The sequence below is a fragment of the Dermochelys coriacea genome, chromosome 3 (genome assembly GCF_009764565.3).
Source record: "Dermochelys coriacea isolate rDerCor1 chromosome 3, rDerCor1.pri.v4, whole genome shotgun sequence".
NCBI lineage: Eukaryota > Metazoa > Chordata > Testudines > Dermochelyidae > Dermochelys > Dermochelys coriacea.
In genome coordinates, this window is record NC_050070.1 from 103,960,097 (window position 1) to 104,102,804 (window position 142,708).

The 142,708-nt window shown below is 41.8% G+C and overlaps 3 long non-coding RNA genes across 4 annotated transcripts in view; 1 reads left to right on the plus strand and 2 right to left on the minus strand.

The window, feature by feature from the left end:
* The first annotated feature begins 4,204 nt into the window (after positions 1–4,204).
* LOC119852535 lies at positions 4,205–16,191 on the plus strand. Its single transcript, XR_005291712.1, has 3 exons — positions 4,205–4,309; positions 12,163–12,253; positions 15,995–16,191. It is a non-coding gene; the product is annotated as an uncharacterized LOC119852535 (long non-coding RNA).
* A 29,540-nt stretch (positions 16,192–45,731) lies between these two features.
* Positions 45,732–121,570, minus strand: LOC122459358. Of its 2 annotated transcripts, none has more exons than XR_006279985.1 (3): positions 121,437–121,570; positions 56,560–56,721; positions 45,732–46,734 (listed from the first exon to the last, which is right to left on the minus strand). It is a non-coding gene; the product is annotated as an uncharacterized LOC122459358 (long non-coding RNA). The 2 variants fall into 2 exon arrangements; XR_006279986.1 differs by having other exon boundaries at positions 56,560–56,718; positions 121,437–121,532.
* A 16,287-nt stretch (positions 121,571–137,857) lies between these two features.
* Positions 137,858–142,708, minus strand: part of LOC122459097 — a 6,139-nt gene continuing 1,288 nt past the window's right edge. The window contains exons 2-3 of the long non-coding RNA XR_006279561.1: positions 139,727–140,032; positions 137,858–138,819 (exon numbers count right to left, since the gene is read on the minus strand). This is a non-coding gene — a long non-coding RNA (uncharacterized LOC122459097). The remainder of the gene's footprint in view (positions 138,820–139,726; positions 140,033–142,708) is intronic.

The window sequence follows — 142,708 nt, forward strand, 5'->3', positions numbered from 1 at the left end:
GGAGGGGAAATAGGGAAGGGACCTGAAAAGGCACTTGTCCCTCTTCACGAACGTTCCAACCCCTAACAGGCAATTGGCCAGAAAAGCACATTTCTTCCTAGGAGAGTCTATGGAAACTTTATTTACTATTAATGCAATTCAGTAGCTTATAAGGTATTCAGAATTCCCTCAGACAAATGATCTGTGTACTCCTATTGCAGCTATGTGGGATTCATTAGGTAAAGTAATAGATTCAGTAACAATGCCTATGTAACACAAGAGTAAAGCTGTCTGCTGAACAAGCCTGAGACAAACTTTAGGGCAAGACAGAAAGTTATTTCTAGTTGCATATGGTGTGTTGTAACACCTTGGCACTAACCAAGAGATTCTAATGCACTGTATATTTGGGACAAATTCATCTCTAGTGTAGCTCTAATGAAGTCAGTGGCGTTACACCAGGGATGATTTTGGACCAGTGTTTCTATTCTTTAAATCTTCCTAGTTCATGCTATCTCTGAGAGAGTGACTTTTACTATGCACAGTTGTTCACAATAATAGACTCAGGACAGTGCCAAGACAGCTGCATTTGCAGTAAGTGTTGTAAGCAGAATTCCTCAGACATGCCCATGTAGCTCTAATATTAGGCACGCTTTGACATGCTACTTAATAATTACTTTTAATGAATTAGCAGTGTATTCAACAAAGGGAACAATTTACCACCTGACAGGCAGCAGCAAACTGATGACACCATGAGAACACTTACAAAATTAAATTAGACTCAGCATTAGTAAAGAACCATAACATGGACAAGTGCGTAATAGTATGAACAACATTCAGATGGGAGAAGTTTCTCCCAAGTTTTCTCAAGCAGATAAACATGTAGCAATATGTCCCTTTGAGGGAAATTATCCCAGTTCTCTAGGCAAAATTAAATACGTCAAGATAAAACATTTAGACATGACTTTCTTGAAGCGATTAAGCAGCATTCTGGTATTTGTATAGCACACCCATACATTGTTAGATTATCCAATCAGGAAGGCTCAGTGGCTCAAGGAAATGGTAATGGAATACAGAACCATTAATCTCTAGGTCACTGATTCAAATATGGTAGCAACTAGAGCCATAAGAACAACTGACTTTTCAGTTCACTGGTAATTTTTTTTTAAAGAAATTTAAAAAAATATTCAGGTTGACCAGAAAACAACTTTGGAAAAAAAATGGCAAATCAAAAAGTTGAAATAGTTCATCTGTGGTTAAACAAAATATTTTGTCCTATTTTGAGCATATCTACTGTGGGGGGGGTTAAAATAAAGTTGAAGGAAATTTCTCAATGAAAAATTATTTTGAATTGAAAAATCAAGACATTTCATTTTGAAAATGTTCAAAAAGTTTCAATTTTTTTGGAGTTTTTCGGAGGTTTTTTACATGAATAATTCAACAGAACTGACACAAATTCAGGAAAGGTTTAAGTCTCGCCAAATCTGCCTTTTTCTCTGAAAAACCTTTCAGCCAAAATATTTCATACCGCTTTAGTAGTGACAGAGTTATCATCGGGTGAATGTTCCATGGCCTATATGAAATTAAAGCTGGACGCAGTCCAATCCCAACTAAAAAAGCATCCATGTTATAAAACTACCATCGCAATACACACACCAGAAAGGAAACCAGGTGGGATGGAAGTTCTGAAACCTCAGCTGGAATCTCGGAGGGAAGGAGCCACCAAAAAAAGGGAACAGGAGGGAGATCTGGAATAGAGTGAAATGGGGATCCAACAATGAGAAGGGACAAGAGGGATGCATTGAAGGGATGGGGTAAGGAGGGAGAGATCTAGCAGTGAAAAGGAACAAGGATCATTCTGGAGCTGGGAAGGCCAGTGGATGTGAGTAATGGTAGAGGGGTCTTCTGCTACGGGATGGGGAGCAGAGAAGGTGGGATCCAATAACCCCTGTCCTGGATCCCACTGCAGCTGCATTCAAACGCTGAGGCAACCCCATGGTGCACCACACTTGTGGAAATGGAGGTTCAGAAAAAACTTTGCATATTGGGCTACAAGTACCAAGGAAGTCCCAGAATCTGGCATAAATGCAGCAGACATATGGTAGTAGCTACAAATATTCAGTATCCATTTTAATACTTGCTGGGTAGAAATAACTGCAAATGGCAGGCGTGCATGTAAAAGTCAAGTAAGGAACAAATATTTGTCATCCCTAGGATAGGGGAGGACCTGCTTCCAGGGCTTTCCAGCCAATACCTTTCTTGAGAATTAAAAAAAAAAAAAATGTAAAACAGAAAAAATATTCCAGCAGCATACCACACATTGTGAAGTACTTGCCATTCTCTGTGTTATAAGAGATGTTTCCCATTCGGGAAACCTACAGCTCATGTCAGCCACTTTTCTGAGTGCTGACACTTTCATATTCCGTGGAAAAATAAATTTGTAGCTACTCAACCACCCAGCCTTTTCCTTGCTAGGAGGATCAGAAGTAATACAAGCAACCCCAGTGAGTCAGAGGGATTTGTTTGGTAACTGTTAGAACTTGCCTCTCACATGAAGGAGATAATCGCCCATGGATTTACTTTTACTCTGGGATAGTCCATTCATTCCATGGATTTCAGGATTAGTCACATTTGGGATTTGAATTTTTAAAATTATTTTGAAATGTCATGAGCAATAACTCTCATAATTAACAGCTTGCTCATCTGGCTCAAAAGCAGGATTTGAAATTGTTAAATAACCTCTTTTGTTGTAACACAAGTAAAAGCAATTACATTGCCTGCTTTATATACCAGTCTGGGTTAGTTGTTGGAAGGTGAAGTCAGTCTATTCTTGGCATACCTTGTGGGTCCTGATTCAAAGCCCACTGAAGTCAATGGGAGTCTTGGTGCATATATGGATTCAAATCTCAGTATTTGTATCTCACTGAAAACCAGCTGTTCAGTGGATTGACCACTCTGCACTGATATTAGCACAGCATTCTTATACAAGAAGACAAGAAACAGCTGGACATGTCTTTGTGATTAGGCAGATTTTGGCACCACAAGACTGAATAGTGTGGTACTGTTCTGAAAAGCAGCCTCTCAAATTGGCATTATGGCATTACATGTTTATTGCCTCTCAGTGATTCCTAGATCAGACATATCAGTTTGCAGGTAAAATGATGGCTTTTCTAATTGCCAAGTCTTGCAAAGTCAACCTGGGACCTGAAAGGGAAACTTCAGCTCGTGTATCACCACCAATAATTAAGCTTAAAAGGCAAAATCCTGCCCTCGGTAACCTTCTATAGGCAACCCTGTTGTTTTCATATTATGCCCTCAGCTATCTTCAGTGATAGCAGTTACCAAGGTGGGGCTGAGGGCAAATCTAGTCCTGTAGCTAGAACTTTGTTAATCATTCTGTTGATGAATCATGAGCCAGAATGGAATAGATTCCAGCTCACGTTCTCATTGATATGCTAATTGTTATTAAAAATAAAACAAAACTTATTTGCATTACTAGAGGAAGTAGATTAATCTCAGAGTACTAAGAAAGCAGAGCTGCTGCATAAGAAGGTAAAATTTTTACAAAGTCACTTTTCTCACCATAACCTCACTTTAAGGATAAAAGTTTCCAATATACACAGGCAAAAGTGAGCGCCCACTTTTCCAAATGCTTGTGTTGAGAGTGTGCATTTCACCCTTAAATGTATAACTTGCCTTCAGCATAAAGTCCCCTTTTGTATGAGTCTGCTGTTTACTCTGGTTTCCTTTCAGTTCAACGAGCTTTCTTTTCATGTCCAGGGCTTTGTGTGATCAGATCTTGGACACGATCTTAAGTAAAAATGAGGCTGTAGCTCATTTGAATGAATGAATTTCTGTTCACATAGAATTTCTGTTCTTCAGTGAGTGAGCTGAAAAAAAATCCCATGTGACTGAGTTGACCAATCACACTTCGTTATTAAGCAATAAGGAATAGTGAAGAGACTAAATGAACCATCTCTGAATTTGATTGAAATTGGTCACAGCTGCTCACTGAAAAACAATTCAGTGTCAGGTGTAAAACTGAAAGGGCTCAATTCTGCTTTCACACCTTTTTAATATCAGAATAATTCTACTGACTTCAAATCCAACCTGCAGTCTGTTCCTAGCTAATCTGAAAACAGGGCAGTGAGCTAAATTCATCAGATAAACTATTAACATCAGCTCTATAAAAAAATTCTGACCCCTGAGCCTGCATGGAAGGGGTTAACTAATCATCATGAAGCAAAGAATCCACAGCTGAGCAGGACCGATTGAAAAAAAGGGCTGCCTACCAGTCCCTGCACCTCATATAATTGTACAACATACTGGCTCAGTGAGTGAACCTATGCATTTTAGATTTTACTAGAATGAATCACAATTTTATATTGCTCTGTTCTCTTTGGATGTTTGATCTTCATACTGATGTAATCCTCATTGTTTTGTAGAGTTTCTTTTCTTTTTTCCACCTGGCTGCTTTGGGAGCAGTCATGAGACAAAGAGAACATTCTGCAAAATTAGTACTTCAAGTCCTCATAAAACTATACCTTCATTGTCTGTGCACATCCAAGGCCCAGCCCTGTTATATAATAACCCAGTGAATAACATCAGTGCCAAATGTGGTTTATTAGGGAAACCAAAAGCATTTAAAAACATGTGCTTGGGTGATGCATGTGCACCAAACATGAAGGGCAGAAGAGATGGGGACATTCACAGCTTTCAGAAAGTGACACTAACAAAGAGCTGCAAAGGGCTGAGTGGTTTACCAGATTCTGAAGATGTTTAAATGTGAGTGTTTTGCTGAAATAAGAACTAAATAAGGGCTCCTGGATGTGGCCCACAGCATGTGTAAGGGAATCATGGGAATTTGAAGCCCAAAGTCAGGTAAGAGTCCTGTGTCATCTGATATCCAGTGGGGGTTGTCATGGTTTTACTAACATTCCAGACTGTTTGATCCCCTCAAATGCAGCAGAAACTGAAGCATTTCAGAGGTTGGGGTCAGTTTGGTTCACGTACACAGCTATGAGGCTGGATGCTCATCTGAAGTTTATCCAACCTGCACTGCTCTGCTAGAAACGTCACTAAAACTGGCTCTCTTTTTATCTCTCTGGAACTACCTGAAAATATGGCCCTGGTGCAAGAATAGGGCCCCTTTCCCAATTCCAAAACGCACTTCCCTCCAGTTCCCACACAGCCCCAATCCATCTACCCTCCCGACCTTCAGCTTCTGCCTAACTCCCCCATAGCCTGTGCTATACAGGAGGTCAGACTAGAAGGTGTTCCCTTTTGACATTGAAATCTATGAATCAGTTCAGCCTGCCTCACCTCCAGTTCCCTCATGGCCCCCTACAGTGTAGACATACCCAGTGAGCGTCTTGTAGTATAACTTGACTTGTAGGTATTTTTATGATGACATCTGGGACATTAGAGAGACGAGGTGGGTGAGGTAATATCTTTTATCGAACCAACTTATTTTGGCGAGAGAGACAAGATTTTGAGCTACACTGCACTCCTCTTCTGGGACATTGTGATTTTCTTTGTCAGTCTCCTCTCTGTGGATTCTGATTCACTACTGGGGAAAATGTCTCTTGTTTCCTTACAGTGAAACATGAAAGATTACATAAAGGGATATTTTCTAAAATCTTTTGTGAAAAAGGCACATTTTACCACCTCATGTCAGGTTCCTAGCTTTTCACTCCACTGCCACTTTCTAAGCTAGTGGAGCCGAGTTGGATTGCAGTGGGGACACAGTCAGACCCTGAAAAGACACAAGAACTGTACCACTCAGCTAGCTCTTTTCTCCATGCAGCCTGATATTGGGAATATAATAATAACTACCAGAGTCACTAACTACTCTCATGGGGAGAAGGTGGATCTTTAGATGCAACAATGAATGTCATAGGATTGTAATTAATAAGATGGACTGTGCTAGAAGGATACATTTGTAGCCCCAGAGTAAAGATCATCTTCTTTGTCTGGCATTCCTCACTTTGAATCATAGAATCATAGAATATCAGGGTTGGAAGGGACCTCACAAGGTCATCTAGTCCAACCCCCTGCTCAAAGCAGGACCAATCCCCAACTAAATCATCCCAGCCAGGGCTTTGTCAAACCTGACCTTAAAAACTTCTAAGGAAGGAGATTCCACCACCTCCCTCGGTAACACATTCCAGTGTTTCACCACCCTCCTAGTGAAAAAGTATTTCCTAATATCCAACCTAAACCTCCCCCACTGCAACTTGACACCATTACTCTTCGTTCTGTCATCTGCTACCACTGAGAATAGTCTAGATCCATCCTCTTTGGAACCCCCTTTCAGGTAGTTGAAAACAGCTATCAAATCCCCCCTCATTCTTCTCTTCCGCAGACTAAACAATCCCAGTTCCCTCAGCCTCTCCTCATAAGTCATGTGTTCCAGTCCCCTAATCATTTTTGTTGCCCTCTGCTGGATGTTTTCCAATTTTTTCACATCCTTCTTGTAGTGTGGGGCCCAAAACTGGACACAGTACTCCAGATGAGGCCTCACCAATGTCAAATAGAGGGGAACAATCACGTCTCTCGATCTGCTGGCAATGCCCCTACTTATACATCCCAAAATGCCATTGGCCTTCATGGCAACAACGGCACACTGTTGACTCATATCCAGCTTCTTGTCCACTGTAACCCCTAGGTCCTTTTCTGCAGAACTGCTGCCTAACCATTCGGTGCCTAGTCTGTAGCGGTGCATGGGATTCTTCCGTCCTAAGTGCAGGACTCTGCGCTTGTCCTTGTTGAACCTCATCAGATTTCTTTTGGCCCAATCCTCTAATTTGTCTAGGGCCCTCTGTATCCTATCCCTACCCTCCAGCATATCTACCTCTCCTCCTAGTTTAGTGTCATCTGCAAACTTGCTGAGGGTGCAATCCACACCATCCTCCAGATCAGTAATGAAGATATTGAACAAAACCGGCCCGAGGACTGACCCTTGAGGCACTCCACTTGATACCGGCTGCCAACTAGACATGGAGCCATTGATCACTACCCGTTGAGCCCGACAATCTAGCCAGCTTTCTATCCACTTTATCGTCCATTCATCCAGCCCATACTTCTTTAACTTGCTGGCAAGAATACTGTGGGAGACCGTGTCAAAAGCTTTGCTAAAGTCAAGGAACAACATGTCCACTGCTTTCCCCTCATCCACAGAGCCAGTTATCTCATCATAGAAGGCAATTAGATTAGTCAGACATGACTTGCCCTTGGTGAATCCATGCTGACTGTTCCTGATCACTTTCCTCTCCTCTAAGTGCTTCAGAATTGATTCCTTGAGGACCTGCTCCATGATTTTTCCAGGGACTGAGGTGAGGCTGACTGGCCTGTAGTTCCCAGGATCCTCCTTCTTCCCTTTTTTAAAGATGGGCACTACATTAGCCTTTTTCCAGTCGTCCGGGACCTCCCCTGATCGCCATGAGTTTTCAAAGATAATGGTCAATGGCTCTGCAATCACATTTGCCAACTCCTTTAGCACTCTCGGATGCAGCACATCTGGCCCCATGGACTTGTGCTTGTCCAGCTTTTCTAAATAGTCCCAAACCACTTCTTTCTTCACAGAGGGCTGGTCACTTCCTCCCCATGCTGTGCTGCCCAGTGCAGCAGTCTGGGAGCTGACCGTGTTCGTGAAGACAGAGGCAAAAAAAGCATTGAGTACTTTAGCTTTTTCCACATCCTCTGTCACTAGGTTGCCTCCCTCACTCAGTAAGGGGCCCACACTTTCCTTGACTTTCTTCTTGTTGCTAACATGCCTGAAGAAACCCTTCTTGTTACTCTTAACATCTCTTGCTAGCTGCACCTCCAAGTGTGATTTGGCCTTCCTGATTTCACTCCTGCATGCCCAAGCAATATTTTTATACTCTTCCCTGGTCATTTGTCCAATCTTCCACTTCTTGTAAGCTTCTTTTTTGTGTTTAAGATAAGCAAGGATTTCACTGTTAAGCCAAGTTGGTTGTCTGCCATATTTACTATCTTTTCTTCACATTGGGATGGTTTGTCCCTGTAACCTCAATAAGGATTGTTTAAAATACAGCCAGCTCTCCTGGACTCCTTTCCTCCTCATGTTATTCTCCCAGGGGATCCTGCCCATCATTTCCCTGAGGTTGTCAAAGTCTACTTTTCTGAAGTCCAGGGTCCATATTCTGCTGCTCTCCTTTCTTCCTTGTGTCAGGATCCTGACCTTGACCCTGTCATGGTCACTGCCTCCCAGGTTCCCATCCACTTTTGCTTCCCCTACTAATTCTTTCCGGTTTGTGAGCAGCAGACAAGAAGAGCTCTGCCCCAGTTGGTTCCTCCAGCACTTGCACCAGGAAATTGTCCCCTACACTTTCCAAAAACTTCCTGGATTGTCTGTGCACCGCTGTATTGCTCTCCCAGCAGATATCAGAGTGATTGAAGTCTCCCATAAGAACCAGAGCCTGCGATCTAGTAACTTCCGTTAGTTGTCGGAAGAAAGCTTTGTCCACCTCATCCCCCTGATCCAGTGGTCTACACCAGACTCCTACCACGACATCACCCTTGTTGCTCATGCTTCTAAACTTAATCCAGAGACACTCAGATTTTTCTGCAGTTTCATACCGGAGCTCTGAGCAGTCATACTGCTCCCTTACATATAATGCAACTCCCCCACCTTTTCTGCCCTGCCTGTCCTTCCTGAACAGTTTATATCCATCCATGACAGTACTCTAGTCATGTGAGTTATCCCACCAAGTCTCTATTATTCCAATACATCATAATTCCTTGATTGTGCCAGGACTTCCAGTTCTCCCTGCTTGTTTCCCAGGCTTCTTGCATTTGTGTATAGGCACTTGAGATAACTTGCTGTTTGTCCAGCTTTCTTAGTATGAGGCAGGAGCCCTCCCCTTTCGCGTTCTCCTGCTCATGCTTCCTCCCGGTACTCCACGTCCCCACTTACCTCAGGGCTTTGGTCTCCTTCCCCTGGTGAACTTAGTTTAAAATCCTCCTCACTAGGTTAGCCAGCCTGCTTCTGAAGATGCTCTTCCCTCTCTTCGTTAGGTGGAGCCTATCTCTGCCTAGCACTCCTTCCTCTTGGAACACCATCCCATGGTCAAAGAATCCAAAGCCTTCTCTCTGACACCACCTGCGTAGCCATTCGTTGACTTCCCCTTCTTGTTTCGCCACATCAAGTTCAATCCTCGTGCTCAGATCTTCAAGACCCTTCACAATTGTACCTTTCCCTTCTGCTCTGTTCTTGCCTCTGATGGTGTCACTCTCTCAGCTCTGATGCCAATGATGCCACCTTGTCTGCCCTTTTGTCAGCTTCCCACAGACATAACTGGGCGTTGTCCCATGCTGCTGGATTTTACATGTGTAATATCTTTCCTAAGCTTCTCCGTCAAATCTGAACTCACATGTCATCTCTATCGCAGGGTCTATAAGAAAAGAGATGAGGAGTGGTGGCCAGTTGAGAGGCATTTACTCAAAAATATTCTTTTCAAACTTTGGGTGTATCTATGTATTTAAAGAATGTATGTATTTGACCTTACTCCTGTCTGGATACTCTAGGTATGTCCCTTTTCTTATATTGCAAGCTTCTTGGGAAAGGGACTTTTTATTTTATATGGAGGGCTTCTGCTTTTCAGGGCTTATTATTTTCAAGTTTTGAGGTTTATTTTTAGCTATTTTTGAGTTCTATGTAGATATCAAAAAATTGTGAGGAGGGTTTTTGGGACTCTCTACACATTACAGTGTATACAAAGGTTTCAGAGTAGCAGCCGTGTTAGTCTGTATTCGCAAAAAGAAAAGGAGTACTTGTGGCACCTTAGAGACTAACAAATTTATTAGATCACATCCGATGTGATTTATTAGATGCATCCGATGAAGTGAGCTGTAGCTCACGAAAGCTTATGCTCTAATAAATTTGTTAGTCTCTAAGGTGCCACAAGTACTCCTTTTCTTTTTAGTGTATACAAAGAATCTTTTTGTAGTGTTCCCTAGTGTGCTTTAACACAGTATTGTTTCAAACAGCACTACTGTTGGAGGTTGGATCACAGAAACCCCCTGGGAGCTGCCACCTGATGTGCCAAGACTACTTCTGCCCCTGCTTTCCTGTCCAATCAGCTTAGGACTTCAGTGCCCTGCCTGGTTTGAGCCAGACCCGCTAGCCTGCTGCAAACCCAGACCCAAGTCTGAACCACGTCCCCTAACAGCTGCAGGCTTAACTGAAAGCAGCTTACAGAAGTGTTCCTGTCCTTGACACTCAGATGCCCAACTCCCAATGGCATCACTGTAATATAAATGTTAGACAATAATTTAATAAAGGAAAACCCAAGAGCTCAGCTTTTGGGTCAGACCGAGCATTTTGCGATAAGCTCATCCATCCTCAAATACGTAGAGGTCACCTTCAGGCTTCAGCTTGCGGGCACTATGTTAACCATATTTGGGATCAAACTTACTCTCTGTCATTAACTTGGACACTTTCATTTCCATTGCTTCTGAAGCATACAGAAGATCAGTGTCAGTGTAACTGAGTTTTAGGGGTAATACAACAATTGCCTTGTATGGATGATGCACTAGTTTCTTAAGATACCCTCCCACACCTGCACTTCCCCCACTGCTCTCAGCACTTCCATCTTCCTTAAAATAAGACGACGTTCTTAATGCTGATGCACCTAGCCCTAGCATTTTGGGGTCCCAAGGGTAAGGGAAACAATGTTCAAAATATAAGAATGGCCATACTGGGTCAGACCAAAGGTCCATCTAGCCCAGTATCCTGTCTTCTGCCAGATGCCTCAGAGAGAATGAACAGAACAGGTAAGCATCAAGTTATCCATCCAATGTTGCCCATTCCCAGCTTCCAGCAAACAGAGGCTAGGGACACCATCCCTGCCCATCCTGGCTGATTGCCATTGATGGATCTCTCCTCCATGAATTCATCTATCATAGAATCATAGAAGATTAGGGTTGGAAAAGACCTCAGGAGGTCATCTAATTCAACCCCCTGCTCAAAGCAGGATCAACTCCTAGTTCTTTTCTGAACCCAACTATAGTCTTGGTCTTTACAACATCTTCTGGCAAGGAGTTCCACAGGTTGACTGTGCGTTGTGTGAAAAAATACTTCCTTTTGTTTGTTTTAAACCTGCTGCCTATTAATTTCATTTGGTGGCCCCTAGTTCTTCTGTTATGAGAAAGAGTAAACAACACTTCCCTGTTTACTTTCTCCAAACCAGTCATGATTTTATAGACCTCTATCCTCTCCCCCCTTAGTCGTCTCTTTTCCAAGCTGAGATGTCCCAGTCTTATTAATCTCTCCTCATGTGGAGGCTGTTCCATCCTCCTAATCGTTTTTGTTGCCCTTTTCTGAACCTTTTCCAATTCCAATATATATATATTTTTAGATGAAATGATCAGATCCGCATGCAGTATTCAAGATGTGGGTGCACTTGATTTCATAACCCCATGACTGGTTCTGCAGAAGAGCATAAAAACAAAGCAACCGAAATTGTTGCCTGATATATTATTTTCACATCATGCCTAGTTTTCTGCTACATTAGCTTTTGCTAATTGTGCGTGCCTCCTTTCCAAATATATCATGTTTCCTGCATTGAAAAGTTAGAGTACTGTGTTTGGTACAGCAAAAGGTACATGTGCATTGTGTTCGTGTACTGTTCATTTAACAATGAGTCTATTCAAAGGAAATATTGGATACAGTCATTACCCTCCCCAGACTTTGCACATCAAAGTGTCAAGCTCACCAAAGAGTACACTCAGCCTTTATGCTATTGAATAAAAGCACCCTACTCCTGGCTTATGCCACACAAAAGTGCCCCAAACTAAGGCAAGTAACTCAGAAATAAGATCTATGCTTATGTAGCTTACTCCGATACATCCAATGTAACCACCCATGTATCTCTTTTAAAAATGGCTAGATTATAAAAATACCACATATAACACATAGACAGGATTTAGGAGTCTGTGTGGGGGACAGTTATGGGCAGCAACCAGTGAAGTCTGCTGTGACATGAAATATAATTTTCCAGATCAGCAGGCAAACCATCATGAGAGTGTTTCACTACTATTAAAGCATGAACTATGACTGTGCTGTGTTGTCCCTGCGGACGAGGCCAGCTTATGAACACCACCTTCTGGGCTTTACTGTACACCTCACAGCCTTTACTTTCTGTGCTTTCTTGTTCCTCCCAGGCTGCCCTGGTTCTCCGTGCCACCTAAAAGAAATCCATAAAGAAAAAAACACTTTCACAGGCAAAGCAATTTCTTTCTAAATCAGCCAGATGTGAGTAGAACTTACATTAATTAGGGTTGGTTATATTTTACTCTCCTCTCAGAACTGGTGTCTAATTTTCCATTAGCATTCTTGTGAGTAATATGCATGCAGTAACAAGAAAAATATACAAACATATATGCATGGCATGATGCCCCCAACAGCATGCAGTGAGAACAATTCTAATTGTAGTAGGTAATATATTGCAAATATTAATATAGTAAATGCTCTTTTATCAGGACTCACCTCTTTATCAAACCATTCCTCAAAGAACCAGAGCAGAAGAAAAGCTGGCAGCACATTGAAAGAGAGAAGCCAACAGTTCAACCAAAGAGTAGGGTGGAGAACAGAAGGCTCTTTCCAGCTAGATCCCATTAGTTTCTATGACCCTATACAGCACATAGGTATCATGGTAACAGGTGTTTCACAAATGCTGGTGATTAGAGAGAGAGAGAGTTTGAAATATAATATATTCTTTCCTATATGGACACACTTAATATTCTTAACTCAACGCCCCGCCCCCATCACCACCACCACCACCACCACTACCACTTCTGAACTCCAGATCTTACTAACCTTTAAAAAGAGAAAGGTGATACAGCCTGACAAGAATTTTCTTCCTATAAATGGAGCAGCTTCCCTCCTCCAATGCACCTGTTGATAAGGCTGTATGAAAGTCATGATTTTTTGGCTCAGAGATTGAGGCCCCAGTTTGTTAAAGCAGTGGTTATGGTGTGGGGCCAGGTTGCATCACCACTCACTCAAATTCGGCAGGGTGGCCTGGCCAAATCTGAGTGAGTGGCATTGCTAGCTGGCACATGGGGACACAATGCCATGCAAATATGCAGCAACTATAAAAAGTTGTGGGGTATATTAAAAGTTGTGGTTTCCAAAACAAAATTGTAGCCCACAATTTCCCCAAAGTTTTAGCTATTGACTCATTGTTCAAATCCTTCCTCAAAACACACTTCTTTCAGCTAGCCTTCTACCACTAATCGTCCATCAGGAGCTGTCTATCCAAAGTCCAGGTGCTCACTTAATAGGATGAAAAGAAAGAAAGATATACATTATAATGGAGATGAGTACAGCCCATTGGCATACTTGTAGTACAGGAGTGAGGATGGTCTTGTGGTTAATGCACTGAGCTGGGACTCAGGGGATCTGAGGTCCATTCCCTAGTCAGACGGCTGTTTGACTTTGAGCAAATAATTTAACCTACCCTGTGCCTCCATTTCCCATCTTCAAAATGGAGATTGTGACAATAATACTGCCTTTGCTGGCAGAAGTATTGGGAGGATAAAATCCTTTAGTGGTTGTGATGTGCTCAGAAACTCTGACAATGAGGATCACATAAGACCTAGATAATGGAAACAATAACACTTAGTACTTAGATAACATTTTTCATCTCTAGATCTCAAAGCAATTGACACAGCTGTGCAAACTTTATGACAGATGAGGTAAAAGAGGCACAGAGATTAAACAACTTGTCAAAAGTGGCACAGTGAGTCTGTTGCACATATCTCAGGGACACAGGACCATCCACATAGAAGGCATGTGCCCCTAAACAGGCTCTGCAACTCTCTCATGGCTCTTCCCCTGCTCATGCCCTGAAGCACTCCAGCAGGTGCCTGCTCTTCCTACCAAATGCAGATGGAGATGCTTAGGAAAGTGAATACAGCCCCTATCTCTGACCCCCTTACCCCTCCTCCAAAGTGCCCCTGACCGCAGCCTGTCCACTGACTGATCTCTAGTATGCAGTGGGGCAATGTATGATCTGGAATCATTGACAAATGGATAAACAAAATGCTTCCAAGAGCCTTTGTACTTGCATGTCATGTCACTAGCCCCACTCACCGTGAGTTCATGATATGACTGTCACATCTGTATGCAGCCAATTGCAAGCCCCTAGGTGCAGTGTCCTTATTATGCATGCCTATGGCACCATATAAATCACAATAATTATTACTAGTTAATAATGTGAATCATCTTCTCCCATCACCCATGTGAACGGATAAAATAGTGAAAGTATAAGGCCACACATTAAGATACTTCTGAGGTAATTGTTATGAAATTACATTATCATATGACTCACTCCTGTAAATCCATGATTCAGGGGGAGTAATTAATATATGTCACTATCTCTTTATAACACTGATTCATACGCATAATGCCCATAGCACATTGCATTAAAATCAGATAGGAATCCTTTTTAGTGAGGCAGCAGCCTATAATAGCACTAAGTAGAGGTTTGCTAGTCTTCATTTCTTGTAGCAAGCAGGTTCAGTTCTAGCAATCTCCAGCCGGGAAACTAAATCAACTATGTATTAGCCAGTTTGCCTTACTGATGCTTTTTCCTGGGGGAAAGGAGAGGTGTTTAAGTGTTTTACATGCATCACACACGCTATATTGCTTGTAGAGAACAAGGACATGGAAAGGATGGAGCAGATGACCTAACAGGTCTTCCATTTCTCTGATTTGTATAGTAATAGTCCAATCAAAATATACTAATACAGTAGACTCTTTTTAATAAGGGAGATATAAGGGTCACATTTCCCATCCCTGAAATATAGCTGCCTTAAGGTAAACCAGAGCAGCTGATTCACAGAGTGGTAGTGAAGAATACCATATGAAACTGATATCTCAGCAGGAATTTTGAAGAGAGAGACTGTATTTATCTGTGCACCTATGCATAACTGGGCATTATCTGACCAGGAAACCAGAGTTAATTTTACTCAAACATTCTAAAAATATTTCCTCTCCTGGCTGAGAGAGCAAGAGAACTTTCCATATTACAGGAATTTGTTTGCCAAAAAGAAGTCACTGAAAAGGGGGGATTACAATGGAAGTCAGAATTCAGCCTTAACAATTGTGGATACAACAGCACTCACTATAGTGGATATATGTTTGTTTATAATATTTCTGCTTTCCGTGTTTTACAGCATGTATTATATGGGTTATATCATTTTCTACTTTGCAATATGTTCTTAGTGTTTAATTATACATATTCCTTTCATTGCCTTTTCAATGTTTTTGATGTGGTGGAAACCAGACATCAAATACTTTCCTGATTGATATTTGTATCAGTGTTTCAGATAATAAGATTGCTGTCGGCATGACAGGAATTAACTTAGGGAAAAAAACACACTTTCCATGTATAAATTAATTTAAAATCTGCCAGGAAACGCATTTCTTGGGAATACAAGATGAAGCCGATAGCACATTAAAAGAATTGTTGTCATTATAAATCCCTTTGCAGTAACATTGATCATGATGGTAGAAGCCCACTCTAGTTCAGTAGTAATTAACTGGATCCTTTTCATAAAATCTTAGCAGGGAGTTATTCAAAAAGTTGTGAAACATGCAATAATGGAGCACATGCAGAGTTAAAACCATTTTACAGGTGTCAGCCAGCCCAATTTGTTAATGATGTTGTCACAAAATTAGGCATACCGTACAGAATCAGATGCAGATTTCATCAGGTCTATATCAGGATTAAGGTAAGGTGTGACCGGACACCGCTGCTTTCCCTTTCATGCTTCCCAGGGAGTTTCTAAGAATTACCTGGTTGCTTCCTTAATTGTCTCTGTACCAAGTGGGACATTAACATATTGTCTTGGCACCCTACTTTGCTGTAGGAAAACTGTAGGAAACCAGGCTAGAAATTGGCCGCATGGTTTAAAATAAAGGGTGGGATTTATTTGCAAACTTAGTTTACAAATGTTTAACTATTGGCTTATTTATTTACCTCCTCAGGAGCTGAGGTCTTAACTGATGGAAGCTTTCTTCATTGGAATTTGTACCAAGGGTAGATTTGTATGGTACATTGTCACTTATAAAACTATCTGCATGAAACAAGTCAAAACTTTTCTTTGCTCTCACGGAACTCACCCTTTTCCCTGTGGTGCAACAAAATCAAGCTTTCTCCTCCCAGGTGAGAAGACCTGGCAGCTCTTTCACAACTGATTATTACATCTGCTATTTATGCCTCAGTAGTACATGGTTCTTCTTTACTTACAGACTTTGTGGACCAGAGCCTCATCTGGTGTAAATTGGTATATATGCAATGGAGTGACACTGATTTACCCCAGATGAAGATCTGACCCAGTGTCTTTGTGCCACAACCACTTTGCATTTGATTGCCAGATCTGAAATGAATTGGTGGTCTCAGAACACATGATACTTGACATACATTAACATACAAAAACCCATCATCCCTATGAATTGGTTCCAGAAGGCAAACTTTGTTGGCAGTTTCTGCAGGGATGCCATGGACTGAAGGGTTATAGAGACTGAACCGTCCTCTTTGTTCTCCATTTAAATCAGGGTTAGGCACATTACTGGAGAAGAGTGAAGATGCTTATTCAAATGTTGCCTATTCTGTACCTTCTCTGCTTATGCACTGGCCAGTTCCACCACTGTGCACCTGCACTAAATTAACATCATTATTTTTTAAAAAAGGCAAGTATCTATTAAACATCCCAATTGCTTTACAAATAGGATGCTATTTTAAAACATGCTCTGGATTTCTTAAAGAAAAATGTAAATCCTAAATCCCAGGTCCACCTAAAACCGGTTTTATTATTACTCATAATACCGGGGGCGGGGGGAGACACCACCAAATGTAATGGAACTGTGAGGAGGTGTGTATGCCTGTGATGGGGAGATGCCTCCCTAGACCTAGCCATAGCATCTAGTGGCTCAAGCTCAGGGATTGGTGATAGGGGAACCCAGCCCCACCCACTCCACCAGGTTTCAAGCAAGGGCCCTGGGGTGGGCAGTTCAGGTGTGCAATCTGGGTAAGGATACCAATTAGCCTATTCTCTGGGTTACCTCATACTGTGTCCCTGCCTCTCCAGAGGCATGGCAAAGACCTGGCTATTGGCCCACCACACATCCGACCAGAAAAGGGTCAGGACGTTCCCTTCCCCACTCACAAGCAGATGCTCTACTGTCCCGTATGCGGTGGCCTACAGCTCTGAGCTGAGGTCCAGTTTGAGCAGTGTGGGGCTCCTACTGTATTCTGGCAGAAGCTACTAGTGCAGGTTTGCCCCCTCCGGCACCCTTTTAAGCTCCACCATCATTGAGAAAACGCTCTTCAGGCATGGCTGGGTGGAGCCTGACAAGAGCTGCTTCCTAGCCCCCCTATTGCCCAGTGAGGGGTTTGTACACCCCATCTTAATGCCATACTGAGTAACTGTGTGATCTTATTATAACCCTCGTTCTCTCTTTCCCTTTCTACCACTCTTGTTTACGGCTCGTTTGTCGTGTCATGGTTGAACAGAGATTATAAACTCTTCAGGACAGAGATTGTCTTTGTTTCTCTGAGATACCTGAAACATACAAACAGCGGAGCAACATATTGTCATAAATGTTAATGCCTTATTGTTCCCAGTTATAATACTTAAGCCAAAAACCTGGCCAGAAATTATGGCTTATTCCTAATAGGTACAAACCTAGTTGTGATGCATGCCCTTAAATCATAGCTGTCCTTTACTATATTATATCAGCCCAGCCTTGTGATCCTACATTCAAGAATGTACTGGTATCTGAATTGTGTGCAATCGTTTAATTCAGTGTTGTTCCTCATGTTAATCAGTATATACTCAGGCAAAATTTTCAGTGTGCATGCTGTCTAAAATACAGTTTTCTGCTTCCAGCAGCAAATGAAGACTGGGCTAGATTCTTCCCTGACTGACCTCCATGTAATAGTTGCTAAGGGAAGAATATGGCCCTTGAACTGCACATATTGCCTTGTCGTCACCTATATCATATTTCAAAAGAAACTGAAGGTTAAGGTTGCTTATGACTAAAAGCATAAGATGAGGGAAGGGAAGAGATCAGATGGTTCTAATATACATTCCTAATCCTGTCAGATATGTCAGTTTCAATTAGGGGAGTCAAGATTTCATCTGTAGAACATTAACTATGACCACATGAAACACCAGTGTTTTAATTCCTGTTGTTATGAGATGCTATTATTGGCTCGCACCGATCAAATATAACATGCCCCTATTTATTTATAATGTCACTAAACAAGAAAACATCAAAGGTATTGACGTTTCCATAAGCGCAAATATTCACAGTAGATTAACATTACAGTGCCACTGATCAGGCCAACAGACTCTCCCTATATCAAAGAAAGCACAAGTTTTGATGTCCATAGCTGTGCATAAGCTATTGCTGAGTGTGTAATGATCACTGTGACTGCCTCCATCCAACCCAGCACTTTGATTTTAAAAGTACTTTGGAATGTATTTTGACTATGAAGAGAGCTCTTTAAAACCAATTTTATGCTCCCTGGTGCTCAGGGGCAAATGTAATAGCTTTATGCAATGTTGCATCACATTGCATGGGATAATGTTATGTTACATACCATCCATCATGTACTGAAAGAAACAACCATTTTTTAAATATGCACAAGAAGTCACAAACCCAGGAGTTCTTTTTACAATACATAAGTGCAACAACATGGACTATATAAGCAACCAAGACAGCTCCTTCTCATCTTACCCTTTAGCTGAGCGGGAATCACAGAGACAGTTGGTGGCGTTGAGCTATTTTTTCCTCAAATATAGACACTAAAGCATCCTGCTAATATTCATTTCAAAGTGCCTCTGGATTTTGCACTCTATAAGAATCCCCTTCTTCAAATCTAAAAATTATAATTTTGGTCACCATCCCTCCCTCCCCTTATGTCTTCAGATTTTAACTGAACAGCCACCACCATTCCACTGACGTGCAAACAGAAGTTGACATTTCAGATGTGATCCCCAAGGCTATGGCTACACTCCAGAGCTTATAGCGGCATGGCTGCACCGCTGCAGCTGCACCTCTGTAGTGCTGCTAGTGCAAATGCTCTAAGCCAACAGGAGAGAGTTCTCCTGTCAACTTAATTACTCCAGTCCCCATGAGCGGCAGTAGCTATGTCGCCAGGAGAAACTCTCCCACTGAAATAGCGCTGTCAACACCAGTGCTTAGGTCAGTGCAACTTATGTCACTCCTGGGGGTGACTTATTCACACCCGAGTGACATAAGTTATACCAACATAAGTAGTAGTGTATACATAAAAAGAAGAAGGATTTCTTCTGGCTAGGCCTCTTCAGTGTTGAGCAAGGGCACTAAGCAGCTGTGCACCATTCTTTGTGTGTGGTGGCTCCCTGTCAATGATACAAAGAAAGCCAAGTGTAAGAGAAACCAATGAGACCTGTATGACCATTTTTAAACAAGGTTTGACGGGTGTCCTGACTGTTTTAAACACATTTAGAAAAGACTGTGCTTTTGTTCCCCAGGGGAAACTTTTTCAGAGTGCAATAAAATATATTTTTCAAATTAAATAAAACAATTTACAGCTTGTACCATCAAAAATATGGCTGCCTTTATTATCCCATATGCTATGATGGCAGAGGAATGTTCTGCTGCTATCACAGTAGTCTATGCATGCCCAGAGCGCTACCTGTGAGTATAGCAGTGAGAGAGTAGTGTCTATCTGAGCAAAGATAGGCATGGTAGCAGAAAGGACATGACTTAGAAAAAGATTGACCCTCTGAAAGCTGTGAGAAAGGATCATGGAAACAGTCCAGAGCAGAGGTTCTCAACCTGTGGCCCAATCAGCACACAGTTGTGGGTCATCTGATATCCTCAGGGCTGTACAGATAGCATAAATATTGTGTGGATGCAGCCCACATAACACATAGAGAGCTGCATATGCAGCCCACAATGGTAAACAAGTTGAGAACCGGTCCAGAGAGTGTGTGTGAGAGAGAGGTGACCTCGGAGGGAAAAAAGTTTAGGTCAAAGTTAAGACTGAATTGCCAGGCATCCAATGCTGAGAATTTGTTTTAACCTTTTTAAATGTGAGAATCATTGCAAACATAACTAGGGTAGCAGAATTGACTGTTGCTTTCATTTAAGTTCACGTGTGCTCAAGCTAGCTCCCTGTAAGGTTGCTTATCTGCTTAATTACTAATAAAACAAGTCTTTGCTGCATTAGGCACTGCAGAGCTAATACACCTCTGAATTGGTGATTCTGCTTCATGAATGCACAACAAATCTCTTAGCTAAATTCTGATTACTGAATCTTTCTTAATGGTGACGATAAATACAAGAGGCAGCAAGAATTCAGGTTGATTTTCAGACCAGAGATTGCAATACCAAGTTAGAAAAATCCTCTTTAGATTTGTAATTGGGGAAGATCTGATATAGAAATAATTGAGGACAATTAAATGTGGAACCTCTATGATGTCATTGTCAGTTACTTTTCTCTAATTTAAACCAGTCTTCAAATTCCTTTCATTTGGAAAACCTATACACCAAACTATGAGACTTTATATATTTCTAGAGCCCTGATCTCAGGTTTCATTCATCATTTCTAAATCAATCATTACTTATATTACTCATACATCATTTTCTGGGTGAGCAATCATATTCAGAAAGTTAAAGCAACATACAATTGTCAATAGAAGCTGTTGATGGGTGATTTACAAAATGTGAAAATGTGCAGGCAGGCTATTATTTTCTATAACCCTCCTTTCCTTCTTGCACTTTGAGAAAATGGAGCAAACAAAGTCACTGAGCAGTAATCAGTACTTATGAGGAAAGTTGAGAAAGCCATATGATCTGATTAGCATGTCCCATGAAAATTCCCAGGTTCATGTTCTTTTCTGATGTCTTGAGAAAGTTTTTCTTTTTAAACTTCCAAGGGTAATATTTAGTTGCAGAAATGATGAATAAACATTACCCAATCACAGTGAAGCACTGAATATTACAGGGTATGTGATGACTAAAGGTAAAGGATTCATATAGACAAATCTAAAAAGCTGAGTATTCTTCCTTGGAGATAGTTCCTCCCATGAGTCAGTTATTCTTTGTGATGCAAAATGTTGCTGGTGCATTGCAGATGTCAAAATATTTGTCTTTTCTCACAGCAATGGAAAGATGCTCAGATTCTGACAGCTGGGTGAGCTCCTGATGGTGCAATGACAGGTTTTCAGAAACTACTTTTGGAAAACATTTCTATCTGCTATGTTAATGTCATGTATTAATGCACAAACATCCACAAAATCCAGGCAATTTTTGATTTCATTTTTAATCAAATGGAATAGTCTATTATTTAAAAAGAAAAATCTTAATAAGACTTCTCCAAATGAAGCCTGAGACATACTAAAGCTTGAAAACATGACAAGAGTCTCTGTTAATAATCCTGTGACATCCACTGGAGTAGGTTCTCTTCTTAGTTAGCAAAAAATCATGCAAAATTTTCATAAACAAGTCTGGAACTGGTTTGGGATTCTGTAAGCAACAAACATGCTTAGATACTACAGTGTTCAGGGCCATTTAAGTGGGTGAGTCAATGGATAGATAAAAAACTCAGATCACTTTTGCCAAAGTTTTAAACTTTTTGTTGAGTCTGGGTGATAGTTTCCAGTTACTTCAGCAAATCTTGGCCCTGTTAATGTAAACCATTTAAAAAAATTTTTGTGGTTTCACGTTGTTTCAATCTGAAACTATGCCAAAACTGGTGGTATCATGTCATAAAGTTCTCCTTGGGGTGAAACAGAGGAGGTGGATTCAATTTGATGGGCTCCCCATACCAACCAAAATATGAAGCCAAAGATTGCTTTGCCAGAAATTAAGCTGGCAAACAGGCAAATTTTGACATGACAGTAGTATTTGGTATGTTTCTATATCTGTTCCTAGTTTGAATTTTTGGGATTCATTTGAATTCCAGCTCTCAAAGCAAAACTCTGGATTAAGGTGTGTGTAGAACCAAATGAAGTAAAATAAAGGATTGAATAAACCCGCCCTGAGATTGCCATGAGTTTCATACAGCTTCACTCCCAGTGCATGTGCATAACTCACACTAACATTATCAATGTATAATCTACTACCTCTGTCCTTTCATACAGAAAACCTAATGCCTGAGTTGTTTTACTGAGTAGAAGCAAAAATTCTTTCTCCAGCCAGTTCTACAGAACTCTTAATTGTATAACATGGACATCCATTGCAAATTTGGATCATAAAACTGTTGTCAGTAGAAGATCTACACCTCAGATGTGTGCTAGAGATTCACTTTGCAGATAGAAGAGCAGAATTTTACTCTACATCTTTCTACTGTTCCATCACCCACTAATGAAATGCAGTCATATCTGCAGTGGAAAACTGCACCACTTTGTGCTTGCCATGTTAAAATATCAGTCTGAAGAAAGGAAGATGAACTTGGCATGGAGTGGGGTCATGTTACAGAGAGCCAAGAGCCCCATATTGCCTTAATCTAGTCCTGAATAGAAATAATGCCTATGCATGAAGAGGAGAATCTGCCCCAGTTTAATCCTTTTTAGGGAACAGTTGTTAGAGACTGCTGGAAATAGCCTACCTTGCTTGACACCATGAAAGGTTTCCCCCCCCCCCGCCCCCCGCTGCTGGTGATGGCTCATCTTAAGTGATCACTCTCCTTACAGTGTGTATGATAAAACCCATTGTTTCATGTTCTCTGTGTGTGTATATAAATCTCCCCACTGTATTTTCCACCAAATGCATCCGATGAAGTGAGCTGTAGCTCACAAAAGCTTATGCTCAAATAAATTTGTTAGTCTCTAAGGTGCCACAAGTACTCCTTTTCTTATTCCTTCACTCTCCCACTTCCCCGGTCCTTCTTGCATGAACAGAGAGCAACAATACCCAAAGTCCGAAGGTACAAACAATTCGATGTTTATTGGGGTGCACTTCCAGCAAGCTTAAATCCAAGTTCCTTTTTCCTTATTTTCGAATCCCAACTTATTTCCTGTTTGCCCCTAATTTATATAATAATATTCTTAGCTATACCTTAACCAATCATTCTACTAAAATTTAACTAACCAATCCTAACATATTGTAACATGATTAGCTAACCAATTATATCCCATCACCTTAATTAGTTTACACCCAGCAAAATTAATTATACAGCAGACAGAAATAAATCACAGAACCAGACAGAGACCATGCCAATAAACAATAGCAAAGTGGGAACTATAATGACAAAACAATACAGAAGTGAGGATTTCACAACTACATCTATAAAGACATAAGGGTTTCCCAGCTGTGTCTATTGATAAGTGAGTTCTTACCAGACAGAAAACTATCAACCTAAGTTTCCTTTTACATCTTCTAGGCTCTTCCCTTTCTCTGGAGGTGATAGATCGGATCACCTTCCTAACAGCCCCAGATTGACTAGTTTGGAATGTGAGGAGGTGACCGGTCGCTTCCCAGCTTATGGCTGCCTCTGCTGCTTAACCAAAGGTATTGGCCTAAGAACAGGGCCTCAGACTGTCACAGTGAGAGAAGGTCCTTGCACAGATTCTTTCTTGTATACCTCTATTGCTAGCTAAATGATAAACGGTTTCAGAGTAGCAGTCGTGTTAGTCTCTATTCGCAAAAAAGAAAAGGAGTACTTGTGGCACCTTAGAGACTAAATAAATCTGTTAGTCTCTAAGGTACCACAAGTACTCCTTTTCTTTTTTTAAATGATAAACATATAATTACGTTCTTAGAGTATATATGTTCTTTACAGACAGGCCTGAATATCTATATCCTAACAAGGGTTAAGTAAGTTAAGGGTGGTTCTGTGTTAACACAGAGATATATTTGCAAAATCTGATTCTGGCAGCACAAGCAGATGTTTCATCATCTCTCCTATGTGTGAGAGTGGGAGTGAGACCAACCACATGAGCACTAAGGCCCAGATTCACAAAGGCATTTAGGCTCCTAACCTCCATTAACAGAAATTAGGGGCTTAAATGCCTTTGAGGATTTGGCCTAAGCGTCAAACCCAATCACTCACACATGTGGAAGACCCAAAATACAGTGAAACCAGTACGATGCCTCTGAAGAGGGAGAGAAGTAGGAGGGCAGGCATCTGTGCAAAGGGTTCAGGATCTCTGCCTGCCAGCAGGAAGCAGAATTTTGAAGGTAGGTGGAGCTGAGAATAGGGCCAGTGGCTCTGTGACTATGTGGATCTACTAACCCAATCATTCTGGGGAGAGCAGGTTGGTATACATTTTCAAGGATATTATAGAATCATAGAAACATAAGAGTGGAAGGGACCTTGAGAGGTCATCTAGTCCAGCCCCAGCTCTGAGGAAGCACCAAGTAACAATAGACCATCTCTGACAGGCATTTGTCTAACTTTTTTTAAAAACCTCCAATGACAGGATGCCACAACCTCCCTTGGAAGCCTGTTCCAGAGCTTAACTAACTTAGGTTAGATATTAGGAAAAACTTTCTAATTATAAATCTCCTTGGCTGTTCTTGTCCCACCTTCAGTGGACAGGGAGAACAATTGATCACCATCCTCTTAGCAGCCCTTAACATATTTGAAGACTTATCAGATCTCCACTCAGACTTCTTTTCTTAAGACTAAACATACCCATTTTGTTAACCTTTCCTCATAAGTCATTAATAATTTTTCTAAACCATTTATAATTTTTGTGGGTCTCTACTGGACTTTCTCCAATTTGTCCACCTCTTTCATAAACAGTGGGATCAAGAACTGGAAATAATACTTCAGCTGAGAGCTCACTAGTGCTGAGTAGAATGGGACAATTAGTTCCCGTGTCTTACCTATGCAATTCCTGTTAATACACCCCAGAATTATATTAGCCTTTTTCACATCTGTACAACATTGTTGACTTATATTCAATGTGTGGTCCACTATAACCCAGACAGTTATACCCGATTTTGTAGCTGTGTATTTGATTTTTCCTTGCTAACTGTATTACTTTGCACTTGTCTTTATTACATTTCATCTTGATTTCAGACCAGTTCTCCAATTTGTTAACGTGGTTTTAAATTCTAATCCTGTCTTCCAAAGTGCTTGCAATCCCTCCCAGCTTGGAGTCATCTGCAATCTTTCTAAACATGCTCTTCACCCCATTATCCAAGTCATTAATTAAAACATTGACTAGTACTGGACCCAGGAGAGATTCCTGTGGTACTCCATTAGATATGCCCCCCCAATTTGACAGCCAACCACTTATTACTACTCTCTGAGTAGGGTCTTTACACCAGTTTTGCACCGACCTTGTAGTTTCCCTAGTTTGCTTATGGGAATGGCATGTGGGACTGTGTCCAAAACCTTACTAAAAAATCAAGATACAGCATATCACAAGGAGGAGGGAGAAAATTTGTTCTTCTTAACCTCTGAGCATAGGACAAGAAGCAATGGGCTTAAATTGCAGCAAGGGAGGTTTAGGTTGGACTTTAGGAAAAACTTCCTAACTGTCAGGGTGGTTAAGCACTGGAATAAATTGCCTAGGGAGATTGTGGAATCTCCATCACTGGAGATTTTTAAGAGCAGGTTAGACAAACTCCTGTCAGGGGTGGTCTAGATAATACTTAGTCCTGCCATGAGCGCAGGGGACTGGACTAGATGACCTCTCAAGGTCCTTTCCAGTCCTATGATTCTATGCTCTCTACTGTTCCCCCCTCTTCCCCCAACTAGGCCAATAATCCTGACAAAGAAGGAAATTAGGTTGATTTGGCATGATGTGGTCTTGAAAAATCCATGTCACCTATTACTTATTACTCCATTGTCCTCTAGGTGCTTACAAATTGATTGATTAATTATTTTTCCAGTATCAGTATTTTTCCAGGTATCAAAGTTAGGCTGACTTGTCTATAATTCCCTGCATCCTTACAGACTTAACTCTATAATTCCCCTTTACAATGAATGACAAACATAGGGCAAAAAGCCAGCTGTGGGTAGGAGCATCTTCTTCCTCCTCAGTCTCCTCCAACCTTTGCTTCAGCCCCTAGAAAGGGACAGAGGGTTCCCCTCTTTGCATCTCCCTAAGGAAAAGACTAAGAGAGGGAAGGGTTTGGTCTTATTCTTTTCCACCTCCCCTCAGTGTGGGGAGTAATTGAGTTTAGGGGCTGAACAGCTGCATGCAGAGCCTGAGAGAACTTTGATCTGAACTCTACTCCTACTGCTGATTGATCAAAGCTCTGTGCTAGGAACAGAATAGAGAGCTACCAGCAGATCAAAGCACCCTTTCTAAAGTGGATGTGGGAGCAGCACCAGCTTTCTACATTAAAGGGATCACCCCATCAGGGTAACTGCCCAATCAACACCTAGCTGTAACAATGGGCTTTGAGGGCTTGGGGAGAAAGGCATGGAAAGCTGGCAATAACTGAAGGGTTCTTTGGTGACTTGGGAAAAAATTATCTCCTGATTTAGGGGTCCCCCATGCAAATAGCTGATTTAATATGTTACAAGATACTGGAAGCGAAAGGGGAAAATGTCAAAGTGATTATTCTTAACTAGGTGCTCAGATCTTACACAGATGGTATAAACACCTAGCTGAACAGAATAAGTGTCATAGTAAAGACAAAACAGTAACAAAGGGCTTGCTGTCTTTTTTCACTTGCTATTTCTAATTACTCCTCATTTGCTATGGCAGGTGAAGTGACCCCTGTTTTATGAATTAAACAGGATTGCACATGCCTTAATACTCAGGTATTCTGGCCCTGATTCAGCAAGGCACTTTAAGCACATGCCAAATTCTAGGCACATGCATAGTGCCATTGCAGTCAGTGAGGATTCTAACTTGTATAAAGTTAGACACATGCTTAAGCCAGTTTGAATTGAGGCATTCATGGGGTATGAGGTGTGTTTGAAATTCCTGGAAGACAAGCAACTCTTACATAGTACAAGCTGTCTAAAAGCTGTATTATTATAATTCAGAACAGATAGCTTCATCACACTCAGCACATGCACTTAATGTAGTGTGTATGTTGGTATAAACGTCAAACATACATTTAAGCTTCACACTAGATAGATGCATTACATTTCAAATGTAGGCCTACCTCCTGAAGTGATTAATAGCTTTCACTCAAGTTACTTCTCATTTCTTTTGCATACAGTTCACAAGTATTGTCACCACTTGGAATGGTAAAGGGATTGGCGACGTATCTCAGCAATGAAAGATTTACAATAGCTTAAATAATTAACATCCCCCGCAGGTGAACATAATAGTCATCCCCCAATGAATATAGCTGCAGCAGATACCTCACTCCTTCCACTTGAAACAAACTTTATCTGTGCAATGCACCTGGGGAGCCTTACACACTTTATTGAAAGAAGAGCATATTCTGATGGGTGTTTGATGTAAAATGTTATTATATTTCGCTCTTTTCAGAAGAACAAGGATGCTTATGTAAGGGGACTGTTGCCCCCTTACTAACATTCAGTGGGTGTGTTTTGGTTGGCTAGCTCCCAGTACTAAAAGGGGGAAGGGTCGATGGGGAATCAGGACCCTGACACTGACAGCCACCAGGTACAATGGGGAGAGGCCAACGCTCCAGGTCAGCCTGAATGACAGGGCGGGCAGGCTAATCAGGGAGTCAGGAGGCCAGGGAGGTCCCATCTTCCATGTGAGCTGGATTTGCCTGGGTCGGACAGAGTGGGGCCTAGCTAAAGAGAAAGCAGGGGCCCAAGCTAAGCTGGGGAGCAGAGCTGTGCCAAATCCAGAGGGACCAGAAAAGGAGCCCAGAGAGAGCAGCCCCTGTCCTGGGAGCAGAGCTGCAGCCCCAAGCCAGAGGCACAGCCCAGAGAGAGCAGACTTGCCCTGGGAGCAGAGCTGCAGCAACCAGAGCCAGAGGGGTGAGAGAAGCAGCCCAGGGAGCTGGAGTCAGAGCAGCAGCAGCAGGAGTGCAGAGACCGAGTGGAAGGTTTTTTTAAATGATCATTTTGTATGTAAAAGTCAGCAACAGGAAACCTGTTCAGGATTGCTAAATATCCAGCATAACAAGCTCACAGGTAGTATTGTACACGAGCTCATGTGTGCTACTGGGAAGTGCTATATACCACATCCAGGCCACGCATGCTAAATGCCAACATGGCAACTGTATCCTAGCCTACTTTTCTCCCTCTTTCCCCTTCTAGACTCAACTGGAGAAATTCAATCTACTGGAAAATAGTTTCCACTACAAATCTCAACTCTCTTTATATATGTGACACACACACAAACACAAAACTATATTGAAAGAACATTTTTAAAATTACAAAGTCAGTCACTCAAAAATTAGAAAATGCGACCTTAACTCAGCCCACTTGTGTGTATGCATTATGGTATCAACCTTAATAATATTCTTTGAACATAGTTTGTGGTGTATAATTTCCAGGCAGCCATTAGGAATCTGATGATAGGAAAGAAAATTTTGCATTGTGGTATTAAAAATGTAGGTATGCTTCATTAAACATTTAAAATCTTAGCAGATGCCAACTGTGCATGCCCAGAAATTGTTTTGTTTCAAAGAGCTTGTTTCTCAATGTGGTCTACTAATGTACAACTTGCAGGAGTTTAGTGTCAAGTTATTTTTGAGTTAGTGGTGAGAAAAAAAATTAAAACACACACAAAAAAGTATTTTTCTATCATTTTCCAATAATGCAGTAACAGCTGAAGAGGTTTTCCTCAAACTTTCAAATAACTTCAGGTGTAACTTCTGGTCTAGAAAATTATTCATAAAGTTACATGCATGTGAAAACAATAGTAATTAAATTTTGGCATAACCATAACTGTAGCAGTCAGTATTAGGAAACTGCAATAATAATCACTTCATCTCAAAGGGCCAAATTATGCCCTTTGATACATGGGACTCCTGTGGAAATCACTGTGAGCCAACTACAAGTATCTGAGGGAAGAATTAGGCCCCAAGTCAGACATATTAAGGAACAATTTACTGTGAATATACAATGAAATGATCTACAACTAATTCATTCAGCCTTTCCCTATAACCCCTTTCCATTACTTGCACACTTTTTAATGATTGAAAAACATTTTTGAGAGTGCACATTTGTAATTTTCCATTCTTTTTTGCAAGTCATGAGACCTGACCTTTTGTCCCAGGTAGTCGAATGTCCAGCACTGCACAATGGTGTGTGACGTACAGCAAAGAGGCTCAAAGTATATGGGATACAAAACTTCATTTACCCTTTGCTTGAGAATGTCTTAAAGACATTAGGTTCCTGTGACATAAAACTAGTTACTAAATAACAGAGATTTAAAGATTAGCCCTGGTTAGGCATCCATATCTCATCAGGATGCAGATGGGTAGTGAGCGGAGTGAGGAAGGTGATAATGTATCCAGTTCAGGACTAGAGTGGTGTGAATACATGATTTTTCAGTTCACTGTCTGTACTGAGAAAAAAATATTAAATGTTTAGTTTTAGGTTTTTAAAACATTTTTTAAAAGTAAAATTGAAGTACATTTTGAAAAATTCAAACAAATTTGTTTCAAAAATGTCAAAATGTTTGCTTTTCTCGAAGATATATTGTCATTTTTTATTAAATCAGCACAATCTGGTGAATTCAACACAAATTTGTGACATGTTTTAATGTACCTGATTCTGTATATTTTGTCAAAAAAAAAATTGGTGGAAAAATTTCTCCCAGTTCTATTGAGGACATTGAAGATGCAAGTTGCATATTACAAGGCATACTATTTGTCATTCTGTCATTGTGAGAAAATAAAGTAAACTCAGTAGTTTGGCCAATATAGAATCTCTCTGTTGTACCACTTGTGACCAAATTAGGTCTGATACCTGTCTTTCCACTACAAACCATGCCCCTTTTAATCAATATCTGGCCAGTTGCTGCTGAAAATGGACCATACATTGCTCCACCAAGAGCTGATCCTGCACCATGGAAATTAACGGTAGTTTTGCCAATGTCTTGCCCTAGGAGCAGGATCAGACCCTAAATGAACATTTAGGAGAGATAATTTCTTCTCTAAATGTGTGTGTCTTTGGGCACAACTGTGTGTGTGTGTAACTACAGTTACTGGAATTTGAGGGAGCTTTGCATTCTGAGAGAAGGGGGAATAGACACCTTAAATCACAACTGACAGTGTGGATTATCTCTGTTGTTTAACTGATGCTGATTTTCCCCGCTGAGCTTATCCTATCTGATAACTGGTGGTATGCTGTAACTCTCAAAGTGTTCATTCACCAGTGTGGGGATCTTAGGCCTGGAATACATGGACCAAGGGATGATCAGGTGGAACAATGAGGCATGGTTTATAAACTTAAATCAAAACATGAGAGAACTGGGTGCAAGTGAACCTGTCAGGATAAAATTAAAATTAACTTGAATCTTTGCTCAAAACTCAAATCAAACCTTTTTGAGCATGTGTTAGATAAGACAGCAAGAGTTCTATGGAAAAATTCCATACGCCAAGAACTGTAAAAATGTTGATTTTTTTAAAAATAATCCAAGTCTATCCAATTACACTGGAAAATTGCTTTCACTGAAAGTAGTCTTAGTCCTTTTAATTAAATCACATTTATATCACAAATGAAAGTAACAGAAATAAGCAATAACATTTCAAATGTATCTGTATATTGAATCTCAAACTGTGATAAACCTACCACAATGTGATATTTCAGAGTAACTATACAATTGATACTGACAAAATAACTTGCAGAATATAAACCTACCAAATCCCCTGTGCAGAGATAGGTGAAAACTAGAACCTGGCATCTCAAGCTCTTTTAATTTCTGGAGAGGAAATTCAGACTCAAATACTTGTCCCCAAACCTGCCATTACAAGGTTTGGTTCTGTATCAAATCCAGAAGTAGAAGGGATTACTTTCCAGTTTGAGAAGTAGAAGGGGTTACTTTCCAAATTCTCACCCAAGATGGTAGAAATCCCATGAAACAGATGAGCTGACAACACTTTTGCTATTCAAAATATGACATTTGGTGCTGAAATCTCACAGAAGTGGCTTTGGGTGTTTTCAGTGTCATTGAACCTGAAATATGGCCCTGATTCAGACTTACATGCAGACCACCAGCCCATGTTTGAATTAATAAATTATGATTTTTTTAAATGGAAAAAATAAAAATTTTCTAGCCAACTTTTGACCATCTATAAAGTTGTTTGAAATTTTTCTAGATTCAAATTTTTAAAAAAACAAGATTTTTTAAAATTAGGAATCCCCACCCCACTTCCCGACACTGCTCACCAAACCTCAGGAACTCTGTGAATTCTTTAAACTCTGTGTGGCTGTAAGAAGCCATTCAACAATGGCATGATCTCAAAAAGTCTTGAAATCTTTAAACCATGATTTGAGGACTTCAATAGCTCAGATATAGGTTAAGGGTTTGTTACAGGAGTTGGTGGGTGAGATTCTGTGGCCTGCGTTGTGCAGGAGGTCAGACTAGATGATCATAATGGTCCCTTCTGACCTTAAAGTCTATGAGTCTATCCTAGTACAGCACTAGAACATGCTTATATATTCCTATTATGCTACAAAAATACCTATATGCACATTTTAGCACTTTGTAATGGAATTAAAGGCCTTTTAAGTGAACATTTTTCATAAAAAGAAAAGGAGTACTTGTGGCACCTTAGAGACTAACAAATTTATTATGCAAGGCACAAAATTTTTCATAAAGTCACTGTCTTTTTAGCATAGCAGGAGATTATTTGATGGCTTCTTTAAAGCATAGCAAGCTTTATGAATCAATAGTTTCAATTGAAGGATTTTTCCAATATCACAGAAGGAACTTAAGATGCTTTCAGACATTAACGGGTTTGTTACGTAAAGCCTCTGCTCAAATGTGATTGTAAGATCTGTAACCTGTATCATTAAGTTCCGCAACCTTGTTGCAGACTTTGTAACTTTAGTTACTGTTAGCATAGCCTTTTAAAAAGAAAAGGAGTACTTGTGGCACCTTAGAGACTAACAAATTTATTAGAGCATAAGCTTTCGTGAGCTACAGCTCACTTCATCGGAGCTGTAGCTCACGAAAGCTTATGCTCTAATAAATTTGTTAGTCTCTAAGGTGCCACAAGTACTCCTTTTCTTTTTGCGAATACAGACTAACACGGCTGCTACTCTGATAGCCTTTTAAGTTTTGTAACCTTTGCAAACTCTGTAACCTTTTCAAGTTGCCACTTGTATGAACTGCCAAGCTTTGTAATATCCCATCACGCAATCAGAGAGAGTGTGAACAAGGGAGTGTGGGTGTGTGGAAGATAAGGGGGTGCGAACGAGGGAGTGTATGGGGGACTGGGCGGAGAGGAACTGCAAGGAGAAAAGAGCCCGGAGACAGGTGTGTCTGATGTAATCTGCCCTGAGACGGCAATCACGGAGTGCTGTAAAGAAAAGATGCATGAAAGGAACAGGGACTAGGAATGCTTCTCGGTGACGGACACAGAAGAAAAACTCAGTGTATGTGACAGGAGCGCCCAGTTCCAAAATAAAAGGAAGCAGCCACACACGCAAGCTTCTGCTCTTTGACCTGCTCACCAGCCCAGATCTGTGACTGCAGGCGGACACACCGGATCTACCATGCTTTGGTTTCTTGGCTTCCCATGTTGTCTCTGGTAACTCTCCACCTGTGTAAGTGTGTGGGTACATGGGGGTATGAATGTGGTGTATAAATAAGCTCCTTCACTTTTCTGTCTGACCTAACAGCAGCATTGTAATAAAAGGTTTCAGAGAAGCAGCCGTGTTAGTCTGTATTCGCAAAAAGAAAAGGAGGACTTGTGGCACCTTAGAGACTTACAAATTTATTTGAGCATAAGCTTTCATGAGCTACAGCTCACTTCATCGGATGCATTCAGTGGAATGTAATAAAACTAATACAAGTGTGACCCTGGATTGGTTTTTTTAGGGGAACAGAGGGAACAGGGTTGGGGATTGGTTCTGCACAGTTAAGGTGCTGAGTGGTACCTTTAAACACAAGCTAAAAAGTGCTGAGCAAGACAGGGAATGCAGGGGTACCCAATCCTGGAGGAGGGACTATTCCAAAATCCACAAAACCCAACCAATGGGAGTCTTTCCACCAACTTCAGTTGACTTTGGATCAGTTCCTTTATGAGCATTGCCACTACTCTGCCTACTTGGAGAAGTAAGGCCAAAGAAGGCCTTTATGTAGCTAAATGCCTTGTTTGCCTGCTCACTTAAGCCTCCTCAGAGACTCAGTCTCCATCTATACCCTGTCCTCTTTTTATCCTATGATCGAGACAGTAAAAGAGAAGGCTTGAAAGAATTTCTGGTCATCATGGAGGATTTATGCCTAATGCTTAAATCTTTCATGTATAAATGCTTAACTTCAAACACCTTGTGCTCACTACTATGCAAAGTGCAAAATTTTGCAAAATTAAGGCTTCAGACACTGCTGTGAAATGCTTTACTGATTTGTTTAGTACATACTTGAAGGAGCAATGAAGCCAACACATCTTACGGACATTTTAATAAAGTAATATGTTGAAAATAAAATAAAAAGAACCTTTTATAGCATTCAAAATGTTCAATTTTTTTTCCAGACTGATCATAACTAGGGAGAATCAGAAATGTCATGAGAAAGCTTCTTGTCATGATTTGCAGCCTAATTTTACACATTCGGGAGCAGTGCGTAGTTTGAATAAGCTCAGGATAAGATTCCAAACTTTTGGGTGCTTGTATGAATTCAACCCAAACTCTAAATGTACTGAGTTTCACTTATCACTGGCAATAATATCTTCAGGAAAAGTCCAATGCAATTTCAAATAAATTTGTAAAAAAAATATATACTGTTCTATAAAAATATCTCAATTTCTCTTTCTATCCCAGGTGGAACAATTGCATATTGAAGGTTAAATTTTGGAGAGCCAGACAAAGTGCAAGAGATAGAGTCGCTTGAATGAAACTGTAGCAGCCTGAACATTTTGTTTATTGCTTGTTGCTACTCTCAGTAGCAAAAATTCTCAGAGGAACCATCAGAACTAATGTTGAGGACCAAAGAAATTTTACTGATTGGAGTAAATTTTAAATTGTCACCCAAGCATTGTTAAAGTTCCCATCACATGAGTGGTTTTTTTTTCTGGATCAATGATCAGGAAAAAACAGAACAAACTAGCCCTTCCACTAGTGAACTATTTGGATTTTATTCACTGTGCACTAATAAATCTAGCTTCCTTTAACAGCATTGAAACAGTATAGGTACCTATAGAAGACCTTTGCTCAGACAGAGCTTTTCCACTTCTCTTACGTTATTTAACTTTTATCTCCCCATCATCAATTGTACTTCATAGCCATTTGGAGTGAAAGAAATGAGAGAAGTTGTTTACAAAGAGGCTACTACAAACATCTACATGGCCGACACCTACATGTCATGTGTTAGTCAGTTGGTTCTATTGCTTGGCAATATGCTGATTTTGTAATCTCATCTCCATTGGTTCTGGATAAAGGGCATTCAACGGGTATTGTTTTTCTTGCAAAATGTTAAGGGAACAAGCCTGGAGTCAGTTCTGGAAAATTTAACCCCTTTTGAAACCAGGAGGGTGTTTAATGTCACTGAGCTGGGTTCTGCTTAACTGAGACAAAAGATGTCATTTCAAGGAGGTAAGATAGCAAAAGATACATCTAGTAGAAGACAGGTTTCAGAGTAGCAGCCGTGTTAGTCTATATTCGCAAAAAGAAAAGGAGTACTTGTGGCACCTTAGAGACTAACACATTTATTTGAGCATAAGCTTTTGTGAGCTACAACTCACTTCATCGGATGCAGTAGTATAATCTAGTAGAAGAGATTGCCTCCTTTTGACCCTGTCTTATGCCCCAACTGCTTAGGCCAGGTCTACACTACAAAGTTTGGTTGTAATAGCTATGTCAACTAGGAGTGTGGAAAAAAAATCATCCCCCAATCAATATAGTTATGCCAGTAAAATACCCAGTGTAGACAAAATTAACCAACAGAAGAGTATTTCAATCAGTGTAGCTCACGAAAGCTTATGCTCTAATAAATTTGTTAGTCTCTAACTGTTTTTTCCACCAAATGCATCTGATGAAGTGAGCTGTAGCTCACGAAAGCTTATGCTCTAATAAATTTGTTAGTCTCTAAGGTGCCACAAGTACTCCTTTTCTTTTAGTGTAGCTAACGTTATTGTGGAGGTGATATAGCTATGCTAGCAGAAGAACTTATATCCCTTGTTTAGATGGAGTGTGTCTACACTGCATCTGGGAGTGAGTCTCCCAGCCCAGTTCTACACACTTATGCTAGTGGGGCTCATGCTAAAGATAGTTGTGTAGATGTTACAGTACAGGGTAGAGCTCTGGCTCTCAAGCCCACCTCCAGGCTTGAGAGCCCAAGCTGCAATGTCAAAGTAATGTCCACACAGCTATTTTCATCATGCTAGTGCAAGCCCTCAATTCTTCTTCCTTTAAAGTACAAGGGAGTGGCATAAGCTAGCTATGTAAATCATCAAAAACATTTAAAAGTCCAACCATAACCTCTATTCATCCACATTATAGAAATTATCATACAAAGGATAGTAATGTTTTTTCTTGCCCATGAAAAAATAATCACTCACCCAAGTGAGTATGTGAGTAGCATTTTACAAGGCTGGCTTGAGGAGAGCACTGCTTATCCTGGGCCCTTTAAGTATACAATTCTACCAGTTAAAGAAGAATGGGCTTATTAAAAGGTGTCTGTTTTTAAACTATCCATCCACCAACAGCCTTGAAGTTTTACTGGTTTGAACCCCCCTTATTCAGTAACTATGACAATCAGGGTCCAGACACCCCAGGAGGAGAACAGGAGGTCTGAACCCCAAAGAATAAGCAATTGAATCAACTGATTGTATACAATACTATTGTACTATAAAAGTAAGGTATCATCTGAAGAAGTGGGTTTTTTACCAACAAAAGCTTATGCCCTAATAAATCTGTTAGTCTTTAAGGTGCCACCGGACTCCTCACTGTTTTTATGAAAAATTGTGACACTCTGGTCATTAATATTCTTGTGTGATGTAAGTACAGTTAGCACGTAAAGAGTTACATAGTTCTGCTGGAAATACATTGCAAAAATATTTAGACCAAGCAGTCCAAGTAGAGCTGATAAACAGGTTTGTCCTGTATAAAGGAACATATAGTGGCCAGTCTTTTGAGGTCAAGCTTTGTAAGCCAGAGGCAATAGTTAATACATCTGCAGATGTGGCAAACAGAATGATCAAGCTAACAAGCAAAGGAGGAAACAGCACGGCTTGATTACAAATAAAAGACAACAAATGTACATTTGCATCTAAGGAAAACAGAGTGATCAAATCAGCACAAAGGTGGCCCCAGCTTGTTGAAAAACAAACAGTGTGACTAGAGTCTGAACCCCAGGGGGGTCATTCTGATTCTGAGGACAAAACAATGAGTTTTGGGAACTATAAAGAGAAGCAAAAAGCCATTTTGGCATCCATCACTTAAGAGACATAAGGGGCCAGCACTCTTGGCATCTGTGACAAGTGGGCCCCCAACCATGTGTGTTGAAGATGCCGAGAGCTGATGGTAGGTGAGAAATTGCCTGAGACCGGTACTGAAATCTGTTACATTTTAGATACTAGAAAATGTTTTTTTGTTTTCTTATTTGTAACCATTTTTAGTTTCTTTTCTCTCTGCTTAGTATCACTTAAATCATTGTTCTTGTTTTATTATAAATCCAGACCAGTGCTGTTATACTAAAGGAAGGTGTGGATCCATAGCTGAGCCAGCAGGCTGGTGTGTATTCTGTCTCTTTGGAGACAGCAGACTTGGGAATTTCTGTGGGCATGCTGAATACTGCAGAAGAATGCTCTTCTAGGGGTTCACTGAATGCTACCTGCAAAGCAAAGTGAAGACAAGCAGAGTCTCAAGAGTTTGCTGGTGGGTCGGACAGATTGGTATACAGTATTGCCAATCCCAAATGTTCAAAAATCATGAGTCAGCCTTACCAAAAATCATGAGATTTAAAATATATATATTTGGTGTTCTTTTTATTTGTCTTCTGCTTTTTGAGCCTTTAGGGTACACTGGGGTCACATTTTGACGCTTTCTCCACATCCCTGAGGGCTAGAAACTTATTTTTTCTTTAAGAATGATGGCTGAAATCATCACCCATCCACTTGATTCCAGGAGCTGGGGCTTTAAAGAAACCAATCGTTATCATGAGACTCATGACAAAATCATGAGAGATGATAAGATTGGGTATGGCAGGGTGCTGACACACAGTTTAAGTTCCAGCAAAGCTCTCTCTTGCTGAGGGTGAAGGGTAACCATGGTGTACCATTCTGGGAGCCCCAAGAAAGTATCACAGCAACACCTTGCTTTCATTTTCAATAGGCATACAGCAAAGCTCAAACGAAGCTCCACTCCTTTTGGATGCAGCAAGGATTATTCATCCTGACTATGGTGTTGTGATGAGGCCAAAACAGAGATTTGCCACACTTCAAATGCAGCAATGAGGCTTTTATGTTCAACCCGCTGCTGTTGATACTTGAAGCTGTGCCAGATGCCCCACTTTTAATTTTGGGAATAGCAAGCATAGGGTATTACTTTATTACTTGAACATCACTGCAGCGTTACATCTTTCCCTGCCTCCCCCCAAATCCTATCAGGTAGGCAAAACAAAGAGCTTGCAATGTCAATGGACAGCATATTTCTATTATGTGAAATGTAAACTGCTCCTTGGATTTGATGCAAGCAGGAATTAGGTCATCTGATAACCTGGCAAGCTACAGAAAGGACACAGAAGCATTTGTATGAGCAAACATTTATGTAATCATTTCAATTCAATCCTGAGTACCCATGGTTAGTCCTTTAATGTGCACTTTGCATAACCATCAGATAATGCCCAGCCTCTGCTCCGGTTTTTTTCCCTTGTTTCTGGCTATTGTCCTCCCTTGAACATTTCTGCATTTTCATGCAACACTTATGTTGTGTAACCACTAAACAGATTGTCCTATTTTGCAAAGTGGGCTTCTCCGTAAGCTAGCAGACATCTGCTAAACTGAGCCTTTAATAAAGTCCTGTGCATCCTAGATAACCTTGGCTTTTAACTATTGATGAACAGAAAACCACTGAGCAGGTGTATGATTCCTCCCCCCGCCCCCTGCACCAACATTCAATATAGCAGAGATCACATCATAACTGTATTTTAGCTTGGGGACTTTTACTCAGGGCCAGCCCGCAACATTTTGGCACTTGAGGCAGGAAGCTCAAATGACGCCCCCATTCCTCCTTGCTTGGGCCAAAACTTTGAAACTCTGGTACCTAGTGGCACCTCCCCCCGAGTCTGGCTCCTGAGGTGGCCCCTCAGTTCGCCTCATGGTAAGGCCAGCCCTGCTTTTACTCTCTCTTTTACCATTTGAATAATTTTTATATTATGATTTCTTTTCTCTATTTCACTCCTTGTAATTCAGGCCTCCTGTGATGAGAAGTCAAACTAAATGAAAATGGGCCCCACTGGTTCTGGCAGCTGAATTCAAACAATACTCTGCAGCTTTATTGCAGCAAAGCTTTCTGTGCTACTATGCTAAGTAAGGTGATGTCAGTAGAATCCTTGTTCCAAGTGGTTTATTATATTTCAGCCATAAAAATGTGCTTTAGGCTGAAATTGGATTTACAACATTTCTGCCCAGGAGCATATGTTTTATAAAATTTAATTTAAATCAGATTAGCTGGGTGGTTGGTTGTTTTACAACAACAGAAGAAAAATAAAGATGGCATGTTGACCTTTTTCTGACTTGTTTTTCAGGTCTTCCAACTGCACCATTGACTCCAGTGGGGTTGTGTGGGCATCAGTGAAGGCAGAGTTTAGCATTCTGTTCTGTGTTTTAAATGAAGTCTTGAGAGATAACTCATAACTTGGATTAAGGGCTTCTAGTATGTAAAACAAAAAATGAAAACAGATGATTGAGCTATTCATGTTAGAAAAGTGGTTTAGATATATGTAAATGACTTTTCATAGAGGTTTTACAGAAGAAACATCCATTATGTTAACATGTAAAGTCTCATTCAATTCAGTAGACTGCACTAGCTCAAGTAGTACCAACCATTCTAAGAGCATACCATAGTCTTCATTAACCCATTATGTAATAATTTCTAATTTGTTTGGCATTATATACCATAATTTCTATGGAATATATACACAACCTGAATAAAGCCATACATTATGGAGTAACATGGTTTGTAGACACAGAAAAAACAAACAGTAGCTGATCAACAATTTTTGTCAGAGTATTATTTTTAAACAGAAATTGATTCTAGAATTTTAAAAAATTGTTCAAAAGTCTCCTTTTTTAATTACAATTTTATTCTGAGTCAACTGAAAATGACATTTTTCATTTCAGTTTGAATCAAAATCAAGTTTTCATTTTGAATGGTTGTAATTAGAGTGTTTTCATTCCATTTGAAATTTTTGTGGGGAAAATAATTCCCATTTTTCAACCAGCCCTAAAAAACAAGAATAATGGTTGAAGAATAACACCCCAGACTCCAACTCTAAAACTTAGCGGTTTCTTTGTATTACGTGGAGTGGTGTCAGATGGCACAGGTGACAGGGATGGTACAAGGAAAAGGATAGCATTTGTAAGGATTACTGTGGCCCTCAGTCTATTTAGTAGTCAAACTTTGCCCAACTGAAAGCCACATTAATAACTTGCCACATGTCTCAGGGACACTAAACAGAGCAGGATGAATGGCATATCAGCCAGAGCCGGCCTGTTTGAATAGGGCAGTCTGAGCGGGCAGATAGATTGTTAGAGCAGGTGTCTTAAGGTTCCTTCATTCCTATACCCAGAAGTGTATCAGCTGCAGACATTACATGGACCAAGCATTTTGCGCACCTGGAAATATTAAAACTTGACACCTGCTCTAACTACAATGTTCTGCCTCACATACCAGTGTTTGCTACGCAAGACCGAACAATACATGAGGCTCACAAGCTGGAAATAGCTAGTCAATGTGTCTTTCTGGACTTATGACAATGGTCAGTGACTAGGATTTAATGAAAAAAAGAAAAGGAGTACTTGTGGCACCTTAGAGACTAACAAATTTATTTGAGCATAAGCTTTCGTGAGCTACAGCTCAGTTCATCGGATGCATTCGGTGGAAAATGCTGGATGTTAGCAGCTCTGCTGGTGGAGACCTGGCAGCTGCTCAAATTTCTACCTTCTATTGATATTTGTATGGTGGTATGATGGCACTAGAACATGGCAAGTTCATTCATAAAGATATATGCTTTAATTGCTGATAATAGCACATCTTAAATAATTTCTGTATCTGCCTTTCCCCACTGACTATAGTGTGATGTGGGATTTTGACATAGAGGAATGGTCACTATGATCACAATGTAGTGCTGACTGGGCTGTAGGCAGTCAGGCCAAGTGGCGAAGGTGAAAGTTCAGTCTATCGATTAGAGTTGGGTCCAGAGTTGGCAGGAAACAAACCAAGTCATTACCACAGGGGTAGAAGCCAAACGCCAGAGCCAGATGTTAGTAAACCAGAGTTGTAAGCCAGAGGCAGAGCCAGGAGTCAAAGCCAAAGCCAGAAGGGAGCAGGGAAAGAAAGAGGTCTGGAACAACCAGGAGCAAGAGCAAGCACAGCTGCCGGTGAGGAACTCATTGAGCAGCCCCTGATCTGGTGTGGGGGTCAAGGTTATAAGCAGGGCTGCTAAACCAGCAGACAATCAGGGGGTGGGGCACTCAGAGTTCTAAGGCAGTGCAGCTGGGTGCATTGGCCCCCTAAAAGTGCAGTTAGTCAGGGATCAGGCCAGCAGCTGGTCTGGTCCCAGACACAAAGTCATACTGTGAGTTGGCACACAGAGGGGCCAATTCAGCGTTGAAGTGACTGCAACTCCACTGGTTTCCATGGAACCACGCTTCCCACAAGCTGCTGCCTTCATGTTGAAGTTGAGGGCATCTGCAGGCTACATTTTAGAACTTCTCCTCAAGCTGCACTTGTCTCATGTGCTGTATTTTGTGTACCCTCTTCTATTCCCAAAGATATTCTGTCCATTATTTTGTATGGGTTTTTGGTTTTTAACACTATTAAAAAAAAGTTCAATTTTCTGAGTAATTGAATATGAATATATTGATGAAAACAAAGAAATGCCACCTAGAGTCATTCTGAAACCTTAACACTCTCCAGGGCACCTAGCTGTTGGATGGCAGCTCAATGCTCAGAAACATCCAAAAAAAATCAACCAAGATGAATCACAATGAATAAAAGATGGATAACAGGATAAATAAAGGAATGATGTCAAAAGAATCTAATGAGTTTGACGGCTGCCAAGATAAGAATATCTGAAAAGTTATTTTTATTTGCTGTGGGGTTTTAGTGTCATTAGCACATATCCACACACATGTATAACCCCGATTCTATTTTAATCTTTTAAACTGAGCTCAAGTTTTAATATTTCCAGGTGCACAAAATGCTTAGTCTATGTAATGTCTGCAGCTGATACACTTCCGGGTATAGGAAGGAAAGATCCTTAAGACACCTGCTCTAACTACAATGTCCTGCCTCAGTGTTTGCTACGCAAGGCCGGACAATACATGAGGCTCACAAGCTGGAAATAGCTAGTCAAGGTGTCTTTCTGGACTTATGACAATGGTCAGTGACTAGGATTTAATGCTGGATGTTAGCAGATCTGCTGGTGGAGACCTGGCAGCTGCTCAAATTTCTACCTTCTATTGATATTTGTACGGTGGTATGATGGCGCTAGAATATGGCAAGTTCATTCATAAAGATATGTGCTTTAATTGCTGATAATAGTGCATCTTAAATAATTAGCCTCTTATTCCACCTTTTCATGTTCTCTCTGTGTGTGTGTATCTTCTTACTGTATGTTCCATTCTATGCATCCAATGAAGTGGGCTGTAGCCCACAAAAGCTTATGCTCAAATAAATGTGTTAGTCTCTAAAGTGCCACAAATACTCCTGTTCTTTTTGAAGATACAGACTAACACAACTACTACTCTGAAACATGTTATCCAGTGCTGTTAAAGGATAACACATGCCACAACAGTATTATGCTTTGCAGTCTAGTAGTCTCTCTAAGATACGACTTTTCCTATCCATCCACAGAGCTAAAACTCTCATTCAGGCTCTCATAATCTCACATCTTGATTACTGCAATATCCTTCTCTCTGGCCATGACAAATGCAATCTTGCCCTGCTTGTATCCATTCAGAATGCTGTTGAAAAGATCATTTTCCTAGCCCATTGCTTTAGCCATGTCACCCCTCTTATTGTATCCCTCCAGCGGCTCTCTCTCTATCACATCAAACATAAGCTACTTGTCTTCACTTTCATGGTCTATCCACACCCTACATATCATCTCTTATTCACTATTGAAAGTCAACTGCCATCTCCAATCAGTCAGTGATGCCAGCCTCCATCACACATTTGTTACATTTTCAAACAAGCACCTTCATGCCTTCTCCCATGCTGCCTCTAACTTTTCGCAAAAAGAAAAGGAGTACTTGTGGCACCTTAGAGACTAACAAATTTATTAGAGCATAAGCTTTTGTGAGCTACAGCTCACTTCATTGGATGCATTTGGTGGAAAATACAGTGGGGAGATTTATATACACACACAGAGAACATGAAACAATGGGTTTTATCATACACACTGTAAAGAGAGTGATCACTTAAGATAAGCCATCACCAGCAGCGGGGGGGGGGGGGGGGAAGGAGGAAAACCTTTCATGGTGACAAGCAAGGTAGGCTATTTCCAGCAGTTAACAAGAATATCTGAGGAACGGTGGGGTGGGGGGGAGAAATAACATGGGGAAATAGTTTTACTTTGTGTAATGACTCATCCATTCCCAGTCTCTATTCAAGCCTAAGTTAATTGTATCCAGTTTGCAAATTAATTCCAATTCAGCAGTCTCTCGTTGGAGTCTGTTTTTTTGTTGAAGGATAGCCACTCTCAGGTCTTTAATCGAGTGACCAGAGAGATTGAAGTGTTCTCCAACTGGTTTCTGAATGTTATAATTCTTGACGTCTGATTTGTGTCCATTCATTCTTTTACGTAGAGACTGTCCAGTTTGGCCAATGTACATGGCAGAGGGGCATTGCTGGCACATGATGGCATATATCACATTGGTAGATGCGCAGGTAAACGAGCCTCTGATAGTGTGGCTGATGTGATTAGGCCCTATGATGGTGTCCCCCGAATAGATATGTGGACAGAGTTGCCAACGGGCTTTGTTGCAAGGATAGGTTCCTGGGTTAGTGGTTCTGTTGTGTGGTGTGTGGTTGCTGGTGAGTATTTGCTTCAGGTTGGGGGGCTGTCTGTAAGCAAGGACTGGTCTGATTCCCAAGTTCTGTGAGAGTGATGGGTCGTCCTTCAGGATAGGTTGTAGATCCTTGATGATGCGTTGGAGAGGTTTTAGTTGGGGGCTGAAGGTGATGGCTAGTGGCGTTCTGTTATTTTCTTTGTTGGGCCTATCCTGTAGTAGGTGACTTCTGAGTACTCTTCTGGCTCTGTCAATCTGTTTCTTCACTTCAGCAGTTGGGTATTGTAGTTATAGGAATGCATGATAGAGATCTTGTAGGTGTTTGTCTCTGTCTGAGGGGTTGGAGCAAATGCGGTTATATCGTAGCGCTATGCTCTAATAAATTTGTTAGTCTCTAAGGTGCCACAAAGACGAAACAGTAAGGGACTGCAAACACACAAGTTATACAGAAAATAAATATAAAAACACATCCTCAGGCTTTACACTTTCATAGTAGATAAAATCCCGTTTCTAATAAGTGTTACCCATTGCCTTAAAACAGTTCACCAGGTGTACTCCTTGGCTATAGGAGGGATCCAGTGTTCACAGACAGCCTTCCGCCTCTGTCCCCCAAGATCTGGATGGTCTTCAGTTTAAGATCCTTCCATTTTAAATAGATTTGCATTTTTTTTTCAGTCTCCATTGACATTCAAAGTGGGAAAAACTCTCTTCTTTCTCAGTTTCTGAAGACTAGAGCTTTTCTTTTCACTTTCAAGCTGTACCCATTTGCTTTGATGATTCCTCATTTTTTTTCCTGGACAATGGCTAGGTGCTTGAAGTCAGACTCCTCTGATTGGAGAGGTAGCCCCTTTCCTACCTTATTGATTCACCGCTGCCCTATTGTGACATGATGCTGAAGTCACACCACAGTTACAATTTTCTGCATATACACATATATATCTTCATAACAATAACCAGTATACATATCTCTTAAAGACTATTAAGTGCATTAGCAGCTTTGATATATTCTTGCAGTCAAATAACATAGTATGCAATCAGTTGGGTTAATTGCTTATTTTGGGAGGTTTGAACCTTCTGTTCCCCCCTTGGAGTGTCTGGATCCTGAATGTCACAAATTCCCTCTATTTATACATACTTATTATTTATTTATTATTATTCAGTGATTCTCCAATCAAGATCTGGACCCCATTGTGCAAGGTGCTAGGATATGCATTTTATGTGACAAATTAAAGAAAGCCATTACAGAAAAGTAATAGTTATGGCTTCTAATTCAATGGGTCACATTGTTACTTTCTGTGTTCACTTTGGGTCAAGTAGTGGTCTCAGTTACACCAGTAGCAACAATATGGAAAAACATCAATTTATTTATGCTGGCATAAGTAAGAACAGAATTTGGCCTGTGTACAAATACTATAATTTAAAGAAATTATTCCTAGTTCCTACCTCCAGGGAAAAAAACACAACCCTATGTTGTTTTGTGGGAGAGGATGAAAGGGAGGATACTAGTGAATCCAGTAACAATACTGTGCACTCTGATTTTTAAAAGAATTCAACCATCTTTTAGTATTAGACTAAAGGGACATTGCTTAGCTTGGCCTCAAATGTCCTCCTGTCCTTTTTATTATATTGGTTTCTAAGCTCCATGTAATTTTTACAGGGACTGAGGGAAAGGGAGAAGAGAGGGACTGTTTAAAATTTCCTCCTTGATTAAAAACATATCAGTGCCAGCCAGGAGTGCCACCATAATACGCAACTCTACAACTAAAAAGAAATATCAGGTGAGAAAAATCCATCACTGAAGAAAGATATTTTCAGACTTTCCCTATAGAAAAAAAAAGTTAGAAAACTATAGCTTTTTTGTCTTGTTTTTTTAATTCTAACTGCAATTATTATTATTTATATTACAGCAGAGCTGAGAAATCTCTATTAGCACTCATAACATTTTCTCAGCATCGCTGATTCTCGTGTATGCTGACTGCAGATGTCAAAGGATTTCCCCCTTTATGTACAACACTGGACATTACTAAGGTGTCCTCCTTCCTCTGAAGCATATGCTGTCCCATCTAGTGGCACCGAGACCACTTAGAGAGAAGTAAAATGAGTCTGCTCTACAGCCTTAGCTAACAGCCTGTTGTTGCACATGCACTAAGCTCCAGAGGTCCCCACTTTGATCCTTTCCCACGAGGAAAAATTGGTGGGTGCTCTGCACCTACTGGCACCAGGAGAAGTTGGGGTCTATGTTACACATTCATGGATTCCAAGGCCAGAAGGGACCACTGTGATCATCTAGTCTGGCCTCCTGTATAACACAGGCCATGGAACTTTCCCATAATAATTCCTAGCGCAGATATAAGGTGCTTAGCCCTGCTGGCTGTGCTAGAGTATCCCAGACCTTGTATACAAGGACTGAGATTTGTATCTGACCACTGCAGAAAAAAAAATGGTGAATGGAAAAGCTTTTTTTTCCTCTCTCCCTGCTGTGAGTACAAACACAAGGACTGGAATAAGTTGGTGCACGGTGTATTACATTGTGTAACATTTCAGACACCTTTGAAGTCATCAGATAAGGCTACATATTAACACTTGGCTGATTTACGTTAGCATTTGGCTATGGCGACATGTACTCTTTGCCCCACTGTATTTGTCTACTTGCTTACAAAGTATTAATTCCAAGATTGGTGACGCTAATATGGAAGGATAGGAGAGTGGATGGAAGCCAAGCCTGAGATACTGGCAGGTATCAGACAAGCAAACAAAAGGTAGCAAACAGAAAATATTGATTGGCATTTAAAACAGGACAGTAATTCCAAGGTACAGTACTCAGCTAACTCAATTTTTTCCCACACAAATTCACTAAATCATTGTTACAGAGCTAGGCTTTTTCATAGAAAAAATGTTATTCTTCGCCCACATCAGCATCTTGGTTTTGTTTTAAAGCCTGTTTTCCCCCATGTTTTGAACCAATACATTAGTTAGGAAATCCAAGCACAAGAAATTCTGTTAATTACAAAGAGGTTCAAAATTTAAATATTATGGTTATGAAGGCCATATAAAGAAAAAGACAAACAGACATTTTTAAGTGGCGAGAGACATGTTTGCATTATTGTTCTTAAAAGTCAATGAAAACATTGCAAAAACAAACAGCTGTTTTGTTATAATTAAAACATTTCTCTCCAGTCTTCTATATCCAAGAAACAACAATACAGGAGAAACAGAGGGAGAAACATACTTGAAACAAACATGAAACTGAACAGTCTAGTTTTATTGTCCAAACTGAGAGAAAGGATAAAAGTTAAACAAACAGTATGATTGGTGACATAGATTTGAAGAGACCGTCTTCTCATGGGTCACTTAGTTCACCTATCCATTTTCTTGAACCACAGTGGAATTGATTTCGTTCTTCCGAAACTATCCATGATCAATGGGTTTTTCAAGTCTCGCCTTGAATATCTCCAGCAACCTTTCTTGCAGCTTATTCAAAGATCCTGGCAATGACGATCATAAAAGTTTACGTAAGATTTAACCTTAACATCCTTGCAGCAATTTAAGCTCATTAGTTCTTTCCACTTTGACTAATGAGAACAATTCCCCTTTTTATTGTATTCCCTTAAATATTCATACAGACAGTAATGCCTATTCAGCCTTCTTTTGTCCATATATATTCTTCTAATCTTTTCTCAGGCTGCAGGTATTATTTACCCAAGTTTTCAGCATATTTGTTGTTCTCCTCTGAACACTCTTCAGTTTCTCTGCGTTAAAAGACGATGCCCAAAATTGAACACAGTGCTGTCAGTTGAGGCCTAGACAATGCAGAGTAGAGTGGAATAATGACCTGAACTATTACATGTCATGCTCCTATTTCTACAACACCTACAACATTTGTCTTTTTTTTTCCCCCCTGTAACAGCATCACATTGTTAACTCACTCAGATAATCATCCACTATAAACCCCATGTCTGTCTTTGGGGCGCTTACAGACTAGCCAGGATTTCCCAGTTCCATGGGCCAAATTGTCCCCTCTTACTTTCTTGGGTGAAAGAGACAAAAATCGTCGTGGATTCTGGCCAGGGGACACAAAATGTGGGTCAGCTGCCAAGGCAGCATCACTGCATCTGTCCCCAGACACTGGGGATGGTCCTCTATGGGAAAGGAATCTATGCATGGGAAAGGCAGAATGAGAGCCTGCGCACAAGTGCAGTAAGCACATTGTTACCCCAAGAAACTACCAAGGAGGCCACTGACAAAACAATATAGCACAAGTCCTCCGCAAGACCACTTTTTGCACCAGGGATCTTGCCTTTAGGGAAGGTTTTAGGAGTAACTCAGCAACAGAAGCCCTGCCTGAGCTGTGCTGACAGGGAGATGGAAGAGAGTTGCAGGGGGCTGGAAGCCAAGGCACAAGGAAGCAGAGTCTCTGTGTGGTTCCTTTTCTAAGGGTATGTCTACACTGGCAAGTTTCTGTGCCACAAGTTATACCACTTTTATTCAAGAGCTGGAATTAAACCACTGTTGCATGTCCACACTGTGCTCCTTGAGACACTGGAGCGCATCTACATTAGCAACTCTTGCAATGGCAAAGAGAGCAGTGCATTGTGGTAGCTATCCACAGTGCAACAGGCCACAGGATGCTTTGAGAAGGGTTTGCAATGCCTCATGGGGAAGGCAAAGCATCACATGATGCAGGTTTCCCAATACCATTGTTCCATGGGCATCCTACTATTGGCTAACTGCTTTTCAACTGAAGTGGAAGGTCGGGGGGAGGGGGAGAGAGAGTGTGACAGGGTGTGTGTGCGCGCGAATGGGTCGGGAGACAGTGTGTTTTGGGGGACAGAGAGTGTGTCAGCATGCTGTCTTGTAAGTTCAGACAGCAGCACGAAGCAACCAGTCCTGAGGCAGGGGGAGGGGGAAACCCCAACATCAGCCCCCACCTCCCTCCCTGGGCTCTCTGCCCAGCAATCTCTCTCTCTCTCTCTCTCTCACACATACACACACACACACACACCTGCCTCTGTGTTCAACAGCACGAGCATTCCACATTAATGGTTTGCTTTGTGTCCCGGAGCAGATCAGCACAGCACGCAAAGGCTGTCAGAAACGGTGCTTTGAACAGGGAGGGGCTCATGTCACCAGGGCAGCTGAGTTCAAAACAACAAGCAGAGCAGTCACTTGAGGCATGATGGGACAGCTTCAGAGGCCAATTACAGCACAGAAAGCAATCAAGTGTCTACACTGGCAGTAGAGCACTGTAGCCTCTGAGCACATAGCCTTATGGCTCTCGTCGAGGTGGTTTTTTTACAGCCGAGGAATTTCTGCACACAAAGTGGCTTGGCAGTGTGTACACGTCTGCAGTTTGAGCGCAAAAAGCTGCTTTACTCCGTAGAAACTTACCAGTGGAGACAAGCCCTATGATTGGCACAAACCTCTGGAGATCTCCATATTATGGAAATTCTCCCTCTTCTCCCCAATGGAAACACAATGATGAGAATGGCAAGATGTTTCATTTGTTCTGTGTGGATTTTCCACATAAGAGACCAATCTAAGATCAAATCTGGTAATTCCTATGTATCCAATATGGTCATTATGATATGAAGCTTGGAGGAGCCTTTCTGAAGTAAGAAAGACAGGAACAATGTGCCTAAGGGCTAGTCTACACTGGCAACGCTTTAATGTGGTTTGTGTGGTCACGGTGCAGTGCTGGGAGAGAGCTCTCCCAATGCTCAAAAAACCCACCTCCATGAGAGGCCTGGCTCCCAGCGCTGGTGCACTATCTACACTGGTGCTTTACAGCGCTGAAACGGGCTGCGCTCAGGGGGGTGTTTTTTCACCCCCCCCCCCCCGAGTGAGAAAGTTGCAGCGCTGTAAATGGCCAGTGTAGACGAGCCCTAAATAGGCTTCAATTAATATTGTTGTCTCTTTGCTGAGAAGTAGCAGAATTCAGGCTCTTGCAGGTTGGTTTTCTGTGATGAAGAGCAGTGTATCTTTTTAGTGTAGTCTAAACAAACAAGTCCTTTTCCCTTGAACAGGGCGGTAACAAATGGCAGCAGAGGCAAATTCCTCTTGCAACAAGCTCAGGTCAGGCACCACTGCAGCATCTAGCCTCAGACTCTCTCCAGGGTGTCTCACAAATATCTTCTGCTTAACAAACTGTGTCTTTTTTCCCCTCCCTCAGCCCTACACCTTATACCTGGGAAACCACTACTCCCAGCTTGCTGACTGAGACCACATATTTTGAACTTTCTGAGCTCACTTTGTGTTCCAGATGTCCCTATTCTATTCCATCGGTTCTTATGGCATGCTCATCACCATAACTTACACAATACCCTTAATGACTGTTTGAGAGTGGCTAGTACACAGAGTATTAGCTCTTTTTATGAGCTTGAGGCTTATCCATCAAAGGTTCTTAATGTACAAGTCATTCGTACCTTTCACCACAACATTGTCATAAAAAAAATTACTAACTCTGATGGCAGATTTTCAGAATCTGTTGTGCTGGAATGGTTGCAAATAGGGCAGTAGAAACACAACCTTATCCCTTCCTGATAAAAGGTGTGTTATAGAATCAAAGGAACGTATGCTCTGTTACATTTTGAATAATAGCATGGTTGTGATCCATGCTGATAAATCAAAGTGAAGGTTAACACTTATCAAGAGCTCACACAGCCATACTATCTTTCCACAACTGCATGAGTTTGGAACTGTGTCATGTTAACTTGGAATTTCCTGGCCTGCTTTTTGTTTCCAGAGGCTTTTTGTTATTTAAACAGGGGAGAGGGGTGTTGCATTTAATTTCCTCATTTTGTTTTGTTAAGAAAAATAAAAGAATCTTTCCTATAAAATTTACCCAGGAGACCACAGGAGAAGATTTATATTTACAGCTGTCTGAGGTGGGAAGGGAAAAGAGATGCTGAATGGGAAAGAGAAGAAAAGGAAGAAAAAAAGTGTGAAATATGTTAGGAATGGTAAATAAGAGGATGATGGGGAAGAAGAAAAGAAGTCAAGAACACAAAAAGCAGGAGGTGGTCAGGAAAAAGAAGTGACATAAAGAAACAGGTCATTTTTGTTATAAATCCACGAAAATTTGAATTCCAGTATCAGTCAAGTTAGCATGTATCTCCTACTCCCAAAACCTTGAAGTAATGAGATAAGAGGTCAGGAGATAGATGGGGATTGGTCAATTGCTTTATGGAAGGCAGAATAGAGTATGCAGCCCCCAATGAGGGGATCTGGTATTGAAGCAGCGTAAAAATAGGAAGCCCATTCTCCTGAAGTGACTCCTGTCTTGAAAACCTTGCCTTTGGGAAGTTGTTGGTCCCCATTATATGGTCATTTGTAGCAAAGGTGAGACTATGCTCAGGTGTGTGGGAATCCTCACTAGCAGCAGCGGAAAAGAGAGAAGGAGGAAGAAAAAGAGATTAGACAAGATTAATACACCAGTCTTTCAGCACTGGTTTTGATCACAAGTGAAGATGAATTTGGAGTGCTCTCATCCTAGTCCCTACAGTGAGTATTTGCCCACATCACCTAACCAGTACACGCCTACAGTTTATATATTACCATTGTTGTTTGTACAATAGAGGCCCCAACCAGCCCATTGTGCTGGCACTGAACAGACATATAGTAAGAGACCGTCCCTGCCCTGAAGAGTTTAAAATTTAAACAGACAAGACAAAGGGAGGAAGAAAAGAATCCCCACTTATTAGAAGCTGGAGAACAGGGACATCGAGTCAGTGGTAACCATGGCTTCTCAGCAGCACTGAAAATCAGCTTCAGTGGCTGCTAGGAAATTTTAAGTTGGCAACCAAACTTAGAAGATACTTGAAAATGTAACCTACAGGTGACAATATCTGGTCACAAAACAAACAGGAAAAATAAAGTCTCTCAAAGTACATGAATAAATCTCAGATGTACATCTGAATACTTACTTTAAGCATCAATTATTTCAATTTAGCTGTGGCCCTTTTTAGATTTCTCAAAAGGAATCAGATGTTCTATTGTGGTTCTATTGTGATTTGGCCTCGCTTCCCACAAATCAATATCAAATGCAGAGAAGAAACCTGTTACATAACCCTTTGCAGACTAAAATAGTGGCAGACTCTAATCAGGAGTCTCATTGCAGGAAACAGGCCTTCCTACAACAGGAAGCGTAGGAGAAACTACTGGAGACAGCCGTCCAAACCAGCCAATTTGCCAAAAAAAAAAAAAAAAAAAAGACAAAATGGCTGTATACTGGCAACTCCTGTAGCAGGAAACTTTGAATTAAGCTCTCAATCTGCACAGCAATTTAACATGTCATCTGCTTCCTGGCAACTGATATTTGGAATCATTTGTATATTGCTTTTCAACTCTGTCTCATAATCAGTGGCGAGTGCTGTCCTCTGCAAAAGCAAGAAAGCCAATGCATCCGATGAAGTGAGCTGTAGCTCACGAAAGCTTATGCTCTAATAAATTTGTTAGTCTCTAAGATGCCACAAGTACTCCTTTTCTTTTTGCGAATACAGACTAACACGGCTGCTACTCTGAAAAAAGGTCTTTTCTGAATTCTACCCAGAACAAATATTTCTAACCCCCTTTTTTCTCTGTTTTCATGAGTTTATCATTTCTAATTTTGGGGTCTGACACTCTTATTTCTCCTCTGATTTGGGTCCAGGGAGATTAAGTCAAAGCATGGTGCCTGCCAAGGCAAACTGTGATATCCATGAGATAATATAAAAGAACTTGATGGAAGCTAAAAATCACATTCTGCAATGAAGGAGAATAGGAGACTAATGGATTCCCTCTGTGATTTCTGCTTAATGAGAACATGACAGAAGACTAGGATACTTTGATTTGAAAAAAAGGTCCTTTTCATTTTTCAAGGGCATGAGTTTCCAAAAGGACTAGTAATTTGGGGTGCTTCATTTGAAATACCTTAAGGGGACCTGATTTTCAAGGAGTGTCAAGTTGGTCAATCAAAAACTGAGGCACCCAAAACCATTAGTTATGCCTGAAATCTTGGCCCGGAGCAATAAACACCACAGGCTGAGACTTGCACTATTTGGCCAAAGAGGACAGCTTTTCCTGGTCAACTGCAATAGTGAGAAATACACTGACCCCGTGCTCTGCTACCTCTAGCTGAACTGAGGCAGAGGGTCCAAATCACCAGTCCCAGGTAACACTCTCTTATCAACCAAGCGTAGCAAGGATAGATGAGAAACCAGTCCCAGAGGTTTGGGAGCCTCCAGCCAGCTCCACATACAAAGGAGAGAAAGGAATCCATTAATCCTATGCCACAAAAGAGAAAGAGCTGAGATACTCAGTCCCACCCACTGGAAGCCCCCGAAGCAAAGGAAGAAAAGAGGAGCTACTAGATGATAGAGAGGCTTGACAGAAGTGGTTACAAAGTAAGGTCACCAATTACGAGGTGTTATACGGCCACCTTGGGTACATCTACACTATGATAAAAAACCTCCAGCACCAATCTCAGAGCCCAGGTCAGCTGAAAATTTGGGCTTGAACTGCAGCCTGGGCTCTGAGACCCTCCCCCCTCATGTGATCTCAAAGCCCAGAGTCCAGCCCGAGCCGCAAAAGTATACACTGCAATTTCATAGCCCTGCAGTCCATGAACCTGAGTCAGCTGATCCCGAGCCAGTTGTAGCCATGCAGCTGGTCTTTTATTGCAGTGTAAACATCGAGTTTGCAACAGCCCCCTGAGTGGGGGGGACATTTAGAGTGCAAGATGCCTCCTCCCGCTCCTGGATAGCCAGCCAGTGCCTTAAAGCAACAATCGAGTCCAGGAGAATGCATTCCTTTCTTATGGTTTCTACAATATTTTTCACTGTGACTAATTGTTCAGATTGTTTGCAAACTGGTGGCCGTGCGAGTTTGCCACTTGCATTCACCCTATGCAATTGCTTGCTCACCCAAGTCCCATGATTTTGTTTCTGTTCATTCCCTAAGCTTTATAAAAGAAAATAATACATTTGTGGCTCTGAAGGGGGGCTGGTGGTAGAGCATATTGCCAGAGGAAGAAGGAGAGAGAACAGCAGATAAGCATTCCAAGAGAAAATTTTAGGCCATTTAAAATCTGTTCCCTGTCTTTCTCTGCAAAAGAAAAAGCAGCTTATTTGGCTAGATCCATGGAGCCCAGATTTAAAAAAAACTTGGCTCCTTCCTGACTGAAAGAGGGAGAAAGGTGTAACTGACTTTATAGTTTCTTCTCATATTCATACAGAGCAATTGAGTTTGTATGCAGAGTTTTGCATCAGCCAGGCATGCTCCAAAACTGACTTGGGTCAAAGATGCCATTGTCTCCACTGTGACTCAAGGAAATCCCTGGGATTCAAGAGATTTGGAGGCTAGATCCTACCTTCCAGAGATTGCCAGACCTCCTCAGACATGGCAAATGATCTGTTGGAGATGACTGAGAAGACAAGGTATTTATACAAACATTATTTTAATCCTCCAAAGATTTGGGTTTGTTTCAATGTTTTGGTCAGAGAGCCAGTCCATTTCTTATTTTATCCAATCCACCCTTCTCTATAGGGGACACTACTGATATGATAAAAGGGACACGCCAGCCACATTAAATGAATGTCAAGCAAGACAGAAGAGACTTCTGCAGAAAGCCTGCTTTCTTACAAAATGAGTTTTGCCAAGTTTACAAGAATCATGAGTGGAATTATCCAATTTGATCATGAATGTTGCACATTTTGGTTCAAAGAAATGGTGAACAAAGTTTGCAATATGCCTTAGACTATGTAAACAAGTGGCACAGAGGTTGCTCTAAGTCAGGGGTGGCCAATCTGTGGCTCCAGAACCACATGCAGCTCTTCCTAAGTTAATATACAGCTCCTTGTATAGGCACCGACTCCAGGGCTGGAGGTACAGGCGCCAACTTTCCAGTGTTCCAGAGGGTGCTCACTGCTCAACCCCTGGCTCTGCCACAGGCCCTGCCCCCACTCAACCCCTTCCCCTGAGCCTGCCGTGCCCTCGCTCCTCCCTCCCTCCCCCCTGCCTACAGCCTCCCGTATACCATGAAACAGCTGATCGGGAGGTGCAGAGAGAGAGGGGGAGGCGCTGATTGACGGGACTGCCAGTGGGTGGGAGGCACTGGGAGCGGGGTCGGGGAGTTGATGGGGTGTTGCTGACGTATTACTGTGACTCTTTGGCAATGTACATTGGTAAATTCTGGCTCCTTCTCAGACTCGGGTTGGCCACCCCTACTCTAAGTATTCACAGAACAATCTGCCTGTCTCTGGTTTGTTTTTTCCTCCTTTGATTTTCTCTGTTAGAGTGCTATTCTTTGTTTTAGTTATTTGGTTGGGTTTTAATTTTTTTCCCCTCAACAAAGAATCATAGAACCACTTTCTTATAGCCACGAACTTTAAACATCTGGCCAGAAGTCTGTATTGATCTTCAACTGATTGTACGTAAGCCAATACTTCTGAAACTAAAGAACTCTATAATCACCTATAATTGCTGGATACTGCCACTGAAGAAAGGGACAACATGAGTGGATCTGAAGAATTAACTGGACTTGTATGTACTCTCAGTGTATGTAATAGCTGCTTCCAAAGTGGATGGCCATGAGAGGATCAGGAAGAAGGTTTAATGGATAATCAGTGATTCAGCATAAAGGAACTAGATGATTCAGTTTATTTAATAGGTCCTGTTTTTCTTTTCTTTGTTTCCTTTTTCTTATGCTTGTCTATTTGTCCCAGAATTAATTGTTAGGATGGCACATAGTTTCATGGAGGAGAGTTACTCTAATTCAGGGGTTCTCAAACTAGGGATCAGGACCCCCTGAGGGGGTTGTGAGGTTATTACATTGAGGGTCGCGAGCTGACAGCCTCCACCCTAAACCCCGCTTTGCCTCCAGCATTTATAATGGTGTTAAATGTACAAAACAGTGTTTTTAATTTATAAGCGGGGGTTCACACTCAGAGGATTGCTATGTGAAAGGAGTCACCAGCACAAAAGTTTGAGAACCACTGCTCTAATTAAACTGTGAAAGGATTACAGACTTGTGTTTTTAATTTCTCTCGTCAGTTGAAGGAACTGAGAGGTGTTAACATCAAAATATGCTATGCTCAGAGTACACTAAAAGAATACGATGCAATCCAACTTGTTATTTATTATAATATGGCCAATTAATATATGCATGGCTCTGACCTGTAAAAGGAACAGAGAAGAAGAGAAATTTTCAGAAACAGAGCGAAGGAAAGACACAGGGAGAGATCGAACAGATTGAAATGAGATAATAAAGAGAAAGAAGAGAGGGAAATTGTGGCAAGAAAAGGGGGAACGGAAAAGAGAAAAGGCAAAGGAAATGTAAGAAAAGTAAAAAAATAAAAACGATTTTATACACGTGATTGTCTGTATTTTGCTGCATTTCTTGGGCAGATATACCACAAGTTCTGTCAATTTGCAGGATAAAAGGTGGTGCAGTAAGAGAAGTTTGTGTGAAGGGACTGGCATCTCATTGGTCCCAGGCATGGAACTAGTTTAATGTTACTGACAATATATGTGTGCACACAACTTATTGGGTGTGTAGAGTATAAATGAGCCAGGTTCTACTCTATCCATATTGCTGACAGAGGCAGCAGGTATTTTCAAATACTGACACTAATCTTTAGGAAAGGTAGGGTTTCCAGTGATGTACTGACTATCTTCCCCTTCTGGCCATTGTAGGTTCATGGTAGAGATGAACCTAAATGAAGACTAGAGAACCAAGCATCTCTGAACTTTGAGGATCTTAAGATCTGGTTGAGCTTTTTACTGCCTTATAGCTTTATCACAGAGTGACACAGTGCAAACTCTGAGGAAGTTCGAAAGTTGATCCAAATCTGAACTTAGTATTTTAGGAACATATCTAATTCAGATGGACAATCTGAAGTATGCACCAAGCATTCAATAACTATGTGTGTATGTTATATTAAAGATCTCCCTTAAAACAATTTAGCATAGAAACCACAGTGCCGATGGGTGGATAAAGCTATTGAGTTCAAATACAAGAGTGGATTACAATAGGTGAATAGGGAACTCAGGGCGGAATACTTGCAGCACCACCCTTAATTTCCTTTTAACTTACTTAGTCAGGCACATATTCATACAACAAAAATAAATGCAACATCCATGTCCAGATTTACTTGTCTCTTAAAAAAAAATAGATGAAACATCTTTAATACAGTTTCAATGCATTTACTTTACTCTGGTAGACAGTTTTAAAAATGTAGGGATGATAAAGGCAAAAGAAGGAGAAAACTAACTACATGATACTAAATATGTACAAATATTAGAATTCACATACACATTATGAAGATGTTACTCACCCTTAGTATCAAAGCATGTTGCAGCAGAGAGGATCTTGATGATGATGTCAATATACCTCTACAGATGAGGGCCATGGGGTCTGATTCTGACCAGGTTATTTTTTGAGCAATACAGCCAGCTATTCAAGGGTGTTTAGCTCCTCTTGGTCTCAATGGCGGCTGCTGAGAGAGGAGCTCTTTTGAAAATCTGGCCAATAATGACAGGCACAAATATCAGACACCTGATTCTGAAGAGGCCTTGTTCCTAGGAGCAGGGCACCTAACTGCCATTTGTGTCTTTGAAAATCTCCCTCTAAGTTATGAAAATTTAAGGTTTGTCTACACAGTGTTGGGATTCCCTCTGAGACCTTTTCCACTTGGCTTATCCAGAACACCTCTTCCAGTTCTCGGAGAATACTTCATCTGGTTCTCTGCAACCCAAGAAATCAGTTCAACTCCAGACTCATCACTGTGGTTTCTTTTCTGGCATACAATCAAACTACACTTGAGTTGAACAGGCTCAAGTGTAGCAGGTGGGTACAGGGTATAACCACACATCCACCATACAAAGTCATGAATCAGCTTATATATACACTTACATGTAATACTATTGGTTAATACTTCATATCACACACGTTATGATTGGTCTACTAATTTTTGTAACCAGTGCCTGTACAGATCATGAACTGCCCACCAGTTGCAAAGTCTTCTAGTAAGTAAAACTGCAGCTGCAAGCTTATCACACATTACTCTTCTTTAATCTACTAACTACAAGTTATTTACAAGGCCATTCGTGAATTTATGCTGTGTCCATTGTTAACCTCATTTTCCTTTCTTCTGTTTTCTTTCATTTTTCAGGCAAGGCCTACACATAGTACTTTAGTCTGCACCAGAGAGGTGTAAATTTTAGACCATAGTAGCATGGTCTTCACTAACTGACCCACGTGGACCCTGCTGGAACACACTACATGTTCCCTAGTGTGTGTTAATAGAAAAGGAGAACTTGTGGCACCTTAGCGACTAACAAATTTATTTGAGCATAAGCTTTCGTGAGCTACAGCTCACTTCATCGGATGCATTTTGTGGAAGTTCTACAGTAACATGCTAGGGAGCTTTTAGTGCATGCCAGCAGAGTCCATGCAAGCCAGTTAGTGCACAACATGTTGGGATGCATTAGAATTTACACTCCAGCCAGTGCAGACTAAAGCAATGTGTAGACGAGCTCTGAGATGACTTTGGTAAAGTTAATCCTGATTTATGCGGCTATAAAGGAGAGGAGAATCTGACACTAGGTCTCCTCAAATTCTTCTTTTTTCCTAAGTTTACTCTCTTATTCAACCAGCTCTCCCATTATGGAATATTTAAACTTCTTGGTGATTTCAATTTCTTTTAGTTACAGCATTCACTGTCAGCAGGAACTTTTCTGTGGCCTCTTTCTGTGTGTCTGGCTCTCTAGATACCAGATACAAACAGAAAGAATTCTGTGTCACTGGGGTTACAGCTGCCTAATTTATTTTTTCAGCTTTTTTACTTCTTCCTGCTAGGTATGGACCACAGGTCATTGCCCTAGCATGTGTGCTAAGTTTCTCTTCTCCCTGTAGTTCCAGTTCAGTGAATGTCATGATGGTTGAGGGAGAAAGCGTTTTCTGCTGAGTGCAGATTCCTAGGTTTAAAATGCTTCCACAGTTCTACTTCTCACTGGAATATAGTCCTGCTTGTAGGGAGTTACTTTCAAGGAGTCATTGAACACATTCAATCAGATTTCAAACCAACTCATTCTTCACAGGGTTGAAATTCACTCACACAATTTCTTTTTGAAGCAGTGCCTCTGTGACTTATTAGCTAGGGAGAGGGAGCAGAAGTGAAGAGAAGGCCTGGGGGCAACAGCAACACACCCGTGACTGGGAGGATGGTCTTCCTCTGAGGCAGGCACATGGAACTGTGCGTTAAGAGCCTCTGTGTTCTAATCCCAACTCGGCTACTTGCTTGCTTTGTGGCTTTGACCAAGTTAACGAACCTCTCTTTGCCTCAGTTTCTCCATCTGTAAAATGAAGATAATAGTCTCCCAACCTCATGGGGTGCAGAAAAGATTAATTAATATTTGAATGGTACTTTGATGAAGCAAAGGGCTAAGACTTATTACTAATGTAGTTTGAATTGTTCCAGGACAATATGAAGAGCAAATAAAAAGTATGTCCCCTGTAGGAGTAATGACTGCATGTACATGCAGTGTAGGTGAAGAAAGAAAGGGGGTACAGTAGCATGAAGAGGAACAGAAAAATAGGGTGGTTTAGAGGGGAAGAAAGGGCCTGGAGTGGAGACAAGAGAGAGGGTCAGATGTCTAAAGAGAGGCAGGAGGAAAAGACTAGAACAAAGAAGAGCTGATTAGATGGGAGAAATGGGGGATTTGACGTGATGTGTGTGAGAACAAAAATCTCTGTTATGCTATAATATACTGTATGTACTATGCTATATAATAAAGATAGAGGATATACTGTGAGCAACTTCTTAACTCTTGCAAAGCACCAAGTGAGAGAGCAGGATGGTAATGGAGGTCCAGAAGTAGAGCTGGGCAAAATTATTTTGGCAAACAGTTTATTCACCACTAAAATGCAGTTTCTGTCGACATACAGGTATTCATGAATTCATGTCATGTTCACCAAATCGATTCACCTGAACTGAAAAAAAATCAAACCATTTTGGGAATGTTGAAATGAAACATTTCATTTTAATCTAAGTCAAAATTTTAATTTTGATGTTGAGTATTTTGACAAGTGCATGCCCCAACCACTGGTTTGTGGGATCTTCTGGTGTTGGTCTTTCTGAATCATTCCCATAAAAGCTGTCCCACTTTTTATAAATAAATTAAATAGTCATTGGAGTGGGGACTTGAGTCTCCTACATCCTAGGTGAGTGCCATTCACAATGAATAGTCACTGGGCCAGGGGAAGAGAGTGAGAGTGGTCAGGGCAGACCCCATCCCCAAACTGTTAAAATATGTTCTTTTAAGGCCATAAGTGAAACTTGAGGGAGTGGGCACATTTTTCTGGACTACCGTCCCCCATCAAAATACATTCTCTTTGGAGTGGGGGTTTAAACCAAGGAAGTGGTTCACATTTGATGGGGTCGCCATACCCATCAAAATGAGTCCTCTTTGGGACTGAGAATGAAAGTCAGGGATCATTTGGATAAGCTCCTACTACTCATTGCATTGTCAAGAGTGAAGATGGCATAGAGGTATGTTTTGTGGCAGGCCACATTTTGACATGTCCCTACCTCATCAATCCTGCTATCTTCAGAGAGGGGGATGGGAAACTCTACCTCCCCTACAACTAAGATTTCTCCTTAGCAGAGGGGAGCAGGAGGAAAAGCCATTTCTCCTTACCACACAGACAGAGCCCCAGGCTAACAGTCGGGAATTTCTCTGCATTCTGCCTAGCATCAAATTCTGGAAGCTGCTGCCAATGACAGAAACAAATTGGCTCCCTTAGCCCAGTCAGAGCCATTCCTCAGGTACGGCAAATCACGGCGACTGCACCAGGCCCCAGCGCCGATGGTCCCAGATGTGATGGGTCAGTCCCGGCAGTGTGGGATTCATCATTTGTTCCCTGGGCCCCAGACCCCTCTAGGGACAGCCCTTGGACTCAGTCTTCATAGCAACATCAGACAGGTGCTGTAAATTACAAAGCTCATTCCTAAAATTTAACCCCTGATTTTTTTTATTTTTTTTTTTAAATTACTCCCATTGGGATTTAACAGTCGAAGCTTTACACATTTCTCTGTAGCTCTTACAGCGGGGAGAGAAATACTTTATGGAGGATGACTGAAATCCGAATTGCTACAGAGCTTCTAATGTTTTCCCTCCCAAAGTATAGTATCTTCACTGAGGCTTGAAGTTGCAGTGTACAAAGGCACAGTATGTCTGCTGAGTAAGAAATTAGGCTGACAGTTGTTAGGATATAGATATTCAGGCCTGTCTGCAAAGGCCTATACTTTAAGAATTTAGGTTTATTCTTATCACGTAGCTAGTTATAGAAGTATAAAAGAGAATCAAAATCACAGTCTGCCTGTTTATGGGCCTTCTCTTACAATGTGATATATGCCATCATGTGCCAGCAATGCCCCTCTGCCATGTACATTGGCCAAACCAGACAGTCTATACGCAAAAGAATAAATGGACACAAATCTGACATCAGGAATCACAACATTCAAAAAGCGGTAGGAGAATGCATCCGATGAAGTGAGCTGTAGCTCAGGAAAGCTTATGCTCAAATGAATTTGTTAGTCTCTAAGGTGCCACAAGTACTCCTTTTCTTTTTGAGGATACAGACTAACACGTAACTAAGCAGTCTAACACAGCTGCTACTCTGAAACCTGTCACTTACGTCTTTATAGATGTAGTTGTGAAATCCTCACTTCTGTATTGTTTTGTCATTATAGTTCCCACTTTGCTATTGTTTACTTGCATGGTCTCTGTTTGGTTCTGTGATTGTTTCTGTCTGCTGTATAATTAATTTTGCTAGGTGTAAACTAATTAAGGTGGTGGGATATAATTGGTTGGCTAATCATTTTACAATATGTTAGGATTGGTTAGTTAAATTTCAGTAAAATGATTGGTTAAGGTATACCTAAGCAGAACTCAAGTTTTACTATATAGTCTGCAGTCAATCAGGAAGTAAGGGGGGGGGGATGGGAACAGGGAATGGGGGTGGAGAAATTGGAATCATGTTTTGCTAAGGGGGGGAATGGGAACAGGGAATGGGAACAGGGACACAGGTAAGGCTCTGTGGTGTCAGAGCTGGAAAGGGGGACACTGAGGAAGGAAACTGGAATCATGCGTGCTGGAAGTTCACCCCAATAAACATTGAATTATTTGCACCTTTGGACTTTGGGTATTGTTGCTCTCTGTTCATGTGAGAAGGACCAGGGATGTAAACGGACGAAGGAATAAGCCCCTTAGCAACAGTCTTGATGGAAATTACAACACATAGGGTTGCCATCCTGGCTGGAACTGAAGTTGGTTATGCAACAGCTACTTGGTGAGGAGAGTTCAGGGCACAGCAAGCCTTAACTCTCCTTGACTTTGTGAGGCAAAGTCTGACACAGCATGCTATCATAACCTAGCAGTTTTCTGTTTAATTTCCTTTGCTCCCTATATCAAATACTCCACTCCCTACAGAACAATAAGATGTGTTATGCTGTGAAGCACCAACCATAATTTTTTTCTCTCTGTAACTAAATAATAAAACTCACTCGTTTTGTTTAGGAAGATACTGCAAAATCACTCTGAAATCAGTAGTGCAAGTGTCCTATTCATTTGAATGGAACTTTGGATATTAAAAAATAAAAAAAATAGAAAATAAAAGGTAAGTGGAACAACAATGCACAGTGAACGTGATCTCCACAATATTCACAAATCTATGATCTGATGCAAGATGCAGCAGCAATCTTGCAGTGACCTTTAAATGCAATATATCCCTCTTTTATACAATAAAAATATTTCCATGCAATGAACAATGGGCCAAATGTTCAGCCGGTGTAAACTGGCATAACTCATGCTGCCATAGAGGTCTGCAAAACTGACTGAATCACTTTATACCTCACTAGTAATTTGTCAGAAGATCCCACTGAGCCATTTATAGGTTTTTCTCTGTGTTCCTCCTCTGAAGAGAGAGAGAGAAAGTTCTTGCAGTGAAACTTCTCACTGCTCCAGAAGTATCCTTCTAACCCAAAAACCCAATAAATTGCCTATTGAGACCTAGCTGATAATCAAATCCCATAGCAGACCCCCTAACTGTGTTTGCAGGACGATCAGTTCCGGAATACATGTGAATAATGCCTAGTTCAGACTATTTTTAGTAATCCATTTGAGAATATTCTTTGAGGGACAATACTTCTCAGTCAGGGCTTGATCTAATACCAGTTGAAATTAAAAGAAGTCCTTTCATTGACTTCAGCAGGCAATGGATCAAACCCTAAAACCACAATCAAGAGTCTGACAGACCAAGTATTGGATGTATCCAGGGGCCCCTCAATACTTCTTTATTTGGAACATGTATCTCATGTTATTATTCTAGTAAAAACTTGATTTTGTGCACAGACACTGTTTGTTTGTTTTTAAATAGTTGTTTATGCACTTCAGCTTGCTGCTCAAAAATGTCATTTCTTCCATTTCAGGGAATGATAATTATTTAATCTATGTTTAGCAGCTTCTCCTTGTAAAAAAATATAAAAAATCAATCACAATAAACCTATGAGGGAGCAGTGAATGTACATATTAAATGCAAATTTTAACCATATACAGTGTGTTATAAGTATGCTTGAACCTCTATAGCGCCATCAAACATTGCAAACGACGACATTACATTTGTGTGGCTATTTATAGCCACCCAAGCTCATCATTTGCCTCTTGGAGGTTGGGATTTCTCTTTCAATTGTAAGCAGAGCTTCCTCTCTAGTTTTGTTTATGTGTCTGTCTGTCAGCCCAGCGCCAGTGCCTGTCTCTGCTTTGCTGCGGCTGCTCCCTCATCCTGTTTTGGTCAGTGAAGATTGCCATTGATGCAGCATTACTGACCAGATCCTCCCACAACAATGCAGGATGTTTTAGTGACATTAACATGAGCAGCCTTTTCAGAGCCTAGCATCCATCCCTCTTGCTGGTTCTACTATTTCCTATACAAAAGTCTACTTTGGTTTCCTGGTAGGCCCAAATTTGCTGTCCCCTTTGTAAAAACACAGCTGCTACTTGCCCACCATTCCACTCAGTTCAAAAGGCACCAACGCACAACTGAGTATTTTAGAAACTCTCCTATCAGCTATATCCAAAATGCATGAAGCCTTGTAATGAACAATACCCTTGCCAGTCACGGAACTGTAAGAAAGGGTATCTTAGACTGAGTGGTGGCGTCACATGGATGACAGTGAAGGCATATCTTGGCCCATATTGTTCTATTCACACAATACATTAGCGTTTCCCAGTGACTGGCCTTTGATTTGTTCTCCCCCAGGGTAGAGTGCATTTTATCATCAAGCATAATAGGCTGGATCCTGCAAGTGCTGAGCTCCCCCAGCTCACATTTACTACCATAAAAACGGCAGCGACTCGGCACCTCACAGGATCAAACTCTGTATCCCCAGGTCCATCTTGCTCACCTGAGTGTCCAGAAAAAGGCCCAATTCCCATTTGCAGTAAGGCCATTTTACACCACTTTGGCAGTCAAAGAGATCTTAAAGTGCGTGCAAAAGAGTGGAGGCATGTGTGTGGAAAGTTGATCCCACAGAAATCACTTTGACTCTTTCAAACCCAGCTGAAGGCCCCTTCATCCTGGCAGTACTGTCTAAGCTGCCTTAGACTAAATGAGAATCAGACCCAGATGATTTTTTTTTTTTTTGGAGTGGTGAAACAAAGTAAGGAAGTGGCAAAACAAAGTAAGAAATTATAATGATTTATTCTCTGTCTCCTTGTATTGCTCCTGTACCTGCCAGAGGGCTACAGATTCCTAGTTCTCAATTTGGTAGTGGGAAGGGAAAGGGAAAGTGGGTCCTGGGTACAAATAAAATAAAATAATAAATAATAATAAAATAAAATAATAAAATAAATAATAATAAAATAAAATAATAAAATAAATAATAATAATAAATGGAGTGTATTCTTTACACATCTGATCTACCCCAGCAGCACCCAACAGGAAAAACAGGTCAACAACATCAAAGGGGATAAACACACACAATATGGGTGACCTTGAAGGCACATCAGCTGTTGGACACAGAACCGATAGTTGAAATGGAGCCAGCAAGACACAACATTAATTTAACGCCCATCAGCATTGCAAGGGTTTGGTTTGGTTTTGGGTCTTTTGTTCCAAGACAGCCAAGCTGGAGATTAACTGACTTGAAACCTCCAATGAACAATAAAGCCTAGTGTTTTTTGAAACCTGTGGAAATTGGAGTACAGATCTTTAAGAATTTATCCCTTTCAGTAACAAACCCAAGATAGCATAGAGTTGTTAGAGAACCCAGAAATTCTGCTCTTGGATTCTTCAAAGTCTGTAGGGAATACAGAATTCCAGAACCTCTGACCACCTCAGCACAACCTAACCATAATCCAGAGTTTATATTCTCATTAATTTATGTCCAGGATGAGTGCATGAATATCCCCCTTCAAAACCTAACCTATTTAAAAACAAAACAAAACACAACCTGCAAAGCCCACCAGCAATATCATCTATACCTTGCTCAGTATCAGTTCACAGGTTTGTAGCGTTTGTGCCTATAATCTCTAAATCAGTAGCTCTCAACCTTTCCAGACTACTGTACCCCTTTCAGAAGTCAGATTTGTCTTGTGTACCCCCAAGTTTCACCTCACTTAAAAACTACTTGCTTACAAAATCAGATATAAAAATACAAAAGTATCCCACTATTAATGAAAAATTGTTCACTTTCTCATTTTTACCATATAATTATAAAATAAATCAATTGGAATACAAATATTGTACTTACATTCCAGTATCTAGTATATAGAGCAAGTCATTGTCTGTGTGAAATTTTAGTTTGTACTCACGGCACTAGTACTTTTTATGTAGCCTGTTGTAAAACTAGGCAAAAGGTGAGTTGATGTATCCCCCAGAAGACCTCTGTGCACACATATTCTTGGTTGAGAATTACTGCTCTTGCCCCTGAAGAGTTTAGGCTTGTACTCTTTGTTTAGCATACTCATTAGATTGTGAATTGGCACGTAATAAATAAAAAATAAAAAAATACTACTACATAGGACTGGCCCATGCTCTATTCCACAGTATGCAGCGAATCACTGCCTTCACTGTATTTGGGAGATTTCATAGCAGCAGCCATGTTAGTCTGTATCCACAAAAAGAAAAGGAGTACTTGTGGCACCTTAGAGACTAACCAATTTATTTGAGCATAAGCTTTTGCGAGCTACAGCTCACTTCATCAGATGCGCATCCAATAAAGTGAGCTGTAGCTCACGAAAGCTTATGCTAAAATAAATGTTAGTCTGTAAGGTGCCACAAGTACTCCTTGTATTTGGGAGAGATTTTCAAAGCCACAAATGGCACTTTGGCATCCAAGTCCCATTGACTTTCAATGAGAGTCAGACATTTAACTGTCATGTGTTCCTTTTATAATCTCCCTAGTTCATAGATGCATTTAGAATAGTAGTTGATTGGGAAAAAAGGTCTCAATTCTACAAGTTTTGGTAATAGCTAAGATCAAACTATTCTATATATGGTGCATGGTCTCCCTTTTCATTTGTTTTGTTTCTTAAGGTCCCGCCTCATGATTTTTGAATGTCTGGGCTTGGCAACAATGCTGTAATGTAACATGGATCTGGCTTTCAGGAGATTTTGCCCCTGTTTATTCTTTCTACATTTAAAAAGTGTAACAACTTTCAAATAAGTCTTACTTCAGCAATGTCTCAGAGATGAGACTCACTTTAATTTAGCGTAACATCTCATTATAACAGAGGTGCAGAGGCTCCTGTTCCTCATTGGCATAATTGCAACAAAGGGTTTCTGTGGTAGATTGCATCTGTTTTGTTCTCCCAGATTGTTTTTCTCATCATTTAGATCCATATTCATTTCACAAACAGCTTCTCTCTCACTCTCCTTTGTTCAGCTGTTAATTACCTTCATTCCCCTCATTCTTTTCATAGCCTGCCAATCCATTCACAAGGACGTGAGGATCCAAAGACATACATGCACTCAATATATTTCAGATGTTAATTTACTTGTGCTTCTAGTTCAACGTATTCTTATCTTCACCAAAACAAGGGAAATAAACCAGAAAATACTGATGTACCTAAGCAAACCCCTTACCTATATACATACCTAAGCAAGTAATCATCAAGTAATCATTGAATAATGCCAGTAGATGCTGAACTTGGCTAATCTCTCTGATGAAAATCATAATTATGTACTTTGGAAAGGAAGGTTGGCATTTAATTTATAGTCCATTACTTATCAGCTAGCTTTTGATGGTGATCAATGATATAACCCAATAGTGGGCCAACTTGCATTTCTATTTGTAGTATTTCTCCAAGCCCTTTCTTTGCCAAGTCACCCAGATGTTCCTTTCATGTGGACTGGACACTAGAATGATCTCACCCTTGCATCCAGCCCCCTGGGACACCAGAGGCTGTCAGTCCCAGCCCTGTCATTCAGCCTGGGAACAAAGATGAGGATGTGGGCCTTCATGCTTTCGCACCTTTTAGGATCATTTCTGAAGGACACAGAGGTGGATTGCCAACTCAAATGTTTTTCTAAGTGGTTAAGTGACAACACAGCTTGTGGATCTAATAATTATTTAGAAAACCCTGGGGTGGCTAGGCTGGATAGTTCACTCTCACTGTGCCAGGCAGGGAGGAGGGAGAGTTGTGGGGAAGCACAGCTTATCCAGCCCAGAGAGAGGAGGGGGAACTCTCCCTTGCTGTTACCAGAGGAAGGTGATCTGTGCTGCCCCCACTGCCCCTCACATTTAATCACACACTTTCAAGCCAGTCTGAACTAGATGATGTGGAATCCATGTGGATTCAAGGCAAACTCAGCCAATCTCCCCAGGGAACCAGCATGAGCAGAACAGGAGTGATACTGCAGCCGGGGATGATCCAGCTGGGGATGAAATCACTCAGCTAAGAATTGAAGGTGGGCTATTCCTCATTCAAAAACACACAAAAAAAGTGAAGGAATGCACATGCACGCACTCTCTTTCTCTCCCCCCACCTCTCCAACATTCCAAGTTTATTTTGGAGTCCCATCAGTTGAAAGTCACTTTCTCTTTGAAAAAATGCATCTTTAGAACTCAATTAATACACCAAACACTTCTACAGAATAGGTCCTGCAAGTATAAGAAATCATGTTTTATTACCACTGGAAATGAACAGATTTCTATTATGGTGTGGCTAGATGGAGTTTTTACTTCTGTAGATGTAAATCACTTAGCAGTGGTATTTATTGTTCCAAAAATGCAGATTTATGTATTTATTTACTTCTAGCTTTGTTTTATGCACTAGTGTAGTACCACTGGCTGTTTTGTCTTGTCAAACCTGCAGTTTAACAGGATTACTGGCCTGAGTTTTGGCTCTAGGAATCAGTTTCCCAGAAGTGGACAGTGGTGTGAGAGCGCCTTCTATAGAGGGGAAAAAGAAATGTATGGCAGTAAAGAAAGGCATTGCAAGCTCAAAGGCATCAAAATTAAACTGTGACTCTCAGCTACAAGCATTATCATTTTTAATCTGTAATAAAGATATATACAAGAAAAAGAACACTTATCTTTATTTAAGAATAATGGGCCAAATTCACCCTAAAGATAACAAGGATATATTTTATATTTATCTAGATGATGATAACAAATACGTCATCCCAATGTAGGTAAATGACAAGTAGTTCTAGTGATCTCTATTTATAAAAACACACACATACTTCTCTGTGGTTCTCCAGGCACTTAAATGTTAATTAATTTGGTTTTCCAACACTCTTAGGAGATAGTGATACCTAACCCCATTTTACAGATGGGGAAAACCAAAGAATGAGCACTTCAATGATTTCTCCAATACATGGATATTAAGGTCAGAAGGGACCATTATGATCATCTAGTCTGACCTCCTGCACAAGGCAGGCCACAGAATCTCACCCACTCACTCCCGTGATAAACCTCTCACCTATGTCTGAGCTACTGAAGTCCTCAAATCGTGGTTTAAAGACTTCAAGGAACAGAGAATCCTCCAGCAAGTGACCCGTGCCTCATGCTACAGAGGAAGGCAAAAAACCTCCAGGGCCTCTTCCAATCTGCCCTGGAGGAAAATTCCTTCCTGACCCCAAATATGGCAATCAGCTGAACCCTGAGCATATGGGCAAGATTCACCAGCCAGATACCCAGGAAAGAGTTCTCTGTAATAGCTCAGATCTCACCCCATCTAACATCCCATCACAGGCCATTGGGCCTATTTACCATGAATATTTAAAGATCAATTAATTGGCAAAATCATGTTATCCCATCATACCATCTTCTCCATAAACTTATCAAGTTTAATCTTAAAGCCAGATAGGTCATTTGCCCCCACTGCTCCCCTTGGAAGGCTGTTCCAAAACTTCACTCCTCTGATGGTTAGAAACCTTTGTCTAATTTCAAGTCTAAACTTCCCGATGGCCAGTTTATATCCATTTGTTCTTGTGTCCACACTGGTACTGAACTTAAATACTCACAATATCACACACTCAGACCCTGATCCAGAAAGTAGCATAAGCATCTGCTTAACAGAAAGTACACGAATAACCCATGTCATTAGGACTATCCATGTGCTTAAAGTCAAACATATGCGTATATGCTTTAAGAACAGGAGGACTTGTGGCACCTTAGAGACTAACAGATTTATTTGCGCATAAGCTTTTGTGGGCTATAGGTGCAGCCCACGTAAGCTTATGCTCAAATAAATCTGTTGGTCTCTAAGGTGCCACAAGTCCTCCTGTTCTTTTTGTGGATACAGACCAACATGGCTGCTACTCTGAAACCTTATATGCTTTGTATGACTGGGGCCTAAGTCTCTGGCAAAGCCACAGTTTTTCCCGACTCCTACCCAAGTCTTAAACATCAGAGGTGAAACCTTTGCCCCTTTGAAGTCAATTGCAAAATTCCCATTTACATCAGTATATCCAGGATTATACCCCAGATCTTCTTATCCCTATGCCTGTACCTTAACTACAAGGTTATCCTTCACAACACACTTATGCCCTCCCCTTACCACAGAAAAAGGGTTCTTTGTAAATATCAAATTGTGCTTCTTAGGTGCCAGATAATGATTTAGAAGTATATAGTGCCACGTGTCTCATTTTTAAAAAGATTTCTGACATTTTTATTCCTATACGTATATAGATTTCAGTAGAAATTTTTTTTTCCAAAATGCTATAAATTATGTTTGTGAGAACAGGAAGCAATTAGGTTCAGTGCAAGTTCAGATTCTACCCCACCTTTTTCCTTCATCATTCTCCATCATAGGTTCCAGTGCCTAGGACTTAATGTACATGAAACTGGATAATTTTACAGCATGTTATGATCAGCTGTGTACGGGACATTAAGTAAAATTTAAAGCTCCAGTGAATGCTCAACAGCAGTTACAAAAGCTGGCATATGAGTTCTCAGAGCATGTTACTGTTGAACTCACATATCATCTATCTGCCCTTACACAGCCAGAAGAGGAGCTGCCTTTCATTGGGAGACCAATTGCCTCCATTTGGCTTTTAATAACAAGCACAAATGAAACATCACAAATCATGCCAAAAGGATGGGTGACAATTCCATTTTCCAAGCCAGGGAGCCTACAACACAGCTGACACAATTGATATTTGGAATGAGGTCACTGTGTAGAATGGATATGAGTCTAAAAGGGTGTATGTGGGTGAGAGCATATGTGACAAACCCAAAGTCAGATGAGTTACTGTGGCCACGTCTATGCTAGAAAGGGTTTGCTGGTATAGCTATTCTGACAAACCCTCCTCCAGATGAGTTTATACCAGACAAAGTATAATATAGCTTATACCAGCTCCCTGAATGTAATAAAAGTGCTTTTGCTGGTATAACTTAGGTCTGTATATCTGCATCAGCAGTAGAGCATTTGCTGGTATAGTAATGTTTGGGTTTTTTTAAAAAGTGATATTACTTTACCAGCAAAAGTTTATATAGTGTAGACCAGGCCTGAGTCAGGGAATGGAAGAGAAAGGAAAGGGACTATGTGCGCCAAATCCTAGAACAACCTGGTTATTTTATGAGTGAGTATTAATATAGTTTTTAAAACCATTTGGGAGAATTGAGGCCAGAAAAGAGGCAGAAAATGGACTTCAAAGATACAAACAGCATCAGACAGACTCAAAGCGGGGAAGCAGATGATCAGCTGAGCAATATGAAGCATACATAGAATAATGCTTCATGTTATTTGGTCAAGTCTTTCTCCAACTTGGAGACTGACCTACCAGGGTTATGCCGATCTCCTTGAAAATGAATTAATTTTTTTTGTTTGTTCTTGCATGATGAGCTGCAAAAGAGTGGATGCTGTATCACAGGGGTTCTCAAACTGGGGGTCGGGATCTCTCCGGTGGTCACCAGGTTATTACAGGGGGTGTTGTGAGCTATCAGCCTCCACCCCAAGCCCCGCTTTGCATCCAGCATTTATAATGGTATTAAATATATTAAAAAATGTTTTTAATTTGTAAAAGTGGGGGAGGGAGGTCACACTCAGAGGCTTGCTATGTGAAAGGGGTCACCAGTACAAAAGTTTGAGAACTACTGCTGTATCATCTCTTACTTAAAGCAGTAAAAACAGAGGTAAGATCATTCAGTTCTGTTCCGGTCTCTACTATTGAACCACCATAAAATCTTGGAGATTTTTTGTTTTGTTTTGTTTTGTTTTGTTTAAAAACAAACAAACTTCTCTTGGCTTCAGGTTCCTCAACTGTAAAAAGGAGATAATGATATTTTCCTATCTCAAAGAGTGTGGTGAAAATAAATTAGTTATTATTTGCAAAGAATAATGAAAAGTGCCATGTAAATGCTAAGTTTCATAATTCTCAGCTAAGAGGCACTATATAAATGCAAAGTGTTGACTTTTTTGGTTTTAGTTTTTATTTAGAGTAGACAATAGTGTGCAAAAAAAATTTGCAAATATTTGAATTTTTGACCACACTCACATGCCTTGTGTCCTTTTTTTGTAAACTTTGAAGTAATCAAGTACTACTGACACGAATTCTCACAAAAAGTAAATTTAAAATTCACAGAAACCAAGGCTTATATTGACATATATAAAATTCTTACTAGAAATGATGGTTCACTCATCCAATCAGGAAACAGAACTAATATCAAGTTACTTATCTGACCAATCATAATTAAGCCACACAGATTGATATGCAATACTGAAAACCAATCAATATAACAAATATTTTAAAGATTTATTCCCAGGTCACTGACCAATTAATCTGCTATTGGGCAAGTCATATTACCTCTCTGATCCTTTGTTTTTCCTCTCAATCTTTGTCTATTTTATCTAGTGGGACTGCAAGTTCCTTGGGGCAGGGACCCCTTTCTACTGTGTGTTTAACAGTGCCTAGCCTGCTGGGGTCCTGATCTCAATTGGGATCCTTAAGCACTACTGTAAAATTAAAATATAATAAATACACTTGAAAAAGTATGATCTGTGAACACGAAAAGGTGCTAAATTAATCTAGTTAATGATTAGGTGGTTGCAAATTATTCTCTGAGCTCTCCTTCAGAGTCAGCAAAACTCATGACTTGTGCTTTTACCACAGTAGGGCATTACCTAAGTTGAAATGACCTTGCAGAAAGGTACAATTGAGTGTCTGCAAATTCAACATTTTGAAGGAGGGTATGAGAGCCAGTGGCTGCATCCTCTTTTTAAGAAGAATATCCATGGGCGGGGGGGGGCCTAAATTTTTATATTAATATTATATATCCCTCATGGAAATATTTGTGTGTGTGTTTGCGCATGCGCGCACATAGATAGATTTCAAATGGGTTGTGGGGCAATTTGTTACATACAAAATTTAACATAACTTTCAAATTACATAATTAGCATACAAGAAATCTGCTATATTTTGATCTTATAAAGTTTTAATTGGCATCATTTTCTTCAGTTTGTCATTGTAATTAGAGAGAGGGTCAAGATACAAAATCCACAGCTGGGTTGAGATTTTCCAACACTGGCAGAATCCAGGGTTGAGATCCAGAATTTTGCTTTGGGCCCATCTTATTTTCATACCTGTCATCCTGACAAATCTTGCTGCAACTTGAGAAGGAGAACAATCCATTGCTTGGAGCACTAACTGGGACTTGGGAGACCAGTGTTCAATTTATTAGTCTGCCACGGACTTCTTGGGAGACCTTTTATGAATCAATTAGTCTCTCTGCACCTCAGTTCCCCATCTGTAAAATGGGACTAATAGAGGTATTGTGAGGATAAAGATTATGAGGTGCTCAGTGTGACGTATCAGACTAGTGAGTAGCTGCGTCACCCCTGCCCTATAACTTGGGCAGCCCTTTCAATGCTTTGCTGCTGTAGCCTCCAGCTGGACTGCTCACAAACAGCCACCAGCATACAAGTCACTTCTAGCTATGTCTCTGTGTGTGTTGCAGCCAACCAGCCATACCATGGCTCTTACCAGCCATGGTTATACTGCACAGTGACCCCAACACACATCCAGTCTTAGTTTTCCCCCCAGAAATGTATGTCCTGTGCTGCCCAGTCCTCTCCTGGACAGTACAAGTTTATATAAAGTCTGTTATTTCTCTAATAGAAATAATATGCACACAGCTTGCCACCTCAAATGGAGTGTCCCAGACACATCGGTGTAAACGCACTGGATTAGATAAACAATAAAACAAGTTTATTCACCACAAGCAGAGATTTTAAGTGAATACAAGTAATGAGGCATAAAAATCAGAAATGGTTACAAGAAAAATAAAGATAAAACACAACGGGTGCCTAATTTAACAAACTGTGTTAAATTCGAAGCAAAGTTTTCTCACCACATGGTCTCAGCAGTCCTACTGACCAAACGTCTTAGGTCAGAACCCCTTCTCCCAGAATCCAAATGCTTCCTTTGTTGCTTCAGGGGCCATGTATACAATGGACGCTGGGGTCGGGGGTATCCTTGGGGTGTTGGTCCTTCCTTTTTTATAGTTTGTCCCCCTCTCGAAAACCACTTTCAGCTGGGTAGCAGGAGACAAAAAGTCTATGGGGCAGGATGTTCTCTGCTGCATCCCCCACACACACACACACACACCTATTTGAGCTCCCTTCGTTTCCCTTCCTGCTTGATGACTCTGTTTACTGCTTAAACGGAGATTAAGCAGAACATATATTCTTTTGTTTAGGACAGATCTGTTTGCCAACTTCAGTTTGGAACATGTGTTAATAGCACCAGACAGTATAATCTTATAACTTCACATACAATGTTGCCACACATTTTATCAGAATGATACTGACCAGCAAGTTATGAGTTTTCAAATGACACTTTCCAAGGCATACCCTGTACAAAGATTATTACAATAGTGTGTAGGGTGTGGACACTGGTAATGTTCAGTTACTGTGGTCATGGGAAAGAGAGAAATTGTGCTTCCCAGTCCTGGCTGGAGAAGAATGGCAATTTTTATGGAGGTTTTGGTGATGAATCTCTCCCAGCCCAAAACTGACATGGGAGGAGAAGGGAACATTTAGCATACACAGTCTAAGGCCCTCATCTTGCAAAGACTTATGCATGCACTTACGTTAAACACGTGCTTAAGTCTTTGCAGGATGAGGGCCCAAGATTTTATGGGTACGTCCAGTGGTGGATTAGCCACCGAGGCCCATGCCCAGGGGCCCCAGCCAACTGGGGGGCCCCCCGCACTCTGCCCAGCGCTCCTGCCAAGGAGTGGGGTCAGGACGCAGGAGCTTGTCCCACTTCACCCACCTGGTACTCCTGCTGGGGAGCAGGGCAAGCCCTCACCCCCCAACCCCATCCCTGGCAAGAGTGCCAGGAGGGGGGGAAGGGGGGGAGAGGAACTGCAGGCAAAAGGGGTGGGGAGGGGCCCTCACTTGCTCTGGCCCAGAGCCCCACAAGCCCCTAATCCGCTTCTGGGTAGGTCTACATTTCAATTAGGTCTGGCCTGTGCTAGTTGACTTGGGCTCATGGGGCTCAGGCTAAGGGGCTGTTTAACTTCAGTGTAGATTTCCAGGCTTGGGCTCAAAGAGTCCTAGAGCTTGGGCTCCAGCCCAAGCCCAGAAGTCCACACTGTAGTTAAATATTCCTTTAGCCTAAACCCCGCGAGACCTAGTCTGCTGGCACAGGGCAGCTGTGCGTTTTTAATTGCAGTGTAGACATACCCTATATCCCCATTGTCACTCAGCTAGTTCACGGAGAGAGAAGCATCTCAAGTTTCAGACTCCAATAATGATATCATACAGATTTTCCACACAGACTGGAACTCCCTCCAACAAAAGAGAAGCCAGGACCTTAATGTAAAAAGAAAGCAAAGAAAAAAGGAAAAAACCCACCTTCCAGGAGGCCAGAATTACTGTACATTATAAAGGGGAAGTAAAGGACATATGCACATTTGTTTCTGAAGTTCACTTTTAATGACTGTTTTAAATTTCCCACTACCTTTTCAGATCCCGAGTAACTTATGACCTCTTTAATGCCAAGTTATTTTTTAACTACATGGGAGAAATTATTTGTCTGGTTTGTGTTTCTTTGAATTGGTAAGCATGGAATGTACTAGGACACAAAGCCAAAATATATTCTTAACATTTTATTGATATGCTTTAGGCTGTGGCTATCAAATATTCCAATTATCATACAGGTATCTGATGGAGAGACACACCCATCCATGCAGTCTAGTCAACCAAACAATTCAAATCAGCCACAATGTGTTGTATGGTTTCAGAGTAGCAGCCGTGTTAGTCTGTATTCGCAAAAAGAAAAGGAGTACTTATGCTCTAATAAATGTGTTAGTCTCTAAGGTGCCACAAGTACTCCTTTTCTTTTTGCGAATGTGTTGTATATGATTAGTATACACACCCATGAGAGCACACCAACTAGATTACCTAGTAATTATCTAGATTTGGATACATCTCTTTTATTATTAATCTAACTGGCTGTCAGTAAAGTCATTATCACTCCATATTCTTAGATTTTAAGATGAGAAGGGACCACTAGATCATTTATTCTGACCTCCCATATAATCACAGGCCGTTAAATTTCACCCAGTTATCCCTGTACTGGTCCGAATAACTTGTGTTTGGCTAAAGCATGTCTTCCAAAAAGGCATCCCCTCATGATTTGAAAACGTTAGGAGATGGAGGATTTACCAATCCTTTGGTAGTTTTGTTCCAATGGTTAATCACCCTCAAGGTTAAAAAACTGTGCCTAGATTCACTTTAGAATTTATCTGCTTCAGCTTTGAGCCATTTGGTTCTTGGTACTTTTGTTATGCCTAGATTAAAGAGCCCTTTAGTACCAGGTATTGTCTCCCAGTGAAGGTATTTAGACACGATAATCAAGTCACCCATGAATCTTTTTTGGGTGGGCAGAGGGGGCAGCGGTGGGGAGATAAGCTAAAAAACAGACTTGAGCTCTGATGGAGAGGCATTTTCTCCAGACTTTGTATTATGTTTGTGGCTCTTCTCTGTAGCATCTCCAATTTTTCAACATCTCTTTTAAAACGTTGACACCAGAACTGTACACAGTATTCTAGTATCAGTCTCACCAATGTCATGCACTGTCATAAAATCACCTACCTACATTTACTTGCTACTCACCTGTTTATACATCCAAGAATTGCATTAGTCCTTTTCGTCACACTATTGCCCTGGGAGCTTATGTTGAGTCGTTTGTCCACTATAACTCCACATTCTTTTCAGAGTCACTGCTTTCCAGGACAGTCCCTCACTCTGTAGTATGGCCTGCATTCCTTGTTCCTAGATATATGACTGTGCATTTGGCTGTACTAAAACATATTTTGTTTACAGGGGCTCAATTTACTACATATGAGGACTGCCCTGTCCTCACCATTATTTACCACTCTGCCAATCTTTTCGTCAGCTGTAACTTTAACTGGCAATTTTATGTTTACTTCCAGATCAGTGATAGAAATATTGAATATTCTTAGATTTAATATTGAATAGCAGCAATCCTAGTACTGCTCTCTGCAGATCCCCACCAGAAACATCCCCATTCAATGATGTTTCCTAATTGACAACTACTTTTTGAGACCTCTGTTAGCCAGATCTTAATCATGTGCTTCATTAATATTGTATAGTATTAATATTTTAATCAGAATGTTGTGCAGTACTAACTCAAACACCTTACAAAAGTCTCAGGGTATTACATTTATGCAGTTACCTTTATCACTCAAATACGCAATCTTACTAAAAATGAGATCAGGTTGTGTGACAAACCTATTTTCCAGAAAAGCATGTTGACTGGCAGTAATTGTATCCTATCCTCCCAGGCCAGAGTACTTTAAACTAAGATCCCCCTCTTTGAGGGGGTATTATTTATTAAGTGTCGTACAGCATATCAAACTTGTCCTTTGCCCCTCAAGTCCAACCCTTGATCCCAGAGGCCATTCAGTACAATCTGCCACCCTAGGCAATATTTCAGTGTGCCCCAACCTGCCTCTCAAATTTGGACCGGCCACCTTTCTGTCAGAACAGACGGGTGGCTGGGCCAAATCTATCCCCTTGGCAACTGCCCGGCAATCTGTTGCCCTATTCAGCTCCCTAGCTTGCCTATAGTTAGAGAGGCCTCTTCTTGCTCCCCTTGATTCAGGGATCCCACAATCCTCCTTTTGGGTCTATACATACTTCAGGTAGACCCCTCCCTGGGGTCAGGAGTCCCTTACCCCTGCTTCTGTGGGGGTCTAGCCTGCTAACTAAAAGGTTTTTCCTCTTTAGGTCAGGATTCCCACAGCCTTCCTTCTGAGGCCCACACTTCAGACCGCTGGCCCCTTTCAACTCTTTCTTTTCCTTCTGCACTAGGAGGAGATTGCACACAGGCACATACAGGAGAGAGGAGGTGGTAAGTATCTCCAGAGGCTTCTCATCACCACATCTGAACTGGCAATCTTATTACCTACCTATTATGTATCTACAGGAAGGTTTACGGGGGCTATAGCCACCCCACAATTTGCCTTAGTGGCCCCCAACATCCCTCCCAGCACACAGGTCCAACGTCACACAGATATTTCACCAGTGCTGCTGGTGTTGGTGCTGCCTTCAGAGCTGGGCGTCCAGCCAGCAACTGCTGCTCTCCAGCCACCCAGCTCTGAAGGCAGCACCTCTGCCAGTAGCAGCACAGAAGTAAACCCAAGCGTGGGGGGCCCCCCACAACAACAGCCCCTGGCCCCACCCACTAGGGCAGGTGGAGGGTTTGGGGCTCCCCACAGCAGCCAGATTGACTCACTCTGGCTTGGGCTCCTAGGCCCCACCCACCATGGCTGCTGCTCCCCAAGGGCACTGCCAGCCCCAGAGCCAGGTCCCCCGCCCAGGTGGCTCTTATGGGCTTCGAGCAGTCGAAAGGCAGCAAGGGGCTGAGGAGCATCCACAGCCCTGGGGCCCCAGGAACGAGGAATTAGGAGGAGATGGGGGATCTCTGCAGTTGCCTGCACCATGGTAGAAGCTAGTACAGCAGCTGCCCCACTGTGCCCAGCTCCAGCTTGTGGCCTCTGACCTGGCCAGGGCCTCAGGACGGGGAGGAAGTGGGGCTAGCTCTTAACTGAGGAGCAGGGACAGGGCCATGGAGAGGGGTGGGGCCTTATGGTGATGGAGGGCACAGCCCCCCCAATTTTATTTCCAGCTCACTTCAGCCCCCTCACCACCACCAGGAAGAGGCTGGTACCACCCCTGTGAGTCTAGTCTAGTTTTTCCCCACTTGGGGAGGATGGCCAAATGAGTCACAGGTGGAGCTGGACCCATTACCCTTAAAGGGCTAGCGACCCGGTGACATTCTCTTAATCAATTTTCTACATTTCATAAATTCTAATCTATATTGATTGCTATCTAGTTCCCCTTTTCCCATTTGTTTTATATATTACACACACAAAATTTCTAAGTGCTGCCTTTACTTCCCCATTGAACCAGGATGGGCATTGAGACAAAAATTGTCCTCTTTTTTGATTGTGGAATTGTTGTATTTTGGCCATCTAATAAACTAATATCCCACTTCTTTTGCTAGCTATGTGGCAGAACAAAGAGCATAAAAAGAGGTGCTATGCAAACAGAGGAGCCTCTAATGATTCATTAATACAAATTGCCGATGGCACCATTGCCTTAAAAAGAGTGTTGTTGAACATATGAATTCATAACACACTAGTTCTGAGCAGAGTCTATAAAATTGCTTAGAAGTATATTATGCCCAGTCCTGCCTGCACGGACAAGGCAGAAGGTAGCAGGGCAAAGAGCCATTCCCTTCCTTGCGTTCTTGAGCCGATGCCATCCAAACCCCCAATCCCTGCACTCAAGGAATACAAGTACTGTGCTGCTCCAGGCTATGGGCTCCCAATAAGAGCAAGGCTATACCCTTCCCCCGCCCACATACACAGCAGTGGATCTGGCCCCACACACAAAGGTTTCAATGCTGCATTTTTCCTATGATTTTATCTACATGGATAATTCTAGGGATATCTTCCACTTTTGCTGCTGCACCAGTGCAGCTCCAAATGCATCCGATGAAGTGAGCTGTAGCTCACGAAAGCTTATGCTCAAATAAATTTGTTAGTCTCTAAGGTGCCACAAGTCCTCCTTTTCTTTTTAGTAACAGTAGGAATCTCTAATGTAGACTAGCTGGTGGTGTTTTAGCCACCGTATGTATTGCCCAGACCTGAGCAGTGATAGATGACATGACAACGGTACTGCTGCAGCCACTCTGCACTAGCATCCTCACAATTGCTTAGAACAGATAGAGATGTCCCTAAAATTCTCAATGTTGATGCAGAAGCAGCCAAAATTGAAGTAGGTTTTAGCTCACAAAAGCCTATGCCCAAATAAATTTGTTAGTCTCTAAGGTGCCACAAGGTATTAGTCTCTAAGGTGCCTGTTGTTTTTGCTGATACAGATTACACTCTGAAAATGTATTGGGATCATCGTGACTCCCTGTCCTTCCAGAGGCATTATGCCTCCTGGAACTCCTGCTGGGCAGCGCAGTGGCACCGCAACCGTGACTAAGGACTGCAGCTTAAAGCCTCACGCCAGTCCATGAGTTATCAGTTTAATACAGAGCTGCCATTAGTCAGTTAGTGTAGCAAGAATCAGCCACTGCTTACCACAGCCATGACTGCTAGTCATTTCCAGTAACGTGCACAAGCATTCTTCATGGGATTAGATCTGCAAGGTACTGAATATCCTAGCCCAGGCTAGTATAGCACTCAAACGGGTACCTAGTGCTCAGAAATGTGCAGGATCAAGCTCTATTTCAAGTGAAAATGCATGGGGTACAGGAGAGGTGTAATTTGGCATGCATACCTCCACAGATCCAAAGTTCTCTAGCTGTTGTGGGTAGAGTGTCGTTTTGCCTCTCTGAAGCAGTTTATCATTTGTGGAGTGAATATTTGGAGCTGTGCTCTCTTTTGTATTAAGGGAAGTAGGGATAAAAAGGCACTTTTGAAGTATTATTTGAGTTGATGTAAATGCTGGTAACAAAGATAATGACTCTGTCCTAGTGAGTCCAGCTGTGGTCGGTCAGAACTGGAGCCAACAGCAGCAACAAAGCGTGCTGTGCCAAGATTGAAAGAAGGTCATAAGAGACTGTGCCCAATGTTTTAATGTAAGCAGAGAGGTTTTTTAAAGTTACATAAATCAGAAGAATGGGCCACATTCTGCTCTCAGTCAAACAGGTGCTGTTCTGAGCTGAAATCACGTAACAAAGCAGAACAGGGCCCATTGTTTAACCATGGGGGGGGGGAAATCACAAAAATCTAAATTTTCTAGGTAACAAAGATGTGCTGAAAGCTTTGAGAAGGAACAGCAGCATTTACAGGAAAATACTGCTTCCTCCCCCAGATTCCACACAATCATTGGACACTGATTTTGCAAAGTATTTCTATCACCAAAATAATAATAATAATAAAAAAGTCACCCACTGCAGGGGAGAAGGTGTCTGATGATGCTTTTCATGTCCAGTTTGTAGATAATATAGTCTTTTTGGGGGGGCTCTGGGAGTAATCATGGAGTATTTTGTGAATTCCAAAACAGCTAAAAAAGACATTAAAAAATAATCAGGGTTTAGAAAAAGATGTGTGCTGAGTCTGTGAACTCCCATCTTGATTACTGCAATAGCTCTCTCTCTGGCCTTGACAAAGGCGATCTTGCCCCACTCATATCCATTCAGCTGCTTCAAAGATCATTTTCCTAGCCCATTGCTTTGACTTTGTCATCCTTCTCTTTGCATCCCACCAGCAACTTCCATCTCTCTATTGCATTGAATAAACTGCTTGTCTTCACTTTCGAGGCTCTTCACTGTCAGTCCTCACTCTATCTTCTCATTGGATAACGAGCTGTCAGTTCTCACCTCCGATCGGCCTACTGCCCACTTGTTAAATTTTCAATCAAGCACCTTTGTGCTTTCTCCCGTGCTGTCCCTCATACTTGGGAGGAGCTCCCCAGAAACAGCTGCTAATCTACCTCATTATCCTCCTTCAAATCCCTCCTCAAAGCCCTCCTTTGCCATGAGGCCTACAAAAACTGGACAACAGTTAGACTGCTCATGTGCAAAGACCACTGCCTATATGCTGACCAACACCTGTCTCACTGTTTCCTTGTAATCATCTATCTGTCTGTCTCCACCTATAGTCTCATTTTAGGCTGTAAGCTTCTTGGGGCAGGGACTATCTTTTTGTTCTGTGTTTGTATAGCACCCAGCACAATGAGGTCCTGGGTCATGACTAGGGCTCCAAGGCACTATGGTGATACAAATAAATAATTATTATTATTTGGCCAAATCACAAAGGTCTCAGGGCCAGATTCTGGTCTTACATAGTGGAGTCACTCCTAATTTACACATAAATCAGGAACATCAGATCCACCTTTTCACAAACCTAAGTTAGTTCCTCTCCCTACCCCTCAACAGACTCTGAGAAGTTTTGATTCGGACCTGAATCCAAATTTGGCTTTCATGTCTCAAACAGGTTTAAGGAATGTTGACCATTATTTATTTTAGTCATGCAGGCAAATGCTTTCATTCTTTTGGTGTCCTATTCATTACAGGAAACAGGGCATTAGAAGGATAATAAATTCCTCCTCACTCTTCTGTCCTACTCTCCCACCAAAGTAAGCGAGCTTCACAATGCAAACAAAGGTTTGAATATGTCAGGGAACAACAGATTAGCTGAAGAAAAGCTAGGTGCAGCTGCAACCTCTTGTTTCCTTGTCTGTTTTTCATAAACAGCAAATATTGTGGAAGATTCATTCCAGCAGCATTGCCAACAAATTCCTTTGCAAATGGCCTCTCCTTTCATTGGTTTGTTTATTTATTTTTAATCACATAAAAATGAACTGAGCCAACAGAATGACTTAGAGGATTGGTAAGATTTATTTTCATGGGTCTTGAGGAAGGATGATTTAAAGGAAAAATTAAGGCCATATTAAAGGGCAAAAAAATATTAAGTTTCACACAAGAGCAGCTGAACAAATCTGGATTCCTTGCAGAGACCTTTAGCTCTGAACTCATGGTTTTAGCACCAGCAATAATTACTAAAACAGTCATTCTGCCCACAAGTCCTTTCCTGCCTCTCTGATGGCAGAATCCACTTTCTAATTCTAAAAGATAATCACTGACCAGACTGCTCCGACCTTCCAGTGTGTCAAATACACAGTCAAAGTCTATCCACGAGCTCAAGCTAACTCACTAGCCAGGAATGAAGTATTATTGTTAACTAGAACGACTACTTGGAGGCCTATTTCCCTTATTGAGTTTTGTTTGATGTGTACTGTGGAGGAGCTCAGTATTCACTTTGCATCGGGCTCTCTCAAGGAATTACAGTCTCCAATCACAGATGATGCAACCAGGCAAAGTAATATGACTTTAAAATGATCCCCCCACACACTCTCTTAACTGCTGACATTAGGAAATGAGAGCTCGCCACACACCACTAAACTGCTTTAGAAGAACGCTTTGGGAACATGTGGAAGAGTTAATGACAAGCTTTCCAGCCTTCCCTCACAACCTTAGCAATAGCCAGATCCTAAATGAGAGAGAGAGAGAGAAAAATAAGCCAGCATTTCTAGTGATTAGTTGTGCTGCAGCAATTGTCATACCAACAATATGCATATGCTTCACCTAGAAAAGGAGAATTATACATCTGGAGGGAGAAGGAGAAAATATTTTTCTGTTGAGTTTATTTTTTTTCTTTTTTAATCATGGTAGTTTTTAATCTTAGACTATGTCCTGGTGGGGATGGATTAGAGGACAGGGACAAGGGAGAAGGTCAAAGCTCTTGTAAATTAACTTTGCACATGGCTCTACTATTTCATACATTGATATCAACTTCACATATGATTACAGATGGACAGAGTGTCATGTGGCCGCTCTGTGCTTCAGTTTCCCCATCTGTAAAATGGAAATACATGATATTTACCACCTTTGTAAAGCACTTTGAGATCTATGGCTGAAAAAACTTGTATAAGAGCTAGGCATTATTATTACTAGCCTGTGGAAACTGCTAATTTCTCCATGCCCACAAATCATAGGAATCATATTGGACAGTGCTAAGTATTAGCAGTAATACAAACATCAAACATTATGCTAAGCACTTTAACAAATATCCTGGAAACAAGGTTCCTGCCCTTAATTCTAGATAGGATAATGAAGCCTTATGGGACACCCCAAGCTACAGGTCTTTAACCACGGGAGTATTTTGCCTATAGGCATTCATAACCTAGTTTTCTAAGGTGCTAGATACCTAGAAGGGCCACTGAAGTGTAGGAGTTGCAGATATTCAGCACCTTCAAGGAGTAGGCCTTTTCAGTCCAACAAACCAGCTCTAATTTTGATTGTGTTCAGTTCACCAAAGAGACATATTCGCTTTGCACTTGTACTTCCATTTGCAAGTCCGAGTCTCAGTCTCTCAATACTAGACTGCTGGGCTGCAGGAATGCCCTGCATCCCGTATAAACATTTCCCTACGTACAGCCCTACAGTTAGGTGATTATATCCATATTGAGGCACCTACCTAACTTCTGATTTTCAGAGCACTGAGCCTCTCTGAACTCCCCTTGAGTTCAGTGGGAATGGCGGGAGCTTGGCTCCTCTAAAAGACCACTGATTACACTGATCCTGTGTATTTTGTTTCATTGGATGCTCGGTTTCAATCAATTTCCCCCTCCCCCAACCACTCATACATTCCATTAGTCAAGATTCTTCCTGCCACACTCACTGTATTTTATATTTACCATGTTTATATTCAGTGGGTACTATTTTCGTTCTCGAAACTTCTGCTATTTGTAAATAATTACTCTGCCTCTAGCCTTAACTGCTCTCAGTAAAGAGCTGTCGATTGAAGTGATTGCAGGACTAAAATTGCAGGCCAGGTGCTTGTTTGGGTACATTGAAAAAGTCTTTAGTTGATAAGGAGTGACGTAACTTACCTTTTTGGCTCTGAAGTGATCTAGTAGGAACCAGTGCTATCCAAACCAAGCCTCACATGGTATTTGACATTCCACTTAAGTTTCCTATTAATCTGTTAGAGTGTTCCCATGTTGTTTGCAGTCCTCTTTCTGGAGTAGGTGACATCTGATAAACAATGTCCAAGCAACAGCACATCCAATATACTAAGCTTGATCAAACTTCACCTGCTCTTGGCTCAATTTATGATCTGAAATATCAGACCAGCTTAAAGCTGCACTTTTCCTGTAGACCAGGTACATTCTAAAAAGCTTATTCAGCAGTTTGCATGGACTATTCCAGTTTGGTATCTGATTGAAATGCTTAATAGAACCAAAAGTGTTTCTCTGTCTGGGTAGACAAACCATAGCAGTCTCTGAAAGTCTGGTTAATTATCCATTAGATCCTATTTAATGCCCCTGTGAAGGAAAAGCTATGCTGTTGTCAATGTCATACAGAGTCGCTGCACTACAACATGAAAACAAACCAATATATTTCCTTTCGCAGTTCAAAAGGGGAGGAATAATAAGCAAAATTATTTACTTCACAGATCCTTCCTGTCTACAGACTAATTCTTCTGTTGACGTGAGTACAAATTAAAAGTATGGGTTGGTCAATTATTTGATTTTGCCACTGTCAAGGCATCGTTAAGATTCACCATCAAAATCATCATGCACTGAAGTGACATTTTTGTTAAAAATTTAAGACACCAAAGCACTGCATTGATATTTTTGATATGAATACGTACTTATAGTAGGTGATCGTCTCCAGGCACAAGCTGGTTGTATACCAAATATTCTAGGGGCAAGGTCAACCTATTTAAATGAGAAAAGTACCTCCTTAAAGGAAAGCTAACTTTAGGCTATAGCCCTGGGAGAATGTCGTGTATATATAGGAAAAAAACAAACCAACAAAGGACTAGAGCAGCCCCTCCAGGCATATGCCTACTGGGATGTGGTCTTAAAGCAGACTTCAGTTATAGGCATAAGAAGTGGGAGTCACCTCCATGGCACCATAATCCCACCACCACTACTTGGAAGCTGGTAGATGTCCTTTCCCAGGGCTGAGCTCCATGGAGTTTGGCAGAGGGGGCAAGAAAAGGACAGAGTAGGGACTGGCCATCTTCTGAAGCACCAAACTCACAAGCAGCTAGAATTCTTTAGCATTACCCAGCTAGCAGTCATTTCAGCTTGGAGTTGCATAAACTCCTCCTAGGTCTGCTTTGTTGTTGCTACTGAGCAGTCAAATGGGGAGCTAGCCAATAGTAGCACAGCTTCAGCAGGAGTGGAGTGGCCAGTGGGGAGGAGAAAACACTGGAGGGGCTTCCATCCAGGCAGATGGTTCTGGCCTTCACAGATCTAGGAAATTGGTGGATCTGTGGGTTTGCAAGGCCTCACACCATGCAAACTCCACAATGATCCAAACTTCTCTCAATGAAAGAACTACTGTACAAGAAACTTGATAAAAGGAACCACATGGAGTTTTCCTGCCCCCCTGAGGACTCTGGGAAGGATCAATTTGGCTCACTGTTCAGTTTGCCAAGAACCCAAATGTATTATTTAAAAAATTCTGTGTATTAAAGAGAAATACCCTTATATGCTTACTACACAAGAGACTCCTCCCTTTAAAGAAAAGAGGCGTGTGTACTGAACAGCTGGTCATGCTCCCTTTAAACTCTAGCTATGCACAACAATGTAAGCTATCTGTTCAGAACTGCCACAGCTACATATTCAAATTGTTATTTGATATGAAAACTTATTTACAAGAACACAAACTTAAAAGTATTAGCTCCTAAACTTGATTTAAATTACCAATTAAAGCCACGGGGACTGCACAGATCTTGGGATGGGAGTGAGAAACAGAAACCTTCAGTTCTAGGTCACGGGTTTGAATCCATTCTGTAATGATCCAAAGTCATTCATGTATGAGAGTGGGTCAGTGATCCATGTGAAATGAACTGGCAGTCTCAGTGGGCAGGTGTCTGTATCGCAAAACACACCATGTTGCAGCTAAATGACACGTGCTAGAAAGCCCAGCAGAGAAGCCAAGGATGGAACTGACACAGAGTATGAATTATGCCTCTCATCCTTTCAGGCAGTCCCTCCAAATCCAGCTTGAGCAATGTTAATGAGGCAGCAGGGGTAAGACTGGGCTGCCACTGCCTTTACCAAGCCTGTGCTGTGGATAAACGAGCATCAGTTTACATGGTTGTCAATCGGGCAATTTTTAGGCATATGTTTTTCAACAACTGAACAACCATCCAGTTTTACCAGGAAAGCAATCCCATATGACTGGGCAGGCAGGTAACACGACCTGTTAGTCAATGTAAGAGGATGACTGTTGATACGAACAATTCTTTAAGGATGTGCATTTTCAAATTCTGGTGCTGCCATCAGAGGAGTTGTGCATCAATCCTGTATCTATCTGGTCTTCCAGGCAGAAGGGAAATCAGATCACTGGGAAAAAAGTGTGTTTGAAAAGTTCCCAGGGTGTAGATGGGGTGAAGAAGCTGAAGTCAATTCAACTTTACTACTGACCCTACTTAAGGGAAGTGCTGTATCACTGCGCAACAAGAGGCACGCCAGAGACAAGGGCAGGGTTTTAGGTGATGGAACTAGACTGATCAGGAAGTCGATCAAGTGCTTGCTGCCACCCCCCACTACATAGATGTCCAGTTCTCTGAAAGTTGTGCTTGTGCGCGCAGGGCAGGGCATCTGTGAGAGTTGGACTTTGTAGAAATGGAACTGGGGTTGCCCTTAAGCACAGGCAATTCAAGCAGCGGAAGGCTAGTGAGGGCCCATGCCCCAACTCCACATCTCCCATGCCAACCGGGGCTCTCCCCTCTGGCAACAGGACAGCAGGGAAGGCAATTTTCCTCCCTCTCAAATCAGTAGGAAATTAAATATCCCAACCCTGTCCTCCTCCGCACAGCAGGCTAGATCCCTGAAAATCATGAGGCACAAAGCCCTGGTTTGGGGTGGGATGCCTCAGGCAGAAAGGGAAACTGCCAAAGGTAAATTACTAGGGAGAAAAAGATTAGTACATTTTGAAACATGTAGAATTACCCATAATCTCTAACATGCTGCTGGAACAGCTATAGGTAATAAACTTGCTAATCACCTTTCCACCATAAAACTTATCTAGACTAGGCCATAATTCAGGTAAATGAGCTCCAGAGCAATATCACTGCATCTGAACTTACTGTCCCAAGCTTCTTTAATTATTTTTATTGCTGTACGTTCAAAGTTTTTTTATATGGAATAGAAAAGCCTTTTAACAAAGCGTGTGGGGCTTTTTGGTTGGGATAATTGCAGGCAGTAGAATAAAAGCTTCATTACTCTGCATCTCTGGCTGATGAACAGTTGAGCTCAAGGTATCTTCTCATGACAGGAAGCTGAACAGGAGCCAGCACTCTTTCTAAGCAAATAAATACTAGGGCTGGTTTCCTCCTGTTTGGTTTGGTTTCGGGTAAGCTTCTGGCTTTTCAATGGCCCAGTACCTCACGTGAAATGAAAATCTAAGCATTCCAGAAAGAAATACCATGTGACCATAAAGACCTGCAAGAGACATTCACAAAAGGGCACAATCCTACAGGCTGCTGAGCAGTCTCCATTCAGAATAGTATCCTCAGTACCCCATAAGATCAAGCCTGTGTTCCCAAGAGAGAACACATTCCAGATAGTTAACAGCTACCGCTCTTGGATTTAGCCAAAGGCCAGGTTACTCATGTGACCACAGCTTTATTTGGCTGTTTAAAGGCGGATGCAGGAAAATCCATTTATTTCATAGATGCAAATGAGAGTCAGCAGTTACTGTACAACAGGCTGAGACATTATCACAGTCAGGTGTGTATATATATATGTGACAGCATGAAACTTATTGGATTGGGTGGAGGGCAGAGACATACCTGGGTCCTACCTGCAGGTGTCCTGAGTGTTGCACAGGAGGACCTGGTCCATAATTTTGTTCAAACTTTAGAACAGTGCTAATTCAGAAAGCTTCCAGGTCTTCCATTCATTTTACAGAGAAAAATAATCAGAAAATCAACCAAGTTTGCAAGGTTACACCAGTACAAAACTGAAATACACACATTTCATATTTGTTAGCATTCTTTCTTCCCTGCAGCACTGTCCTGATGGGGTTTTTTTGTTCACCAGGAAGTGAAGTGTGGACACTCAGGCATTCACTTATGCCTTAGAATCATGTATCCATGAAAATAAAACAATCCAGAACTGCTGCCAGAAGGATTTGTCTGGGTAAGTGCCGCTCAAGGGCAGCGGCTAATCATACAATGACTGTACCTTTATGAATATTTTACATGCCTGTCTCCTGTACTATTCATTAAAACATGTTAGAGTTGCCTTAGCAATTACCACATTTGTAGTACGCATACAATAGTCTGGTGCTCAGGGGACTTTGCTGCCACAACCCAGGCTTGTGAGCCCATGCAAACTTGTATGAACCTTATAAAATGTTCAAAAAAGAACACACAATTTGTGTTGGAATCAAAGTGTGCTTAAAGCTGTGTGAAAAAAAAAGCGTGTGGGGGGAGGCAGGGGAGGGATCTTTCATTTTCTACAGAAATTGAAGTGATATCACATCTACCTGTCCCCCAGCCCTCCATCACTTCTGCCTTCCCATCTGTTCTGCCCCTAAACGTAGGGATGTTTGCCAAAACTGACCTTGCTAACATTTGTTAAGTGCTTAGAGATCCTCAGGTGGAATGCACTAGATTTGTGCAAAGTGCTATTGATGGCTTAGATGCTATGAGGAGAGTTCATTGGAAATGTCTAGGATAGACATTACTTCCTACGCCAGGATTGGTTTTCTTTTGCAGGATGGGGAAGATATAGCCTTTGACCTCCCCCTCCCCGCCAATATAGTCTCTTATCAAATAATAAAATGAACGGAAATTTAAGTCACAATGCTCGATTCATCCCATGCTTGCCTTGCTTCTATCAATGTAAAATGTGGTGCAGGTTCCCAGTCGACAGTGATCTGTCAAGGAGATGGCAGCAGCAGAAAGTCGATAAAAGCTCATGTCTCCAAGGGTAACTGTAGGAAGCCAACGACACCCAAGACATGGGTGGTGCTGCCCAGGAAGAGGGCATGGAAAGGGAATGTTACCATCTGCATGCCCTCCCACCTGTTGAATCCAGCCTGCAATGCTAGGGCCCAAGCAAAGGCATGGAGGAGTAATCTACACCCTGCACCAGCATTAGTGAATCTGCTCCTTCATACTTACAGAAAGTAGAACACATTGGCTGAGGGAATACAAGCATCACTGTTTTGAAGACAACGTTGGTTGCTGAGTTTATAGCACATTTTTTCCAGCATTGTGATGCATTATCAGCTTCCAAGAAGTTGCACTATAACACACAGATCTGCTATCTAATATACAATGCCGGTGAAATTAAATTCTTGTAAATTGTTAGCTAATTGTAATAGCCAATTAAAAATGTGGAAAGCAGTACCAACAATATAGAAAGTGAATTCAGAGTTTGATATCTGGTGCCTTTTCTTGTAGCTATGAATCAGATCCCAGTCCTGCTGTAAGATTTGCATGGGTGGCCCTCTGTACCCTTGCATAGGTCCATTGACTTAGAGTCTGCCCACATAGATCTAAATTCAGGACTGAGGCCTTTGATGCAAGCATTTGGGGCCAGGGACCATGTCTCTCTGTGAAGTGCAGTGGCATATGGTGTAGTGCTTATTGTTTTCATTTAATATTTATTTAGCACCATATCAGTAAAGTTAATACCTACACACTTTACTGAATTGCCAGGAGATTCAAAGTGACATTCATTCTTCTAGCTGCAAGCTGGACACCAAGAACTTGGGTCTCTACCATTTTGCCCCTTTTGCAGCCACAAACTTTTGTGGGGGACAGTGAGGGAAGACCTGGCCATTTGGAGGGTTTGTCTTGCCTAGGATTTAAAGGTGTGAGGTTAGAAGACATAGCTAGTGTAACCCACACACCTCCTGAGTGTGATGTTCTGTCCCCCCTAGGGGCACAAAGACCACTTAAAAAGAAAGAGAGAGAAATGAGTCTGCTCTAAATCTTAGCTAAGAACCAGTTGGCTTTTAGCTTATGCAATAGAGGCTCGTGCACTAAGCTCCAGAGGAGGGCAGGTCCCAGGTTCGATCCTGCCCACCAACGGCTGGGGTCTGTCAGTGTTACACTAGCACTTTCTAACCAATCCCTTCTAACACTCATCTGCAGACAAGGCAAGTTGCACTTTAGCATATGCTAACTTGGATGAGTTGAAGCCTCGCTGGGAGCCTAGGTTCCAACTGGACCAGCTCATCACAGGTTAAAACCTACAGTACCTTGTCTACATTGTAGTGATCAGCTAACTTCTAACAAACCTCTAATGTAAAGATGTGTTGTTAGGCAAGTCAAACCCTGATTCAATAGTGTAACATCAATTTTGTGCTATCTTGGACAACACACTGGGTATTGAACCATGGACCTCCAGAGCTAAAAGCAGGAGCTGCTCCCCCTGAAACACACACTCACCCAGGGAAAATGACTGCACAAGGCAGCTGAAAAATCAGCCCCCTTTTCTTCAGCCCAACAGTGAAAGGTTCAGAACAGACTCCAATTTGAAAACAAAAAAATAACCTGGACATTTTTAAGTGTAGGCCTGGGGCAAGCCTCCACTCTAGTCATGTGATCAGACCAAGTAAAAATGTATCACTAGAGCAATTGTGATCTACTTTTGAGCCATTCCAAGTGCTTCCTGCTTTTCAAATTTTCTGAATGTTGGGCTGTGCAAAATGGGTGCAGTTGCTATTCAAGTACTGTTGTCTGGGGGAAGACTTAACTCACATTTATATCCAGCTTCAGAATGTTAAGAGTGGACAGATTGGGTCACTACAGTGCAGGCAGCCTGAACGAGCTATTGTTAGCTACAGTAAGTATATGCAACTTCATGTAAATTCTGGAATTTGTGGCAACCTTCTTGAAGTGCTGATGGAAATATGTCAGCGTAAGTCACTGCTGGTGACTTCTAGCTTGCAGCTGTGTGGTCATCTTCCTAGATTGCTACAAAATGAGATCAACTCATCCCTAAAGTTTCATGCAAGATGAAAGTTCGGGCCCTGGATTGAGAAGGGGAGAGAGACTGCAATGGAACTGGAAGCAAAAAGGAAAAGAGCTGGTTCTCTCCTTATGCCTCAGTGACATTTTTTTGAATCCTGTATTTCTCTATGCTCCTAGAACTACTCCCCCTCTAAGAACCCAGTCCTGAAAATCATGTGATCAAGGCTTTACATTTGGTATTTGCATGAGTAAATGAGTGCAGGAACTGGCTCTAAACTACACAGTGAATTTATGTAGTGCTGAAATATTTGGTCTAAGGAGTCACATTGGTTGCCAGGTTTATCGATTAGAAAAAGCATCCAATCAGGGTCTGTTACAGGCCTCTTTTTTCAGATGTTCTGCCTAGTTCATCTGGCAACTCTAATGCACTGCTGAGGTACAGCTTCCACTTTGAGTGATGTGAAATATTACTGTGGTCCTAATGGGTTTTGGAAAATAGCCCCCCAGTTTAGTGCACCAGAGCCTCTCCCTGTTTCTTGAAGAATTTACAGCGTACCTGTCATGCACTATTTTTTCCAGCAATAGTCAATAGGGTAACCAACTAAAATACTGTGACAAGCTAAAGATATAGGTGTATGGAAATCAGCTTTAAAAGAAAAAGAAAAAAAAAAGATACTGAAAGAAAAACCCTGTTGAAAACGGGAAAGGAAGCAGACTGGGGGGCAGGAAAGGAGACAACTAGGGAGAAAGTGGGGAGGAAGACGACCAGGAGGAAGGAGCAGGAGGACAAACAGAATGGAGTGGGGAGGTGACTGGTGGGAGGAACCCAAGGGGGGCACCAGCTAAAGGGGGGCACATGACCCTCCCACATGACTCATCCCCACCCTGCCCCCAGCTTGGGGGCCCCGTGCTTTCCCTGTCCCATGTTTCCTGGCACGGGGAGGGACACTGCTCCAGTCCCCCTGGTATCTCCCAGGCAGCCTCCTGACACGCTGCCCTCCTGAGCTGTCCCAGGCAAGCAGCGCGGCCAGAGGATGCCTAGGAGAGTGCAGCCGCTGTGTGCCAAACCAGGCAGCATGGCCAGAAGAGGAGGCGGGAAGAGGAGAGGCTCTGGTCTCACCTCTTCCCTTCCAGCTCTGGCCCAACCCCTTCATCTCCCCAGCTGCTGGCCTTGCCCCCTCTTCCCCCAAGCATTTTGGGGAAGATCATGCGACTCTTCAGGCCCCCCGCCACAGGTCGCCATTGGAGTGTGGGAGAGCCATCAGCTAAACACAAAGTGAAGGGGGCAGCTAACATGCAGTTAGGAAGCCAGTGCAGTTAAACATAATTGCTGGTGGGAAAAACCAAGCTAAAATAATCAGGGAGGCAACCAGACCTCCAATTTAAAGACACAAAGATGGGAGGAGAGAGAGAGAGAGAGAGAGAGAGAGACTAGAGCAGATGTCAGAACAGCTGGCAGGAACTAGACCAGCTAAAACAATGGGGACAAGAAGAACTACCTGGGGGGCAGCGGTGGGTGCAAGCCAAAAAACACTGAAGCCAACCTGGAGGGGGTGTTTCCACATCTTGCCCTGCGTTCTGTAACTCCTGGCTGTGACCCTGCAAAAGGCCTTTTTCAGGTACAGTGAGTCACCAAGTAAGTGATAAGAGATAAAGTAATGCCTGATTCAGAGCTCACTGGGTGAAAGGAAAGGAAGTGCCTATGTTTATGACAGGGGAAAAATAAATGGAGGAGAGCATACAATGTAATTTACAAAACAATCTTTTTCTATTTCTAACAGGACTATACATGCATTATTATTGCATTACTCTAACATCTAGGACCCCCAGTAATGGACCAGAACCCCATTGTACAAACAAAAAAAAATGTCCCTGCCCCTTTGACTTCAGTGGGACTATTGGGTATACACGGAATGCAGGACTGGGCCCTCAGATTGTGTTCCAAATAGATTTTAATGCTCCTCCTCCCATATCTCAACCATCAATCTTCCTTTCTAGGTTTTACATTATGCCCATCACCAGGACATTTGAGAGCCTCACATAAAGTGAGCCTATAAATTCTGTTCCCTGAAACCCAGGAAAGGCCTACAGTCAACTGTGCCAAGAAGTTCCAACATCAACACTGTTCTTGGGCAGGTGTTCTGGGAAAACAAGCTCCCCTACAAAGTAAAAGCATGTCATCTCTCACCCTTAGAGCTGCTGCCCCATTCCCACAACAAAAATCACAGAGTGCTGCATCCCAAACACCAGTAGTTCTTAAATTACTGTGCTATTTATTAGAATTAAGGTACAGAACCTTAGAAATCCATTTCATCTAGGTAGGCTGGAGGCCTTCATAGCATAACGCTGACCAAAGAGTCTGAAAAGCACCCTGTCTCAGTATTCATTGGGTCTTGTGTAAAACCATGGATGGATTTTTCAAACCCTCTTTGATTGTTCAAGAGAGTGAGTTTAGTTCAGAAGTACAGAAGGGATCTTCCTCTTAAATTCAGGGCCTGGTTCTCCACCACTCTGCCCTTTCCCATCCATGCAAATGCGTGCAGCATGCTACAGGTGCAGAACAGTAGCATTTTATACCTACTTAGCACAAGAGTAATTAACTACAGAAGGTGCAAGGCAATGAAGAGTGAAGCCATCAGAGGCCAAGCACAACACGGTGCAGTAGGACCACACCCAGGCTAATTGGGTAAAGACCTTCGGAATCTTCTTTCTTTTTAAGAGAATGACGCAACATCTGAAGAATTACCACACAACTTGTTACGACACAAAAATTTCCCTCTTGTTTATTTCCCTGGAAGAGGTGTTTATTTACTGCAGTTATCAGTGTGTTCTGAAACCATGTTGAAACAGGTATTGATGGTTAACAGTAGGCTTATTGATTCATTCCCTTCGCTGCCACACTATGTTTCTGAAGTTGTGCAGTGGACAGTTTCAGGAAATACTATCCCCACAGTATTAGCAGGGAAGCATTTACAGGAAACCTTCATCATCATCAATGCTCACAGGAGATAGGTTAAAAAATAAATAAATAAAGATGAGCCTGAACTAAACCCAGGAATTACAGCTTTTTGAAAAAAAATTGTTAAAAAATGACTTTCCACAAGAAATGGAAATGTTCATGAAAAACGCATTTTAATTTAGTTTCAGATCACAAAGGTTTGTTCCATTTTGATTCAAATAAGTGTTTTTGTTTCAATTTTAAGCCCCCCCCCTTTTTCTTCCTTTCACTGGATTTTACCTAAATTGACTTAAGCCATTTTTGTACAGAAGCAGACTTGTAACAAAATCACTAAACCAATTTTAATTAAAATCTTTTGTTATTTCAATGCAAGTGTGTGTGTGTGTGTGTGTGTAGACTAGCTTGAACATGAGCAGGTAAGGAGGAGCCATCACTAGCAAATAAACTTAAAAAAGCTATACCTTCTGGAGAAAATTATATACTTTCTTCCTGCTAAATATATTGGACTTAACAGTTATATCAGTGTGATTCCAGTCACTCCAATGAAACATAGTGGAGAGTCAGGGTCTTCCTAAGAGCAGGTCCACACACAACAGTTCCACTGATAGAAATCATCTTTTTAGATGAAGGCAGGCATGTGTGCACAGTCATGTACATCTCCTGATGAAATAGCCTTCAGTTAATTCAGGATAGTTATTCCCTTTATGGACTAGGAGTACTTGTGGCACCTTAGAGACTAACAAATTTATTAGAGCATAAGCTTTTGTGAGCTACAGCTCACTTCATCGGATGCATTTGGTGGAAAAAAACAGAGGAGAGATTTATATACACACACACACAGAGAACATGAAACAATGGGTTTATCATACACACTGTAAGGAGAGTGATCACTTAAGATAAGCCATCACCAGCAGCAGGGGGGGGGGGGAAAGGAGGAAAACCTTTCATGGTGACAAGCAAGGTAGGCTAATTCCAGCAGTTAACAAGAATATCAGAGGAACAGTGGGGGGTGGGGTGAGAGGGAGAAATACCATGGGGAAATAGTTTTACTTTGTGTAATGACTCATCCATTCCCAGTCTCTATTCAAGCCTAAGTTAATTGTATCCAGTTTGCAAATTAATTCCAATTCAGCAGTCTCTCGTTGGAGTCTGTTTTTGAAGCTTTTTTGTTGAAGTATAGCCACTCTTAGGTCTGTGATCGAGTGACCAGAGAGATTGAAGTGTTCTCCAACTGGTTTTTGAATGTTATAATTCAAACCTCTCCAACCTCTCCAACGCATCATCAAGGATCTATAACCTATCCTGAAGGACGACCCATCACTCTCACAGATCTTGGGAGACAGACCAGTCCTTGCTTACAGACAGCCCCCCAATCTGAAGCAAATACTCACCAGCAACCACACACCACACAACAGAACCACTAACCCAGGAACCTATCCTTGCAACAGAGCCCGTTGCCAATTCTGTCCACATATCTATTCAGGGGATACCATCATAGGGCCTAATCACATCAGCCACACTATCAGAGGCTCGTTCACCTGCGCATCTACCAATGTGATATATGCCATCATGTGCCAGCAATGCCCCTCTGCCATGTACATTGGCCAAACTGGACAGTCTCTACGTAAAAGAATGAATGGACACAAATCAGACGTCAAGAATTATAACATTCAAAAACCAGTTGGAGAACACTTCAATCTCTCTGGTCACTCGATCACAGACCTAAGAGTGGCTATACTTCAACAAAAAAGCTTCAAAAACAGACTCCAACGAGAGACTGCTGAATTGGAATTAATTTGCAAACTGGATACAATTAACTTAGGCTTGAATAAAGACTGGGAATGGATGAGTCATTACACAAAGTAAAACTATTTCCCCATGGTATTTCTCCCTCCCACCCCACCCCCACTGTTCCTCTGATATTCTTGTTAACTGCTGGAATTAGCCTACCTTGCTTGTCACCATGAAAGGTTTTCCTCCTTCCCCCCCCCTGCTGCTGGTGATGGCTTATCTTAAGTGATCACTCTCCTTACAGTGTGTATGATAAACCCATTGTTTCATGTTCTCTGTGTGTGTGTGTATATAAATCTCTCCTCTATTTTTTCCACCAAATGCATCCGATGAAGTGAGCTGTAGCTCACGAAAGCTTATGCTCTAATAAATTTGTTAGTCTCTAAGGTGCCACAAGTACTCCTTTTCTTTTTGCGAATACAGACTAACACGGCTGCTACTCTGAAACCTTTATGGACTGGCGCAAGTCTATTGATATTGCAATAGTATTCAACTGATGCCATCTGAATGGGATGGAGAAGCGGAGATCTTTTAGGAGATACCTACCTTCCTGTGATTTCCAGGGCATTTCAAACCCTTATAAAACTGCTCTGTAGAAGTATATTTTTAAAATGAACACAAGGAATAAAAGTAATCTGCAGCAAGGATAGTTTATTAGCATCCATAAGGGAGATAGCTCCCCCAGAGGCAGGGAATCATCCCAGATCTTCCTCCAGTTTACTGAAAGAAAAGGAGTACTTGTGGCATCTTAGAGACTAACAAATTTATTTGAGCACAAGCTTTCGTGAGTTACAGCTCACTTCATCAGATGCATTTACTGGTAGACTTAACAGAAGGCCTCCCTGGAACTCCTTCCAGCACATCACTGAAGAAAGTGCTCTTCACCTTGTGGGCCTACCAGAAATACTAAGTGCATATTTTGGGGGGAAACTAATGCCCATCCAGCACATGCGCTGAACTTATTTTCAAGTCAAGTAATCTGTAAAAAGAAACCTTCAATTTTGTTTGCTTTTTCCCCTCGCAGTTGGAAGAGCCAAGCATCCATGCTCTCAAGGGTATGAAAGCAAAAAGCAGAAACACTTGAAACCTTGCGTCTCATTACACATTTCTGATTCACTTTGGGTATGCTCCTTTACACCTCATTACCCAGAATTCTCTCCCAGCTCAAAGCAATTTCATAGCAGTACTGGTGTCTGAGTTGCAAGAGGAGAGCAAGCTGCATTCAGGCTTGGGTGCTATTTATGGACCGTCTTAATTCTTTGCTACACGAGTCTCTTTTTGAAGCAGACTCTTCACCAAAGCACTGCCAGCCAAAGAATTCAGGCTTTGGTTATTTTTCCTGCAATAACAGCAACCTCCCCTTTCTCTGAGCTCCCAGACTCAAATTTTGCCCTCATTCAATTGTGCAAAAGACAACCAAGAGACTCATTTACTGTGTCTTCCACTCTCTCCTTTCCAGGCCTTTTCCAGATCCTTATTCTGGCTTCCCTTCCCCATCACCATCAGCCCCCAACTAAAACCTCTCCAGCGCATCATCAAGGATCTACAACCTATCCTGAAGGATGATCCCTCACTTTCAGAGATCTTGGGAGACAGGCCAGTCCTTGCTTACAGACAGCCCCCCAACCTGAAGCAAATACTCACCAGCAACCATACACCATGCAACAAAAACACTAACCAGGAACCTATCCTTGCAACAAAGCCCGTTGCCAACTCTGTCCACATATCTATTCAAGGGACACCATCATAGGACCTAATCACCTCAGCCACACCATCAGGGCCTCATTCACCTGCACATCTACCAAAGTGATATGTGCCAGCAATGCCCCTCTGCCATGTACATTGGCCAAACCGGACAGTCTCCAGCAAAAGAATAAATGGACACAAATCAGATGTCAAGAATTATAACATTCAAAACCAGTCAGAGAACACTTCAACCTCCCCAGACACTCAATTTCAGACCTAAAAGTCACAATTCTTCAACAAAAACTTCAAAAAAACAGACTCCAATGAGAAACTGCAGAACTGGAATTAATTTGCAAACTGGACACCATCAAATTAGGCTTGAATAAAAAGACTGGGAGTAGATGAGTCATTACACAAACTAAAAACTATTTCCCCATGCTAATTTTTCCCCTACTGTTACACCTTCTTGTCAACGGCCATCCTGATTATCAATATAAGAGTTTCCGCCCTCTGCTGATAACAGCGCACCTTAATTGATTATTCTCGTTAGAGTTGGTATGGCAACCCCAATTTTTTCCATGTTCTCTGTGTATATATATATATCTATCTATCTTCCGATCATATTTTCCACTACATGCATCTGATAAAGTGGGTTTAGCCCATGAAAGCTTATGCCCAAATAAATTTGTTAGTCTCTAAGGTGCCACAAGTATTCCTTGTTCTTTTTGCTGATACAGACTAACACGGTTACCACTCTGAAACCTAAAACAAAGTAGGCTCAGCAGGGTTTCATTTGTTGTTCCCAAGGCTTTATTTTATTGAAAGGCCTATTCAACTGATGCTAGCTAACTATGGAATTCACATCAAATACTAAATAAATTCTTTGTGATCTGTGCCATATCCCAGTAAATAAACACAAAATAAACAACAAACAAAGGATACTTTTATGTTATAAGACTTATGTGTTATAAGACTATGAATCCTAATGAGTTTGTTTGCCCTCCTGGAGGGCTCAAGTAAATAGCAGATAGGTGTTGAACGCAATAATAGCAGGCAGCTTTAAAATCTCCCCGGGGAAAACGAAGGGGAGATAATGAGGGCAGATAATGAAGAGCACACCTAGAATGGAGCTGCAAGAGAGGCTCGCATCATTAAAGTGTTACTGAGCCTGTATGCAAGATGATTATATCCCAGACCCCCTTATAACCCAGTTACAAATAATGGGCCAGACCTTCTGAGGATGTAAATCAGCATCGCTCCACTGACTTTATCTTCCACTTTGGGATCTGTCCCAATAATTAAAAACTCAAGCTCAGTTCCAGGAGACTGATCATCTCTCACGGTCTTTGCAGTTTCACCTTAGAGAAAATCACAAGTCTCTTACTCAGGTTGTGAAATGTGACCAGAATTCAGCTTCTCTCTCCCCTCTTCTTGGTCCCTGTTGGAGAATTTCTATTGGATCAATTTGCTGCTGATCACAAATCATCTAGTCTGTAAGTATTTTGATAATACAAAATCAAATATAAAAAAAAATTAGGGATGGGCAAATTGTCTCAGATATAGAATTCATTGGATCACAATACAAAATTCAATCCAAACCTTTCCTGCGGTTCACAAAAGTTTGGAACAAAGATCATTTTTATTCTCCATATACTTCCCTATTTCAGCTAAACTAGTAGTGGAAATGCCAAAATACCCAGAGAATGGCTATTGTAACGGCATTTCTGGCTCAAATTGAATTAGGATATATCGGGCATCTCATAGATTCATAGATACTAAGGTCAGAAGGGACCACTCTGATCATCTAGTCCGACCTCCTGCACAGCGCAGGCCACAGAATGTCACCCACCACTCCTATGAAAAACCTCACCCATGTCTGAGCTATTGAAGTCCTCAAATCATGGTTCAAAACTTCAAGGAGCAGAGAAGCCTCCCTCCAGTCAACCATGCCCCATGCTACAGAGGAAGGCAAAAAAACCTCCAGGGCCTCTCCAATCTGCCCTGGAGGAAAACTCCCTCCCGACCCCAAACATGGCAATCAGCCAAACCCTGAGCACATGGGCAAGATTCACCAGCCAGATACCCAGGAAAGAATTTTCTATAGTAAATCAGATCCCATCCATCTAATATCCCATCTCAGGGGATTTGGCCTATTTACCCTGAATATTTAAAGATCAATTACTTACCAAAATCCCATTATCCCATCATACCATCTCCTCCATAAACTTATCGAGTAGAATCTTAAAACCAGATAGATCTTTTGCCCCCACTGCTTCTCTTGGAAGGTTATTCCAAAACTTCACTCCTCTGATGGTTAGAAACCTTCGTCTGATTTCAAGTTTAAACTTCCTGGTGGCCAGTTTATACCCATTTGTTCTTGTGTCCACATTGGTGCTGAGCTTAAATAATTCCTCTCCCTCTCCTATATTTATCCCTCTGATATATTTATAGAGAGCAATCATATCTCCCCTCAACCTTCTTTTAGTTAGGCTAAACAAGCCAAGCTCCTTAAGTCTCCTTTCATAAGACAAGATTTCCATTCCTTGGATCATCCTAGTAGCCCTTCTCTGTACCTGCTCCAGTTTGAATTCATCCTTTTTAAACATGGGAGACCAGAACTGCACACAGTATTCTAGGTGAGGTCTCACCAGTGCCTTGTATAACGGTACTAAAACCTCCTTTTCCCTACTGGAAATGCCTCTCCTGATGCATCCCAAAACCGCATTAGCTTTTTTCACAGCCATATCACATTGGCAGCTCATAGTCATCCTATGATCAACCAATACTCCAAGGTCCTTCTCCTCTTCCGTTACTTCTAATTGATGCGTCCCCAACTTATAACTAAAATTCTTGTTATTAATCCCTAAATGCATAACCTTACACTTCTCACTATTAAATTTCATCCTATTACTATTACTCCAGTTTACAAGGTCATCCAGATCCTCCTGTATAATATCCCGATCCTTCTCCGAATTGGCAATACCTCCCAGCTTTGTATCATCTGCAAACTTTATTAGCACACTCCCACTTTTTGTGCCAAGGTCAGTAACAAAAAGATTAAATAAGATTGGTCCCAAAACCGATCCCTGAGGAACTCCACTGGTAACCTCCCTCCAACCTGACAGTTCGCCTTTCAGTAGGACCCGTTGCAGTCTCCCCTTTAACCAATTCCTTATCCACCTTCTGATGTTCATATTGATCCCCATCTTCTCCAATTTAACTAATAATTCCCCATGTGGCACGGTATCAAATGCCTTACTGAAATCTAGGTAAATTAGATCCACTGCATTTCCTTTATCTAAAAAATCTGTTACTTTTTCAAAAAAGGAGATTAGGTTGGTTTGGCACGATCTACCTTTTGTAAAACCATGTTGTATTTTGTCCCATTTACCATTGACTTCAATGTCCTTAACTAATTTCTCCTTCAAAATTTTTTCCAGGACCTTGCATACTACAGATGTCAAACTAACTGGCCTGTAGTTACCTGGATCACTTTTTTTTCCTTTCTTAAAAATAGGAACTATATTAGCAATTCTCCAATCATTCGGTACTATTCCTGAGTTTACAGATTCATTAAAAATTCTTGCTAATGGGCTTGCAATTTCAGGTACCAATTCCTTTAATATTCTTGGATGAAGATTATCTGGGCCCCCCGATTTAGTCCCATTAAGCTGTTTCAGTTTCGCTTCTACCTCTGATATGGTAATATCTACCTCTATATCCTCCTTCCCATTTGTCATGCTACCATTATCCCCAAGATCCTCTTTAGCCTTATTAAAGACTGAGGCAAAGTATTTGTTTAGATATTGGGCCATGCCTAGATTATCTTTAACCTCCGCTCCATCCTCAGTGTTAAGCGGCCCCACTTCTTCCTTCTTAGTTTTCTTCTTATTTATATGGCTATAGAACCTTTTACTATTGGTTTTAATTCCCTTTGCAAGGTCCAACTCTACTCGACTTTTAGCCTCTCTGACTTTATCCCTACATCTTCTGACCTCAATTAGGTAGCTTTCCTTGCTGATCCCTCCCATCTTCCACTCCCTGTATGCTTTCTGCTTCTTCATAATCACCTCTCTAAGATGCTTGCTCATCCAGCTTGGTCTACAACTCCTTCCTATGAATTTTTTCCCCTTTCTTGGGATACAGGCTTCCGATAGCTTCTGCAGTTTTGATTTAAAGTAATCCCAGGCCTCAACTGCCTTTAGATCCATAAGTTCTTCAGTCCAATCCACTTCCCTAACTAATTGCCTTAATTTTTGAAAGTCAGCCCTTTTGAAATCAAAAACCCTAGTTGCAGATTTATTTTTGTTAATCCTTCCATTTAGTTTGAACTGAATTAGCTCATGATCACTTGAGCCAAGATTGTCCCCTACAACCATTTCTTCTATGAGGTCCTCGCTACTCACCAAAATTAAATCTAAAATGGCATCCCCTCTAGTCGGTTCAGCAACTACTTGATGAAGGAATCCATCAGCTATCGCATCTAGGAAAATCTGAGCCCTATTATTATTACTAGCACTGGTCCTCCAGTCTATATCTGGGAAGTTAAAGTCTCCCATGATCACGCAGTTTCCATTAGTATTTACTTTATTAAAGACATTAAAAAGGGCTCTATCCATAACCAAATTAGATCCCGGAGGTCTATAGCACACCCCAAGCACTATCGCAGGAGAGGCTTTACTAGTTTTCTTCCCCAATGTAATTTTTGCCCAGACAGACTCTGTCTTATCCATTGCATCGCTTCTTATTTCTTTACATTCTAACTCATCGTTGATATACAATGCTACTCCACCCCCTTTACCTTTGTTTCTGTCTTTCCTAAACAGCACATACCCTTCAATACCTGTAGTCCAGTCATGACTACTATTCCACCATGTTTCTGTTATCCCTATAATATCTGGTTTCACTTCCTGCACCAGTAGCTCTAGTTCCTCCATTTTGTTACCTAGACTCCTCGCATTGGTGTATAAACATCTTAATTTTTGCTGTTTGGCCTCGCTCACATTTTGTACCCTATTAGGCACAGTCATTCTACAGCCAGTATAACCTATTAGACTAGTATCCACACCGCCCTTGCTCCTTATATACATTCTCCTACCCATGGCTGTATCCTTTCTTACTTCATCTTCTTCCCTCTCAATGCTAAAATCTGGCGTGGAGATTTTCTGGACATCTCCCATCCATCTCCCCCCAATTCCTAGTTTAAAGCTCTCTTTATCAGTTGTGCCAGCCTCGATCCTAGAAGTCTATTTCCTTCCCTACTGAGATGAAGTCCATCCCGAGAGAACTGACCTCTGTCCGTGAATGCCTCGCAGTGGCCACACATCCCAAAGCCCTCCTTATAGCACCACTGCCTAAGCCATCTGTTGACAGTCATAATCTTGTCACACCTTTGTTGCCCTTCTCTAGGAACAGGAAGGATCCCGCTAAAGATCACCTGAGCCTCAATTTCCTTAAGCGTCTTCCTCAGCCTAGCATAGTCTCCCTTGATACTTTCCAGCGAGAATCTGGCTGTATCATTTGTTCCCACATGAAGGATAATTAGGGGATTCTTTCCCGCTCCCTTGAGGATCCTTTTCAACCTCAGGTCTACATCCTGTATCTTAGCACCCGGAAGACAGCACACCCTTCTATTCTCAGGATCAGCTCTAGTTACAGGCCTGTCTATTCTTCTCAATAAAGAGTCCCCGATCACATAGACCTGCCTTTTCCTGGTGACAGTGCTATTCTCCAGTCTCTCCCCTGTTCCCTCTGGCTGCAAGTTCTTTCCATTCCTATTTTCCCTTACAATTCTCTTCAACCCATCCTGTATCCTCCTGGGGCTCATATTTGGTGTAGTCTCCCTTGACTCTTCCCCTTTTTCTATAGGGCTAGCCTCTCTTCTCTTCTTCCTTACCCTTCCACCTTCAGCGACTACCTGCTGAGCCCCTTCTTCATTTTCCAACTCTGCAAACCTGTTCCTAAGCTCTATTTCTCCTTCACTAGCCCGTCTTTTTCTCTGCCTGGTTCTTTGAGTCACATGTTTCCACTGACCACTTTCCTCATCCAGTCTCTCCTCAAAATTCCCCAGCCCTGGTTCCATCTGTGAGTCTGAGCTTTTCCCTTCAGATACCTCATATCTTTGCTCCATCATCTGCTCAAACCCCTTCCTAAACTCAACGAGACTTTCCACCTGCATCTCCAAACCTCGGATCTTTTCCTCCATCAGCTCTATCAGACGACATTTCATGCAGACAAAACTCTTACCGGTTCCCCCCTCCAGGATCATGTACATACCACAGCTTCCACATCCAGTCATCCTCAATGTGTCTTTCACTGCAGGAGTCACTCCCACAGCTGCCTCTGTATCTGTCATCTCCTTCCCACCTAAATCCTGTTAATCTGGGAAACACAAGCCACACCAAAAAGACTACCCCCCCAGCAAAAGCAAACCCCAAACAAGCACCACAAGACAAACTCCCCTTGCAAATTCCCACTCAAACTCCCCTGTTTAGAGCTCTGTTTGCTAGCTCCTGTGCCACTGCAGCTGTCTGTGCCGCTGCCTGACTGACTCTCAAGAAAAGCAGCTCAAAATTTTTAGTCACATTTTCTCAGATCAAGATGTTTGGATACACATCCTCATCTAAAGTTTCACAGATGAATAATTTCAGTTCCCATCCTGACGCACCTTAAATGGCTCTGATTTTCAGAGAGTGGGTGCTCAATGCTTTCTGAAAACCATATCCCATTTAAGAGGTCTCAGGCATTGACTAAGACTAAGGCACCCCAAAATCACTACTCACATCAATCCAATGGATACCCAAGAGTTTGTAACTTCCAATATAAGTAGTGGGGGCAGACACCATAAGTAGGTTTTAACATGGAGCTTGATAAATTTATGAATATGATGAAGTCGCTTGCAATAGAAGGGACTGGATCCAATGACTCAAGAGGTCCAGTCCAGTATTCCTAACTTGGAAATCCATGGCCAATTTTCAAGCTTTAGCTGCCAAGAAATGAATGCTTATAAATTCCAGCAATTGATGAGCTTTAGGTAAATGAGAAGGAGTGTGATGGGATCCCCGGGGTGCAGCCTGGGACTGTGGGACCGCTGTGCCCCCTTAACTCTCCTGTCTGGGCTGTCTCTCACAATGCTTTGCTAGTGACAAGCAGCAAACCCCTGCAGGCGCTGTTATCACTCAGCCACAATCGCATGTGGATCCCCACACCCAGTCAGATTGCATGAATGCTCCCAGAGCCACTCATGAAATCACACAGAGAAAGGCATCAGCCAAATCCCCCTCCAGTTCTCAGCCTTGTACCTCAGGAATATACTGTCTTGCACTGCTCAAAACAAGCAGTGCAAGCTTATTAATTGATTCACCACTTTACTTTCCATTGATGGACAATACACCAGCCTTTGTAAAGCTGAGCAGATTTACCAAACACTTCAGGCAAACTCACTGATAAAGATAAACAGTTAAATAAGTTTATTGACTACAAAAGATAGACTTTAAGTGATTATAAATTATAGGCAAAAAGTCTGAGTGATTACCAAAAGAAAAGAAAATATAAGCACGCAGTCTAAACTCTCCACTCTATTAGACTGGGCAACATGCAGATTAAGCAGCTTCTCTCACCCCACTGGATATTGCAATTCATAGCACACAGATGTCACCCTTGAAACCTGGGCCAATCTCCTCCGTTGGAGTCTTCAGTCTTCTGAGCATCCTTGTTGCTTGGAGCATAGGTGGGGGCAGAAAAAATGGCCAAGCATGTGGCCACTGTGTTCTGTTTTATACCCTTAGTCCACGTGCTTGGAGAACACAAGTCCAGGCATGTCCGGGTGCATTGCCGAGTCCCCAGGTAAGGTTGAGCAAGTCCCCTGGTGTGGCCTTACACAGGTGAGTCATTGAATTGTAACTCCCTTGCTGAACAATGATGATTGTTTAAGACATGCCCGGGCGTTGGTTACTTTCCTTGCTATTGTCTCTGGGGAGCTAATATCTGGCTGATTCCCCAACTTACAGCATGTTTTACTGACAACTATACATCATAAACTCATAACTTCATATGCACTAATGATATACATATTTAGATAGAACAGTGACTTTCAGCAGATCATAATCTTTCACCCAATACTTTATATGCAAGATCACAATTATATATAAATGAGGAATATGGGGGTTACAGGGCCCTCCCCCGAGGTATAGAGTGTCAGAAGATCCCATGCAATCTCTACTTTTACAATCATAAAGATTTTCCATTGTGGATTAACACCCCCCATCCAAAAAAACCCAAACACATAAATCAAGCATACTTCAGTATAAAGGGAAGGTTCTTCAATCCATTTCTTCAGCAGCAGAGAAATTAAGTATTCTTCAGACTTCTGCTGCTTCAACTTTAGAAAGGCCTCCCTTCAATCTCCAGCTCCAAACCTAAGGGAGTCTTCCCATAGTTCATGACATTGATCCTAAACCCGTATCCAACATCTAAAACCCATCTTAAAATCACCTGCTTCTAGACAGCGGTGAACCCAGGCATCCTGTGACCTCTACCGGCAAAATACATTTTTTTCCAGATGTCAAGAATGCACCCATATTGGGATGGTCAGTGTCCTTTGCTACACTGGTGATCTTCACTGGCGCAGTGGAATGCAGGGCTTTCCCTGTGAAAATGTCCCAAAGCTTTGCATATGGCAGCATATAGGTTTTCTTTGCATGTTTCTCAACCAGTTTAATTGTTAGTTTTCATTGCTTCTGTTCAGGATTCAATTGTGAAATGTAGATAAGCCCTAGTTACTTTCAATAAATAACTCAAGCAAGACAAAAAACTTTTTGGCAAGCTCTTGTCTAAATACAGATATAGCATGCTTTTCCTCTTTTGTAGTTGGTATACAATATTAAATGTTACAAAGTTCATTCAAACAATATTAAGGTTAAGACAAAACCCCAGGACATCAAGGATAATTTTCTGAGTTAATGTAGCCCAAACTGTCTTGATTCAGCCTCATTCTTCCTAGGTAGCATATGCACTGCCTGCATTCTGATTCACTTGCACAGATGACTAGTGCATCTTGCATATCCCAGATGAGTCTAGGGCAGTGGTTTTCAAACTGCGGGTCGCGACCTGGCACTGGGTCGCGGCAGCTCTGGTCACCACCGCCAACCAGGCCATTAAAAGTCCCATCAGCGGTGCTGCTCAGTTAAGGCAGGCTAGTTCCTACCTGTTCTAACAGCATGCTGTTCCCTGGAAGCAGCCAGCAGCAGGTCTGGCTCCTAGGCCGGGGGCCACAGGGCTCCATGCACTGATCCCACCCCGAGCATCAGCTCCACACTCCCATTAGTCAGGAATCAGCCAATGGGAGCTGGGGCCGGGGTGGGGGGGTCAGTGCCTGCAGGCGACAGCCGTGCGGAGCCACTTGCGCGCCTCTGCCTAGGAGCCTGACCTGCTGCTGGTTGCTTCTGGGGCGCAGCGTAGCCCATGGAGCCAGGACAGCTGGAAAGCCTGCCTTAGCACCCCCGCTGCACTGCTGACCGGGAGCTGCCCGCAGTAAACCTGCGCCCCAATCCCCAGCCCAGAGCCCTGACCCCCTCCCACACCCCAAACCCCTCATCCCCAGCTCCTTGGGCTGCGGACTTTAACAATTTTCTTCAACTTCGCCAGAAAAAATAAAAGTTTGAAAACCACTGGTCTAGGGGGACAAAGGACTTCTGGGGTTGAAGGCTGGAAGACTGAGTGGATTATGGAGCCTTTTACTGCTAGGCCACAATTCAAATCCAGCTCTGCAGTAGTGACGGATATTTTGTTTACCTGCTGATTCAGCAGTTTATGTAAAATGAGGTGGTGGTCCAAATCCTGGTCGCAGGGACAACTGACCATAGTACAGAAAGCACTGCCACAAAGGCCACCTGTTGGTGGTCTTGCTGGAAGTCTCAAAAGGAGAGGGAAGGACTGAATGGGTTTGATACCAGAGCTATCCTCTCACATTTAAAAGGTGGTGTTTCTGGGTGAGGGGGGAATTTGAGGTAAAAAGTTTCCAAGTAAATTGATATTGCAGTGTGGGGAAACATATTGCTGCTTGTGCTTTTTCTGTTCCATAGCTAAATGAAAGTCTCCAGCAAACATTAAAATCACTTTTTTTTGTTTTTTGTTTTTGTTTTTTTTTTAAAAAAGAACAACAACAAAATGTTACATCTGTAACATTACAAAATAGAGACGGGCCTTATCCAAGCCCCCAAACACTTTGTTAGGTGTGTGGTTTCTGATTCAAATGTCATGGTTGACCCAATGTCTAGAATACGCTGAACAAAAACTCTGGATGTGTTTGTATCCTGAAACCATTCCTCCCCTCAAAAAATCTGGATCCCTATACAAGTTGTGTGGCCCAGACCAATCTCTTTTGCCAAAGATTATGGGGTTAATCCCAACTCCTCTCCTGAACCAATGTGCTCTTTCTATTCAATGAATATTGGAGCCTTTGGATACGTCCCCAACCATTTTAGATCCAATGTCTAAAGTTTCTTGACATTCTTTGATTTGTGGTCTGATCCAAACTCACTGAAGTTAATGGGAAGACATCCACTGGCTTCAGGACTCTTTGGGTCAGTCCCTTGATTCCAGCACTGTGTTTACACTGGACAGCATTAAAAAAAAAAATCAGTCAATGAAGTCCATGGGAGCTTGACTAAATAAGGTTTGTGTAAAAAAAAAAAAAAGTGAACAAGGATATCAGCTTTTGACCCATACAGTGAGAAAGCGTGGTTGATATTATAGTGAATTCCATCAGGGAAACTTAAATGCATTAGTCCTTTACTAATTAAGACCTTTACTTCTGCCTTCTTTATGACCATAAATTAGCTTAGCATATAAAAATGAAAATAGAAATCAAGATCCTATTCTACCACCATTGGTAATTGCTATAAGAGTAAAGGGAACTTTCACACACTATAGCTGGTGTGCTCAAACCACTGCCTATCATGCCAACCAGTATTGTTTCATTGTTCTCTCATCTATGTTGTATTAACCTGTTGTATTTGTATTTGATTAGATTAGATTAGATTTATTAGATTGCAAGCTCTCTGGGGCAGAGATGATCTTTTTGTTCTATGTTTGTAGAGCACCTAGCACAACGGAGCCCTGGTCCATGACTGGGTCTCCTCTGTGCGACCACAATACAAACAGTCATAATCAGCCAAGTATGACAACCAGAAACAAATAGAAGAAAAGGGTGAGTGTAATCCTGACTCTTGTCTCTTTGGGATTCTGGAAGATCTTCCCTCCCAAGTGTCCTCTTTAATTCCCTCTTAGAAGGCCCTGCGTTGGGCTGACCGCAACTTTCTACCTTCAGTGCTCTCTCAAGTTCACCAATAGCATGTGGCAATCAGAGGGGTCACTCAAGAGAGACATGAGACAATTCCTCCCTAGGTACTTCGCAGCACTACCTGTTGTCTGAGAGCTAGTTGTCTTCTGCTGCACTGCCAGTCCCCGGCAAACTTTTCATATTAACAGCGAATACAGCACCCGTTCTAAGATGCTACTTTTTCAGTCCCAAATATATTAATAAAGATAAAGATTTTATGGATGAAACAGATTCCGTGACTTTTCAAGACCACCGTGACTTCTTCTGCTTCAGCTCCTGGCTATCACCATGGGGGCCCTGCAACTCGCAGCCACTGCCCCAGGAGGTGGAGGGGGGTGGTGTTTGGAAGCCCCCTCCACCACCCGTTATTTTGAGTAAAAGTCATAGACAGGTCGCAGGCAACAAACAACAATTCATGGAAGCTCTGACCTGTCTGTGACTTAAAAGTCACCAGGACAAAATAGTAACCTTAAATTATTAAATCCCATGTCTCTAATATTGTAAAAGAAACTTCTGATCATGACTACATATTGATTTATAAAAAAAATATTTTTAGATCCCTTTGACATTTCTTTTGGAGTGTTTTTAAATAAAAATAAAAATTAAATTGCTAAAAAGTTTGAGTTTTGCTTCTAGTTTTCATGAGCAAAAAGTCTTTAGATGTCTAGAATTTGCAGCAGAATCAAGTGCTCACTTTGTGACTTTTTAAACCTGAGGTTCTCTCTGAGGATTGCAATTAAAGTTGAATGCATATGATAAGCATTCAGACAGACTGTGTGCACAGAAGATGTGTAACAACTTGAGTATTTCCAAAATTTTCCTTGATTTAAAACAAACAAAAAAAAAAAAACAGCAACTCCAGAATCATGTATGTAGCGCCCCATCTCCACCAGGTTACCTTCTTGAATGCAATCTGCTTACTGGTTTTGATGGACAGGTCTGGGTTCTTCTGGATCCTGCCACACACTCAGCACGGTATACCTTCTTTATTTTTCCTTATGAATTTATTTGGCAGAGCCTCCACCCCCCCTTGCTCCTTCCTGGCAGGGTCACCAGGGCACCTTGGGAGGAAAATTCTAACCACAGGGTAACCTCCACTTACTTGCCAGATAGTTGGAGACTACCAAGAAACAACACAAACACATTGAATATATTCAACACAGTAAACAGGAGACAAATAACATAACAGGATAAAACACTATTCTTAGGGTCACCGGTGGCCCCGCTGACAATACCTGTGACTTTCCCCAGTCAGGTAACCTGATGTAGCAAATGTAAGATCAGTTTCCCGTTGGTATGTGTACTTTGTTGGGGCCCTTGATGACCTATGACCACGATATCGTCTCTGTAGTCGTTTAGCAGTGTGGCTCACTGGGTTCAGTACAGCCCAAAGGATTACAAGTGGGAGAAGGTGGTAAATCCCTCCACAGGTTTAATATACAGCAGGTTACAAAATCCCCAAACCCTTACTCCCTGGCTTGAGGACACAGTTCAGGGAGTAGGGGGTCCCCAAAACAATTTCCTTAACTAAAAGATGGTGCACTCACAAACTCCATGAATGATCCTCAGGTTCAGAGATGACTCTGGACTCCTCGGTCAGTGCAGAGGGGCTGATCTCTGCTGTCATTTCCTAGCCCAGCGTCCAACCACACTCACAGCAGGCAACAGCCCTGGACTAGCAGCCAGAGCAGAGCCGACCATGTGGTGACTAGTTTCACCTAGGGAGCTGAAGGGCTAACCCAGACTGGCTGGGGAAAGTTTCCCAGCAAAACACTACAAACGGGGAGTCATCAGTGGAGAGGGAAAAGCCCAGCTGAGGGATCTTGCTTTCAGGTCCCTAAAGGCCAGTTCTCAGGGGGAACCCTGCATGCAGGCCTGGGACTCACCAGTTCCCCATGCAGCCAGCCCTGCCCTTGCGCTGACTGGCTGCAGACCGATTCAAAAATGGCTTCTCCCCTTTCCTGAGCTCCCTATTGGTTGCCAGGCAGACTCTGAGTCTGCCTTGGCTCCCCCTCCCTACCAGACAGTGTGCCTCTCCCTGAGCTGCTAGCAGACAGAGCCCCAAGAATCTAGGTAGTTTCCTTGGGGATTGTGCAGCTATTGTCCAAGAACACTGAGCCTCACCCTGTAAAGTACTGATACCCCACTTGGAAGTTCAGGGCACTCGGCACTTTGAAGGAGCAGGCCCACCAGTAGGGAGCAGCCATTTAAAAACCATTCAGCTGTAACCTCCTACCATCAGTATCATCAGTGAAACTACCATTGACTTCAAATAGCAGCAGGATCGAGTGATTTGTCTGAGATCAGTACTGCTCTAATGCCTCTCATAAAGTGCTAGTTTAAAAACAAATACCTAACACTACCTGTATTAAGAGGTATGCATTAAGGACTCAAAGCCAGCATCACCCTTCCTCCTCACAGTCAGCCACATTAAGGCTAGCTGCTTCCATAGCATGCCCACGTCAGACTAAAAGCACTTTGCAGCAGCATGAGGAAAGCTTGCAGGTTAGATATAACCTGTTGCCTTTGTTTCCTGATGTCAGATTCATCCCTGGCTGTTTGTTCTTACAAATTTTTAAGCTAGTGTATTTGGTAGACATGCTTTGTTCTTCTGGGGTTATATTATTTTATTTTTTGCTATAAATAGATGAGATGCACAAACAGTTCTAAAGCGGTTTGTCTCAACACTAACCAAGGAACTTTCTGGTAAGGTTCAAAGAAGTCAGGGTACACAGAACAGCTACTCTAACTCCAGGGGAGATTTGCAGCAGAAATCCTTGCAGAATGCTTCATTCATTAATAAATCTATCAGCATTTAATTGGTACCACTGGAAATTCAAAAATACAAACAGCTCTTTCGGGAAAGACTGTTTTAGGCAGATTTTCTGAGGACTGTTCACAGAACTTATAGAACGCTGCTTTGTCAACAGAGCTATCATACTCCCTCCCCCGATGGCATAGAAGCAACTCCATTTACTTCAAAAAAGAAAAGGAGTACTTGTGGCACCTTAGAGACTAACAAATTTATATACACACAACTCTGCGTGTGTGTGTATATATATAACTCTCACTGTATTTTCCACCGAATGCATCCGATGAAGTGAGCTGTAGCTCACGAAAGCTTATGCTCTAATAAATTTGTTAGTCTCTAAGGTGCCACAAGTACTCCTTTTCTTTTTGCGAATACAGACTAACACGGCTGCTACTCTGAAACTGTAAGTAGAGTGATCGCTTAAGATGAGCCATCACCAGCAGTGGGGGGGAGGGGGGAAAGGAGGAAAACCTTTCATGGTGACAAGCAAGGTAGGCCATTTCCAGCAATTAACAAGAACATCTGAGGAACAGTGGGGGGCGGGGTGGGGGGGAGAAATAACATGGGGAAATAGTTTTACTTTGTGTAATGACTCATCCATTCCCAGTCTCTATTCAAGCCTAAATTTCTATTCAACTAAAACCTCTCCAACGCATCATCAAGGATCTACAACCTATCCTGAAGGACGACCCATCACCTCTCACAGATCTTGGGAGACAGGCCAGTCCTTGCTTACAGACAGCCCCACAACCTGAAGCAAATACTCACCAGCAACCACACACCCAGGAACCTATCTTTGCAACAAAGCCTGTTGCCAACTCTGTCCACATATCTATTCAGGGGACACCATCATAGGGCCTAATCACATCAGCCACACTATCAGAGGCTCGTTCACCTGCGCATCTACCAATGTGATATATGCCATCATGTGCCAGCAATGCCCCTCTGCCATGTACATTGGTCAAACTGGACAGTCTCTACATAAAAGAATGAATGGACACAAATCAGACGTCAAGAATTGTAACATTCAAAAACCAGTCGAAGAACACTTCAATCTCTCCGGTCACTCAATTACAGACCTGAGGGTGGCTATCCTTCAACAAAAAAAACTTCAAAAACAGACTCCAGCGTGAGACTGCTGAATTGGAATTAATTTGCAAACTGGATACAATTAACTTAGGCTTGAATAGAGACTGGGAATGGATGAGTCATTACACAAAGTAAAACTATTTCCCCATGTAATTTCTCCCCGCCACCCCACGCCACGCTGTTCCTCAGATGTTCTTGTTAACTGCTGGAAATGGCCTACCTTGCTTGTCACCATGAAAGATTTTCCTCCTCCCCCCCCCCCACTGCTGGTGATGGCTCATCTTAAATGATCACTCTCCCTACAGTGTGTATGATAAACCCATTGTTTCATGTTCTCTGTGTGTGTATATATAAATCTCCCCACTGTATTTTCCACCAAATGCATCCAATGAAGTGAGCTGTAGCTCACGAAAGTTTATGCTCAAATAAATGTGTTAGTCTCTAAGGTGCCACAAGTACTCCTTTTCTTTTTCCTAACAGAATCATAACTCTTCATGTACATAGCTATATAGGATAAGATGTTCCAGCAGCACTCAGTGACGGCCTACCTCTGCTCCCATGCAACAGGAGTTTTCCCACAGACATCAATGGAAGCAGAGTTAGGTCAATGCGAAGTGCTTTTGAAAACTTTAGCTGCAGCATACAGTCTATAGGATACATGCAACTAGAATCAGATATCTCAGAGAAAAAGAGATGTGCAGGTAGATTTTCAAGCGAGCTCGGCAAGCAGCTCAAAAGCCCATCATGACACTTACAACCAGGTTTTTCAAAAGCTATCACTACCCAATCTACTGAGCTCTTTTGAAAATCAGGCCCTTGGAGGCTTCCTTCCAAATTCCTGCTGTGCCATAGTGTCCATGCCAGAATGTCCCCTCGGCCCCCCCGACTGCTTTTGTAATTGAAACCTTCTCCTGAAACACGTTCCTCTCACGTCCCGTTGGACTGCGTTTTGCCTTGATCCGCAAATTATTCAGGACATCCCCTTTCTCCTGCATTGCCTTGAGGTGTGCAACAGCTGACTAGTTTGGACAACAGCATTAAACATCTCTGACCACTGATAGTTACGATTAGCTTGAGAGATTCCGTCCATTGAGAATATCAGCAAGTGTGGTCAGTATAATAATGCTTATATCAGAAGAAGAAGAAGATGAAGAAACCAGGAGACATTATGCAGCGTGACACCCTTTGAGCAACCATGATCAACTTCTAGAAGTTATGATATAGTTTGATGATGATGCACTGGTAATGCATATAAAATGCATATTTATAAAGTGCATATCAGGAAGCCTGCACTGGTAATGTTCCTCTTCCAGCGACATCTAGCATCAGGACACACTTTACATGGTTTCGATAGAGAACAAAGAATATTTTCCCAGCAATAGTTATCACCTATTAAAATCTCTTTGATATTACATCTGTTCAGCACTGTTGAGATGGTGTAATGCAGTAAGTCTCTGAAAAGAATTGTAACTCCTTAACCACCACAGTAAGTAGTTTAAAGGAATCCTTTCAATTAACCCATAGGATGCTGGCAATTTCTAGCCAGTCAGGCAAATAAATCAGGTCTGCTAGTGTGTGCATGTCCTCTAAATGAGCACAAGGAGACTAAACCATTGCCCACCCCTGTAATCTAAACTCCCAGGTTTCAATACACAAACCAAATGCATACTGAAAGCTGTGCGGTTCTCACACAGGCTCAGATTCTGGCACTGTGCCAAGATATCAGACTGCTGGACCCCTTATAAAGCCGTAAAATACTGATAAGGGGAAATGATTTTTCAAATATTTTGGTTTTAAAATATACTCAGTCCGTGGTCTAGCATAAAGTTATGAGCATGCTCTGTCCTCACTTCCAGTCCTACCTCTTTTAGTGCACTTTTGCCCATACATAATGGGTATGATCATGCTCTTTGGTTTTTTTTTTGGGGGGGGGGAAGATACTATTGAAGGAAAACAAAAAACAAACAAACAAAAATGGTGTCCCAAAGATTGCTCAGGTGCATCGCTAGGTTCTTAAACACAGAAGTAATTATTTGTGCCTTCGTTCTCATCATCTTTTTTCAGGTACTAGGGGACTAGTAAGTCACAGTAAAAATAATACTTGGTTTTGTCACAAAAATATTTTCAGTTGCAAATATATAGCTAGTTCCACAATAGCTGCCTCTTTCTTTGCAGTGGATGGGTGTACCCATACTACTTAAAAGTAAGCAGAACACTTCTTTAACGTTAGGAAATCCTGACAACACCCTTATAGGGAAGCATCATCTTCATAGTACAGTGGGGGAAGCTGAGGCAAAAGCAATTAAGGATCCAAACCCCAGTGGAAGTCTTTCCATTGACTTCAACAAGCTTTGGATAAGGCCTCTGGAGACGTTCAGAAGGCCAAAAACAAAGTTCGTGTCAGAGACAGGAGTAGAACTCTTAATTCGCAGTTTCCAATCCTATCTGGAGCATCTCATCCCCCCATATAAGAATGTATAACCCAGTACCCATTTCAGTAGAAAAGCCAAGTACTAAAGAGGCCAACAGTGGAGGTTGAATTATAAGCCCTGGAGCTAGGCTTTCTGGTCTAAGGATGCTGTGAGGAAGACTGCACTGGTAATATTCCTCTTCCTGCAGACAGTCCATACAACTGGCAGCCTAAGACTTTTTACAAGCACTAAATTCCAATACAAATTTTGTTACAGCAAATTAATTATGTTAATGTCTATTTATCTAATACTAAGGTGGCAAATAAAATAGCTATTGCACAAATAAAATAAGATGTTCGTCTGCCAGGATTGTTGGGCTTTAAAAAAAAACAAAAAAAACCCCACTACCTTCCTACAACATGCGTCCTGGGGGATTTCTCTAACAACATTTGGGAATCTTTTTTTGAAGGTTTTATTTTAGTTCTCTTTGTGATGCCTGTTTCACATGCCATTCCTTTTCAGGGCCCAGCTAGTAATGTGGTGATAGTCCACATAAATTACGTCCAACGGGTGACATGGATGCAATGTTACAGGACACACATTAAACTCCAAGGGCAATGAAGGGGTTAATTTAAAGAAAAAAAATCAGATAGTAAACAAAAGTCTGTGTTAATTGTCTCTGTCATTTTTTCACATGCCTGCTCCTTTCTTTCCTGCACGGTTTGCAGAATCTGGCATGACAACAGTTCATTTCTAATGTAACAGCTGCTGGGTCTGTCACACATGGATAACAGTCCTCTCTAATTCCCCCTTCATCCTCCTTGCACCCTGGATGACGTTTTTCATAGACTATTTTTTGGATTGAGAAGGATCTGCAAGCTTTCATTCATCTGCGTCTGGGGGTTTATGTAAATCCTTTATTGGGTCTGTACTCAGACTCAGCCTGGCTCAGAAGAGGGCCATTTCTTGTAATGATGTATTTCTCTGTTTCTTAATATATACAGGTGCTGAGCCCACAAAACTGTGATCCAGATTGGAATTCCCTAAAGTTCCTGGGTTCAGAGAACCAGGGTTTTGGTGTCACCCATTCTAGCAAGAAAAGCCAGGTACCAAAGTGGGCTCTAGCAAGAAATTAGAACTTTCCACACAATCCAAGAAAAATAAATAAATTCTGACCTCAACTCTTATTTGCAATACACCTGATTTGTTACTGACCCATAAGCCTTGGACAGTGGTATCTTGTCTGATGTAGATTCTTATCTGCTAGAAGCACTGCCACTGTTACCACCAACATCCCCCAAAAGCTCAAAGGGCATAACTCAAAGACTATTCTAGGACTATGAACATCTATTGTGGTGAGCCATGCTGCTGCGTTTTGAGTGTCCCTAATACCAGTTTTCTAATTTTACAACTATTTTTGTAAAAACAATTTTACAACTTGCTCAGAGAGCCTGATTTACTGTTGTCCTGCACACTCTTTTACAACAGTGAGTACGAAGTAGGTGCAAAACACTGCCATTCTGATTAGGTCACAAGCAAAGGGAGCAAATTTCAGTTTACTTTTTTAATATGGTGTAAAGTTACTTTACCTGGGCTACTAACACTACCTTAGGTTATTAAAACATAGGGCTTGTCTACAAAGGGATTTATTCCAGGATAGCGAATCCTAATTAACCCCGTTTGTGGATATTCATTCTGGAATAGAAGTGCCTCATTCCAAACTAGTTTAATCCACATTTAGAGTTGATCAGTAATACTTAATATGCTTTAAATTTGTACTCTATTTTATTCTGGATTAAATTCTGTGTGTTGACAAGCCCATAAAAATCTCAACATGTTATAAAATGTGAAAATAGTTGAGTTCAGCAAGGAGCATGGGAACTGAACTGGTAGTTCCTCTTTTGTTTATAGTCAATATTGTCCTAGTATAGTGGCTCTCAACCTTTCCAGATGACTGAACCCCTTTCAGGAGTTTGATTTGTCTTGCATACCCCCAAGTTTCACCTCACTTAAAAACTACTTGCTTACAAAATCAGATATAAAATGCAAAAAAGTGTCACAGCATACAATTATTGAAGTATTGCTTAATTTGTCATTACCATATAATTTACCAATAAATCAATTGAAATATAAATACTATACACTGAAAAGTACAATATGTAGAGCAGCATAAACAAATCATTGTCTGTATGATATTTTAGTATGTACCGACTTTGCTAGTGCTTTTTCTGTAGCCTGTTGTAACACTAAGCAAATATCTAGATGAGTTGATGTATCCCCTACAACACCTCTATGAACCCCAGGGGTACGCGTACCTCTGGTTGAGAACCACTGCAGGCTTAGTCCAACAGTGCTGAGTCTGGGTTACAACACTGAAGAGAAAGTTTAAATCCCAGATAAACTTGTCACTGAAATGGTATACAGAAAATGAAGGGTTTTCTATACATCTCAGGTTTTATAATGCACTTTTAAAGAGAAAAAGCTACATTTTGCTCCTAAACTCAGTTGTCAGAGTCAATTTACAGACCAAGTGATGTTAATGAAGGCTGGCCAGACTAGATAGGAGATGCAAGAGCTCAATTTCCCAGCAAAGAAATTACTTCTTTTCTACTATTGTTCATTTCAGCACCGAGTTTTTGGTTTTTAATGGGGCCTGTAAATTATGCTAAGTAATTATGATGTTCTCTCTCCTGTCCATCTGGGACACCACATGTTGATGAATTTTCATCTTGATCCAGCCTCATTGTTACTCTAACATTCAACAATTGCTGCCACTGTTGTCATCCTCTGCAGCCAGAGCTGCGGCTGCTGAATGGATCTAATTATTCCGTCAACTCTTTAAGAGAGAGAGAAATGCTCAGAGTCCTTATTGTACGAGGGGATGGGGATGCTAGTGGTAAACTATTCATACTGTATAAAAATGTTAATTTCTAACAGATAGATTATTTTAATCAGTTGTTTAAGAATTTAAGTGTAATTAGGAAACATCTTCATCACCAGAATCTGCTCTGATCCTCCTGGTCATTATAGCAGAATTTCATTTCTTACCATTGGCAGCCTGCCACCTTAAAAAGAGACTACACATCAATGTAAGAACCTTATATAATTTATAGCAAGCTGGAAATGAAAGACTATCTGGGCTCCAGTAAAGCAGCTTTCATTAGATGGTGCTAACTGAAAAGGAAAGTCAGAACAGCTTCTGCTTTTCCTCCTCTCTGCAGTGAAGGAGGGACAGTGCTCACTGAAGAAAAGCAGACAGGAGCACCCAGAAGAAAAAAAACCCAAAAAACAACCAATCATTTCCATAGTTTGCAGTCACCTTTAAGGACACTTGAAACAAGCAGCTACCATTATGGGGCACCCATAGGGTACTGTTGTCTAGCTTGGGACACTTGAAATTAAGACCATCTCTGCCTTAATTTGGAATTCACAGAAAATCTCTCATGCTATTTTATTCTGTTTCCTTTTCAGATATATCCTTTTTAATCCCTTTCTCTTCAGCACCAGGGATTTATGTATTAGTTATTGTAAGTGCTCTTCTCTTTCTAATGACTACAGTTATGCCTGGACAGGCAGTTGTTCATATACTTTAGAAGGCAACATATGAGACTATTATGCAGGATTGGGTGTTCAAGTAAAGACATGCTAAACTCATACACTGCTTTGATAATATGTAGCATCTCTAAAATGTCTATTATCTGTCAGCCTTTCAGAGTGCTTTAAAAGTATTAAATTAGCTTCATAGTATACCTATCAGGCCCCTAGAACAGCCCAGAATCAGAACACAAAGGTGGCTTAAAAGCCACTAGAGCACCCCCTTCCATTAGGTTGCACATTCTGTGCTGCAGTCAGAAAGGCACATTACAGAATCTCACCCTTTATCACCCCCTCACCACACCCACACAACTCATGAACAGGGTAGGGAAGTGGTGCATCTGACTGTGAATGAGAAGGGTTTGTCTACACAGTCACGAATGGGGGAAGACTTATTCACAAAGACAATCACTATTAAAGTGTGGTTTCAGAGTAGCAGCCATGTTAGTCTGTATTCGCAAAAAGAAAAGGAGTACTTGTGGCACCTTAGAGACTAACAAATTTATTAGAGCATAAGCTTTCGTGAGCTACAGCTCACTTCATCGGATGCATTTGGTGGTTTTTTCCACCAAATGCATCCGATGAAGTGAGCTGTAGCTCACGAAAGCTTATGCTCTAATAAATTTGTTAGTCTCTAAGGTGCCACAAGTACTCCTTTTCTTTTTATTAAAGTGTGGTTCACATTAGAAAAAGTTTGAGAACTCCCTAATCCACAGGAACAGAACTGAGATGTGATTATCCTTTACTTTGCATGCAAATTGGGGTGTTGCTCATAAAACTGTCCAGCCCTTTTTAAAAGGTGCACTCACGGCAGAGTATTCCACAGCAGTATAAATTTCATACTGTGCATCCTTCTGGTTAGTCTTGGGTGCAGCTGGTTTTACCTGAGGAACAAATGGGGCACCTAAATCCTACCATAAAAGAACAAACTCACAAATGAACATAGGTATGTGTAGAAAGAAGGTAGATGATGCAATATCTGTTATTGGACCAACTTCTGTTTGTGTGAGAGACAAGCCTTCGAGCCACACAGACCCCTTCATCAGTTCTGGGAAAGGACACTCAGCGTCACAGCAAAAATGTCCGGTGAAACAGATTGTTAACTACTTCTGCTAAACAATCTCTACCACCTGGCATTTTGCTGTGATGCTTTGAGCACCTTCCCCTGACCCGAAGAGCTCTGTGTGGCTCAAAAGCTTGTCTCCCTCACAAGTTGGTCCAACAACAGATATTCCCTCACCCACCTTCTCTCTCCAATGTCCTGGGACTGACACAGCTACAAACTACACTGCATACAGCATGGGTATGTTTAGACAAGCTGGGTCAGCAGTTAGCTAACTGACTTACTCACCATCAGTGTGATAATAAATTAGCGTAAGATTTTGAGACTCAGAGAGGTTTATGACCTCAATCATGGAGGGTGCTCAGTGGGCCCCCAACTTCCACTGAAGTCAATGAGAGTTAGGAACATACCACTCCTCAGAGGATGGAACCTCTGTGTGATTGGTTCCATACTAGACTGGTAAAACCTGGGGAGAGGCACATGGAAAGAAACATGGCTATTCTCTTCATTTTAGGTCACAATATTTGTGTAATCAGTAACTTTACCACAGTGCAGACAACAGGATGCTCCTGAAAGCCTGCCGTGGAGCCAGCTCTCTCAGAAAGCTTTTCCTGTATAAAGAAAGTGATCCAATAAAATTTAATACTAAAGCTCGTCTCTACTTAGGCAATTAAAAGTCACTTCCTGAGCCCATCCTGTGAGGAGAAAACCAGTTTCTGGTTTGTCTCAAATTCTCATTTTGATGTTATTATTTTAACTGAAATCATTAGCGATGAGGTCAGAGATGTTGTTGTCTCTCTCTGTTGGTGGGGGGGATGGAGAAAAGAAGAGGTGACAAATTATTGTTTGAGGGTTTGGGTTTTTTTAAAAACTGCTATTTTGCAACACAACTGTGCAAGCTAAAGGAAGTATGCTAGCTAGAGTGCTTTTCTCTTTCTAGGAAGGGTGAAAAAAACAGAACTGCAGGCTGCTGTCCTTAAAAAGGTAAAGTGTACTGCCCTGTAGTGCTCCCCATACGCCACTCTGACTATTCACCATCCATTAGAAGGGGAGGGAAGCAAAGAAATCGTGGTTAATTTCTTCTGTAAAGGGGACTGCTCCCTGCTCAGGAGAACATACTCTACTTAGAGGATTGCAGGCTAGGCACATGCTGCTTTATTTAACTAACAGAGTGGGGGGAAAACACCCGCTGACTAACCAGAAAGGAAGGGAATACTACCACAATACTCTGAGTAACCCACTTAACCCTTTGAGGCCCATTTTACTTCAGACATCAGCATGTCTCAGAGTTTAGACAGAAGTGAAATAAAGCCACGCCACATGGCAGAGGAGCTCCCAAAAGCCAGTTATTAAGGTTTTAACACCAAACTGAAGATACTAGAGTTACCCCTTCTCCACATATTCCTAAATCATCTTTGCTAGAGGGACTCAGAACTATTTCTGAAGAGCAAGTTATTTGCATTTGGAATCAGATTGCCAAGGGGAGGATACTCCCAGACTCCTTTAAAAAGGTTTTTATCCCCACTTCTAGTTATGCAAGTTGTTATTCTACCAGTATACTCAGTGTAGCTTTCTAAAGTAAAGTTATACATAGCCCCAACAGAGTGCAGCTTAATATGTTCGAATGCCATGGAATTCTGCCTCCTTCTTTGAGCAGCTAACAAGAAAGTTTCCCCGAGTGGCTTGGGTTCAACAAAACCAAATTAAAATTGTAAAAAACATCTATTTTTTTTAGTTCATTACAAAATTCTTGTTTAACCAAAAGAGCACAGACACCAGCAAATTTAATCCCCTTAATACCCTGTAAATTCCAATTTTGTAATCATCATAAACAGAAGCTCATGACTCAAGACACTGGGCTGCCTTCTGTAACTTGCAACTGTTCTTTTCAAAAACTGAATTCTATTAATTTTTGTGTAATAACAAAGGGCAGAAGAACATTCCCCACATACCGGCTATTGAAACTCAAGGAGCCCAGTTTCACCAGCATAAACACAGAATACCTTCACTGACTGGCTTTCTCTCATGAGATTAACCTGCATTCTTTAGGGCTCTGAGGCTAATTAGCCTCAGCTTTGCACAATTCCTGATCAGAATGAGGCACTCCCAGATGGGTCTCTGAAAACTCTTTCGGGGTGTCCAGAAATCCCAGTTCCACTGTCTGTCTTGGTAGAGGCACCAATAGGACAAGGGGCAGCAAGATATGGCCTAGGAATTATTTTGTGGAAGTTCTGTGGCCTGTGCTATACAGACTAGATGATCACAATGGTCCCTTCTGGCCTTAAAATCTATAACCCCTACAGAAAAAAGAGTCCCTTATTAACAAGACCCTTACCACAGTATTGGCAGTGCTTGGGATATTCTCCCATAGCCAGCATTCTAACCTGTGTGCAGGTGCAGAATGAGGAAGAGATGCATCCTGATTTCATGGAAATTGAGGGCCTTCAGCACCTCAGAGAAGGTGTGCAACAGCTTGCAGGATCAGGCCCTTCATAGCTGTATTAAGAGTTCAAATGGTTCAAATGGGAGTGGTGCATAGGTCTGACATCTCTGGCCCTCAGCACAGGGGTGAATTTTACTGAAAGTTGTCTTTGGAAGGCAAAGAAAAGGCACAAGGATATTTAGCTTAGTCATTGAAATCTATTGTATTAGAGCAGGTTACAGAAGAAATGCTTTCTTTAATCATATTACAGCCAGGAAAGAAACCCACATAAATAAATGGATTCATTTTTTGTTGAATAATATTTGACCATTGAACAGGACAGAAAAAAAAGATTTCATCAACAGTCACCCAAGATCTCCAGGAGCAAAACTCAATATCATAATTATTATTTTTGAGGGAACATTTTTTTTTGAAAGAAACTTGCCTTTTGGAACTGTCTGAGAGGAGAGGAAATACTGTGTAAAACAAAAAATCATAATGATCAGTTGGTTCCCAAACCCAGCTAAATAAGGAAAAGAAGCTTTAAAAAATTTTCAAGATAGATAAACAACAATAAAATATACCTCTGCAATGTAGCTGACAGTTCTGGTTTTTTTAAAGCCCCAAAATTATTTTAATCACTTTAAATTTTCATGCAAATAACTATGCTCCCAGAGGGCTGTTTTCAATTAATTCCAAATTAACTATTGGTGAAGCTGTTTATGATACTGATGTGCAGCATGCCATAGGTAGGTTACTGAAAATAATAATACTGGCTTTTAACTCAGCACTTTCCTTGAGAAGGGCTCAAAGCCCATTAAAAACTTTAAGGAATGAAGCCCTACAATACTCCTCTGCTATGAAATCTGGTCTTTTGTGTGCTTTTACCCTATACTATACAGATTTCACAGGGGAGACCAGCAGGGGATCCTGACCCACAAGGGATTTGCAGGGGGGCCACAAGGCTATTTTAAGGGGGTCGTGGTATTGCCACCCTTAACTCTGTGCTGCCTTCAGAGCTGGGTGACCGGAGAGTGGTGGCTCTTAGCCGGGCACCCAGCTCTGAAGGCAGCGCCCTGCCAGCAGCAGCGCAGAAGTAAGGTGGCAATATCATATCATGCCATCCTTACTTCTGCACAGCTGCCTTCAGAGCTGGGTAGCCAGAGAGTGGCAGCTGCTGAGGGCCCAGCTCTGCAGGTAGCAGCACAGAAGAGTGGCAACACCATACCATGCAACCCTTACACTTCAGTGCTGCTGCTGGCAGTGGCTCTGCCCTCAGAGATGGGCTCCCAGCCAGCAGCCACCGCTCTCCAGCTGCCCAGCTCTGAAGTCAGCGTTGCCAGCAGCAACAGCACAGAAGTAAGGGTAGCAGTACCACATTCCCGCCCCCCCAATAACCTTGCGAAAAAACCCACACACACTCCTTTTTTGGGTCAGGACCCCTACAGTTACAACACCATGAAATTTCAGATTTAAATAGCTGAAATCATGAAATTTATGATTTTTAAAATCCTATGACAGTGAAATTGATCAAAATGGACTGTGAATTTGGTAGGGCCCTACTAAAAGTATAAGACAGGCATGAGTCTCAAGTTACTAAAATATTTATTTAGAAAAAGCCCCCTAGTGTGTTCTCTCCAAATGTACTATTCACTCTACCACCAATATTTAGCCTCCATGTGTAATACTGTTAGTAGATTGCCTTTCCTCTTCCCTCTCACCTGGAAATAAGCTAGATACAACTCCATCGATGGCAGGGATGGATTTGGTCCCTTATGTTGATTGTCTGGATACCTGAAGGCTCTTAGAAAATATGTACAAAATCCTTAGGGTGATTTAAACCATCTAACCTGCTATTAGGTTTCGGTGCCTAAATCCCATTTTTAGGCACCACTGTGATCCACAAAACTCTGTTCAGCCGCTGCCAAACCCTGCAGATGGCTAAGGTCACTAGGTGCCTAAGTTTTTGTAGCAAAGTTCCTTTGAGAAACGCCACTAGTAACCTCCTTCCAGTATGACAATTCACCTTTCAGTACGATGTGTTGTCGCTTCACTTTAACCAGTTCCTTGCCCACCTTTCAATTCTTATATTAATTCCCATCTTCTCCAATTTAACTAATAATTTCTCATGTGGAACTGTATCGAATGCGTTACTGAAATCCAGGTAGATTAGATCTACTGTATTTCCTTTGTCTGAAAAATCAGTTATCTTCTCAAAGAAAGAGATCAGATTAGTCTGGCTTGATCTACCTTTTGTAAAACCACGGTGTCTTTTATGCCAATTGCCGTTCACCTTTTTGTCTTTAATTACTCTCTCTTTCAAAATTTGTTCTAAGACCTTGCATACAATTGAGGTCAAACTAACATGCCTGTAGGTTCCCAGATTACTTTTTTCCCCTTTCTTAAATATAGGTGCTATATTAGCAATTCTCCAGTCACAGTGTCATAAACCTTTGAGTTTATGGATTGATTAAAAATCCTTGCTATTGGGCTTGCAGTTTTATGTGGTAATTCCTTTAGTCTTTTTGACTGGAGATTTCCTAGACCTCCCAGTTTGGTCCCATTAAGATGTATGAGTCTGGCTTCCACCTTGCATTTGGTAATTTCTACTTCCACATCCTTCTTCCTATTAGCTACCTGGCCACTGGCCCCAAACGCCTCATTACCCTTATTAAACATTGAGATAAAGTATTTGTTTAGGGGTTGGCCACGCCTAGATTATCTTTAATCTCCACTTCAACTCCCTGCCTAAAATGCTGGATTTTGTGGATCACATTGCAAGGCTTCTAAATCTCCTCATTCATTGTATATGGACCTAACTCAGGCTTTGTGGATTGCAATATCATCCCTGTGATTTTCTAGAAGCCTGGACCCCACTGTCTTTGAGATTAGACTCAAATTTTAATTGCATAAATTATAAGAAGTGTTAGTAGTGAACTTCAGCAGCCTGCCACTTCAAGCCATAGGATGCCATGATTATGCCTCCGTCTCTTCCAACAGCCAAATATAGGACACTTTATGGCTAAAAGTGAGAGACACCAGAAATGTATTAGGGGAAGAAATTTAACTTGATGTGGGGTTCATTTTGTAGAATTTCTCTAACCTCCTTTTCATAATCCCCCATTTCTGGAAGAATTTACAAAAATAAAAGACAACATCAAGCTTGTCTGAAAAAGAAGGGCCATCCTTCATGCTGAGGGACAGTGGAGACGTCTGACTGTACACAGCTGTATTAGAGCAGAGATTATGCAAAGCAAACACCAGGGAGAACTAAAATATGCACATGATGATCCGTATGAAATCTTTTCATTTAGTTCCCACTGTGTAATTTATGCATACAGCAGCCATTTAACAGGATAAGAGTACATAGAGGGGAAAATGTGTTTTATCAGAGTTCAATCAATGTTGTGGAGAAAAAAGTCATCTTGAGCCTTAAGGCAGTCATGCTAAATTGTAAACACTGTTATAGATCCAACAGTTTTATGAGGTTGCTCACTTCCATTGCTCAGGAATAATTAGTATTAATGATGCTTACAAAAAGAAAAGGAGTACCCGTGGCACCTTAGAGACTAACAAATTTATTAGAGCATAAGCTTTCGTGAGCTACAGCTCACTTCATCGGATGCATTTGATTGCATCCGATGAAGTGAGTTGTAGCTCACGAAAGCTTATGCTCTAATAAATTTGTTAGTCTCTAAGGTGCCACGGGTACTCCTTTTCTTTTTGCGAATACAGACTAACACGGCTGCTACTCTGATGCTTACAAAGATTCACTTAAAAAAAGCCAGAGGAGCTGAAATGCCCAGGAGAATCCTGGCTTCCTGTATGTGGCATTTGAGAAAGGCAAATCAATACCTATCATTAGGAAGGAGAAGTCAGGCTAGGGCTTCTTATTCATTCTATGGCCTGTAGGCCAATTGCCTATTACCATCCACTTTCCTGCATCTCCAAGCCTTATCCATGGTGTCACACTAGCAGCACTAACAAATATCAAGCTAAACCACTGCTACCAATGCTGCCTTACTTTGGGCTCTTATTGGCCAGTCTGGTATTGACTGATCAAGCACCATAATTGGGGCTCTTGCTCACTCTCATAAAAATAGAGGACCCAATTCTCCATTCTAGCTGAGATACACTCAGCGCAGGAACAGGGGAGGGTGAACTACAAAGGTGACTTTAAGACCTCTTTAACTCTCCTTCTATTCTGAGCTTGGTCAGCCCCCAACATAAGTTAGAGCAGCCTCCAGGGTGCACTAACTTATGTCCAGGATGCCCATATCCTCATGTAGCCAGACTGCAATGGCAGTTTGGTCCAGCCCACGCCCACAGCACATCCCTGCCAGGCCCTCTATGTTGGGTGCTGCAAGGGGGAGAAGTGTAGGCTGGCTGCGAAGCCCCCTATGTCAGGGCATTCCATTGCCTTTATAGCTCTTTTATGGCATCGGAATGAGGAAAGGAAGAGTTAGAACAACAGAGAATTGGGCCCCGCGAATTTGATTCACCCCTGCCTTGTGTCACCACTACAGCTGTGCAAAGTTAGTTTGAAACACTACTAAATCAGGATGGGGTCATGTTTTCCACTCACTTTGCGCATGTTAATGTAATAATATAAGATAGAAGGCACTGAAGAAGCTAACCTTCTATAAAAGCTGGTAACAGGCTAGACTCCTCCCCATATGTCCATGGAGGAGAGGCAAGCAAAGAGTCCTCCTCATAGCCCCTTCATGTTCCTTCTGGGGAGAGGGAAAGAAATAAAAATGCATGGTGAAGCAGCATAGGGTTGAGGGGAAGAAAGAATAAATTGATTTGAGTGGGGAAGGAAAAGAAAACTGCTGAATTTGGGGGTGGACCTATGAGGAGAGAGTAATGAACTGACAGATTTAGGAGATATGGTAAGAGTACTTTTGTTGGCTAATGCACTAATCATTATGCCTCTGTGCCTAATGGTTTCCACCTGAAAAAAGTGACAGAGGAATCCTCCCAAAGGGAGGAGGGAGACAACTCTTCTGGCCTCTCCCCTTCAAGTTCACTATGGCAGAGGGACAGTGCACATAACCGTAGCCTGTTATAGTGGCCCCTTCTGGCCTGTGTGAGTACTGGGGGAGTGGGGGGCAGACCACTCCACCGTTCCTCCAGTCAAGGGACCGGACTTGTTTTAGCTCCAGTGTTCCACACAAATTTGGCATCCCCTCATTTTTATTGACAACAGTTATTTACATCAGAAATAAAGAATAATTCAACTGAGATTATAGACAGCTATTTAAGAAATTCAATATTAATATTATACTATAAGAAATGGACACCACAGCATTTTAAGTTTCGTGCATGAATATTTTACTTTGTGTCCCTCGTTTGCCGTCTGTGTTACACACTGCCTCCCCCACGTGGGCCTTGGCAGGTTTAGAACAGTGGTTCCCAAATTTGTTCCGTCGCTTGTGCAGGGAAAGCCCCTGCTGGGCCGGGCCGGTTTGTTTACCTGCGGCCAGTACGTCCATCGGCCCACACCACTTCCAGCAGCTCCCATTGGCTTGGAGCAGCGAACCGCGGCCACTGGGAGCCGCGATCAGCCAAACCTGCGGATGCGGCAGATAAACTGGCCTGGCCCGCCAGGGGCTTTGCCTGCACACACAGCAGAACAAGTTTGGGAACCACTGGTTTAGAAGCATGGGAAGGGATTTTCAAAAGGGCTCAGCAATGGCACAACTCTGCTCCCATTGAAGTCAATGATCAAACTCCCTTAGGGTCAGGGTCAATTCTGAGCACTTTTAAAAAACCCACCACTGGTGTATTTGGCACTGAAGAGTGACCGGAAGGAGTTGTAGGATCAATGGATTTCAGGAAGCATGAGGAAGTGTATAGACAGCAGGAATTGAGTGAGGTCAGGGAGGGGAGAGAGGATCCGTTAGCAAATCTCCTCACCTAAGTTAGAAGAATCAAAATTTTTGTTATTATTATTATTACTAGTAGTAATAGTAGTATTCTTATAAATTTAAGTCCAAATACCTTGGAAACCAATTTCACACACATTTCAACCAAGCTGTACTGAAAAGAAAATTCACACATTTCCCTGAAACAATGTAAAAGAAACGTTTTTATTTTTATTTGAAAAGTCTTGGACATCCATTACATTTAAATAAACTTGGTCATTTATAGGCATTTCTATGGGATTCCTCAGTTTAGTAGCTTAGCATCCCACACACATTAATAAAGTCATTTTTCCTAAGACCACTAAGAGGCAGAAAGAGAAACTGAGGCAGAAACACATGCTTAGACTGTTATTTTCAAAAGCTCCTGTTAATTTTGAGTGGGCCTGATATTGAGAGCCACTGAGAAACCCCAGCTTCTGTTGGATTCAGCATCTCTGAAAATTGGGCACTTGTTGGGCATCCAAAATTAGTAGGTACATTAGAAACACATTGTCAAAGTGACACAGGAAGTTTGTGGTAGGGCTGGGTATAGAACAGATTCCTAATCCTATGCCTTAACCACAACTTCCTATCTTTTCATTACATCACAGCAAGCTACTTCTGCTACCTCAATAATCTATCAAAACAACCTTGTAATTTACCTCAGTCTTTCTTTGGCGTTTTATACATCCTATATGTCAATGAAATGTCATCTTCCCACCTCATACCCTTAGGAAATTTGTCTCTAACAAAGTCTAAGTCTGAAAAATGTCAACGATAATGGAAACTCAGAAAGGGGAAAGTGATCCACAACTACTCCTGGGGCTGCATTCTTGTCAACAGAGTATATTGTTCTCCTTCCTCAATCAAAGTTGGATTACATAAATACAACTATGGTTCATATGATGTCCTTATGCTACCTGTGTCCTGAAAATACTTGGCAGAGTTAAATAATGCAGTTATAAATGTGTACTGTCACAGCTGCTGTTGATGCCTGAGGTCATGCCACTGACATACTTGCCATCAAATGGACACCTGCTGAAAAAAAGCATAGTGCTAACCGAGTCGTATCCATTATATTCATTATATGACTGCATGCTCCCAAGTAACACCTCCACAGCCACAAAGCAAAAGGACTAAGATATCTTGATGGGAAGAGCCAAAGAATTCCTTCCTGTTGCAACTGGAGTTACTGATCTCAGACCTGCTGTCAGTTACATGGGTGCAACTCCCCTTGAAGTCAATCAGAACACTGCGAGCTGCAGTCTTAAGTTACAATATCTATAGGAATGTTCTGGTGGAGGAAGTACATAACATACGTTGATGAACTTTCCAGATGCCACTAAACTGGGGGAAGTTGCAAATACTAAGGAACACAGAGACTGTGATCCTCAGGTCTGGCCAATCTCCATTCAGGGGTTGGGGAGGGCCTAAAGCAGCTGTGCTTCACCTTTGTGGTTTCCTGATCTCCGTGGATGCTGGGAACCAAATCAGCCTCCAGCTGCTAGGAGGTATGGACCCTATGGGTACATCTACACTGGAAAAAAAAAACCCATGGCAGCGAGTCTCAGAGGGTAGGTCAACTGACTCAGGCTCGTGGGGCTCATGCTGCAAGGTTAAGCCTAGCAGTGTAGACATTCCTGCTCGGGCTGGAGCTCAGGTTCTGAAACTCGGTGAGGGGTGTGTGTCTCAGAGCCTGAGCTTCTGCCTAAGCAGAAACATCTACACTGCTGGTTTTGTTGACCTAGGCTCCGAGACTCACTGCTGTGGGGTTCAGGGTCTTTTTGTGTAAACATACCCTAAGAGACTATTATTCTGGCTGGGTATGTCTGGAGCACAGTCATATTCCAGGCAATACTCTGACACATCCACCCTATCCCAGGGAAGATAGAAGGTGGTGATATAGAGTCAGCTCTGCCAACTGTATGTGGTATTGCCAACCCCCAACATTCAAAAAGCATGAGTTGGGCCTCGAAAAAATCATGAGATTTTACAAAAGTAGTACAAATGGAGTTCTTCTGGTTTGTGAGCCTTTAGGGTGCACTTATGTCATGTTTTCAAACTGGAAATGTACGTTTTTCTTTTTAATGAAAGCTGAGATTCTCATGTAACCACCTCACTCCAGCAGATGGGGCTTGAAGAAAAACACAAAATATCACAAGACTCAGGATAAAAAATCATGAGAGTTGGCAGCACTGTATAGGCCAGTCAGTGATTCCCTTGCTAGAGGAGTCCCCAGCCACGTTCCTAGGGCAGCTTGCATCCCTTTTATCCTACCAGATCAGTGTGAAGAGGTTGGGATAGAGGGCTTGGCCCAAAGAGATACAAACAAAGGCAGGCTTTAGAAAAATGAGACTCAGCTTGATGCATACAACCAATAATAATCCAAAATACTGTACAAAATATTCAAAAAGAAGGAGAAACCTGGAAAGTGATGACACTGAAAGAGATCCAGGGGAAGCATTGGATAGCAAGTTAGCTATGAGTTGGAAATTTCAGCAGAGAGATGAGGCAGTAGTTCCTGAGCCAACGATCGGTCTTTCCTGATTTCAGTGGGACTTAGATTTGGTCTTGGATCATTCTGGTGTGACACCGCAGGAATAATGTGTTCATCCAATTCCAGAAAGTTATCTGACAAATTGGAAGGAGTTCATTTAAGAGGAACAGAATGATCAAGAGTATGTAGGGAAAGTCAAATGAGAGAAGATTAAAAGGTCTAAGTATAGTTTAGCGAAGAAAGAACAATATTTTGTTCTGTCCTAGTAAGTAGAATGATTCCAGGAAGCATAGCCAAAAGTAAAGAAAGTCAAAAGTAAAGACTGTATAGAAGGAAAAACCTGCTGTCAAAGAGAGGTTGTGAACTAGTCTCCCAAGAGAGCTGGTAAAAGTCCTGTTGCATAGAATATTTTCAACTAGTCTGGACATAGCACTAGAAAGTATGCTGAAGCGAAAACTCCTGATTTGTCAGGGAAACAGATTATATGACCAAATAGGTCTTTTTTTTTTTTAATCTCTTATGATGTAAATCTGCAATTCTATGATAAAGGAAGAGGGTCATATACAGTAGAACTTCAGAGTTATGAACACGTCACAAATAGAGGTTGTTCACAACTCTGAACAAAACGTTGTGATTGTTCTTTCAAAAGTTAACAACTGAACATTGACTTAATACAGCCTGGAAACTCTACTATGCAGAAGAAAAATGCTGCTTTTAACCATCTTAATTTAAATGAAACAAGCACAGAAAGAGTTTCCTTATCTTGTCAAAACTTTTTTTTTAAATTTCCCTTTATTTTTTTAGTAGTTTACATTTAACATGGTACTGTGCTGTATTTGGTTGGTTGGTTGTTTAATTTTTGTCTCTGCTGCTGCCTGATTGTGTACTTCCAGTTCCAAATGAGGTGTGTGGTTGACTGATCAGTTCATAATTCTGGTGTTCGTAATTCTGAGGTTCTACTATAGATGTTCATAGTTAATGTAGGAAAGTGCAAGTACTGGCCCAGTTAGAGCATGGCCAAGACTTTCAAAAGTGGCTATGGTTTTGGGTGCCCAACTTGAGGCATCTCAAAGGGGCTTATTTTTTCAGAGGTTGGACACTCAGGACTTTTCTGAAAAAGTCTTTTAAGGCGACTCAGGTCAGGCATCCAAAATCAATAGTCACTTTTGAAATCTTGGCTGTAAGAGACAAAAGAAGTAAAAGTAAGAACTTGTTAGGAAAAAAAAAACTTGCTTCTTTAAGAATAGCTGCTGATTGCTCTGGTGCAGAGCAATAGGGAAGATAACCCAAAAGCCAATACTAGAGAGCCAAGCCACATTCTAAACACCTTCAAAGAAGTTCAACTTCAGATATTTTCATGTGGTGAGGTACTCGCAGTGCAGAGTACTAAAAGACATCAGTAGGACAGCAGACCGAGTAGTTTTAACAAGCAGTTATCCAATATTACCAATTTGGCTTCTGACTGTAGGTCTTCAGTCAAGAGAAGGATAGTGTAAATACCTCCAGTTAGGGCATGATTGCCACACAAAATTGAACTAAAGAAAGAAAATTTGTGATGGATGTGGAGCTGCTAGGTAATGCTCTAATACTGGTTGCCAACTTTCTAGCCAAACAAAACCGAACACCCTTGCCCTGCCCCTTCTCCGAGACCCCGCCCCACTTACTCCATCCCCCCTCTCTCCGTCGCTCTCCCCCACCCTCACTCACTCGTTCATTTTCATCGGGCTGGGGAGGGTCCCTTTTCGACCAGGTGTTCCGGTTGAAAACCGGACATCTGGAAACCCTACAATATGTAATAATTTTATGAACACTGTGTGTGATCAGGTCAGTGAGGTGAAGTTATTGCAAGTTTAGTTATAAGACTTTCCTTTATCACTGCATTGATCTAGCTTAATATGAGGCTATGGGAAGAACAAATAGGAAAGCACCACAATAGCTGTAATCAGCAGCATCCCAGCAAACACTTGTGGGGGGAGAGCAAATACAGGACAATGGCCTTCTTCCAGGCTCCGGCCTAAAATTACACAGCTGTTTTGCCAGGCTAGGAACTTTGAGATCAAACACAGGTAAGGTGCTCTCCATAGTAGAAGGGGTGTCAGCTGGCAGGGGCAGTCTGGAGGGACAGGCTGAAACAGAAAGAGGCTCTGTGGAGGGAGTCTGAAGAAGTTGGGATCCAGGGAATGGTAAATGGTTTGGTTCTAAATAAAGAATATTTACTTTGGGAATGTTGTTTGGTCACTTGCTACCACTGGCACTGCTCTCAGAGGGAACAGAACTCCAGGTTCTAAGCTTCGGTCGAACTGGCTGAGCTAACCACAGTTAGTACCAGGGGACTGCAGCCCAAAGCACAGACGGAAGTGGTTAAATCATGTAATTGCAACTGGAAAGAGAGGTGATGACTCAAGGCCCGAGGGAAATGCACATGAAGAGACAAGCAAGTTAGACATGGGTTGGAAATGTCGGAGGTGCAGTTAGCCCAGTAACTGTGACACTTGTGAGATTCCAACAAGTGCTAACAGCAGGGAAAGCAAGTATTGTAGATGGAAGAGCAAGAGCAAAACAGTCCAGTGTTCTTTTCTAGGGAGAAGGTAGAGAAAAGACAGGCAGGAAAGATGAGTTATGAGCAACTCAAAAGAAGGCAGCTGGTGCAGTTATGCAGACACAGCTAACCTCTCAAGAGCTGACAAAGGCACAGCTGGTCAGCCTGCTGTATTCTGAGGACAAAAAAAGAAATGATATTCCAGGATTGGGAGGGCACTCAAGAGAGGCATCCAGATCACTGATGGGGTACCAGAGTCAAAGTTGTTGGAGGCCAGAATGGAACAGCAGAATTGGGGGATCTTGGGGATGAGTGCCTCAAGGGAAACAGGGAAGAAACTGATAGAAGCAGCAACTGGACTCCGTCCAGACCGAGTTCACCTTTTCCGCAGCAGCTGAAGAGACCTTGTGGAGGAAAACTGCAGTCTGAGAAAAGCTGCAACATGAAAAGGAGAAAATGCACCAGCAGCACCTTGACCTTGTAGGTGAAGGCAGACTCCACATATTGGGATTGTCAGGAGGCATAGATTCTAAATTGCTACCTTGCTATAGGGAGGGAGGTGACACAGATGTGCTTTCTATATGCTTTTGAGGTGAGTTGTGAATTAAGTCAGGTGGCCACCAAGGGTTCTGGGAGCTGGCAATGAGCCATGGAGGGTGAACTTTCTGGCAGCCTGGCCAAAGGGGGCTGGGAGGCTGCCCTACTGGTGCAGCAGGCTAATCAGGTGGCTGCTGACAGACACAATGCGCACAATGTGCATGCAACTGAATTTTCACCTCTGATGTCATGAGGCTAATACCAGTGACACTTGTGATACTACAGCAATGGAGACCACTCTCTATCTAGATAAAATGACACCCCCTTTTTCTCCCAGCCAGCTGTATAATGACTGGGAATTTGTCCCACGGTAATATTGGTTTGTGAAATATGTTACTTCCACTTTCTGTGTATGCACATACCAGCTGTGGGCCAAAAATATAACCTTCAGTTCCCATTTACAGTGCTCACTGGCAGTTGTAATCAATAGACTCCTGTTAAACATTAGCAAAGAAAGGCCAAGGGGTGTGAATAACAGCCAGAAAAAAAAATCCTTATTTTCCATGAGCTGTTAAAGAATCTCCTCTTTGACACCAGCATCTACAGGAGTCCTACAAAGCCCAGGGATCCATTTGTTATTTATGATTTTCTGCATATCATTGACATGTTGACTTTCTAAATGTCTCTAGTTGAGCTGGGGGAAATAGTAGTCACAAAATAGATTTCTGAACATAATGGCAAGCTCAGAAGGAAACCGTCTTCTTTTGCCAAAACAAAATGTTGGTGGTGAAGTGTTAAAAATTGACCAATATTCCTAACCAGTATTGTCGTGTTATTTCCTTGTGCTCCCCCACGTGTTGACCTTTGTCTTATATTTAGTTTGTAAGTTCTCTGGGGCAGGGATCATTTTTTTGTTCTTTGCTTGTACTGCACCTAGCACAGCGGGGTCCTGGTCCATGACGAGGACTTCTTGGCACTATGATAATACTAATAATAAATATAATAATAGTAATTATTCGTTCAGAGAACTGTAAGGAATTAAGCTGATGTTAGAATACGTCTCTCTCCTCTCCAGGGGCAGATGTAGCCTCCCAGGTCAGTGGGCGCACATCACCTCCTCCTCCACACACCATTGAGGGGGCACCAACCACGCACAACAGCACCCTAGCCCTGGCACTGCAACCCTAATCCTGGCCTGGTATGGAGGGGGATGTCCCAGGTGGAGGGGCTGGAAGTTGAGCCTGCCCCACACGCACTAAACTGTGGCAGGTCCTATCCCATGGGACTGGGCCCAGCTTTCTGCTCCAGGCATTGCAACTTGGTGCATAGGGTGACAGCATCACTCAGGTTTGGCCCCACTGCTCCTCCACCATGACGGAGGGACAGCCAGGACAAACCTGAGTGGCGCTGCAACCTGTGCGCCAGGTCACAATGCCACTCATTCAAATTTGTCCCAGCACCCCCTTTCATAACAAAGGGGAGGTGAGGACAAATTTGAGATGAGGGGGGAGGGGCTGTGCAAGTGTACACAGTGCACATTGGTTAATCCAGGCCTGATTTCTGTGGGTGCAATTGCATCCATTGGAAGCTGCCTAACACTGCTGCTGTTTCTCTCTCAGCCTCTCTATTTTGAACTTGCACTGCCTGCTTCAGAAAGGAGAGACCAATTATTTACAAGAGGAAATATTCTCCATTCAGTGAGCACATCGAATTCCCTATTAATATGAAAGGAGAGAGTAGACTCTGGAGGAAAGCAGCGCAATATATCAATTCTTATTAACTGTCAACACCAACATGGAAAAATACTTAAGCAAATTGGCAGTTTATATCTCCGGCTAACTTGACATATCAGAATTATGAAATGCACGCTCAGAAAGAAGAACTGCCAGTTGATGAGGTTGTTGGTGAGTCAGATAAATGAAAAACCATTAAAGCAACTGGCAATTTTTCTAAAATCCTAATTAAAAGCCCTCTGAACCATAAATAAATGAGGGGTGGGGAAGCAATAGAAACGCAGGGGCAGATCCTCAGCTAGCGTAAATTGACTTAGCTCCATAATGGAGCTATGACCATTTACACCAGCTAAAGATTGGTTCCACAGGCTTTTTCCTGTTTATTTCCCCTTGTGCTAGTTCTCTGACAACATTATGTTGTCACTATACAGATTTAAATGAAGTATAGGCTGCATGCTTTTACTGACAGGTAGTAAAGTGTTATTTGTTGTTGCATGGTAATAGACTGATCCAAAGGAAAAAAATCACAGGAGATTAGGGGGCTGAGTGTCCTCTCCCTTACACCAGTGTAAATCAGGAGTAACACCACTGAAGTGAATGGAGTTACACTGGTGTAAAGCTGCTATAAATGAGAGGAGAATAAGCATTTATGGGTATGTCACCTTTGTCCGCCTTGCCCTTATCCATCCTTCCACGAATGCAAGTCAATGCTACACCATTCTATTTTGTTGTGAGCACGTTCTTTCCTTTTCTGACCAAAGAGCTTTGTCATGGGGTCGGGCCAGCATGTTTTCAGTCTGCCCAGTGGTCACTTTTAGTCTCTGGCGATCCAGTCCCTGATTCGGGTTGTCCACCGATTGTCTTGCCTGCGGACTACAGGATCCGCCCATCTTCGCTTTGTGTCATACATCGCCTGCACTACATTGGTCACCTCTATACACCTTCTGATCTCTTCATTCAGTATGTGATAATGGAGCAATATGTCTGAGGGTATGTCTACACTTCAATTAAAATCCCATGACTGGCCATGCTAGCTGACTCGGGCTCATGGGGTTCAGACTGCAGGGCTGTTTAATTGCAGTGTAGACATCCAGGCTTGGGCTGGAGCCCAGGATCTAGGACCTTGCAAGATAGGAGGGTCCCAAGGCTTGGGCTGCAGCCCTCGCCCCAAAATCTACACTGCAATTGAACAGCCCTGAAGCCCAAGCCCCGTGAGCCCAAGTCAGCTGGCACAAGCAAGCTGCGGGTGTCTAATTGCAGTGTAGATATACCCTAAGAGTCAACTGAGTTTAATACGCAGAGCTGGAAAAGTCAATTTGACTTATTTAATAAAATCAGTTCTAAATTTGGCAAATTCACATGTCCCGAGAAGGTAGTCCCTTACTCAGTACAAGGAAGTACACTCTGATACCATCATCAACGTGGGTGGGGGAACAAAATTCCAAGATTACTAAAGGAACGTGACAGCAAATTGATTACTCTCTGACAGGGAAGGCATAAGATGTATTTGTCAACTTTGCTCAGAAAAGCCATAAAACAGATAGACCAGCTGTCTTACAACATGTGTATTATTTCTTCTGAACTGTCAGTTCATCCCCTGAGCTAAATAGTTAGAGTTGTTCAGTTCATCTCAGAATTTCAACATTTAGGAATGTCGAGAAGGGCTTTTTAAGCTACCATGTAACAGGTGTGAAAAAATAATGTGTAGAACTGTTTAGACATTTACTTTGAAATACGTCAGTGAATGTCCCATATTACTATAGAGCACATTTCATGTGTCTGCAGCAAAGATATATTTATGCACCCAAAGATCTCAGAGCATCCCATTGAAATACTTACATTCAAATATCTGCATTAAACAATTGGAACAACTGACAGAGAGAGAGCAAAAGGCCAAGATTTTCAGGAGCAGCCTCGAATTTTGGCTGCCTCAGTCCTGGGAGCCCAACATGAGACACATAAATTCACATTGTCAGAGATTCTGTTCCCCAGGAACTCCACTCAAAGTCAATGGGAAATCAGAGGGTAGGTGCCCAATTCTCCTGAACCCCAGTGTAAATCAGGAGCAACCGCACAAGAGTCAAGGGATCTGCGCTGTTCTGAGTGAGAGTAGGAACAAGCTGAGGGCCCAAAAATGGAAACAACCCAAAATCAGAGACAATTTTTGAAGATACGGGCCTACGTCACTCACCTGCTTGCACAAAATTACACAGCAACACTGTTTCACAGTCAGGAATAGAACCCAAATCTAGCAACACCAGTCCTGGTGCTTTAGCCACTAGATTATATGTCTACGCTTAGAATGCCATCAACAAATAGGAGGAGGGTCAAAAGATAAATAGCAAACAGTAGAACAGTACGTTGCTAGTTGTATAAAGTGGTGACCTTACCATGCAGAATATGTATGCAGAAATATAGAAGAGCTATACCATAGAAAAACAAGGGGACAACTGGCAAACGGAGAAGTAATAAAGAATTAAGTCAGCTGAGATTCAGTGATTCCCAGGTGTAGGTGAAGTTATGTTGAGTTGGTAGCAACTAAAACTGCTTTATACACAGAGGGGTGTCCCGGTTGTTCTGGAAGGTAAGAAGTATTATTCCCAAATTTAAATGCGTAGAAGAGAATAAAGTTCTGAGCTGTCACAGGAGTTTTTGTTTATGGCTTTCACTGGAGATCTGTGAGTTGTAAAATGTGCATTCTAGTTGTTTTTATTTCATATATAATAAACATAAATGCTTTCTTGCAGAAATCAATGACTCTTTAAAAGGTTTGTTTGCTGTCTAAATGATTTGCAAAGTCAGTGAAGAATGCTGTTGGGGGAGTTTTGGCAAGAGTTCACAGCATGGAGACAACAGTATGCAATAGAAGTTGGAAAATATTTAGAAAACTTGAAAAAAACCCAGCTTGTGTAACATTGTTGCACTCTCCGATGATCTGGGGCGGGCTTTTACCACTCACATGTATGGAATGAGAGTACTGGCTGGAGGGCAGGGGAGCAAAGTATGCCATTGTATGTTTGTTTGTATGCAAAATAAAAAGTTATTTTGTTTAATGTGGATATTTATTAAATTGTACACTAATAGCCTGAGAGCTTTTTTGCCATGTCAGTGGCACTACACAGCAAAGCAAACGTAGGAACAGGAAGAACGAGAGCTGGTCGGGACATTTTTGACTAAACGAAATTTTGGCGAAATATGCTGTTTCACAGAGACGTATGGGTTTCGACAAGAAAGAGGGAGAAAGAGCATGCACCCACGCAAATTTACTTCTGAGATATCTCAGGTTTTGATCCAAAACCAGACATTTTGACACAATTCCATTTCTGTGACAATGTTCTAAAAGGTTTGATTTTGTTCCAATATGGAAGGAAAACAAATTTCTAAACCTCACAAGTTTCCACGAAACAGCACGGTTGTCAGCTTTTGCTTTCCTTTTCGTCCAAAGGAAGCCTAGGAGGCTCAGATCATGGTAGTAGTGGTGGGTGTGTTAGACACAGGAGCTATCCTACATAAATCTATGCTATAGAGCTGCTCACAAAATATTTCTGGGAACCTTCCGATTCTCACAGTTCTCTATGCAGCCATCTTGTTGCTGAGAAGTCTTTCTAATGACATTTTCACACTTGCTTGCTGAAACCATAGTTATGAGACATTGCAGTATTCCACCCTTCTTACTGAAGGGCATAGGCAGTGGTTGGAGCCTAAAAGGGTGAGAATAGAAAGCAGAAAGGTGGTTGATGAATGTAATGCCCATATAATCAACAAGTACTCAACAATGCCCTGAGTGGCCCTCCCACCTGAAAAACTAAGGTCTTGTCTATATTGGGGATTTGCCCTGATTACAGGCATTGGTGGCCACCAATGGGCACCCCATGTGTAGACACACTAAGCCACAATTTGCAAATGTGCAGCTTATCTTAAAACTGCTTAAAACTGGGGTAAGCCCACCTGGGGCAAAGAGAAATTTTGGCTGGCTATTCTTGGGATTGGCCCCAGTGCTATTAAACTAGTGAATGGAACTCAGTGGATGTGATCAGGGAATATACCCAGGGTAGGCAAGACCAAAAGGGAAGAATGAAATAAAAGTACTCTTGCAAATTCATTCCCAATTAATGGTTCTCACAAAAAACTAATGCAAAAAATATCTGAATGACACATACCTTTCGTTCCAAAGCAGTAGCATCATTTGAAGCATCAGTGAGATAATAATTATATATTAGAATAAGAATCCTGTAATATAAAAAGATTTCTGCCTTCATTGTTACACAGGCTGTGCAAACCTCAGAAGATTCAGAGCTTTGGTTCAGATAATCAAATGTCTGGCTGCACATATTGGAAACATATCATTCTAGAGATCTAGCCGGAAAACTTATGAAAACCGGCTTGCATTTCCAATCCCAGCCAAAATTAGAAAGGACAAATATCAATACAGGAATTACACTTTTTCTGAAGATTCCATTTGAGATTTTGGATCATTTCTTATTTTATCCAAGCCAGCTAGTCTAGAGTGACCCCAAATACTCTATTAGGGACTGACGCACTGTTACAAACAGCTGCTTTCAAAATGCATGTTTGCTTTTTGTAATAGTTAAAACCAAAGTTACCTACCTGATTCTAGTTCATTACGCAACAGATAACGGCATGAGAAAGCTGAAGGTCAGCCAGCTAGCTGTAGGGATTAGCAGCAAGGGCGCCACAGTGACAAGGCCTAAATTCTGGAATAGCTTCAGGTCTCTTACTCGCAGGCCAGGACAGTTCAGCCCATAGTAAAGGAGGCTTGTCAGCCACTGGGAGGAGATGGTGGGAGTAGTGGCACTCAGTTCTTCCCAAGCAACTCTTATCACCCAGTCTGCCTCGGAGAAGGCTGTTCATTCATCCTTCATGCCAGATGTTGAGTGCTGCATTCACTGCAATCTAAAAAGAGAGGAATTAGAGGCATAAGGGAAAGGACTTCTTGAAAGGTTGGAGGATCCTTAGAATTCCTCCTAGAGTTGCTACATACCATTGCTCAAGGGCCAGACAGTAACTTTGGCAAAACATGAATAAAATCAAATACAAAGAGAATCAGGTGATCTATTTTTTAAAATAACGTAGGCTATGCTGTATTGTTTCAGATTACACTAGTGTTCCTTCCCAATAGGTTAAATAGACAAGGGAATGCGTAACAAGTATATGCATAAGTGTTCCTCATTATCACAGACACCAACAGGGCCCAGAGCCAAGGTTTTGTAAGAGCTATTTTGGACAGCCCATCTCAATCAAACCTAGTGATTTGTCAGAGTAACAAGGGGTGTGTGAGGCACAAGCCAATCTGAATCAGCTGACACGTCAATGCCCATTTTCTGATCAAACAGATGTCCCATGAGCTGGCTGATAGAAGATCATGGTTCTAGCGCAAAAGTCAGCACACTTGTAAATCAAGTCAGGTCAATAAGCTTCAGTGCAGTACTAGTCTACACTATGGCCAGCTTGGATCAGTCAGTACTGCTACATTCCCCGTGTTTTTTAGTGCTCATATTGAAGTCTAACTTCAGTGTTAACTGCTGGAGTTAGAGTGGAGAGTGTATTTGCACACTTGTAGCAAAATAATTAGATCCAATGTGTAGCCAGACATTTGATATTTATCTACACAAAGGCCAGTTCACTGCCCCCCAGTGCACGATAAGCCTACAAACTCACAATGTATATTTGCCATTTCACACAGTAAGAACTGTGTGAATACTAAATAAAAAGTTCCATGAATATTCTCACATCCCTTTTGTGTTCCCTTCCTGCAAACATTCACACCATTGTTTAATTAGCACTGATGACAGCAGAAAGCAAATTTTACACACACACACTCAAACACTCATGGATTTTAAGTTCTCTTTCCTTAAGCATTTGTGCAAGGTTATAACTACATTCATATATTTGGCGGGGAAACAATACCAGGTGACTTATTTCATTAATCACCTCTAAACTATAAAACCTGAAGTTTGGAGTTCAGACTTTGAGTAGCTGCTTTAAAACAAACAAAATTCAGGAGAAATTTCTTTGAATAATTAATATAAAATCTTTGCACACAACTGGCCAAATTCCATCTCATATATGATCATGGAATATCAATGGGAAGCCTCAGTGAGTGCCGCTAAACCTAGACATCTAGCAGTGGGTTAATAAAAGATCTGTTCAAGATGATGCACCAAACTGGACTCCAGGAAGTTAAAACTGAGCTAGTACAATGGGAACACAAATGTTGGCGATAGCAGGTGCACCGGTAAACCTACAGTGAAAGGGGTGTTATGTCATATATCACAGGAAAATATTTCTCCAGGCCAGGGTGCCTCTGCATGTGACCTCCCCAAAGAACTTGCTGGTAATCAGGAATCCCAACCACCCATTTGTGAGATGAGAGTACAATACTGGGCTCTCATACCTCATTGATATGTTGGAGATACAGAGACACATCAGGTTTCAGAGTAGCAGCCGTGTTAGTCTGTATTCGCAAAAAGAAAAGGAGGACTTGTGGCACCTTAGAGACTAACAAATTTATTAGAGCATAAGCTTTCGTGAGCTACAGCTCACTTCATCGGATGCATTCACGAAAGCTTATGCTCAAATAAATTTGTTAGTCTCTAAGGTGCCACAAGTATTCCTTTTCTTTTTACGGATACAGACTAACATGGCTGATACTCTGAAACCTGTCAGACCTGATAAAGTTAACCAGAACCTCCTCTGCCACCATTGAAGCCTTTGATTCAAGGGTAGCTTCATTCACCTGAACTGATAGAAGACTGAACTTGGACCCCCACACTTAGGGCATTGCCTTTTCATTTGATCAAGTGACCCACATAAGTAACATGTTCTTGGGCCTTCCTCTTGGTCTGGGGTCCAGTCATTAGGGTTACGAGGTGGTGACTGGAACTGGGGTGGTATGGATTTAGTTCCCTCTCCTCCCTCCTTTTTTCCTGGAATGAACTCTCTTTTATTTCAGGATTGTGCCCTGCCCTTTGGGACTTGTGCTCCCTAAATAGTCTCACTTGTCAGGTACAAGTCAGTGCTGCCGCAGCTGCTTCCACTGATGGAACTTCCACTGCTCCCACACAGCGGCTCTCACTTCCTTAGAGCAAACCTCAAAGAACTGCGCCTGAGAAAACAGATCTACCAGCTTGTCTTTATCCCCTTTACTCTTTATCCATTTGCTCAAATAATCCAACATTTTGTGCACATACTCCCCAAGACTTTACTTAACAACCTTTTTGAGGTTTCTGAATTAGAGACGATATGCCTCTGGAAAAATCTCTTAAACACACACTCCTGGAATTAAACGTATTTCATAACTTCACTAACATCCACATCATTAAATACTTGCAAAACTTCTCCAGTCTGTTTGGGAATTAGGACAGTCATTCTCTAGCCATCAGGGATTTGATGTAGCCTGCATATTCTTTCAAAGATAGTTAGATATTCTTCAGTGCAATCAGTCTCTCCGAAGCTCGGGCCCAGCTTGGCCCAGCTGTGGGATCCCCTGGCAGGGATTACTCACGAGCTGAGAGATCAGTTTTTGTAAGACCAGCAAGCTCAGGGCCACAGTTGCCAACTTTCATGCTG